Genomic DNA, 144179 nt, shown 5'->3' with positions numbered 1-144179 from the left:
CTGGTAATGTTCACTTTGATTACTTGATTAGGGTGGTGTGTTCCTGGTTTCTCCACCGTATAGTTACTTATAGGTATTTGGGGAGGTAATTTGAAACTATGTAAATATCCCATTCATCATCAAACTTTCAATGTTTTCATTTATTACTTAAGGCTGTGTGGACTCATGGTTTCTGTCCTCTTTAGTAGGCTATAATGCATTGCTATCATTATTTCTTTAAAAGCTCTAATTTCATTGTCGCTCAGTTTGATCAGTGGGCCTCCTTCAAGGTGGCTTCTGTGTCCTTTTGACACGTCTTCACCATTCTTTGAGTACCTTCGTTTCCTGGTACAAGATACTCTAGGCACATCTTGTATTTTCCCTGTTCCAGTGGGGAATGAGCCTTTTCTGCAAGGAACAACAACCACAACCACACACACACACACACACACACACACCCCTTTATTTCTATGACTTTATATATGCAAAACTGCAAGTTCACGTCTGTCGACTAAAAAATACATTCACAACCTAAAAGTTGAGACTTATGTTTTACTCGGTGGGAATTTTTTGGACTTCAAGCCCAGGAGGCAGCATCTCAAGTAACACTGAGAAAACTGCTCTGAGGAGGTGAGGGGGGAGCTAGGATATACAGGAGATTTGTCACAAAGGACAGGTAGTCAGAGCATCAAAAGATTACTGTTAATTAAAGAAAACCATAAATCCCAAGCTAAGGAATTTTGTGCCTGTCTGTGTATGGGAAGATGCAAGAGTCTGGGCTCACTGAAATCATTCCTTTGATACACACCTCAGTTACCTGGGGCCGGGATCCTGTGGTTCCACATCCTGAGTTTCCTCGGTGCCTGCAGACTGATGGCTGCTAGAGGGCAGGTATTTTTTGTTTCCTTCCTGAGTTCCCTCAGGGCTCACCAGCTCACCAGTTCACCTTGGTGGCTGCAGTCGCTGATGACCGTGACATCCTTTGTTTACTCATATGGCAGGCAGTATTCCATTTATCACTTCCATACCTCTGATTCTAGCCCAACACTGAACAAGGTTCATATCCGTAGTTTCCTTTTCTGCCAGTGACAGACTTGCTCCCATTATCTTTAATATATTTGCTTATTTGATGTATCTCCTTGAAGGTAACTGATCTCCCTTCTCCTATACCACCTCCTTCTCTAGGGCCCCCTTCCACACCCTCACACCCTGCTGGGACCCCCACACCCTCTGCCGGCTCACCCGTCCATGTGGCCTTTCCTCACCCTGCTTGGGTGCTGACATTTGCACTGAAACATCTCACACTGGACGCCCCCTCCCCTGCTCTATCTCTGGCCACCTGGGCTGCCGCTCACCTCACACGGGCTCTGCCACTCTGGCTGGACTGCCCCAGCGTGTAGACACCCTCCTTGTCCCACCTGGACTCTGACACTCTGCTCTGGGCTCTGCAGCTCCTGTCCCTCTCCCACTGCCATGTGGAAGCTCACCTTGATGTGTCCCACCTAATGGCATTAGGACTGAATTCTTCAGGAAAGGAAGGAAAGAGGAATGAAGGGGAACCATTCATTTCATAAGGGAAAAGGAGAGCTTTCTCCTAAATTTTGGCCCAGGAAAAAAAATGTGTTCAGAATAATTGTTTTAAAAGCATATTATATTCTATTTAGGTGGTTCACCCTTCTAAATTTTTGACTTAAACTGAGAAAGAGATCTTTTCAGACTGGTAAGGAGAAATATCTGATTCTTTTTTATTATAGTTTTCAGAAAAGTGTTTACCATGTAAATCTTTTTTTTTTTTAAATACATCTTTATTGGAGCATAACTGCTTTACAATGTTGTGTTAGTTTTTTCAGTACAACAAAGTGAATCAGCTATATATATATATACACACACATATATACCCATATCCCCTCCCTCTTGAGTCTTTCTCCTACCCTCCCTATCCCACCCCTCTAGGTCGTCACAAAGCACCAAGCTGATCTCCCTGTGCTCTGCAGCATCTTCCCGCTGTTTATTTTACATTTGGTAGTGTGTATATGTCAGTGCTACTCTCTCACTACGTCCCAGCCTCCTCTTCCCTCCCCCACCCCGTGTCCTCAGGTCCATTCTCTACATCTGTGTCTTTATTCCTGCCCTGCCACTAGGCTCATCAGGACCATTTTTCTAGATTCCATATATATGCGTCAGCATACGGTATTTGTTTTTCTCTTTGTGACTTAACTTCACTCTGTATGACAGACTATAGATCCATCCACCTCACTACAAACAACTCAATTTTGTTCCTTTTTATGGCTGAGTAATATTCCATTATATATATGTGCCACATCTTCTTTATCCATTTGTCTGTCAAAACCATGTGACTTATTATGATTTCAAGTACCTTGGTCAGTCTGTCCAGATTGAGAAAGGATGAAGATGTAACACTTTCAGTGAGAGCAGAAAGTGCCTCTGCCTTTAAGTTGTAGCTCCCAATCAGGAGAGTCACCAGAACCCAACTTGCCATCCTTCCTTTTACCAGAGGGATCCCGGTCATACCCTAGAACCTGTCGGCATTGTCTGGGCCGTAAGGGGGTGGGGTGAGAATGGGGGTGTTGTTCTGTTCCCATACACCCAGGGGCTGGCCTCGGGGGCATTCCAGTGACACTGTCTTCCCATAATATCCATATTATCACCCTTACTTTTCTCTGATCCTTGATCTTGTTCTATCTCAGAAAAACCCTCCCCACCTGAAGTCACTCCCCAGGAGTTTGGGGCCAGCTTTGGGGGCTCTTTTCCTATTTGAGATGCTTCATCTGGGGTCCTAAGACAAAATATCAGTTGCAATGCCATTATCATTTCTTTCAGAGATCTTTTATGTCAGAGTTCTTCTGGAGACTTGTTCTAATAAGCCAGAGGATTGCACTGTTTTCTATAACCCTCCCTACATTTACAATAATCGGTAATATCAGTATTGGTTTTAAAAGATGCAGAAATGATATAGTAAGAAATCTTATAATGAATGATAACAGTCATAGAAAAATGCAGGTAGAATGATAAGTAGTGACTTCAGTGCTTATGAGTTCCTTTTCCTTTAAGCCTAGACGTAAATAAAAATGGAATTCCTAACCATTTTTCTGGACTTCACTTAACCATTGCTATGCAACATCCCACCCCTGAACAAGGTTAACGTTGAGTCCATCACCTTGCACTTGTTATAAGAGCTTACCTAGTTATTGTCAATTAGTCATACAACTGCTTATTTAATGGCTGCATTTTCTACTAGACTTTAGGCTTCTTGAGGGCATGAATTTTATCAGACTTATTCACCACTTACAACCCCAGTGCCCAGCACAGCACTTTGTCCATAGCACTTAAAAAATATTTGTTGGATGAATAAATTAATTTATATTTTCTGAGCTATGATGTTACTGACTTCACGTTATTTAATCCTAACAACAACCAATTTTATAGATTGGGAGACAGGCTCTGAGAAATTAAGGAACTTGTGCAAGTATGCATAGATATTAAAGAATAGAGCCTGAATTCAAATCCACTTAGAAAAAGAATAACCTGTAGTGGTTAAGAGCATAGGTTCTGAAGCCACCTGCCTGTGTTCAGGAATTTTACAGGCTGTTATGAGGACTGAACAAATTAATGAAGGCAAAGGATGTAGAACAGAGCTCGGCACAGAATCAGCACTTGGGAAACATTAGGGGTTAATATTATTTGTGCTTCTCACCCTCCTCTCCTTAATGAACAGACTAGCTCATTAGCTAAACCTCCTCTCCCCCATTATCTAAAAGACTAATCAAAATTAATATGAATTAATATACCACTTATGGACAATGATAGAAAAAAATATCGAAGTCTAGAGGCAGAGCTAGAAGATGGAGGGAACCTGGGTCTGTGAGTCACTGTGTGGAGGAAAGCTGCCCACCCAGTAGATGGGCACCTACCAGCAATTAACTTATGTCAGACAAGTCTCCAAATTTGTGGGTTTATTTGTTACAGCAACTAGTAATACCCTGACTAATACATCTTTTTTGGACAAATAGCTGGGTGGGTAAACTAGACAATAGTTGCTTTGCAAAATTTATTATTTTTATCTCTGTTTCTCTCTCTCTCTCACTCTCTATTGCTCTATCTTTGTCTCAGTTACTTTCCTGTGGAAATCACGCTTGAACATTATTTAGATTTTGGAGGAAGTGGAGAAAGTAAACAAGAAGTCCTATATAAATTTTCACATCCAAACAACCCCTATACTGGAGTATCGGGACTTGCATAGATTTTGTTCCAGTTATTATTATTTACAATTATTCCCTATCAGTATGAAAATTCTGCCATGAAGAAGGTGATGATCAGGGAAGGATTTGAAATTCCTGGATCTCATTAGTAATATGATCCTAATAGCTCCAAAAACTCACCTCTAAGCTCCGTAGGAAGAGAACTGCCTATATATTCAAATGACAGAATTTCATATATAAGCTTGCTGCTTCCTGTTTCAATTAACCTCACCTATAAGAATCCTGGCTGTTTGAAAAACAAAAAAATGAGATGATTCCACTTGTAGGCTGAAAACCCAGATTAAGACCGTTGGAGTCTCAGACTTATTACCTCAAACCAGTGAAATGCAAGAGCTTCGTGCTTAGCATGCATTACACTTATAATTAGAGGAAGACGCTGCTTTCTTAAAAACAAAACAATGGCAATAACAATAAGCCCAGCAGTATCGGGCTTAGTTTTGGAATATCTTATGTCAGACACTGTGAGAACCACCTTGTTGCATTCTTTTCCACCTGTCTAACTTGTGTAGGAATTAACTTGAGGCATTTCCTGTAGAAGGAAACTTAACAACCTCTCCCCACCCAGACTCACACTTCTTAATTGTGTTCCCACTATGCTCTCTGTACACGTGTCCCTCCAAAGGTGAACAAATTATCTGCTTTCCCTTCTATAAATGATTCACTTTTTTAAAAAATTTTATTTATTTATTTTTTGGCTGTGTTGGGTCTTCGTTGCTGCAAGCAGGCTTTCTCTAGTTGCGGTGAGTGGGGGCTACTCTTCATTGTGGTTCATGGGCTCCTCATTGCGGTGGCTTCTCTTGTGGAGCATGGGCTCTAGGCACACAGACATCAGTAGTTGTGGCCTGTGGGCTCAGTAGTTATGGCCTGTGGGCTCATTAGTTGTGGCACACGGGCTTAGTTGCCCTGTGGCATATGGGGTCTACCTGGACCAGGGATCGGACCTGTGTCCTCTGCATTGGCAGGTGGATTCTTAACCACTGCACCACCAGGGAAGTCCCTAAGTGATTCACTTTTTAATGTAGGGACTTATTCATCCTTAAATGGTACATGGGAGGAATTCAATGAGTATCTGTCACATGATTAAATAAATGAGCAACAATTTAATTCTGTGGCCACCTTTGCTGGGTGAGACACTTTGGATTTGAAGATTCCATTGAACAAGGGGCACCCTCCAGCTCTTTGGAAAATAGTGAATGTGGAACCTTCCCTTGAGGAAGGGAAAGTGCGTTTCTGGGAGCTTTGCAGATGTTTCGTGGGAATCCCACTTTTGGTTCTCTTAAGGACTCTTTTTTGGTTCATCACTCCATATGCCTCATGGACCAAATTACTACATGTTTCCGGTGGTTCAACATGTTCTTGGCCACAGAGGGTGAAATCCTGCTACGAACTGAGCCTGGTAGGATCTTAAAAGGAGATCGTCTCCTCTGTCCTCCGGCATGCCTTCAGTGAGACTCAGGCATTTGAAGACATCCAACCCAGACACCAGAATGAAATCAACAAGAAGGGGCTCCCAGGAGGGGGATCGGGCACCTCAGATCCAAATGAGAAGTCGATGGAATCCAGTGAAGGTGCTAATGAGCTGTTCTATGCAGCTCTGGCAAACGTACCCCGCACCTATAATTTTCTCTCAAGATATCATTAAAATCAAATGATTCCCTTATTTGGAGTATCCATTTACACTGTAATTATTTTGGTCTTTTGTAGTGACTTTCGTGGTTAAATTAAGCAATTCTTCTCCTGCCTGTGTAGATAATGTAATGACTTTTTAATTATTTGTTTTCTACCCGCCAAATTGTTTCCATGATCCCATTAGAATTCTTCTGTAGTGATTCCAATGGGTTTATTGAACTACTGGTGACAGCCTCACTGCTGAACTGCAGGCTGCCTGCTGCTGAATTCAGCCAATGAATATCAAATTACTTCCATTTTCCTGGGAACCCAGAAAAAAGTCTTATAATTTTGATCAATGGACATATTTCCTGACATTCAGTATAGAAATTATAGAGAATACCATGTGGCTACGGTAGGTTTTAAAAATATATTTTTTTTATGATTATAAAAGTAATACATTATTATTATAAAAAAATCCAGAAATACCCCCAAATACAACAAATACTATAAAAACACCTGTAATTTCACCACTTACTTAAAACAACTTTGTGTCTGATGGTATCTCCCTATAGTTTTTTTTTTAAATCTATTTCTCTTTCTATTATCTATCAATCATCTACATACCTACCTATTCAAAATTGGGGCCATAATTTTTAACCATATTTTTTCATTTACTATGCATGATAAGAATTTCTCCATGTCCCTGAATATTCATTGCAGTTATAATCTTTAATGGTTGTATAATGTTTCATTATATACATTTGTTCTCCAAATATTTTCTGGGCCCCTACTCTGAATAAGCAAAGACTTACTATAATTTATTTCATCATTGCTCTATTGTTTGAACATTGTTTGAACTTTTAAAAATATAAGTCACATCATAGCTCTCTGCTCCAAACACTGCAAGGGCTCTCCATTTTGCTAAGTGTAAAAGCTTACGTCCTTAGGATGGCCTTTGGGGCCCTTCAAGGTTGCCCCCGACCCTTACCTCTTTGGCTTCATCTCCTGCTCCTTTCCCTGCCCAGGCCACACCAGCCCCACTGGACTCCTTACTGTTTTTCTAATTGCCAGATAGGCTGTGCCCCTGGGCCTTTGCACTAGCTGTTCCTTCTGCCTGGAATGCCCAAGGACCCACTACCCAGATTTCTCACCTTCTTAAAATCTTTGCTCAGGTGTCATCTTCTTAATGAGGCAAACTGTTTCTTTTGGTCTTGCCTCCAGCCATTCCTGATTGCACTTATCTTGCTCTGCTTTGTCTTTATTTTTTCCTCACAGCGTCTATTATTTTCTCATGTACTATTATACTTTCTTTACTAAGTTTACCGTTTATTATCTGCTCCTCCCACTGTAATGTAAATCACATGAGGGTAGAGATTTTTGTCAATTGTGTTCACTAGTGTGTTGTAGGTGCCCCAAATACTACTTGGCACATAGTAGGTGCTCAATAAATATTTGTTGCATGAATGCATACATGTTTTTGCATTTTTGGCTACTTCTGAACAATGCTATATAGAGTCTAAATCTTTGAATCTCTTGTAATTTTCTGAAGTTTCATGGAATTACTGAATCAAAGGAACACATTTTAAGACCTTCTGATGTATGTCACCAAAAGCTTTTTAGAAAAGTTGTTCTGATTTATGCTTTCAGCAGCAGAGTATAACTATGTCCATCTCATCACATTAACACAGGCATTAATTATTATTTTAAAAACGTCTTCGTTAACCTGAGTGCTGAGGAATTTGTTCTAAAACTTTATGTTAAAAATTTTACCACTATTTGACTACTAGTAAGTTTGAAGATTTAAAAATCAGCTTATTGGTTATTGATTTCTTTGGGGGATCACCTGATCCCATTCCTTACTGATTTTTTTTTTGGAGTGACTATTAAGATTTATTTTCATTTTTGTTAGGAATAATTTGTGCACACAAGAGAATATATTTAGAGAAAAGAATACTCTTGAACTCACCACCCAGTTTAAGAAATAGGACAACATCAATTCTTTTGAAATCCTGCTGTGTGCCTCCCATTCCTCAACATCTTCACAGAGAAACCATTGCTTTTTTTAAGTGTCCCCATTGGCATATTGTTCAGTTTTGTCTGTTTTGGAAAGGGAGTCATACTGCACTTCAACATTGTTTCTAAAATGTTTGATTTCTACAATTGCAGTTCATTTGTTTTTACTGCTGTATACTATGCTCTTGTGTGTATATACCACCATTTATTGATCCAGTGTCTTGTCAATGGGCAGTAGGGGTGTTTCTAACTCTTTGGTATGATAAATGACCCTGCTACAAACCTGCTGCCTCTTGACTCCTGAGGCATTACATACAAAATCTCTGTAGGGTATATACCTAGGAGTGGAATTTCTGGGTCATCAAGGATATGTATGTTCAAATTTTCAAGATAATGTGAAACTCCTTTCCAATCTGGTTGTATTAATTTATATTCCTACTAGCAGTGGATGGGCTTTCCTGTTGCTTCACAATTTTTCTAACACTTGGTACTGTGCTGGAGTTGCTGAAAAATGGTGTCCAGTTTTGTTTTAAATCTGCATTTACCTTTCAAATGATTATAGGCTGTTTACCTTGCCTCTTTTTATTTATACTTAAAGAGTGATAACCACCGTTACCACAACTATTGATTGGGTACTACTTTGTGTGCCAGTCCCTGCACATTGCATCATCCACTCATCAACCTTGTGAAGTAGTTACCATCATATTTTGGGGCCCTAGAGAGATTATTAGCAGCATATATATTACAAACTGTATTTCTCCCAAATGATGACCTTCACATCTTTATAACATGTGACTTGAGACCCAAGACTAACCTGTAATCTTGATAGACTGCAATTTGACAGTAGGTATCTAATTTCTAAAGTCTGTCCTAGGTCTTTCAGAGATTAAAAAAAAAGTCACCAATAGTTGTATGAAAGAAAAATTTATAGAGTTTTTCTCCAAGGCCATTTTCTTATTACCTTAGAAGAAAGGAAAAGGTCAATGGCATATTTGTCATTATGTCTAGAATGATTTAGGAAATCACTTACATGCGAAAGTACCAGCTGGAGCAAGGTACATGCCTCCTCTCAGAGGAATTGTCTCTTGAAGGAACCTATTATTATTTTTTCAACAAATACTATTTTTTTTTTCTGTTGGATTTCCAAAGGGGAGTTGGCTGGCGGTTAATTGACTCTGGAAGTTTAGAGAAAGGGAATGTTGTTATTGTTTCTTTTGAACAAATCAATCCAATAAGTATCTATTTTGAGTCTGCTTTCTATAAGACCCTAAGACACAGAGATATTTGAGAGAACAAGAGAATATCATTCCCATTTCCACTCTGTTTCCTATTAAGTTGGAAAGTTGCAAACTCTCAAAAAAGGATTCATTCATTTTTATTTATTTTCTATCATTTATGTATACCCCTGGCATGGGATGGTTAGGTTGGGGGCCTGGTTGATCCCTAAATACATGGAAAGCCATCATTTTAAGAAATGTTTTCAACAATATTAATAGTATATCAGAGATAAACAACCAGCCCAGAGTTTCCTGTCAATCTTCCTGTGAGAAAACCCATAGGAAATAATGTAGGACAGATGCAAGGGGACATGGAAAGGTGCTCTCATTGTGCTTTGACCACTGCAGGCTAAGCAGGAGTAAAGGCAGAAACAGCACATCTGGAGGTCATAAACATAGTCCCGGATGCAAGAGACAGAGAGTTTTCCATTTCCTTTGGGGGTAAGCTTTTATTATGAATGAAATGCATTCATTTACTCATTCAGTCATTCATTTTCAACCATCAGATTTCTAGTGGCTTTATTTAACTGGCTTTCCTTTATTGTGAACATGTTTTTCTTTCCATCTGGAATGAAACTGCATATCTGCCATTGCTTGATATACTTTATTTTATGTTGTGTCCAAACCAACGTTCCCACCTGTAACCACCGGGAGGGCAAGATTCTGGAACCAGGCCACCTGTGTTCGAACGCTGGTTCCGCCACTGACTAGCTGTGTGGCTCTAGGCATGTCATCTGTATAATTGGAATAATAATTGTATATAGCTGATAAGGTTTGTGTGACACTTTAGTGTGACAGTAACAGTTTAACAACCAGCTCTCTCAATTTGTAGTATTTGCCAGTTTCTGTGGTATAAATACTCCCTCCATGAACAATTTTAAACTATCAAAGTAGCATTGCTGAATGTAGAAGTTGGAAGAGATGTACAGTAGCACATCATGATGTAATATTTCCTCTAATACAGATACAATAGATACATAAACCCAAGGATGTAGATAATAGTAAAATGCAGTAAAATAATTAGGAAGACATTGGTTTTAAGTCATTTCTTAACCTTGTTTTTTACAATTTATTTATTTGTATTAATGTAACAATTTTTAATAATGGCTGAGTTTAACAACTGGCTCGTAAATTTCTTAAAAACTTAACAATTGACACTCTCTCGTGAACTGGTATAAACCGACTCCAGTTCATCTAAATTAATCTCTGTAAAGAACTGTAAAGGCTGAAGTTAGATATTTTTCTTTATTATCCTGGAAAAGCCCTGGCACTAGCCTAGGATCCTGTCTTGTTCCCAGGGATGATTAGTTGCTGTTAGGAGAGAGCCAAATTTGAGGACGTAAGCACCCAAGGACAGCACTGAATTGGTACCAACATGAAGGAAATGGTAGCGTCTCCATCTCTTTAATTATTAGAGTGCTTGATGCATTCAGACCACTTGGACTTGATCTGTTAGGAGCCCACTGTCAGGAATACAGAAGGGGCCCCAAGAGGGGAATGGGTGGGGCCACATCTAGCTTCAGATGTTCCATATTTAGGATCCTGGGTAAGAAGCCCCAGCTAGAGAGTGGCGGAGTTGGAGCTCTTCATTCCCAGTTTGTCTCTCTAGTAGTCTTCAGATGGTGAACTTTTGCTCTCTGCCCGCCACCTCCACCTCTGATGTAAAGTTGACTGCTTTTTAAGAAGCAATATGGAGGTGAAGAATTGACGAAGCACCATGAACGCAGAGGCAGCTGACTTAAAGAAGCGCTTTAGCTAGGTGACTCACATGGGCTCCCTGAATGCTGGCTGTTACTTAAATGCCTAGAAAAGTAATTCATGATAAGGATGCATTATCCTTTTGTTGATGAAACCAGTGCCATGAATTGTAAACTTAAATCTCAAGTTTAAAAGTACTTATATAATAATAATGAAAGTGTTTTCTAGTCCTTCTTTAAATGAGTAAAACCAGAATATAACAGATCAATTTTTTCTGAAATACACAGGGGGAAAATAAGAAAATCACCTAAAACCAACTGATTTACAGTGTAAATTGAAAGTTTTTTGTGTTGTGAGCTACAGGTTTCAGTTTTCCTTGAATTACCTTCAAACATATAGGATAACATTAAAAATTCTGAAAAAAAAAAAAAAAAAAAAAGAGTGTGGTAAAGACCTGCCTCCAGAAACTTCAGTCGATTGTAGGGTGTTGCTCCCAAAAGTGTGCTGTGTGGAATTTTATTCCTGGGAAATGCTTTAGGAAAAAAAGGCCTCTGATCAAATAAGCTTGAGGAATGCTGCGTATTAGTCCTCTCTCAGAGATGTACGAGATTCAGCAGCACAAGCTCTGAGCAGTCCTGTCATAGAGACAACTCCCTCATTTAGTGTAACTCCCATCTCTTAGACTTTTTTGATTCCAGAATCCTGTTCTCATGTAACTCCTAATAACATCTTGAGCAACCAGTGTCCTCCAGGACACGAATCCCCACAACTAGGAGATTATTATTATTGTTCCTAAATTGTTCTATGATCTTCAGCAAACCCTAGCCTTAGTTTCTCTTTTGAACTAATAACCCCCTCACAGACATGCTGTGAACCATAACTTCCACAGAAAGATCCCCTAAAAACTTTGGTATGGTACTTCTATGTTGGGCCAATGCTTACCGGAAAGCCACCCTGTTAGTTCTCAGATTACCCTGTTCTGCCAGGTCTCTCAGTAATGCCCTCTGTGAAATGTCCATCTCAGGTTGGCACGCACCTAAAAGCATGGACACTCAGCAAAGCCAAGGAAGGTACGACTTGCTTAAATTTCAACTTGATGGTCTGTTTCAAAGGTCATTGTTTTCTTCTAAAGACACAAGTGCTGCAGTAATTTCCTTCAGTACAGTTTTAACCACATACATCGAGACAAGCTGTCATGGAATAGCCTGTGTTCACATCCTCATTTCAAGGGTGGCTTAAATGTGGAGCCAGGATGGCTGCAGCCTTAAGGCTCACCTCGGCTGGTTACTCTGAAGCTGCCTTCTCAGTCTGGTTTTGGTTTAGAAAGAAGGTAGTACGTAATCCAAATAAACAAGCCAGGGCAGAAGATCCAAATGACTAGAAAAGCAAAGCAGCTTTAAAACTCCACTAGGATCCTGGGGGGTTAGCTCTTGTGACACCAGCCAAGGATTCACTATTCAATGTAGTGCCCAGTGGACGAGGTGCCTGCAGTTGGCTTGCTTCTACACAGGCAGCATTTGCTTCTTCCCAAAGCGTGTTATGCTTTAGGCTCAAATGCAAACTCTGAGTAAATATTAATCTTTACAAAGTAGGAAAAAAATCACAGATTTGCTTTTTAGTTATTGGGTGTTTCCTCGAAGTGAGTCAAGACTAATTTGAACTTTAGGGACATTTGTCTTTGGAATTTCTGGAGAGTGTCATAAGGTTCTTCATTGAATCAAGCTTCCATGGGTGGAGATGAACTTAATTTCTATCACAAGGCTTAAGATCCCAGCTCCAGCCAGTTTTCTGCCTTTCTGTCTCCTAATGAAGAACACAAGTTATGAGTTGGAAAAACCTAAGATTATCTTTTTGGTTAAAATGGATTATTTACTGAATTCTGAAATATATCTTTCCCTTGGGAGCTGTAAACTTAAAGCTGCAAATTCTTTCTCAAGCAGGAACTGAGGCTCAAATAACTTGACGGGATTCAAGCATAAAGCAATAAACACTTGTCCCTTAATTTGCCCTCTAATTTCTTTCCTGCTTTTGTGTTTGCAACATTAATACAGGAGAAATTCAGTAAATGATCACTCACTTTGATAGCTACTGAGTCATTCTCGAGGATTTTCTAGAGTCGAAAGAAGGCAAGGCAAGGGAAGAGCTTATTTGGCCAGTGTCTATGGAGAGGCTGATGTTCTGCATTTTACCTAAACCTTCTTGTCCATGGACCTAAGGCCTTGTTCCTGGACAGGGCCAGCTTCCTGGATGTGTGAATTGTGCAGTTGCATGGGGCCCCACACAAAGAAGGATCCCAGGCTTAGTTCGGTGCTCTGTTGTCACCACCTTGATAGTCTTAATACTTCTTGAACAAGGGGTCCCACATTTTCACTTTGCTTTTAGCCCCTCAAATTTCATAGCTGGTCTTTCCTCTGAATTACAGTTGATTAAAGCTCTCTGCTCTTCTCTTGCTCTTTTCTCCCACCCATGGCCCCAGATCCAGCCTCAAGACCATGCACAAGGCTGGACTGTTCAGTGTCAAGGCCACTGGAGCAGGAAGCTGAGTATTCACCCTGCAGTGAATCAACTTTCAATAATTCTCCTGTGGATTTTATAGATATTTGTCAGCTCAGAGTAGCTCTTTTTGGTTTGAATTTTTAGGACATGCCAGGTAATTTCAACAGTTGTGCAAGCCAGTCACGATTGCGAACAGAAACATGTTACCAAGGAACAATCGCATAATGCCAGTGCTTAATACAAATTATCTTTCACTTGTAATTTTTATCCTCATACCGATAGTAAACCAGTAAACATGTGCAAAGTCAATTTACATTTGGAGTTTACATTAGAATTTCAAAAAATCTTGCTGAACACCTGAATACTTTGTTTTATGATGTAGTTTCCTGTATATGGTTTCAATTTTTTTATGTGGAGCCACATGAAAGACTTTTATTCAATATGCGTATTAAACTTGTATATTTACACCACTTGCATAAACCGCCTAAAATTATGATGATGAAACTCTTGTCTTTGGATAGTCATTTATTTTCTTTCCTTTTCTGTCTCTCTTTTTCATTGCCTCAGGAAATTCTTCTAAAAGGGCCATGTTTCTCATTTTCCCAATTTAAAAATTGCTCACCTCACCATAGCCCCTTTCCCTCTCCTACTTTGGTAGAAACGCTCTCATTAAACTATTCTTTATTGTGGTGATTTGTGCCTTCTTGAAGAATATAGAAAGAAACAGTCCTATCTGTTGTTACTCTGACTACATTGCTGAGAGCATTGTGTATTACGTGACACTCTGACCTCTTTACGAGAACCCGTAGGAGATATTGCTCTCTGCTCTCAGTTGGAGCTGGTATAAGGACTGGCTCCTCTGGGGCTATGCCTAGCATATCAAGCTCAGATTGTGTCATTAGGCTCACTGGACAGGGACTGAGATGAAAAACAAATCTAGTCACTTCTCTGGAACTTCCCTGGCAATCCAATGGTTAAGACTCTGTGCTCCCACTGCAGGGGATGTGGGTTCCATCCCCGGTCAGGGAACTAACATCCTGAATGGCATGGCCAAATAAAATAAAAAGCATCAAAAACAAAAAAACAAACAACTCCTTTTAGGAGGAGTACTGTATTGAAGGAAATACTTTGAGAAGCCATTTGCAGGGGTGTTAAGAATTTCAAGGGGTGTGATCAAGTAACAGTATGCTCAATAAACTTCCCTCTGAGTGGCTTGGATTTAACTGGAGAGCTTTTGTTTGCTGGGTGGGGCAAAGAATTCTAGAGTCAGAGACAAATTGCCTAGGGTACTGGACGAGAGGCTGAACCTGTTGGCAACCCTTATATAAAAACCTTTTATTCATGCAGCTCCTCTGTAAATAAACGTGAAAGAGATATTTTAAAGACTATCAGCTTGAAGGGATGCCAAAAAGTAGCTTTCCCACAGACCTACCTGTCTTGATCAAAGAATTAACTAATTTCTTGTATAGTTTAACTTCCCCTGAGCAACGAGTTAGGTTTTTTTTTTACAGTTTGATTTTTTTTTCTTATTAGTAATGTATATATGGCAATCCCAATCTCCCACTTCATCCCCCCCAACCCTAATCCCCCCAGTGCCGCCCCCCCTCTCGCTTTCCTCACTTGATGTCCATATATTTGTTCTCTATATCTGTCTCTATTTCTGCCTTGCAAGCCAGTTGACTTGTACCATTTTTCTATATTCTGTGCATAGGTGTTAATATACTGTATTTATTTTTCTCTTTCTGACTCACTTCACGGTGTATGACAGTCTCTAGGTCCACCCATGTCTCTACAAATGTCCCAATTTTGTTCCTTTTTACAGCGCAACTAATTAGTTTTTGTGTTTATGGTCTTGGGGACTCATAAACAGCAGGTTTCCTCTTTGAGGAGCTGGAGCAGTGCTTCGAGCCAAGTATTCAGTCCACTTCTCCCAAGTGTGAGAAAGTCCCTGTGTGCCTTTGTCTTCAGCTCACTCCCGGAGCCATTTTATTCTCTACCTTTTATTTCCTCTTGCCTTATTCCTCTTACTTATTTTATCTTGCCAAACAGTGTACATCTTCTCATACTGCCTTCACTCCATCCTACTTCAACTTTTACATTATTTTTTAGGTATGTTAATATTCTCTCCTCTTGCTCCTCTTCCTTCTTTGTCTTTTTCCTCCCCCTTCTCCTCTTGTGTGGTAACTTCATAAGAGTAACAACAGACTGCCCCCACATCTAAGGTCAGAGCACGCAGGCTGGTGTGTACGTGTTGGGGGGGGGGTGGGGGAAGGAGTTGGTGATAGAGGGGCACGTGCAGGTGGTTCTGCCATGATGGTGGCAGCAGTCGCAGAGGCGACAAGACTGGAGGCAGAGAACGAGGGATGGCGGGCCCACCGTCACTGCGGGTGGGGTCACAGCCACCAGCAACTTCCTCCTGTGCCTCGTATGTCCCTCTGCTCCTCTCTGGCACAGCAGCTCAGCAAGCCCCAGGATACCTCACTCTGAAGACAGCGCTTCCTCCAGGTTTGTCCACCCTTTGCAGCCTCCCTTCCCCAACCTAGTCCGGCACTGGAACTCATGGAAGAAACAGGGGAGAGAGAGGAAAGATGGTGGTGAAGTAGAAGGACGTGGAACGTATCCCTCTCCACAGATGCATCAGGAATACACCAAAAGACACAATAATTCCCACAGAGAACCAGCTGAACACCAGCAAATGACCTCGGACACAAGAAAGGACTGCAAAGATCCCGACGTAACTGTGACAAGCAACCCTGAAGTCTGGACTACTCCATCAGAAGTCAAGTAGGAGGCTCAGGGGAGGGAGCGCTGAATCGAGGATGCTAGACTGCTAGGGAGTCCTCAGACACAGGGAAGATTAACTGCAGAGAACTCTCACAGAGCCCCGTATCAGAGTCTAAGACTCGGCTTTGTCTGACTGTCTGCAACTGCCAGTGCTGGACACCTCACACCAAACTACAAACAAGATAGGAACACAAACCCACCCATCAGCACACAAACTACCTAAAGTCTTATTAATCTCACAGATACCCTAAAACACACCACCGGACACAGCCCTGCTCATCAGAGGGAAAAGACACAGAGCTACACACCAGAAAGCAAACACCAGACCCCCCCCCCACCAGGAAGCCTACCCAAGACACTGGACAAACCCCACCAAAGGGGGCAGAGGGCAGAAACAAGATGAATTACTACTAGGCAGCATGGGGAAAGGAGACAGCAAATCCTATAAATTAGACAAAATGAGAAAACAAAGAAACACCATGCAGGCAAAGGAACAGGGAAAAAATCCACAAGACCAAATAAATGAAGAGGAAATAGGAAAATTGCCTGAAAAGGAATTCAGAGTAATGATAGTAAAGATGATCCAAAATCGCTATAACAAAATAGAGAAAATACAAGAAATAGTTAATAAGGACTCAGAAGAATTAAAGAGCAAACAAACAGTAATGGACAACAAAATAACTGAAATTAAAAATACTCTAGATGGTATAAACAGCAGAATAACTGAGGCAGAAAAACAAATAACTGGGTTGGGAGATAGAATGGGGCAAATAACTGCCATAGAGCAGGAAAGAGAAAAAAGAATAAAAAGAATGGAAGACAGGCTTAGAGACCTTGGTGACAACATTAAATGCACCAACATTCAAATCATAGGTATCCCAGAAGAAGAAGAAACAAAGAAAGGGTCTGAGGAAATATTTGAAGAGGTTATAGTGCAAAAGGTCCCCAATGTGGGAAAGGAAATAACTAATCAAGTCCAAGAAGCGCAGAGAGTCCCATACAGAATACACCCAAGGAGAAATACACCGAGGCACGTATTAATCAAACTAACAGCAATTAAACACAAAGAAAAAATATTAAAAGCAGCAAGAGAAAAGCAACAAGCAACATATAAGGGAAAACCCATAAGGATAACAGCTGATCTTTCTGCAGAAACTCTGCAGGCCAGAAGGGAATGGCAGGATGTACTGAAAGTCCTGAAAGAGAAAAACCTACAGCCAAGAATACTCTACCCAGCAAGAATCTCATTCAGATTCCATGGAGAAATCAAAAGCTTTCCAGACAAGCAAAATTTAAGAGAATTCAGCACCACCAAACCAGCCTTACGACAATTGCTAAAGGAAATTTTCTAACCAGGAAACACAAGAGAAGGAAAAGACCTACAAAAAGAAACCCAAAACAATTAGGAAAATGGTAATTGGAATGCACATGTCAATAATCACCTTCAATGTAAATGGCTTAAATGCTCCAACCAAAAGACATGACTGGCTGAATAGATACAAAAATAAGACCCGTCTATATGCTGCCTACAAGAAACCCACTTTAGACCAAGGGACACATATAGACTGAAAGTAAAGGGATGGAAAAAGATATTCCATGCAAATGGAAGTCAAAAGAAAGCTGGAGTAGCAATACTCATATCAGACACATTAGACTTTAAAGTAAAGGCTATTACAAGAGACAAGAAAGGACACGACATAATGATCAAGGGATCAATCCAAGAAGAAGATATTAGAATTGTGAATATCTATGCCCCCAACATAGGAGCACCTCAATACATAAGGCAAATGCTAACAGCCATAAAAGGGGACATCGACAGCAACACAATAATAGTAGGAGACTTTAACACCCCACTTACATCAATGGACAGATCATTCAAACAGAAAATAAATGAGGACACACAAGCTTTAAATGACCCATTGGACCATCTTGACTTAATGATATTTATAGGACATTCCATCCAAAAACTACAGAATACACTTTCTTCTCAAGTGCACATGGAATATTCTCCAGGATAGATCAATTACATCTTGGGTCACAAATCAAACCTTGGTAAATTCAAGAAAATTGAAATCATATCAAGTATCTTCTCTGACCACAGTGCTATGAGACTAGATATCAATTACAGGGAAAATAACTGTAAAAAATACAAACACATGGAGGCTAAACAATACACTATTAAATAACCAAGAAATCATTAAAGAAATCAAAGAGGAAATAAAAAAATATCTAGAAAAAAATGACAAGGAAAACACAGCAACCCAAAACCTATGGGATGCTGCAAAAGCATTTCTAAGAGGGAAGTTTATAGCAATACAGTCCTACCTCAAGAAACAAGAAAAATATCAAACAAACAACCTAATCTTGCACCTAAAACAATTAAAGAAAGAAGAAAAAAACACCCCAAAGTGAGCAGAAGGAAAGAAATCATAAAGATCAGAGCAGAAATAAATGAAAATGAAATGAAGGAAACAATAGCAAAGATTAATGAAACTACAAGCCTGTTCTTTGAGAAGGTAAACAAAAGTGATAAACCATTAGCCAGACTCATCAGGAAAAAAAGGGAGAAGATGCAAATCAACAGTATTAGAAATGAAAAAGGAGAAGTAACAATGGACACCACAGAAATACAAAAGATCATGAGAGACTACTACAAGCAACTATATGCCAATAAATTGGATACCCTGAAAGAAGTGGATAAATTCTTAGAAAAATACAATCTTCCAAGAATGAACCAGGAAGAAATAGAAAATATGAACAGACCAATCACAAGTATGGAAATTGAGGCTGTGATTAAATATCTCCCAACAAAGAAAAGCCCAGGGCCAGATGGCTTCACACACAAATTCTAGCAAACATTTCGAGAAGAGCTAACACCTATCCTTCTCAAACTCTTCCAAAATATAGCAGAAGGAAGAACACTCCCAAACTCATTTTACGAGGCCACCATCACCATGATACCAAAACCAGGCAAAGATGTCACAAAAAAAGAACATTACAGGCCAATATCACTGATGAATATGGATGCAAAAATCCTTTCCAAATACTAGCTAACAGAATCCAAAAGCACATTAAAAAGATCATACACCATAATCAAGTGGGGTTTATCCCTGGGATGCAAGGATTCTTCAATATATGCAAATCAATCAATGTGATACACCATACTAACAAATTGAAGGACAAAAACCATATGATCATCTCAATAGACGTAGAAAAAGCTTTTGACAAAATTCAACATCCATTCATGATAAAAGCTCTCCAGAAAATGGGCACAGAGGGAAATTACCTCACCATAAAAAAAGCCATATATGAGAAACCAAAAGCCAACATGTTCTACATGGGGAAAAACTGAAAGAATTCCCTCTAAGAACAGGAACAAGACAAAGGTGCCCACTCTCACCATTATTATTCAACATAGTTTTGGAAGTTTTAGCCACAGCAATCAGAGAAGAAAAAGAAATAAAAGGAATCCAAACTGGAAAAGAAGTCAAATTGTCACTCTTTGCAGATGACATGATATTATATATAGAAAACCCTAAAGACTCTACCAGAAGACTGCTAGCACTAATTGATGAATTTAGTAAAGTAGCAGGATACAAAATTAATGCACAGAAATCTCTTGCATTCCTATACACTAAAATGAAAGAGCCAAAAAAGAAATTAAGGAAACTCTCCTATTTGCCATCGCAACAAAAAGAATCAAATACCTAGGAATAAACCTGCCTAAGGAGGCAAAAAACCTACATGCAGAAAATTATAAGACACTGGTGAAAGAAATCAAAGACGATACAAAGAGATGGAGGGACATACCATGTTCTTCGATTGGAAGAACCAACATTGTGAAAATGACTATCCTTCACAAAGCAATTTACAGATTCAATGCAATCCCGATCAAATTACCAATGGCATTTTTCACAGAACTAGAACAAGAAATCTTATGATTTGTATGGAAACGTAAAAGACCCCGAATAGCTAAAGCAATCTTGAGAAGCAAAGACGGAGTTGGTGGAATCAGGCTTCCTGACTTCAAACTATACTACAAGGCCACAGTGATCAAGACAGTATGGTACTGACACAAAAATAGAAATGTAGATCAATGGATCAGAATAGAGGACTCAGCGATAAACCCAAGCACACATGGCTACCTTATCTTTGACAAAGGAGGCAAGGATATACAATGGAAAAAGACAGCCTCTTCAAGAAGTGGTGCTGGGAAAATTGGACAGCAACATGTAGAAGAATGAAATTAGAACACTTCCTAACACCATACACAAAAATAAACTCCAAATGGTTTAAAGACCTACGTATAAGGCCAGACACTATAAAACTCCTAGAGGAAAACATAGGCAGAACACTCTATGACATACATCAAAGCAACATCCTTTTTGACCCACCTCCTAGAATCATGGAAATAAAATCAAGAATAAACAAATGGGACCTCATGAAACTTAAAAGCTTTTGCACAGCAAAAGAAACCATAAACAAGACAACCCTCAGAATGGGAGAAAATACTTGCCAATGAAGCAACAGACAAAGGATTAATCTCCAAAATATTCAAGCAGCTCATGCAGCTTAATACCAAAAAAGCAAGTAACCCAATCCACAAATGGGCGGAAGACCTAAATAGACATTTCTCCAAAGAAGACATGCAGATGGCCAACAAACATGTGAAAAGATGCTCAACATCACTAATCATTAGAGAAATGCAAGTCAAAGCCACAATGAGGTATCACCTCACACTGGTCAGAATGGCCATCATCAAAACATCTAGAAACAATAAATGCTGCAGAGGGTGTGGAGAAAAGGGAACTCTCCTGCACTGTTGGTGGGAATATAAGTTGGTAAAGCCACTATGGAAAACAGGTTGGAGGTTCCTTAAAAGACTAAAAATAGAACTACCATATGATCCAGTAATCCCACTACTGGGCATATACTCAGAGAAAACCATAATCCAAAAAGAAACGTGTACCATAATGTTCACTGCAGCACTATTTACAATAGCCAGGACATGGAAGCAACCTAAATGCCCATCAACAGATGAATGGATAAGGAAGATGTGGCACATATATATAATGGAATATTAGCCATAAAAAGGAATGAAATTGAACTACATGTAATAAGGTGGCTAGACATAGAGACTGTCATACAGAATGAAGTAAGGCAGAAAGAGAAAAACAAAAACTGTATGCTACTCATATATATGGAATCTGAAGAAATGGTACTGATGAACCCAGTGACAGGGCAAGAGTAGAGATACAGATGTAGAGAATGGACTTGAGGACATGGGGCTGGGGTGAGGGGTGAAGGGGAAGCTGGGACGAAGTGAGAGAGTAGCACAGACATATATACACTACCAACTGTAAAATAGATAGCTAGTGGGAAGTTGCTGTATAGCAAAGGGAGATCAACTTGATGACGGTTGATTGCTTAGAAGTCCAGTACAGGGAGAGTGGGAGGGAGGAGCGAGAGGGAGTTGCGGGAGGGAAGGGATATGGGAATATATGTATAAATACAGCTGATTCACTTTGGTGTACCTCAAAAGCTGGTACAAGGGTGTAAAGCAATTATATTCCAATAAAGAGCTTAAAAAAAAAGAGTAACAACAATTATTTCATACCCCATATTATTGGCCTTTGTTTCAAGAGCTGGCCTCCATTGTTGTGATTCTACATAAATTGACAAAGTGACCAAAGGGTTTAGTTTGGGTGGAGATTCTTAATACATATGGTGGAGGGAAGAAGGGAGGAAGGGCTCAATTTGCCAAATAGTAAAGGCCATACTGTTATATAAATAAACATATACATAGGTAAGCAGCAAAGGATGTTAACTGTATGTAGAATCTAAAAACACAATAAGACACAAGTGAATCATACTGCACCTCACCAAATAAAGCTATTATGTATGTTTTTATTGAAAGTAATTTGATGTAAAACTAGTATTATTCATTTATAATATGACTAATGGTCAACAAATTTTTGGCTTAAGCTCCTAACTGTATTTCCAGATGCCTTAGCAGAGATTTCCAGCAAGATGTCCTAAAGGCACATTAAACTCAGCATCTTTACAATCAAACTCAGTGTGTCTGGAAACCCTCACCCCTGTTCACACTCGCTCCTCCTTACTTGTTAGTATTGTTGCCCAGATTCCTCTCTTTTCTTAACCCTTACATCCAATCAGTCATCTAGTTCCCTGCTTAGATTTGAAATTTCTCTGAAGTCCAAACTCTCCTCTCTGAAGCTAAAGCCACTTCAGGTCCTTTTATCTCTCTTCCTGGGCGGGGGAGGGGCTGTGTATGCCAGTTGTACATAAAGCTTTCTTTTGGGGTAAGTGAAGAAAATATAAGAGCTGCTGCATATATTTTTACCTCTTCCTTTTTAAATTTATTTTTAATTGAAGTATATTTGATTTACAATGTAGTGTTAATTACTGCTGAACAGCAAAGTAATTGACATACACACACACACACACACGCATGTGCACATACACACACACACAAACACACACACACACATTTCTTTTTTGGCCCTGCCATGTGGCATGTGGGATCTTAGTTCCCTGACCAGGAATCAAACCTACACCCGCTGCATTGGCAGTGCAGTCTTAACCACTGGACCGCCAGGGAAGTCCCTACACACCCTTTTTTTTATATTCTTTTCTGTTATGGTTTATCATAGGATATTGAATACAGTTCCGTGTGCTATACAGTAGGACCTTGCTGTTTATCCATTCTATATACGAAAGCTTATATCTGCTAACCCCAACCTCTCACTCCATCTCTTACCCAAATCCCTTTCCCTTGGCAACCACCAGTCTGTTCTCTATATCTATGTTCTATTTCTGTTTCATAGTTAGATTCATTTGTGTCATATTTTAGATTCCACATATAAGTGATATCATATGGTATTTGTCTTTCTCTTTCTGACTCACTTCACTTAGTATGATAATCTCTAGTTGCATCCACGTTGCTGCAAATGGCATTTCATTTTTTTTCATGGCTGAGTAGTATTCCGTTGTGTATATGTACCACATCTTCTTTATCCATTCATCTGCTGATGGACATTTAGGTTGTTTCCATGTCTTGGGTATTGTGGATAGTGCTGGTATGAACATAGGGGTGCATGTACCTTTTTGAATTGTAATTTTGTTGGATATATGCCTAGGAGTGGGATTGTTGGATTATATGGTAATTCTATTTTTAGTTTTCTGAGGAACCTCCATACTGTTTTCCACAGTGGCTGCACCAACTTACATTCTCACCAACAGTGTAGAATTTACCTCTTCCTTTTAACATTTCTGGCTTTTATGATGTACATATTGAAACTTATATATGTAAATATAGTCATCATATGTAGGACTATGTGTTCAAAAATTTCTAATGTAGTGTGCAATCAAAATGGTTTGGAGATGACCAACATAGATGATTGCAGTTTGTCACCATGCCTTCAGTCTAACTTCCCCACTATTCTGTTATTCATTATGAGTTAATACAAGAAAGGTGTTCAGAATAAGCTAAACACTATGTAAGTGTCAACTATTATTATTATTATCCTATCCCCAAACTTAACTTTCTGCCACCTCTTAGAGCCTCATAATCATGCATCTGGATTTTTATTTGAAAGTCTTTAATAAATAAGTCAGTTCTCATATTAGGATTCCCAGAGTTAGCCCCCTGGCTCCTGGTCTCCTTTGCCTCTGTGTGAGCACCAGCTGATACTCTGGGCTCTGGCTAGTTAGAGGAGGAAGATTGCTGTGGTCCAGCACTGCGACAAGATGCAGTCACTCTGCTTCCAGCCTCTCCCTTGATCTCTTCCCATGACACATGCCACTTCCTGAAGTCACACAACTGATAATGCCACTGCCTAGTGTAAGAAAACTTTGGGACTTTAGACTGTCTATAAAATAAGGTCCACATTCCCTTGGGAGAATGAGGAGATAAAATGTGTTGGAAAGTTGCTACCTAGGATTTGTAGAGTTTTGTGTTCTGCTGTATTTGCTGAGAAAAGGAAAGGAGGAAGACCAGCATAGTGTGAAGGCTTCAGAGGCAGATGACATGGATTCAAACATGCCCCTATCCTGTGTGATCGTAGGTAAACTGCTTCCTATCTCCATGACTCAGTTTTCTTATATGGAAAAGGGTATAACGATACATGCCACACATAGGATTGTAAGACAACACATATAATTTTCTTGGGAACCAATAGGTTCTTTTTTTTTAACAGGCAATAAACAGCATATATTTAGAGTGTACAATTTGGTATCCCAATCTCCCAATTCATTCCCCCCCAACTCTCCCCGCTTTCCTCACTTGGGGGAACCAATAAGTTCTTAATAAATGGTAGCACTTTTTTCTAAATTGAAGTATAGTTGATTGACAAAGTGTATTAGTGTCTGATGTATAGCAAAGTGATTCAGATATTATATATATATATTCTTTTTCAGACTACTTTTTGTGTATATTATTTTATTTTTATTTTTTTAATACATTTTTATTGGCGTATAACTGCTTTACAATGTTATGTTAGTTTTTTCTATACAACAAAGTGAATCAGCTGTATGTATACATATATCCCGATATCCCCTCCCTCTTGAGTCTCCCTCACACCCTCCCTATTCCACCTCTCTAGGTCATCACAAAGCCCCAAGCTCATCTCCCTGGGCTCTGCAGCAGCTTCCCACTGACTATTTTACATTTGGTAGTGTATATATGTCAATGTTATTTCTCACTACATCCCAGCTTCTCCTTCCCCTCCATGTCAAATCCGTTCTCTACATCTGTGTCTCTATTCCTGCCCTGCCACTAGGTTCATCAGTACCATTTTTCTAGATTCCATATATATGCATTAGCATACAGTATTTGTTTTTCTGACTTCACTCTGTATGACAGACTCTAGGTCCATCCACCTCACTACAAATAATTTCATTCCTTTTTATGGCTGAGTAATATTTCACTGTATATTTGTGCCACATCTTCTTTACCCATTCATCTGTCATTGGACATTTAGGGTGATTCCATGTCCTGGCTATTATAAATAGTGCTGCAGTGAACATTGTGGTACATGTATTTTTTTGAGTTATGGTTTTCTCAGGGTATGTGCCCAGTAGTGGGATTTCTGGGTCATATGGTAGCTCTATTTTTAGTTTTTTAAGGAACCTCCATACTGTTCTCCATAGTGGCTGTACCAATTTACATTCCTACCAACAGCGCAGGAGGGTTCCCTTTTCTCCACACCCTCTCCAACATTTATTGTTTCTAGATTTTTTGATGATGACCATTCTGACTGGTGTGAGGTGATACCTCATTGTGGCTTTGATTTGCATTTCTCTACAGATTAGTAATGTTGAGCATCTTTTCATGTGTTTGTTGGCCATCTGTATGTCTTCTTTGGAGAAATGTCTATTTAGGTCTCCTGCCCATTTTTGGATGGGGTTGTTTGTCTTTTTGATATTGAGCTGCATGGGCTGCTTGAATATTTTGGAGATTAATCCTTTGTCAGTTGCTTGATTTGCAAATATTTTCTCCCATTCTAAGGGTTGTCTTTTCATCTCGTTTATGGTTTCCTTTGCTGTGCTAAAGCTTTTAAGTTTCATGAGGTCCCATTTGTTTATTTTTGTTTTTACTTCCATTACTCCAGGAGGTGGGTCAAAAAGGATCTTGCTGTGATTTATGTCAGAGTGTTCTGCCTATGTTTTCCTCTAAGAGTTTTAGAGTGTCTGGCCTTACATTTAGGTCTTTAATCCATTTTGAGTTTATTTTTGTGGATGGTGTTAGGAAGTGTTCTAATTTCATCCTTTTACATGTAGCTGTCCAGTTTTCCCAGCACCACTTATTGAAGAGGCTGTCTTTTCTCCATCGTATATTCGTGCCTCCTTTGTCAAAGATAAGGTGCCCATATGTGTGTGGGTTTATCTCTGGGCTTTCTATCCCATTCTATTAATCTATATTTTTGTTTTTGTGCCAGTACCATAGTGTCTTGATTACTGTAGCTTTGTAGTATAGTCTGAAGTCCAGGAGCCTGATTCCTCCAGCTCCATTTTTCTTTCTCAAGATTGCTTTGGCTCTTGGGGTCTTTTGTGTTTCCATACAAATTATAAAATTTTATTGTTCTAGTTCTGTGAAAACTGCCATTGGTAATTTGATAGGGATTGCACTGAATCTGTACATTGCTTTGGGCAGTATAGTTATTTTCACAGTGTTGATTCTTCCAATCCAAGAACATGGTATATCTCTCCATCTGTTTGTATTGTCTTTGATTTCTTTCATCAGTGTCCAGACTATTTTCCATTATGGTTTATTACAGGATACTGAATATAGTTCCCTGTGCTATACAGTAGGACCTTGTTGTTTATCTGTTTTATATATAGTGGTATGTATCTGCTAATCCCAAACTCTTAATTTACCCCTCCCCCACTCCCTTCCCCCTTTGGTAACCATGTTTGCTTTTTATGTCTGTGAATCTGTTTCTGTTTTGTAAATATTTTCATTTGTATATTTTAGATTCCACATATAAATGATATTTTATTATATTTGTCTTCCTGTCTCACTTACTTCACTTAGTATGATAATCTCTAGGTCCATCCATGTTGCTGCAAATGGCATTATTTCATTCTCTTTTATGGCTGACTAATATTCCATTGCATATATATACCACATCTTTTAATTTTTATTTTATATTGAAGCATAGTTGGTTAACAATGTTGTGTTTGTTTCAGGTGTATAGCAAAGTGATTCAGTTATACATATACATGTATCTATTCTTTTTCAAATTCTTTTCGCATTTAGGTTATTACAGAATATTGAGCCGCATTCCTTGTGTTATATAGCAGGTCCTTGTTGGTTATCCATTTTTTATTTTTTAATTAATTTTTATTGGAGTATAGTTCATTTACAATGTTGTGCCAGTTTCTGCTGCACAGCAAAGCAAACCAGCTATGCACATATTTACATCCACTCTTTTTCAGATTCTTTTCCCATATAGGTCATTACAGAGTATTGAGTAGAATTCCTGTGCTATACAAGTCCTTATTAGTTATCTATTTTATATACAGTAGTGTGTATATATCAATCCCAATCTCCCAATTTATCCCTCCCCACATCTTTATCCATTCATCTGTTGATGGACATTTAGGTTGTTTCCATGTCTTGGGTATTGTAAATAGTACTGCTATGAAAGTTGGGGGTGCATGTATCTTTTTGAATTATAGTTTTCTCCAGATATATGCCCAGGAGTGGGACTGCTGGATCATATGGTAATTCTATTTTTAGTTTTTTAGGGAACCTCCATACTGTTTTCCATTGTGGCTGGACCAATTTACATTCCCAATTGGTAGCATTTGACTTGCAGCATTTTTACACCTTTAGAAAGTCTTCACTAAGAGGATATTTGACACATTCTAGTTAGAGAAGACTTCTGGAAAGAAATGACAACTAAGCTGGGAGCTGACATAAATAGGAGTGTTGCAGGCTCTGACAACAGAGTGCACCGTGGCATGGCTGGAGCAGAGACGGAACTGGGAGGGGGAGAGATAAGGCTGGAGAGCTAGGACAGAGTCAAGGAAAGAATATCTTCTCTTTTTCATGATACTGCAGTTTTAACTTCTACTCAATTGCAACCAACTTTATTTCCATAAAATAGCACATGCGAAGACCATTCCATACAACACTCAGAAAACTAAAGCAGCACCTTTATTTTATACATACAAACAGTATAAAATGTTTACGTAAGAGCTGTGTTTTGTTTACAATATATTATATTGCTTCAAGCCAATGCCAAAAGTTCATACATTATATTCCCTATTTTATTGTGTTTACAATATATTATATCATTAAATGCCACTACCACAGTGCTCTTTCTTTCTTTCTTTTTTAATACTGAATTCTCTGGAATCATGGTAAGGTCAAAATATATTGTATTGTGAGTTTAAAAATAAGGGGAATTTTTAAAATGTGACAAATGTCTAAATACATGACAATACAATTTGAAATGCTATAACTTCAGCATTTTTAACTGCTTCATCCAAACCCTTGTGATGTATGCGTTTTCATTCCATTTATCTTCTCTAATGTTGTCCAGCCCCTCAACACCATGAATGCATTGTACTTTTGGAAATTATCTGCCAACTACACACTGAAAAGACAAAAAATTTTACCTGAACAACTGACATAACATAAAATCGGTCCCAAAGCACCAAAACAAAAAAATCTATACCATCATGCTACAGATGTACTTAGAAAACTTAAAAGGAAGAGTAAATATCAGCTCAGTGATTTATAATGAAGCTAATAAAATTCAGGCCAGTATTCTTAACTGTAATGAACATTATTTGAACATTCAACACATGAAAGGTTAACAAAGGCTATGAACTTGGTGTAACTTAAAACGTTTCAGATGCTGGAGTTCACCAGATGTAATTGGACTCAGGTGGGTCCTGCCGCTCCTCGGCCTTTTTAAGTGAAGGCGTGTGCTGCCGGAGCCGGGTGCCTGCTGGCCTCAGGGCATGTATGAGGCTGGCTCCATACCCTGCAAAATTATTCACAGCTTAAAAGAAAAGAAACTACAAAAATAAACTCTTCAGATTCATTATTAACCATTCAAATAAAATCCATTTTCCCTCTTCAACCCAGAGTGAAAGACCACAGTGACCACAAAAAGCTACCTGAATGAAGAGATGTTACAGGTTCAAGATCTCTGTTAAAAGAAACCCATTTTACTAACTCTATCAATCTGGCCTCCACTGAATCTCTGATTCACTATATATTTTGGCCATGCAAATACTCTTGATGCAAACTTCGGATGAATATGATTGAATGGAAGGATGTTCTCCACTCAAGGGTTGGTAAGGATCTAATACTGAGGTCTCCATAGCAGGGATGCTTCTGTAGAGGATTTGGTCAATGGTCCTTTCACTGCCTTGCAAAACCCGCCTCCATTATATTGATCTAGTTCAATATGACAATCCCCATTCTTCAAGTATATCAGATGATTAGGCGTGGCTATTGCATTTACACAAAATAGGAACCTTACAAGACTAAGGACTCCAGTACACATGTCACAGAAAGGTTATGATCTGAACTGCCTCCTTATCAACGGGGATTTATGAGTTTTGGTCAAGGTGGGCATCTATCAGTAGCATTTCTAGCTCATTGTAAGTGGAGTATAACACTGAGTCACACAACTTGAGGCCTCTTAGGACTTATAAACTTCTGGAGGTGCTTGGGGCACTGACTCACTTCTACAGATATCCTAAAACTGATCCAAGACAGCAATCAGATTTTAAAAGGCTGCATCCATCTTCCTGTGCATTAGAGTTAAGTTTGGCATTTCATTTGTTCCTTGTGGTTTTTAAATGCAAGCACACCATTAAGGAACTACTGAGAAAAGAATACTTTGTCCCTGAATGTTTCTTTGAATGGTCAGTATGTAGGCTAGTAGCTCATGGAACAGCCAAAACGAGCCAACAATGCGCTGGAGTAAATCCCTACCCTGCTGCTTGCCCTGCCACCCATGAAGCCCAAACCTCCCTGGAGAGGGGGAGCCTAAGCCGGGAAGTCTGTCTCCAGTATCCTCCCCCCAGCTAGGATGTCTGGGTGCCTGGGATCTCCCAACGTGTCACCCTAACCGGGAGTCTGTTCTTCGCACAGCTCTGTGCCTGAAAGCTTCCTTGTCACCTCCCTTTAATCCAAATAAACCTCATTCTTTCAGCCTGATTCTCTCAGCCAATTTACAAAATGGCTGGGTGGCCTCTCCCAGAAAACACGCTTGCATTTTAATCAAGCACCAAGGCATCTTCTTGACATGCAATGCCTGGATCTGAAAGAGGAACAGATGACAAAAGCTTTCAGCAGCAAAGTCCACAAATGGGAGTGCTCTTTGGGGGCTGGCAGACCTGTCAGAATGGCTCATGTAAACGACATGCCTGAGGGCCCCTAACTTGCCCTCTTCTTAGAAGGGTGACCGCTGATCCGCAGGAACAGCACCTCTTGTACTTCCCTCCCATCATCGTTGGCAGCCACCCCACCCCAAATGTGAGTTCCAGAAGACCTTTGTAATTGAGTCCCGGGCTGGGTGGTCTCACCTCAGGTCATCCCTAGGCCTGAGGAGTTCTGGAAACTTACTCTGATTTGGGGACAAACCTCATGGTTTGTATCCTGAGTTAAAAGTGACAGAAAAGGTTCAGTTTAACTCTTTTCCAAAATGGCTCCAGAAATGGTTAGTTTTCTATAGGTCTTTTACTCCCAAGAAGGTTCCTCCCCAAGTACGTCCCAACAGAGATACCATTCAATCATTCCCACGTGGCTAAAGGAGGCCTTTTCCAGAAGGAGCTCCACTTCTTGTTAAGCTATGCCCACCTGAAGCCAATTCAGTCTACCATCCAGCCAATTCAATGGGTGAAAAAGACTCAAATCAATGGCTTAGTGTAGCCTAAACCAGACACCAATATACTTTCAAACAAATAATCATGTATGCCTACATACATGGTATATATACATATCAGAATAATATAATGTGAGTTATAAAATATGCACAAAAAATAGAAATTAGAGATCAAGATATGTAACTATATATACATTACTTATAACATTTATACATAAATGTGATAAAAGAACATAAAATATAAAAAGTCTTTTCAAACTAGTACTTTCCCTCAGCACCCCAGCTGATCATCCACACTCACCGGGCTACATGCGTCACCCTTTGGAGACCACTGACCTAGAAAAACATCTGCTATGAAAGTGATCTGTTCAATTTGTGTACATTATTTTAGAGACACAATTTGCTAAACACAATCTGGATTTCTATTAATCAAGGGAGTCATATGACTGAATGAAGCCTTTCTCCCCTCAAAGGAAAGTGGCCAATGGGCCCACACTCAGGAGACTGAGTTCAAGCTGCAGGATGAAACTGCAGAAACTGCATTATTTATTTCCTTCCCTTGCTGACTGTCCCTCCCTCTTGAACCTGGGCACTACCAGGAAGGGCCTTTTTTGTCTGTTTACTGGTATGTCTCCAGTGCCTGGATTCATGCTTAGGACAGAGATGATATCAATTAAAATGGAATGAATGAATTTAGCAACTTTCATTTCGTGTATAAAACAGGGCAGTGGTTTATTATCCTATTCATTTGTTGTACTCAGTAAATTTGAAAAAACACAACTCCATGATAATATCTCTCCTGTACTTCACAGACTTTTTCTCTCCTGCAAAAGAACCCATTTCAAGCATACCATAACCAGTACAGTTTAAAGATTTTACAGAGCGAAACTCATCATGTTCTATATGCTCACTGATCAATCCTGAATGATAAATCAGAACCGTGTCGATACCGATCTACATTTAATTTAAAACCTTACTTTTACTTATTTCTATCACAGTTAACATACCATATTACCCAATAACCCTGTAGTGCTAATTGAACCTGGAAAATATTTGTGGTGATATTTTACAGATGTGGTACTATTTTACAGTGATGCTTTTGTTCCTCTTTACACTCTAAAGCTTAGGTTCTGAAGTTTAGAGAGTACCGGGGTTGCGGGGTGGTGCAGGTAGAGAAGCATAGGGGAGAATAGGCAGCGGAGGCAAAGTTGCTCTTATTAAATGGAAAGTAGGGCTGAGTTCCGGCTTGTCTACCCGCCTTTGGAGCCAGGAAACAGACGTGCAAGAGGCTGGCTCCGCACACGGCTCACACTCACTTTTATTGCAGTGTCTTCCATGCCAGCCTTCCTCACACTGGCATTTGTTGGGTTCGTGGCAGGTTCCATGTGTCCCGCAGCCAGGCTCACAGACAGCTAGAGTCAAAGGAGAGAGAACGTCTCCTGAGCTTTCATTCAACAGGATGACACAGCTGCTTTTCCTACAGCTCTTTAGAATGTGTTAGGTTTGGCTTCCTCCCTGAATTTTCTTTTTTTTTCTAAGTCAATCTCCAGCTAGAAGCCAGTCCTGAGTGATCTTAAACTAGACTTGATGCTTCTCATTCACAGAAGACCCTCAGGAGGACTTTGAAACTTCTGGGAAAACTCTTACGAGTTAAAAAGTTTCGTTGTGTGTGCAAACGTGTCTGAGTTTTTTTTAACGTGTATGGATTTCCCACAACTTGGTCTTTGGCCTACTTCAAGGAAACACATGTCAGGGAAGAAAGGTTAATTGTGAGGCCCAGGCAACATGCAGTAGGGACAGAAGTTATGATGTAAGAGGGAAGAGACTCCTACTAGTTTAATATTCTATAACACAGATTGACTATGTGTACGGGGTACTTACGCTTTGAACAGAGGTCTCCCTGGTAACCTTTGGAGCACTTGCATTTACTTTTACCAATGCATTTACCTCCATTTCGACAGGGCTGTAGGCATTTGCCTGAAATAGAGAAGAATGCAAATAAGCAAGGAACTCTGTGCTTCATTCAGAGGCAATTACATTTTTGCAAAGGAATTGCAAGGCTTTGAGAGGATCAAGGCTTTTAAGCGGCAGTTATTTCCACTTATTTCAGATCTACCCTGGCTTTGTAACTGTATGAGTTTCATTTCTGGAACAAACAGGCTAGTATTTTTACTTATGATTCTGGATATGTGTCTTCTACAATCAATATGTTGCTCAAATGCTGTATTTACATTACTTTTTTATTTTTTAAATTTTTTAATATTTTTGGCTGTGTTGAGTCTTCATTGCTACACACGGGCTTTCTCTAGCTGTGGTGAGCGGGGGCTACTCTTCATTGCAGTGCACGGGCTTCTCATAGCGGTGGCTTCTCTTGTTGCGGAGCATGGGCTCTAGGCTTGGGGCCTTAGTAGTTGTGGCACGTGGGCTCAATAGTTGTGGCTCGAGGGCTCTAGAGCACAGGCTCAGTAGTTGTGACACACGGGCTTAGTTGCTCCATGGCATGTGGGGTCTTCCCAGACCAGGGGTTGAACCCGTGTCCCCTGCACTGGCAAGCAGATTCTTAACCACTGCGCCACCAGGGAAGTCCCTACATTACTTTTTTTTTTTAAATTTTTTTGGGGGTACACCAAGTTCAATCATCTGTTTTTTATACACATATCCCCATATTCCCTCCCTTCCTTGACTCCCCCCGCCTTGAGTCCCCCCCACCCTCCCCACCCCAGTCGTCTAAGGCATCTTCCATCCTCTAGTTGGACTCCCTTTGTTATACAACCACTTCCCACTGACCATCTATTTTACAGTTGGTAGTGTAAATATGTCTGTGCTACTCTCTCACTTCGTCTCAGCTTCCCCTTCACCCCTCGCCCCCTCCCATACCTCGAGTTCTCCAGTCCATTCTCTGTATCTGCGTCCTTGTTCTTGTCACTGAGTTCATCAGTACCATTTTTAGATTCCGTATATGTGAGTTAGCATACAAATATTTGTCCTTCTCTTTCTGACTTACTTCACTCTGTATGACAGACTCTAGGTCTATCCACCTCATGACATATAGCTCCATCTCATCCCTTTTTATAGCTGAGTAATATTCCATTGTATATATATGCCACATCTTCTGTATCCATTCATTTGTTGATGGGCATTTAAGTTGCTTCCATGTCCTGGCTATTGTAAATATTGCTGCAATAAACATGATGGTACAAGTTTCTTTTGGGATTATGGTTTTCTTTGGGTATATGCCCAGTAGTGGGATGACTGGATCATATGGTAGCTCTATTTGTAGTTTTTTAAGGAACCTCCAAATTGTTTTCCATAGTGGCTGTACCAACTTACATTCCCACCAACAGTGCAGGAGAGTTCCCTTTTCTCCACACCCTCTCCAACATTTGTGGTTTCCAGATTTTGTGATGATGGCCATTCTGATTGGTGTGAGGTGATACCTCATTGTGGCTTTGACTTGCATTTCTCTAATGATGAGTGATGTTGAGCATCTTTTCATGTGTTTGTTGGCCATCTGTATGTCTTCTTTGGAGAAATGTCTATTTAGGTCTTCTGTGCATTTGTGGATTGGGTTACTTGCTTTTTTGGTATTAAGCTTCATGAGCTGCTTGTATATTTTGGAGGTTAATCCTTTGTCCGTTGTTTCATAGGCAACAATTTTTTCCCATTCTGAGGGTTGCCTTTTAGTCTCCTACATTACTTTTTAAATAAACAGAATAATGTTTTAATTGATTCATAAACTCTTGTAATTTAAGATATACTAAAAGTGAAGATATGAATGACCCCCAAGTAATCTTTTCTCTGAGTTCTGACTTTTGTATGTTACTTTTTCTGAAAGCACACCTATACCTGACATGATGACTTCTGTCTTAGTCTCGGACTCTCCAGAAAGCAGGGCCTGCTTTCAGAGTTCATTTGGGGAAGGGATCCTAGGGACCAGGAATAGGAGGGCGGGGAGAGTAAAACGGCGAAGGAGGGAGAGCACACGCAAAAGTATATTTGTGGGTTGGTTGTCACTATGGCCAACTGGGCTCTATCGTACTGCATCTTTCTGAGGAGCCAGGTGGACAGATTGCACCTTCAAGCTGCCTGAAGGAAGGCAGAGGGGAGCATTTATTCATCTGTACTCGTCTCCTACTGATCAAAGGTCACCCCATTAGAATAACTTTCTTGCATTTCCATTCTGTGACTGTGTGAGGGCAGACTGTATTTTTTTAATTTAATTAAAAATTTTTTTTAATTTTTAAAAAATAAACTCAGGAGTTTCCGGGTGGAAAGCAAGAGAAGCGTGGCACAGCTAGGTGCAATGAGGCTATGTCTATGCAAAACAGGTCACAGCAGTGGCTGCAATAAAAGGCTGACTGAGAAGGAGATGAGGTGGGGAACAAAAGGTGCCTGATTCCACACCTGTGCACTTTTCTGGAATGTCTTAGATCCTAATGATACATCATTCTTTCTTTTTTATCTCCGTGCCAAATGAGGATTGCTAATGTTTTCACAGATCTTTGAATCACAGGATTTTAGAGCTGGAATAGGGCCTTAGATGTAAAAATTATATAATATTTTTCTTCTTTCTTACTTTTGAAGCTATTTGTTCTCCCTCTGCAATCTAGAATTTGCCATCCTAAGGCTGAAGTTTTTTTCCGGGCAAGCATTATGCTTGACAAACATGACGTGAATCCCCTATGAAAGTCATTTTGCTAAAAACACTTCTTCTCTCTTTATTTCTCCAAAATGACTTTCTTCATATATAAATCAACCAAAGCAGCATGTAGTCATTGTGGAGATAATAGAGACATAATATCGAGATATTAGAGTCTCTCAAAAACCTGGAATGCCATTAGAACTGTAGGATTTTCTAATGCAGAGCTGTTTTAGACACAGGTATTAAAACAGCCTTAATATAGAATGCCACCTTTTTATTGACCATTAAAAATACAAAAGAGTACTTTTGGCTAGCTTTGGATACAAAGAATATCATTTACTATTTGGTCAAGATCCCAACTGTAATGTAAGGAAAGGGATACCTAACTCTGAATTTCCATTTTTCATCAAAGAGACATCTGACCCCATCACATGCGCAAAATTGGATCATACTCTGCAACGCACTGGGGTTTTTCAAGTAAGCAAGATGTGGGACAATAACTATATGGCAGAAAAGATAGAGGAGTTATTGCAAAATACTTGGAGAGCCCAAATCTCCCCATATTCTATGAGATACGAAGTTGGCATCCAGGGATAACGCAGAAAATGACTAATGGAGAGAATCTTTGCATTGACTCCAAGGATCTTTTTGTTTTCTTGGCAAGAGGGAAGTGAGGACCCTTAGGATCACTGCAGCCAGGAAGGAGGACGTTCTCTCCTGGTTATCACACAATAGAAATATGATCGCAGGTGACTCTTAGAAGGCCATTCCTAGATCAAACCTCATGGAGCCAAGACATCATGAAGAGATGATTGTTTTAAAATTATGAATTCTATAAATGTCTTTAATATTGACTTCTTTTTCCTGAAAATATTTTGCAACCAAATTCTATCCATTGGAATGTGGAAAACTGAGTCAACTTGAGCAACTGGATATTTTTTCACCCAAATGAGACTAAGCATTGCCTGAAGACAAACAGATTTGATTAATTCTCAACAATTTGAATTTTAACTATAACCAGTGAGAACAATGAGATAAGGTATTGACAAAATAAAGATATTAAACTTCCTCCGCCCATCAGATTGTGAGGTAACTTAAACTTGTGACTATCCTTCACATAGAAAAAAGATACAAATGGTTTACAGTAAATGCCAATAACTGTCATCTCTGGGTCTTAGGATTATGAGTGATTTTTAATTGTTTCATCCAATATTCTTATTTTTTATGGAGAACGTTTTATACAGATAATTTTTATAAGAACCCATTAAGGTATTTAAAAATCCATTTATAGTACAGTATAAATAATTTGTTTGCTCTTTTTTAACTGAAGGGTCATTAAAGATTCTTGTAAAGTCTATGAACCTTGAAGAACAAGATAAACATATATACATACATCCAGATACTTCTAAGCATGGTCTTATTTGTTAAACTGCAAGTATATTTCACAGTCAAGTCAGAATGAAGTTTGAGAAGATATCAATTCTGATATAGGCCAGGAGAAAAGAAAATATAAATAGCATCAGAATACATATTTCATTAAAAAAACAGATAATAACAAGTGTTGGTAAGGATATGGAGAAATTGGAACCCTTGTGTATTGCTGGTGGGAATGTAAAACAGTACAGCCACTTTGGAAAACAGTTCGGCAGTTCCTCAAAAAATTAAACAAAGGGTTAACATATGGTCTAGCAATTTTACTCCTAGGTATATACCCAAGAGAACTGAAAACATGTTTACACAAAAACTTGTACACAAATGTTCATAGCAGCACTATTATTCATAATAGTCCTAAAATGGGAACGGCCCAAATGCCCATCAACTCATTAACAGATAAACAAAATGTGGTTGGTAAATCCACACAATGGAATATTATTTAGCAAGTAAAAGGAAGTAATGATATATGCTACAATGTGGGTGAACCTTGAAAACATGCTAAGTGAAAGAAGTCAGACATAAAAGGCGATGTATGATTCTATTTATATGAAATGTCTAGCATAGGCATCTAAAGAGACAGGAAGTAGATTACTGGATTCCAGGGGTTTGGGGAGAGGACAGTGAGTGACTGCTAATGGCTACAGGGTTTGTCTGGGGGATGATGACATGTTCTGGAATTAGATAGAAGAGATGCCACACAACTTCATGACTATATTCAATTGTATACTTTAAAATGGTAAATTTTACAGTATGTGAGTTGTGTCTCAACTTAAAAATAAGATACATAATTCAACTTTTTGTCTCTGTTACACTAGAGGTACTTTTCAACTCAAGACCCATTTTAATTTTTTCCTGGTAATGTGGTTGCTGTAATAGAACCAAAAATTTCCTAAAAGAATTTGAGTATAACGTAATGGGGATAATCAGGAACTTTCAAAGGCCCACATTTTTGGTGCAGTTAGGGAAAAACAACAAGATTAGAAAACACTGTCTTGGCCAATGGAAAGGTCATAAACCTAAAGGCATGAAAGAGTGTATCTACATGAAGAGAAATAAACCCATGGACAAAGATTCAAAAACACGAACCAACTAAGTATGCAATGTCTGAGAGTAAGTATGGAGAGAAAATTGAGGGGAGTGAGCTCAGAGATATCTTTATCAGGGCAAGGTAATTAATAAGAACAGAAACCACATCCTGACAATTAATTACATGTTCTATGGAAACTTCAGAGGTATTTCATTTGAACTCTATAAAAAGTCATTACTCCAGCTACTACTCATTAAAGTACAAAAACCCACAAATATATTAGAGGTTGAACGTTAAAATAGGAAGTCAGTATTACTTAATTCTGAACCCAGTACAACTTCAGAAACTATGGCTATACCAAACACAGTGGTGTTTTATGGATATAATACCGCTGGAGGTGAAAATGCCATGTTCCAGAACTTCCAGAAAGGCAGGGACACAGCACCCTTAGCAGACGTGTTCACTCACATTCCTTTTGCTCCTTCCTGAGCGGGGCTTTGGTGTTATCTGGGTCATAGAGCAACCGAGGGTGGGGTTGGCTCATTTCTGAGTTGAGCAGAGAGCTTCAGTGATGTGACTGGGAGGTGACAGGGCCAGGGCAAGCAGTTTGGTATCCTGATCCCAAAACAATGATTACCTACCATATTGCACCCTTAAATTTTTTTTTTGTATCAAAGCATGACAAACATCTTGTGAAAGCATAATGTGTGCTGATTTTAAGTTTACGGCCTCAACTATTTTTTGTTTTACGTAAACACTCATGAGACACTTCCTCAATCAAGAGATGGAGCATTTCTGGCACCCCATAAAGTTCCTTTGTGCTCCCAATCACTATTCTGGCTTCTACAATCATCCATTACTTTTGCCTGTTCTTAAACTTCATAACAATGAAATCCTGCAGCATGCACTTTCTTGCGTCTGGCTCCTTTTACTTGGCATTATATCTGTGTGATTCATTCATGCTGTTGCATGTGCTACTAGGTTTTTTTGTTTGTTTGTTTTTGTTGTTGTTTTTTATTGCTCTGCTCCTTTTTTTCCCCTCATTTTTCTTGAGTCTACCTTTCTCTCTGAGATGAGTTGCTGGGTTCTGTCTGGTTAGGAAATGTAGCAGTGAGCCAGAGAAAAAATCCTCTATGCTTGCAGGTACGTGAACAAATTCCAGCTGTCCTAAGGCTCTGGTCTGCATTTCTAGGCTGAAACTATGGGCTCTGCACAATGAGAAGAGGACAAAATCACTACCAAGAAACAACACAACATGGTGAATAGCCCAAACCCAGATAACTGAGTCAGAGAGCGTTTGCTCTGAGTCATCCGGGCTAAGCTATGTCACTCTTTGCCCTGCCTTTAGCCAAAACGGATGGCGGCTGAATCTAGTAAAAAGAAGCCACTGGCCTGAGACCTTAGGCAAGCTATTCATTGTCTCTGGGCTTCAGATTCCTTATCAGTACAATGAAGGGGTTAGATGGAGCTTCTAAGGTCCCCCCTCAAACAAAGACAATGCAGGTCAATACTTACTTATTTCACACTGTTCTCCCTCTAGTCCTGGAGGGCAAATACACTTTCCAGGGTAGAAACAGGTCCCTCCATTAGAGCAGGTGGCTGAGCAGTTTGCTATTAGAATGAATAATAGGGTATTGCATTAGATAGCAGCTTAAATCTAACGACAACAACATTTCATTAAGGCTAAGTGATACTTCTCAGGCGTGTACCACTTGTCCATTTACTGATTTCATAAAATAAGCCACTTTACATATACAGGAATTGTAACCAATTGCTTGACCATTTGCAGATTCCAGCAACGTAACAGGATACCACGCAATGCACAGGACCCACCTCTAGGGGTTTGCCTCTTAGTGAAAAAAGGCACAGTGTGTAAAAACACAGTATCTTTTTAATTTCTTTATAAATATCTGTGCTCTTAAAAGAAGAAGAACTCTATAAACCCAAGAAAACATTTTTTAAGATGAAGGCAGAATAAAAGGAGAAAACTTTCTTTGGAATAGAGAAAAGGGAGAGAAATCATAAATATTGGGGTCAAAGAGAGGAGAAAGCAACTTTTTTTCTGAATAAGAAGAACAGAGATGCATCTTATATAACAGGATTTTTTTTTTTAAAAATAGACTTTTTGGACATTTGCCGAAAGGAGTACTTGTATTCTGGGAAAGACAGCCTGTTGCCCCTCGTGAGGTGCCATAGGCAGGGGAGTGGCAGCAGCAGGAGCTGGAGGGATGAAGAACTTGGGTATATTACTGTGGGAGTCCAATTAACTAGATCTTTTAGGTGTAATCATACTGTTTGTGATTCATCCTAAACCCTCTTAGAGTCAGCTTCTGGAGTTTCACTGCTCGCTGGCACCTAAAATGAGAGAGGACAGAAATGGGGGTGGGCGAGAGCAAATATCGAAAAATTGACAAGCTGGCTCATTCTATAAAGGAAATGAACATGAGAACTTGGATTCTCCGCTATTCCAGTTTTATGGCCTATTTGTTCCTGCCCGATATTGAACAGGCCAAAGTTGGCTATAGATGAATGACAGCTGAAATAAGCTTCCAGTAAGAAACTGAGAAAGGAAATCCAAAAGTTCTAAGTGTATGCTTTCTTTGTGGAAAAGTCCAACTGGAATATTCTATGAATATCATGCTTCTTAGATGATAAAGCTTTCTATTAACAATCATAAGCATCTCCCAGCTTAAGGCCATGCTGTGCTCGCTTTGGCAAAATCAAGCCTCCTGACATGGAGGGGAGAAGCAGCATTAGGGTACAGAGTTTAGGATTTAGGAGAATCAGCTCTTTGGGCATCCTCTCTGCTACTTGCTGCTAGTATTGTTAGGGCTGGACCATTTTGTTTTGTTTTTTAATTATGTAATGTTTCACGAATTTGAGTGTTATCCTTATGCAGGGGCCATGCTAATCTTCTCTGCATCGTTCCAATTTTAGTATATGTGCTGCAGAAGTGAGCACAGGACAGTTGTTTTTGAGAGCGTGTCCTGTCTCCCCACTTGTCCCTGTTTCTCCCAGGGATAATAAGAAGAGATGAGAAAACATCAGGATCTGTGTCCTCTTGGCTGGAGCCCCCAGGGCACTATCCCTTACAAACATGCAGAATGCAATGAACCTGGGAGTTTAATCAAAAGTTACAGAATATGACAAAGCTGATTATTGAATTTGGCCATACTCCTCGTGTTTGCATAATACTTTACCATCTGGACCAAGCTTCTCTACATTTCTATCGTGCAATGATTCTTGAGGAAGAAAATGAGCCAGAGACATCAAGTAACTTTCACTGGGGCTGAGGGTTTGCTAGGCCAGTGTTTAACTACTCAGTTGTTAAAGTTTGTGACAGATGTCCCAAGAGCCAACAAAAGTTAATCTTTAGTGTTTCTTCGAATTTGTAATACTAAGGTCTAGCTCCGTGCCAGTAATTAAACCATTTTTCAGAAGCTCTATACTCCCTCCTGGGTAATAAATGCAACTTTTTGTTGAGGGAGTAAAAAACATTATTTTTTAATGTTCCCAGATCTCTGGTGAGACCAAGTGGAATTTCAATAGACTCTCCAAAAGAATAAAAAAAAGTTACTGAAGTCTAACAAGTAGGAAAATCTTTCATCTGAAAGGTAAGATATTACAAATGTAAAAAGAACTGGAATACACATAGATATTTTTCTTCGACAGGGACCATGCAGCGTATGTGACACCGTAGCATAAGAAAAACATTACCATTGACAGTCCACTGTGCAAACTACACCAATAACAGCCACATCTATGTAAGATGGCCTCACAAATGGTCTTTCTAAACCTGATAATACATTCATCGTTCATCCAAACATCTGAAGGAATCGCTCTATTTCCTAATCGTTTGAGATCATACAAGTTTAATTCTGCTTCAAGAATTAAATTCTCCCCAATTCTGAAGTAGCAGACATGATGAATGCTAAATTTAGACAAATGGAAAGAAGCTTCACAATAAGGAATTTTATTCACTGGCTGTTATTATCAGTGTCATTAGTGCTTAATCTTTATGAATATAAAATTTAAAAATTATTTTCACTCCAATGCTATAGTTTTAAATGATCACTTACAAATAAAAGGCAGAGATGCTCTCTCACATGATCTCAATTAGTGTAGAGGTGGGGGAACCAGGGGTCAATGGCTTAATTTCCAGTTTAGAGTTGGGAAAAGAATGGTCCATGGAGATCAGGTTCTCTGCCCAGAAGCAGGGGCACTCGTAGGAAAACCAGAATCTGAAACAGGTAGCCTGAGTGGCAACATGGTACAGTGGAGGGTCAGTGAATTTGGGTCAAGCTACTCAAGCTCTACAAACCTCAGTTTGCTTATCTGGGACTGAGATGGATAATACTTTACATATCTCAAAAGATTGTTGAGAGTAAACAGGTAATTGTACGAAGGTACTTTGTATATCATAAAATAACAGACATAAATGATTATTCTGACTTATACTACAAGCTCTTCCCTTTAGCTTTTCCATCTTTTTTAAAAAGCTGCTCATTTCAATCTTAATTGGTGCTATCTGCATTATCACTAAAGAGACATTTCTCAAAAATAACACCATTTTATTTTATGGCATGTATTGTTTTTTTAAAAAAATAGTGCCCTACTCATGCAATTAACATTTTTGACACAAGGATAATTTCATTAAATACATACACTTTAAGGATATAATTTTTCTTCCTTAAAATATGTGAACTGGGCAAAATAGATAGATGTCTTGTAGAGAGTATGAATCATTCGATACTATTTTAGAGCCACGTTTGAATCCACTTTCTGAGAGTGAAATCTGGCTATGATGCTGCATCACAGGAAGGAGGATCCTGATCTCTCAGGGATGTGATCTGTGAGCAGAGAATTAAATTCGGGATCAGTGAACTTCTAGGTCAGGCAATTTGGAAGAGATTGTTTCATTTCAGTCTTTGAAGCCCACCCATAAAATTAATTTGGGACATACCAAAACCCCAATGGGGAAGGAGCAGTTAATTGTTCACAAAAATCCATGCTCCCCTCCCATAAAGTTGTCAGTGGGAGGTGGCTGTCCAACCAGGAATGACATTTCTCCTGCCTGCATCCAGGTAGGATTATGGGGCTAATTCCTATCCATGGAATAGGTGTCGAAGCTTTGTGGGTCACTTCTGAGCTTTTCTTGTGTTTTTTTTGTTTGTCTGTTTTTTTCAGCAGTACCTACTCCAATCTTTCTTTCTTTGCTTATTGGCTGGATCTGAAGAGCTCCAAAGCTCTAGGCAGGATGATCAGTGGAAGGCATCTGGACCCCTGAGTCACTACAGGGAGAAGAACTGCCCTGCCCACTGACCAGGTATTCCTGCACTGGAGCATTCTGTGAGCGAATGTAAATTTGTACTAAGCTACACTAAAACTTGGGGTTAAAGTTACAGCAGCCAGTGAAGTGATACACCCTATTTACAGAGCTGTTTTGAAGAGTGATGATATAGTAAATATACCTCTTTTAATCAAACATTTTAAAAGTGAAAAGAACCTTGTTCTTAGAAAGTTACCTTTATCACAATTGACTCCATAGAATCCAGGTGGACAGATGCAGAAACCAGGAGTAACACAAAGCCCACCGTTCATGCATCGTGGTGTGCAAAGGGCTAATAGGGAGAGAGAATTCCGATTAAGGCCAAATAGGGTTTTGGGAGCAGAACCATTTTGGAAATGTCAATACAACAGGCCTACATTTTCAAGCTTTGCAGTTGACTCTAAAGTAGTCACTCTTGGGACTTCCTAGGTGGTGCAGTGGTTAAGAATCCACCTGCCAATGCAGGGGACATGGGTTTGATCCCTGCCCCAGGAAGATATCACATGCTGTGGAGCAACTAAGCCTGTGCAACACAACTATTGAGCCTGTGCTCTAGAGCCCATGAGCCACAACTACTGAGCCCATCTGCTGCAACTACTGAAGCCCACACACCTAGAGCCTGTGCTCCACAACAAGAGAAGCCACCGCAATGAGGAGCGCATGCACCACAATGAAAAGTAGCCCCCACTTGCAACAACTAGAGAAAGCACATGTGCAGAAACGAAGATCCAACACAGCCAATAAAAAAATAAATCCAATAATTTAATTAATTAATTAATTAAAGTAGTCACTCTTTAAAGATACAAGTTTGTTATATTAAAATTTATTTTTGTGCAGAAAATAAGGCTATTTTTTTAACCAATTTCACAGAAGAGAATTTTGGAATTGTTCCATTTGAATGGCTGATTAAAATTTGCCCAGAATCATCATTTTAACTAAGATGTGGTCTTAAGACTGTAAATATTTTTTCCTGCCTTATTTCCTCAATCTTCCAATTTCAAAATCAATGCAGATGTTGGTCAGGACAAGATGGCGGAGTAGGACCTTGACCTCACCTCTCACAAGCATACCACAATCACAACTAACTGCTAAACAATCATTGATAAAATGACTGGAACCTGCCAAAAAAGACATTCTACATCCAGTCATAAAGAAGAAATCATGAGACAGTAGGAGGGGCACACTCACGATTTAATCAAATCCCATAGCTTCTGGGTGGGCAACCCACAAACTGGAGAATAGTTATATTGCAGAAGCTGTCCCACAGGAGTGAGAGTTCTGAGTCCCAAATCAGGTTCCCCAGCCTGGGGGTCTGACATCAGGAGGAGGAACCCCCAGTGCAGTTGGCTTTGAAGGGCAGCAGATCTTGAGTGCAGGAGCTCCACAGGACTGGGGGAAACAGAGACTCCACTCTTGGAAGGTGCATACAAGGTCTTGTGTAACCAGGACCCGGGGCATAACTAGTGACTTCATAGGAGCCTGGGCCAGATCCACCTAGTTTTGGAGGATCTCCAGGTGAAGTGGGGGGCAGCCGTGGCTCACTCTGGGGATAAGGACACTGGTGGCAGAGGTATCGAGGAGTGTTCATTGGCATGAGCTCTCATTTTGGCACCAACACGTGGCCCCACCAACACCCTGTAGGCTCTGGGACACCTCAGGCCAAACAACCAACAGGGCAGGAACACAGCCCCGCCCATCAGCAGACAGGCTGCCTAAAGACTTCCTGAGCTCACAGCCTCCTCTAGACACACCCCTTGACATGGCCCTTCCCACCAGAGGGCCAAGACCCACCTCCACTTGCCAGTGAGCAGGCACCAGCCAATTCCCACCAGGAAGCCTGCACAAGCCTCTAGACCAGCCTTACCCACCAGAGGGCAGACACCAGAAGCAAGACTACTATGATCCAGCAGGCTGCAGAACTGAGTCCACAAACACAGGTCTGAATCTACCAGCTGGCCCCTGGCCCTTGGGCAATGAGAGAGAAGTGTACTTCTGGGACACACACGTCATCCCCAACAGAGGGCCATTTCTCCAAGGTCGAGAAACATAACCAATTACCACAGACATAAAAACTCAAATAGAAGTTTAGACAAAATGAGATGGCAGAGGAATATATTCCAGACAAAAGAACAAGGTAAACCCCAAGAAGAACAACTCAATGGAAATAGGCAATCTGCCCAAGAAAGAGTTTAGAATAATGATCACAAAGATGATCAAAGAACTTGCAAAAAGAATGGATGCACAGAGTGAGAAGTTAAAGAAGTTTTTAATGAAAAGTTAGAAAGTATAAAAAACAACCAAACAGTTGAAGAACACAATAACTGAAATGAAAAAATACACTAGAAGGAATCAACAGCAGAATGAATGAGGCAGAAGAATGGATAAGTGAGCTGGAAGACACAGTGGTGGAAATCACTGCTGTGAAACAGAATAAAGAAAAAAGAATGAAAAAGAAATGAGGACAGTGTAAGATACCTCTGGCACAACATCAAATGCACTAACATTTGCATTATAGGGGTCCCAGAAGGAGAAGAGAGAGAGAAAGGGCTGAGAAAATATTTGAAGAGATAATAGCTGAAAAATTCCCTAACATGGGAAAGGGAACAGTCACCCACGTCGAGGAAGTGCAGAGAGTTCCATAAAAGATTAAACCAAAGAGGAACACACCAAGACATCTAGTAATCAAACTGAAAAGGTTAAAGATAGAAAATATTAAAAAGCACAAGGGAAAAAGCAACAAATAACATACAAGGAAATCTCCATAAGGTTATCAGCTGATTTTTCAGCATAAACTCTGCAGGTCAGGAGGGAGTGGCACAATATATTTAAAGTGATGAAAGGGAAAAATCTACAACCAAGAATACTCTACCCAGCAATGCTCTCATTCAGATTTGATGGAGAAATCAAAAGCTTTACAGACAAGCAAAAGCTAAGAGAACTCAGCACCACCAAATCAGCTTTACAACAAATGCTAAAAGAACTCCTCTAGGTGGAAAAGAAAAGGCCACAACTAGAAATAAGAAAATTATGAAATGGGGAAGGTCACCAGTAAAGACAAACATACAGTAAAGGAAGGAAATAATCCACATACAAATACTATATCAAAACCAGCAACTGTGAGAAGAGGAGAGTACAAATGTAGGATATTGGAAATGTATTTGAAATTAAGAGATCAGGAACTGAAAACAATCATGTATATATATAGACTGATATATTGAAACCTCATGGTGACTGCAAACCAAAAATCTGTAATACATATACAGACGAAAAAGAAAAAGGAATCCAAACACATTAAAGATAGTCATCAAATCACAAGAGAACAAAAGAGGAAAGGGAAAAAAAAGACCTACAAAAACAAATCCAAGACAATTAATAAAATGGCAATAGGAACATATATATTGATAATTACCTTAAGTGTAAACAGATTAAATGCTCCAACCAAAAGACACGGACTGGCTAAATGGATACAAAAATAAGACCTGTATATATGCTGTCTATAAGAGATCCACATCAGATCTAGAAACACATACAGACTGAAAGTGAGGGGATGGAAAAAGGTATTGCATGCAAATGGAAATCAAAAGAAAGCTGGAGTAGCAATACTCATATTAGACAAAATAGACTTTAAAATAAAGACTGTTACAAGAGATAAGAAGGATACTACATAATGATCAAGGGATCAGTCCAAGAAGAAGGTATATAAAAATTGTAAATATATATGCACCCAACATAGGAGCACCTCAATAATAAGACAAATGTTGACAGACATAAAAGGAGAAGTTAACAGTGACACAGTAATAGTAGGGGACTTTAACACCCCACTTACATCAGTGGGCAGATCATCCAGACAGAAAATCAATAAGGAATCACAGGCCTCAAATGACACGTTAGACCAGATGGACTTATTTGATATTTGTAAAGCATTCCATCCGAAAGCAGCAGAATGCACATTCTTTTCAAGTACACATGGAACATACAGATCAATACAACAGGGTAGCAAGCCCAGAAATAAACTCATGCACCTCTGGTCAATTCATCTATGAGGGAGGAGGCAAGACTATACAGTGGAGAAAAGACTGTCTCTTCAATAAGTGGTGCTGAGAAAACTGGACAGCTACATGTAGAAGAATGAAATTAGAACATTCTCTAACACCAAACACACACACACAAAAAACCTCAAGATGGATTAAAGACCTAAATGTAAGACCAGATACTATAATACTCATAGAGGAAAACATAGGCAGAACACTCTTTGAGATAAACTGCAGCAATATCTTTTTGGATCCATCCCCTAGAGTAATGGAAATAATAAAAACAAAAATAAACAAATGGGACCTAATTAAACTTAAAAGCTTTTGCACAGCAAAGGAATCCATAAACAGAACAAAGAGACAACCTGCAGAATGGCAGAAAATATTTGCAAATGATGCAACCAACAAGGGATTAATCTCCAAAATGTACAAACAGCTCATACAGCTCAATAGCAAAAAAACAAACAACCCAATCAAAAAATGGGCAGAGGATCTAAGTTGACATTCTAAAGATGGCTAACAGGCACATGAAAAGATGCTCAATATCACTAATTATTAGAGAAATGCAAATCGAAACTAAAATGATGTACCACCTCACACTGGTCAGAATGGCCATCATTAAAATGTCTACAAATAACAAATGCTGGGGAGGGTGTGGAGAGAAGGGAAGTCTTCTACACTGTTAGTGGAAATGTAAGTTGACGCAGCCACTATGGAAAAGTGTGGAGGTTCCTCAGAAAACTAAAAATAGGTTACCATATGATCCTGCTATCCCACTCTTGGGCATATATCCAGAGAAAACCATAATTTGAAAAGATACATGCACCCCAATATTCATTGCAGCACTATTTATAACAGCCAAGACATGGAAGTAGCTTTAATGTCCATCCACAGATAAATGGATAAAGGTGTGGTATATACACACAATGGAATATTACTCAACCATAAAAAAGAATAAAATAATGCCATTTGCAGCAACATGGATGGACTTAGAGATTATCATACGAAGTGAAGTAAGTCAGAAAGAGAAAGTACCATATGATATCACTTGTATGTGGAATCTAAAATATGACACAAATGAACTTATATACAAAACAGGAACAGACCCATAGCCATAGGAAATAAAACTTACAGTCACCAACGGGGAAAGGAGGCTGGGAGAGGGATAAATTCAGAGTTTGGAATTAACAGTCACACTACTGTATATAAAGAAGATAACCAACAAGGACCTACTGTATAGTTCAGGAAACTATACTCAATATTTTGTAATAACTTATAAGGGAAAAGAATCTGAAAAAAATAGATACATATGCATGTATAATTGAATCATTTTGCTGTATACCTAAAGTTAACATAACATTGTAAATCAACTCTACTTCAATAAAAATGGTGAAAAAAAGAAGATGGAACATTATTCAGCGATAATAAACAATGAAGTAATGCCATTTGCAGCAACATTGGGTGGACCTAGAGATGATCAGACAAAGTGAAGTAAGCCAGACAAAGACAGATATCATATGATACTGCTTATATGTGGAATCTAAAAAAATGATACATAGGCACTTATATACAAAACAGAAACAAACCCATAGACATAGAAAGTAAACTTATGGTTACTAAAAGGGAACGGGGTGGGTGGGGGAGGGATAAATTAGGAGGGTGGGATCCACACATACACACTACTAGATAACCAAGGACCTACTGTACAGCACAGGGACCTATACTCAATAACCTATATGGGAAAAGAATCTGAAAAAAAAAAAAAGATATATATGTATGTATAACTGAATCACTTTGCTGTACACCTGAAACTAACAACACTGTAAATCAACTATATTTTAATTTAAAAAATAAAGAAAAAGAAATCAAAGCAAACAAGAAAAATTCTTATTTCTTGAAGATGAAACTATTTTGCTTTCTCTGGTCAAATAAGCCCAGTATATGTGAGCTTGTGGTTTATACACCTTTGTGGATAATAAACATTTTCTTGTTCATCTCTTTTTTTTCCACATAACTTTTTTTAGTAGTAATTTCGCTGAAATAGATATATTTACTACACAAATGATTTTCATTCTTTTTTTTTTTTTTTTGCCTAAACACCTTCATAACTCAGGTGTAGTCTTAATTGTGAATCAAGCTACTTTTAATTGGACTAGATACTTTCAAATCAGTCATAATACTAGCTTTTTAAAACCGATTTTAGTGGAGAGGAAAAAAAAACCTCAAAACTTTCATAAGATTATGCCAAAGCATAGTGTCTATAAGAGTGAATGGGGTGGGGTTGGGGGTAGCGAAAGTGGCCACAAAGAATGTAGACATTGTGCCAATTTTCTGCGCCTGTCACCACATATTGGATTTAACAGAAAACCACTCCTGGAAGAAATATTTCCCAACAGCTTTTCTGTGGCTTTTTAAGACTGCACCAATCCTTATAATAGGACCAGAAAAATAATTTCAGGGGATGTGTTAAAAAATACTTGTGGGGCTCCTGCATGACACCCGTTTCATTAGGAAGCAAACAGGGAAGCTGGCTGTCTCTGTTCTTACCTTTCTCGCAGTGAGGTCCGTAGAATCCATCAGGACACTGGCAGACCCGCCTTTCATTACAAAAGCCTCCATTTCGGCACCCTCCTGGGCACTCAGCTTCACCAAGAGAAACACGGTTTATATAGACACCTTTCAAATCATAAGTGAATTACAGGTAGCATGAAGAGGTTAACGGTCACTTTTTCCCCAGCGCAACACTTATAATTTATTGAATACCAATACTTCCCCTTCATTCTCTCTACAACACTTGTACTTCACTAAGTCTTCATGAAAGTAAGATATTGCCTTTCAATCCTACTTCCCACAGTAGGGGGCTTGTGGAAGAAGGCAAAGCAAGGTTTATGTTCTGCCTTCCTCCCACCTATCAATATGCTGTACCTCCTTAAATTCACACCCTCAATATTCATTTTCAGAGGGGGGAATAACCTTTTGGTACATCTTCAGGGCACTGAAAGCCTCTAGAGCTTAAATTCTGTGCTGGGAGAGCTTGTATCAAGATGGGAAAGGAGACAGGCCTCCATGCTTCACTGGGCACCCGGGCTGTGGTGGGGAGGTGCCTTTGCCTGGCAGAGATCCCTGGCGTGATGGTGGCACCCTGTCTTCCGTGGGGACTCCCAAAAGATTGTGTTGGAAGAAGGAAAGAAGAGAGGTGGAGGACAGGGCATTTTGAAGGGCACTGGAGTTCCTAAAATTGGGAGTGGGGTCAAAGCAAAGAAAGCCTGTCTTAGTACTATTACTGGACCCTGAGTTCACGCCTCCTCCCACTGGTGCGGTTATAATTATACAAAGTAATTATCTAGCTAGCCAGCTACAATCTTTGGCCCAAATCACACCTGGATGGCTTATGAACCTTCTCTGCGATCACCATCACTTATTACCTTGCTGACATGTTTTAAAGAAGATGGCATTCTGAGGTGTCTGCAGGATGGTGTTGCCTTCAGAATTCATTACAATCACGTTCACTTCAAATGCTGCCACTCCGTCTTGTTTGCCGAGACATGGGAAACCAACTTGAACAACTAAAGAAAAAGCAAGAGTGGAGAAACAGTCTATCTAGTTGATTCCAGTTTTACAGAAATGTTGGTAAGAGAGACAAAGAACAAAGCAAAAACGTTCACATTTTGTCCTCTGACATGCTTGTATCTGCACTAGAGCAGGGGCTGCATTTTGATTGGGCATTCTCCACAGAATGCGAACATCAAGCTGGGTGGAGAAAGAATGAATGACCCTCATTAATTTGTACCCTACTAATATGAAATTGGGGCTATTTTGCTTATAGTCTGAACTTCTGCCATCTTGAAAAAAGGATGGTAAAATGTTCTCTGAAAAGTAAAGGCGCAAATAGGTAGCATAGATTAATTAAGAGAAGAAATTTTCTGAACAACTCCACTGGCCTCCTTATTATTCAAAAAGAGCTAAAAATCAGCACTGCAGAATCTATTAAATAAAGCCCTATAAGCAACACCCCACTGGTTTGTTTCTATTGTATATGCTTGAAAGTGACAAAATATCTTCTTTGGAAATATTCTACAACTCAAACTAGACCCCAATCATTGGACTGAGTTAATGAAGTTAATATTTTCTCAAGGTATTTGTTAATATTGAGAAGTGTCCACATCATGGAGATCTAGAAGAGAGTTTGCTGTGATGCGATAATCTCACAATAGACATATCTAGTGGTTTCGGTTCCTAAAGAGGAGCCACTTCTCTTTAGTGAGACTAATGATCACGTGGGGTATGCAGGTGTGGACTGAGCACACCGTAAGGTGGGAACTAGTCCTGCTGCTGTGCAGAGAGGGAGAGGAGGCCACCCACTGTGAAAGACCCACAAGCCGTTGGGTGGAAATTGGCTCAAGGCTTTGGCTGAGAGGCCGACGTCATAAATTTCTGAAATCCGCTACGTTCTCCTACCGTATCCACTGGGGAAGACTGATCTAGCTGATCCACTAGACTCCAGTTCTTCCTTACAAGTAGAAGAAATACTGCTAAGAGGTATACATATGAAATTCTATTCCATTTTGTTTCTGTATGGCAGGTTAAGGTTACTGCCAAGCTTGGGAAAATCATACCACACCAAGAAAACTCCTTTCCCTTCAGAATTTTCATAAACCTTTCCCCTAGTTTTATAAGAAGAACTGAGCTGGAAACTGGTGTGCTCTTTTCCGTAAGGCACTGCACACCAGCTGGTCATACAATCTTCTTAATGTGCTTGGTAACCAAAAACCCTTCTCAAGGCTTTGACATTGTCAGTGTTCATTATTGTGCCCTTCTTCAAATAACATGGGTTTCTAGTTCTCCTGAATCTTGAGGTCTGAGCATTGCAAATAATCAATTAAGTGATGAAAAAACCCAGATATTTTAACAGAAATACAAAGAGAGAAAAAAAAAATCGTTTCTGAAGTTCCAAAGTAAAATTGTCCCCACTGAAAACCTTGGTTCAATGAAATCATATATATGAAAATGCAAGATTACAAAACACAAAAATCCATTGTAGGGATTTCGATTTCAAATAGAAGAGAAGGAGCTGACAAATTTCTTTCAATTGTTAACTCTTCCAATGCATTTCACTTTGTTCAAATATAAAATATTGTCTATCTTTCTCATGAATCTTTTGCACAAATGGGTAGACCAATAATTGCCCTGAGGCATAAAACAATGGAAGAACCCAAAAGACAGAAATTTTAGAATCTTCCTCACCACGTGTCATCATCTGAACTATTATCTTCCCGGTTTATCTTTTCCCTGGACCTACAGAGCCTTTCACTTTGCAGCCTACCTAATTCTTCTAAAGGCACTTCAGAGTAATTTTAGCTTTCAGAAACTTGGTATGGAAGAGAAAATCCTTGTAAGCAAACTCATCTTCATTTCCGTTTATCAACATTTTCAAATTTCAGAATACATTTTGGATGTCAAATGTCAAAAAATGTCTTATGTATGGGAAATTCAGTTACGAATAATTACTAGTTTGTCCATATTTCCAGATGTGCTAAAAGCAAACCATTTACATAGCTAGCTAAGTTATGACTACAAGTTCACATGCTCCAGTCTTCTAGCGTTTGGAATGTTCACATGGAAAATGTATGATTAGCTAACATGACCTCCAAGTCAATGTCGGTACAGAGATGCACAGCATTCCTTGGTCTGTGGTGGCCTAAACAATATGGCTCTGGGCAATCCCAGGGAAGAAAAATAAGAATGCAAAATCCAACAGAAAGAAAACACGCCGTAAGTAACTTATTTAGGGTTTCAAGTTGAATTTTTCCCTTTAAATGGATAAATACAATTTGAGTCAAAATACAAAGAGTTCATCCATTCAATAAATATTTATTGAATGTTTCTTATGTGGCACTGTCCTAAGCGCTGGGGATGCTTTAGTGAACAAGACAAAAATCCCTGCCTTTTGCATTTCAGTGATTTATTTTGAAGTGTGATTTCAGGGATTTATTGTGCAGTGAAATATGTTAACCACTAAAAAAAATCTAGAAAAATAAAGCAAATATTGACACATGTTTAAAGCTACAGATTTAAGTTAGAACTGAAAGTAGTTGCAGTGTTTGTTTTGAATCTGTAACTACTGGATTCTTTCGGTCTCGACTTTTATCATCTAAGGTCAATTTGCCTGTATTTTAACTTTAGAACAGGTGCATAAATGCCTTCTGAGAACATTGTCTAATGCTTAAGGCCAGGATCAGATAGAAAATTGCACTTGCTGTGATCGATTGATTTGAGGTGGTTTAGTTAAACTCCCTAGGCCTCAGTTTCCTCATTTGGCTATACGACTAATAATAATACTATTAAAATAATTTTGAGAAATTTTTTTGGTGTGGAAAGTCCTGTTATTTGAAAGGTTAAAGTTTGTGTTGTGTTACTGTTCACCATCAAACATGCCTGTCATTTAAAAAATCTTATAAAAAACTCATACAGCATAGTTGTACAAAATCATGCCAAATGCAAAAGAGAGAAAAAAGGTCTTTTACATTTTTGAGTAGGAAAACCTTAGGTAATCTGGGCAGGACTAAAGATGTAGCATCTTCATCTTCTTAGTAAACCAATAGAAAAGCTAAGAATTATTTTACCAATCTAAAATTATGTTCAATTAACATTAATATTACCGTGAGATATTTTCTATCTTCACCTTTTAAAGATCTAACACACTCTAGGTTTAAAATCATGTTTGTTTTACTTAAATATTTATAATTCCAACCTGACAAATTCAACTGCCAGTTAAAAATGAATACAGCAAAAATCCCCTTGCCCTAAGTGGAAAAATTTCACCCACATATATTCATCTCTCTTGATATAGGAGGCATGTAAACATAACTATTGTCTAAACCCTAATACAGAATGATTTGAAAGGAACTAGGAAATAAAGGTCAGAAGTTAGGAGGTACATAGTTTGCATTTCAATGAATTAACTTTTAAAGTAAAAGTAGAAACTAATGAAAGATGTATAAATTGCACTAATTACACTTGCCTAGTTTTCCGCTTTGAAACACGAAATAGAAATTTTATTCCTTTTCTGTAAACTCTACTTGTCCTCTTTTCTGTTTATAAATTTTATCTGTAAGACCATTCAAGCAATAAGAATTATAATTGAACACCTTTTAAAATTTTTCAAAGAATTTTGCTTAAAAAATAAAGCCTGACTTTAGTTAGCCTCGTTTTCAGTGACTGACTTTTATATAACCTGTGCTCTACCCAGACTAGATTTCTTTCAGTTCCCAAACACGTGGTGCATGTCCACAGTGCCGGACTGTGCACACCTGTCCTGCTTCCTGTAATGTTCTTTCTCCTCTTTTCTGTCCAGTGTCCTCCTGCTCACCTTTCAAGGCCAAAATTAAACAACACTTGTTCTCTGTAGCCTTCCCTGACACCACATGCCTAAATCACTTCACATACACCACTGTATATGATTGCATTATAATCTAATGACTTAGCTATGATTCTGTATCCTTTGCTAAGGATGAGGTTTTCAAAGGTAAGGACCATATTTAATGTTTTTGTAATCTCAGCCCTAGTACGTTGTCTGCCACAAACTAGGCACTGACAGCCAAAAAGATACACCTTATGGGAGATACATCCATATACCTTTATACACGCAGACACACCCTTGCACATATACATGTGCACACTTGCACACATACACAGCAAGAGACAGAAATTTCCCTCAGACAGTGGGAGATAGAGTAAAATATGAACAATGTACACTCAGAAAAACACACGCCTAAAGAAAAAGAGACATCGAAGGCAGAAAAAGCACAGACTCTCTACTTCCAAAGAGTAATAGAAATGTGAAAGTCACCCTGTGCTTTTGCAACAATAAGCATGAGTAGAAAGCCACTTTTACCAAAAGCTAGATGGAAATTAGGCCAGATGTTGTGAATTCCAGTGTATTGGAAGGTTGTATAATCGAGACTGGGGTAAATTAAAACAACTCAGGGAAACTAAAGCAGATTGAAAATAACTCACATGGCATTCAAGTACACACTGATGTGCCGTTGATTGCACGTAAACTCACTCTTGTATAGAAGTAAACAACAAGCTTATTCTGATTAAATACCTCATCCACACTGAGCATGGCGCTCACGCAGCCTCAGCCTTGGCCACTGAAGCCACTGCCTCACAAGGGAAGAGATGAGAAAGGCGGGTGAGAGCTCATCCTCAGCACCCCATGATTATACGCTGCTCCACAAATATACATCACCCAACACAAAGAGTCATCAGCGCCCCACGCTGTGCTGACAGCCATTAATTCTCTCAGCAAATACTTACTAAGCACTTACTCTGGGCTTCACTTTCTGCTAAGGACGGGGGTCACCAAGAAGAAGATGGTCCTCCCAGCATTAACACCTATTTGACAGTTTCTACACACTGGACCCCTGATGGTCTTGGTTGAGAAACACCCCTGCTCTGTTGGTTTCATGGGATGACAGAGACAGAGTGTTCCAATAGGCAAAACCTTGGCTTGATGGAAACTGTTTTTCGTTATCCAACTGAGGAATTTTACTGAACCACCCTGCAGTTTGTATTTCCTGTTTTTCCTCTCTTCAGATGCCAGAAACAGGCACTTCATAACTGTTAAAGATCAAGAGTTTTCTTTTTTTATGCGGTGCTTAGGCATATAGGGGTCTGTAGGATAAAAGAACACCTTAGCAGCTTGAGGATGTTAACTAGACCCGCAGAGTAATGAAGGCTACCTGGATGCTTAGGAGTAAGACACACTGATTTGGTTACTTTTTAATAATTCAAGTTACCCTCACTGCTCACGCTGGGGGACTGAGCTTCATGGGGCTAATGAATAACTGCCCTGCAACAGACTAAAATTCCCATAAACTTCTTGCACCTGCATTTCTGCAAACAAATCCGACATCTGCCTCCAAAAACCTATGTAGGGGGAGAGGGGTTGTCTGTGTAAAGGGGGGTGTGTGTGTATGTGTGTGCGCGTGTGTGTGTGTGTGATCTCATCCCAGAAGGCTTGTTCTTTTTTAGTCTCACCTTGCCCAAAGCATCATCCAGTTTTTCCTCCACATTTTATTATTTACAAAGATCCCAAATTATTAGCAAATGATGTTTTCTCTAAACATGACCTATTAAAATATTCTCACACCATATATTCAAAACCTTAACATTTCAATATCCTAAGAAGTTGAATTTCAGTGAGCTTTTTTTTTTAACTAGAAACACAAAATTGATAAAACTGGGAAGATTTTGGATACAAGCATTTGATTAGAAATCCAAAGATGTAAGGTTTATTTTAAGTTGAGTAGGTGTAACTGTGCAATTAATTTAACTAATACATTTTTCATGGACTAAATGAGTTTACACTTCTTATAGAAAATTATCTTTGACTAAAAAGGAACATCAACTGACACGGCGTGAGACTAAGTAGTGCCCTATTCCAAGAATTTGGTGGTCATATTCTAAGAGCTTTCCTGTCTCCATGAGGTAGCAGAATGCAATAGTACTAGCGTTATCATCTGAGCGGCACTGGGGTGTCCATGTATCTGGAATGGGATATTCATATCTTTGGGGCTACAAATCTTAGGTGAGTGTATCTCCAAAACCCAAGGCCTTTTTCCTTCACAGGAGCTTGCTAGAACCTAAACCCATCTAGATTGGAAGCAAACCCTCTGGGAGGGCTGCGTGTCATAGCGGCAGCACTGGGATGACCCAAGAGAAACTCAGATTCACACTGTCCCCGTCTATACCCACATGGGCACCTATGCCAGGAAATTAGGAAAACTCTGTGCTTATTTAGTCCCCAACTCTTACAGTGCTGGGATGTAGCAATACAGATACGTTGGAAGTAGCAGACAACCACAACCTGAAAACAGACTCTGTAAGGTGCCTGATTTCCTTAGTATTTCATCAATTTAAATTAGCGCCTCAGCAACGGAAACCGTAAACAAAATGAAAGGACAACCTACATACTGGGAGAAAATATTTGCAAATGATGTGACAGACAAGGGGTTAATTTTCAAAACATACTAACGGCTCATGCAGCCCAATATCAAAAAAAAAAAAAAGACAAAAACAAAAACCAAAAACAAATAACCCAATCAAAAAACAGGCAGAAGATCTAAGTAGACATTTCTCCAAAGAAGGCATACAGATGGCCAATGGGCACATGAAAAGAGGCTCAACATCACTAATTATTAGAGAAATGCAAATCAAAACTAAAATGATGTACCACCTCACACTGGTCAGAATGGCCATCATTAAAATGTCTACAAGTAACAAATACTAGGGAGGGTATGGAGAGAAGGGAAGCCTTCTACACTGTTGGTGGAAAAGTAAGTTGGTGCAGCCACTATGGAAAAGTGTGGAGGTTCCTCAGAAAACTAAAAATAGAGTTACCATATGATCCTGCAATCCTACTCTTGGGCATATATCCAGAGAAAATTCTAATTCAAAAAGATACAAGCACCCCCATGTTCATAGCAGCACTATTTACAATAGCCAAGCCATGGAAACAACCTAAATGTCTAGCAACAGAGGAATGCATAAAGAAGCTGTGATATATATATACAATGGAATACTACTCAGCCATAAAAAGAATGAAATAATGCCACTTGCAGCTACATGGATGGACTTAGAGATTATCATACGAAGTGAAGTCAGAAAGAGAAAGACAAGTACCATATGATATCACTTATATGTGGAATCTAAAATATGACACAAAAGAATTTATCTATGAAACAGACTCACAGACACAGAGAACAGATTTGTGGTTGCCAAGTGGGAGGGATGAGAGGGAGGGATGGATGGGGAGTTTGGGATTAGCAGATGCAAACTATTACATATAGAATAGATAAACAACAAGGTCCTATTGTATAGCACAGGGAACTACATTCAATATCCTACAATAAACCCTAATGGAAAAGAAAAAATTAGCTCCTAACGAGATCTTCATTTGACATCTGACAAATTATTCTAATGTTCCTCTAAAAGAATAAGACTAATTTTCTCTTTTAAAAGAGACAGGATTGTGCTATCAATCATTTTAATATAGTATAAAACTATAAATGTTATAATAGTAGAACAAACAGTAGTCTCTAAAACCAACTCTATGTATAAAAGATCTTATTGTAAAATAAAGAGCATATTTTGAATCAATCCAACCTTTTACACTGGAAAAGTTGATGATTCAGGAAAATAATTCAGTTTCAGCCCTACCTCATACTACTGCCAAAATAAATTTTTATAAAATATTAGAGGCATGTGTAAATGATCGCCTGTTCTCTGGAATAGGAATTAATTTCCAAGCATAAAAGTAATAGGAGAAACATCACAAAGGAAAAGACAGTTTTGACCACACAGGATTTTAAAGCCTCTGCCTATCCCTACTCAAAAAAAAAAAAAAAAAAATTGAAAAAGATTGCAATCAACAATCAATACTTTATAGTGAGCTTTGCAAATTAATAAGAACCATATTATTTCAATATAAAAATGAGCATTGCACACAGACATTTTACATTACCTAATAGATACAAGAAAATAATCTCCTACCTCGTAGGAATTTTAAAAAATCAAAAGAACACTGAGAAACCACTTTCCACTTTTTAAATCAGCAAAACAGCTAACATGATTAATAACCCATGTGATGAGGTCAGTAAGCCAGGCACTCTCCCACTCTGCTAGCCAGGGTACAAACAGGCACAAGCTCTGCAGAAAGTAATTTGGCATTTCGGCAATTTGTTTTAAGAGCTTTTTAAAAAGTTCATAGTTCATATCCTTTGACACGATAATTTTACTTATAAGAATCTGTTTTAGCAAAATGATGAGATGAACTTTAAGATTTTATTTTCTGAAAGCCTGTTCTGTGCTGGGCCCTGTGTTAGCAGTCGTGATGAATGAGACAAACAGGACTACTGACCATCTATGACTTTCAAAAGGATGTTTACTGTGATATTTCTAGTATGCCAACCCTAAAAACAGTCTAAGTAACATACAATAAGGGAATGAGTAAATAAATTATGGTATGTTCATAAAATAGAATATTATAAGGGCATTAAAAATAACTTTTGGAAAAATCTGTAACGACCTGGGAAAATGCTTATGTGAAATGTTAAAAGTCAAAAAATCATTATGCAAAACCAAATATATAATATTACTACAATTATGTAAACATACATATATGCTCAATGTAGAAGGAAATATTGCATCATGTTAATATAAGCGATCTCTATATTTTTCTAAAAGTCCTAAAACCTGGGCTCTAGTATCAGCTCCACTGTTTATTACTAACATATGAATTTGGGAAAGTCAGTTAAACCTCACAAGCCTGAATTTTCTAATTTGTAAAATGGAGCTGTAATTCAGGCCTTGACTGCCTCCCAGAACACAAATTAGATAATGTATGAATTGGTGCTTCATAAGTTGAAAAGTTCCAAACAAATAACTGCATAGTATATTTCCTTAGCAGAGAAGGATGATTAGATCTGAAAAGGTTGAACCCCTTTCTCCCACTTTTCCACGTCTCCTCTCTACTTCAAGTTCCTATTTAATACAATGTTCATTTAGGGGAAGTTTTTCTTGACTTGTCCCATTCGCTCTCACTTACTTTGCATCTTTGCCACAATTATATGCACTACATTAATTCACACATTTTGGCCAAATATAGCTCACATGGTGATTTTTCTTTTTTTAATCTGGAATCATTTATGAACTGAGTTTTTAGGAAATTCTAAAACTTCCATTTCTTCACGCCTATCCTAATCTTTTGCCCAAAGGAAATAGGGACATAACAACGGATTTGCCCTAAAATCAATAGATCTCTTCAGGAAAACATTCTGTAATCTCTCTGATGGGTGACATCTGGATCTAAAATATGATTCCCATCACTATTATATTTTAAGTGTAAACCTTTCTCGGAGGCAAAGACCACCCACCTGATGCCTTGTGAGGCACTGTTCCCAGCAGAGGGACATTGACGGCTGGGTCTGCCATGATGCCTTTATCCAGGGAGCGCAAGGACAGGAATTCATAGAAGTATTCTGCCTACAACAAAAGGCATTGACAATCAGCACCATGGAAACCACAGTGAGGGGGAAGGCACTTCTCCATTCATCACCCCTCTGATGGAAGATTGACATTTTTCACTACAGGAATTCTAGAGCACTTGGCACTTGCTGTGTAGGCATAACTCTCTCTTCTGAGTTTTTGAACTCTAGAATTAGACGCTGCTTGGAGAGAAGTGACTCTTTAAAATCATTAATAATATATATCCAAGATATTCACAAGGTAGCCTTTTAGCTTAAAAGGACTGAGAAAAATGCTCTTAAGGAAACAGGTGATGTCAAAACAATCTTCAACTAGCCCTTAGAAAAAAATCCATCTCAGCTTCTTGGGTCATTCTTTAATTCTTTTCAAATCTGAAGGAGTCTTTTGACCAGAATTTGGAAAGATGTAATAAATAAGTCATAATGAAAGCAGCAACCTATTGGCAAAAGAAGATCTGAAAGTCCAAAATTTAATGGTGTTAACATTTATTTTTCAGTATCATTCCCTTTGGAAGGTTTATATTTAATGTCTCAATTTAGTTATGGAGAGAAAAGTCTAAAAATGTAAAAAACCACCTCTGCAATATGACAACAAACTATAAAGCTTTATATTGTAAACATTTTCATTTCCCCACTGAGTCTGGTTGAGAAAATGAGCCTTGCTACTTGAACGGCCATGAAATACTGAAAGTAGTGATGTATAATCTTACTGTAGAACTTTGATGCTTAACTAATTCTCAGCTGGGTTATTAGAAGGGTTTGTGATGCAAACAATGTGTTCTTGCTTAGGAATAAAGAACAATCAATAAATAGCACGGATACCAAAATGAATGTTAGGCAGATTGAGTTCTGCAGTTGTCTGTAGAGATATCCAGAATTTGGATGGGTTAAGTTCATTACATAAATATGGACTAGGAAGAGGTTTAAAAAAGAATACAGCCTTCCTTATATGCAGTATAAAATTTTTATATGCTGTATAAAATTTATTTTCCAACATGGAAGATATAAGAGATACATGGCAGATATTGACACAACTTTCTGCCTGAAGTCACAATATCAATGTATTAGGCATTAAGGACTTTACTAGGAGGATGATAATGCAAAAGGGGAATCTCAGCAGCTATAGGGACGTTGTCTATGCCTGTAGTGAGTTGAAAAGCACTTCCAGGTTTCACTAGGTCAAAAGGACCGCCTTTACTGACCAAATTCCCACTGCAACTGCTTCTTTGAATTGTGGCAGTGGTTCCAGAAGGCCACTGTGAAGGATTCCCTGGGTGGGTAAAAGAGTTGTGTGAATTAATTTTACTAAATTCATTCACTAGGAGGGCCCTGAAGATAAAGGACCCTAAGACAGTTAATTCCTACCCTGACTAAGGGAAAGCAGAGGATTGCAAGAAGCCTGATGAAAGGAGTGTCATCAGGAGAGGTCATTCAATTGGAATGAATTCCTTTGAAAAAGAGAACATTATTTATGTCCCTTCAGGAAAACCAAAGACTATGAAAAGTGGGCTACTTCTTAGATGGCGTTTCATGAATCCAGGTGTTTTAAATGACTTCTACGAGCTGCACTTCCATCTGCACTTTACTAGATAATATTTGTCATTCCCCTTTTTGTTCTAAAACATATCTTGGTTGGCATTATGAAAGGATTTAGCACTGTATGCCCTTGTAATTAACAACTTTTGGTTATTTATATTCCCAAGTGCAGTAATAATAACTAGCAACAAAAACACCTCTTGTGAAATTCATACCACGTGCCAAGATATTTGAAATATCTGTATTCATAGTACATTTAACAATGGAAAAGAGCTGAGTGAGCAGAAGACAAATATGTTGAAATAAAACATTTCAGTGGCTGTATTGCTTCACATGATGTTATCATTTGCTGCTCCATAATCATACCTTTCACATTATAAATTACATCTATGTTTATATGGGTGATACATTTTAAAATTGCATTTATAAAAATTTATATAATTTCATTATGTTTTTAAAATCATTTTTTGCATTAATAAGAAAAAGAAAGACTAGACACCAAGATTAAAACAATGGCTGTGTAGGATTGATGGTAACTGATTTTTTTCCTTTTCTCCTTTTCCAAATTTTCTACGTGTGGTTCCATGCCTTTCATAGTGAAATAAATACACTTATTTAACACCAGACATTAATCATATACTCTGCTTTCATTCTGTGTGGCTGATGATAATCATTGGCTCTATTTGTACAAATCTCTGATCATAGTTGAAATATTCTTCTTGGGCTTCTGTTTAGTGTGGCCATGCTCATGTAACAATGTATTTAAATCTCTTGCACCCCTCCCTGAAAGTATGCTTCAAGAAAACAACACTCAGTATTTAAGCAGTTTCTGAATGTCTCTTTCAAAAGCTTTTGAAGATGTTCACAGAAAGTAATTTCACTCCATCCAGAAACATAACTTCACAGAACCTTTGGGTCTCCTGTTGTTGCTTTTGAGTGTGGTCTCCTAAGGTAGGCTGGGAAGCATGAATGTGCTATATTTGGTTCCAGAGAGTTTATAATTAGCATTAGCTTGACTTCACCACAGGATGCAGCTAGGTTTAGTGAACTTCTCTGGCCAGGCAATACTCTGATCTTATCAATCACAAACTTCACACTAGAGGTTTTAGAGTGTCCCTTTGATTTCTTTGAGAAGCAGTAAACATCATGGCTTTTTGACTACAATTCTAAGACTATCACAAGGAACCGGTGGAAACATTTCTTCTTTGGATCTTATCAGTAAAAGCCAGCTGCCAGAGAAAATCTTTTTTATTTGTTTGGCTTTCTTTTTAGAGATGATGATGCTAAATCTCTAAAATATATAATTTTCTTCATACCTGGTATATATTTTTTAAAAGGAGTTTGTCCATGTTCATGTCCACTGCCTTCTTAAAAACTTCAACTTGAAAACCACTTAGAAATTGACCAACCGTTTGTCTGATCTCCACACTGACTTCTTTCAAAGTTTTACTGTCATTATAAAGCAATCTACAAAAACCACCAATACCATATAAATATTTTTACAAATAAATTATCATCACCATGAGGTAGAGATGAAATATAGTCCTCATTTAGCTTAAGGGCTTAAATATCTCCCTCAAAGTCACAGAATATGGCTGATGAAAGAAGCGATAGATTTATTAATGTCATATTGTAACTCCTAAACAGGACTTTCTGTTTTTACTTTAGTTATAATATAATAAACATTCTTAGTCCCGAACCTCTCTCCTGGAAAAACTTATTTGGGGGCAAATAAAACCTAAAGTCTATGCCAAAGAGAACAGAGAGCTAGCTTTAAAGTTGGGGGACAAGTTTCACAAATTGCAGATTTATTACTGAGATAAAAGGAACTCAGAGCATGAACTGTAAAAGGAAAGTGGCATGTTGGAGAACATAAAACCTCTATTAGGAAAAAGTACATTTTGTTACATTAAATGACACCAGTGGAAACTCAGGTAGAGGTAACTAGGGTACTTATTTGGGAAACACATGAAAAGATTGCCTTGTATTCAAACAAAGAATGGGTCTATTCAGAAGAATAATTCGCTTCTAAATTAAATTGCTGAGAAATCTTGCTGGCCTGGTTTGCCATGCAGTAAATTTTCTTTTCATAGAGAGAAATAAAAGACAACCAAATATTATCAAGAAAGGAGTGCTGGAGGCCATTTAACTTGCTTCCAAGCAACTTGGATGAATATTAGAGTTGTTCCTTCCAGAAGAGAAGGAGACATCATTTAAACAGCAAAATGGGACGACTCATAAGGCCTTCACTCATTTTTGGGTAGACATGGAGAAAGGAAGCAGAGAGTTGCATTAACCATTGGAAGGAATGGAGAGAATCCAGTATTTCTTTTCCACCTTTGAAGTTCTGAGTTTATGGTGTACACTTAATCTAATAAGCACAATAACCGTAGGAAACTCAGTTAAAAATCAAAGGTTCTTCATAAAACCATGGCACTCAAACCTCTTTTAACTTCATGTATTATAATGCTGGCCTAAGTGTTCATGGGAAAACACTAAAACAATAAAGGTATCATATTTGTCGCTCCAAAAATTTCATGTGATTTAAAAATACAGAACATACTGCCATAAAGTTTGAAATTTTACAAATAATTTTTGCTGAGTGTTCACTATACTCCAGTCACTGTTCATTTAATTCTCACAACAACCTACTACTATTATAGCATCCAAGTATGTTCAGATTAGTCAGGCCCTGAGCATAAGAATTACTAAAGGGATATAAAATAGCTCCTACGTCGCATGTGAAAGGCAAGAAGAAATCTACTAAAATAAGCAAGAGGGGAAAATAGTTCAATGTTGAAGTCCCAAACAAAATGAATAAGCATGCCCAATGCTTAAAATAATCTGACGCCTGAATGTCTAGACCAAAAATGCCAGATCTCTCATTCTTCCTTGGCATTCTTCTCGTCACCTCTCTGCAAAATTTCATCCTTCAAACTCACAACTCGTTATGCCTGGATTCTGTGACAGTCCGCTGATTGTTCTCTCACGTCTTGATTTTCCTGCATGTCCTTATTAAGTCTCCTCTCAGCTCCTAGTCTCAGAAAATTATCAGGACTCAAGCCTCAGCTCTTCACTCTTTATATTCTGCCATAAAACTCCTGCACTTTCACAGACAGAGCTACTGAACATTTCCTTCTGAGCAACGATGCTCAGCATGAACCATTCACACCACCTCCTGGCCGTGCCGTGTGCCTGGAGCCTCATTCACAAACCAGCTTCCCCACCGGATTTCTTTGTATCTGTCGACAGGATCAACATTTTTCCATAACAAAGGTACAGAACCTCATACTTGTTTCTTACCTCTCCCAATAGCCAGACACCAAAATCGTATCCTTTCTCTTTTCATCATCTCTTTTGATTCTCTTTCTTTCATTCCCACTGTTTCCATTCTAAACCAGCCTTTATTTCTTCAAGGTGGCATTACTGTAACATTTCTGAAATATCCTTCCTCCCTGCCTCTTTAAAACATAAACCAATATATCTTATTAAAACATCACTTTTTTATTGAAGTATTGTTGACTCACAATATTGTGTTCATTTCAGGTGTACCACATAGTGATTCAGGATTTTTGCAGATTATATTCCATGATAGGTCATTACAAGATAATGGGTATAATTCTGCATGCTATACAGTATATCCTTGTTGCTTATCTATTTTATATATAGTAGTTTGTATTTCTTAATCCTATAATCCTAATTTGCCTCTCCCCCACTTCACTTGCCCCTTTGATAACCACAAGTTTGTTTTCTAAATCTGTGAGTATGTTTCTGTTTTGTATATATATTTATTTGTATTATTTTTTAGATTCCACATATAAACAATATCATACAGTATTTTTGTCTGACATTTCAGTAAGCATAATATTCTCTAGGTTTATCCACATTGCTACAGATGGCATTATTTCATTCTTTTTGATGACTGAGTAATATTCCATTGTATCTTTGTACCACATCTTCTTTATCCATTCATCTGTCGATGGACATTTAGATTGTTTCCATGTCTTGGCCATTGTGAACAGTGCTGCTATGAACATAGGGGCGTGTGTATCTTTTTGAATTAGTATCACTTCCACCACATTACAATCCTTTCCTGTCTCTCCTTATCTCCAGGATAAGGCCTTTAGCCTGAATGTCCTCTACAATTTGGTTCCACATTTCCTTTATTTACTACTCCCCAACAGGGATATGCTGATGGAGCTCAACTGGCCTGCTCTAAACATACCAGAGTCACACCTGTATTCCAGTGTTTTCACCTCTACTGACCTGTGATAGGACTTAAACCAGCCTGGCCCTTAAACATGTACTGCCATGTATTATTACGAAACTCTTCACATGTGCATATCATATATTCTCATATACACTGTGGATTCTTTGCATTGAGGATGGGTTTTTTTTTCCCAAAAATCTCTACTGGAGATTCACTCAGCCTTGTGCACAGCACAAGGTATTTAATAAATATTTGCTGAATCAATGAATGACCTACCAAGAAGCATCCAGATGTGTAAGCCCACTGCATTCCAGAACACACGGTTGTGGTGAAATGGCATCAGCCTCTGATTCTACTCATAGGCAGTAGCTTCTCTGTTTTGGCAATTGCTGCATTACTTTTATGGGTCAAAGGATTCTCTTTTACTTTGCTGGGTGGCCAGTCACCACAGCATACATAGAGAAGAGAGAACATTTTTTTTAAAAGCTCTTTATTGGAATATAATTGCTTTACACTCTTGTGCCAGTTTTTGAGGTACACCAAAGTGAATCAGCTGTATTTATGCGTATATCCCCATATCCCCTCCCTCACACAATTCCCTCCCACCCTCCCTATCCCAGCCCTCTAAGTCATCACCCATCATCGAGTTTTTCTCCCTATGTTATGCAGCAACTTCCCACTAGCTATCAAAATAGAGAACATTTGGGAAGAAAAGAGCAATCAAACATTGACATCTGATATCCAGCCAATCTGGGTATAGTTTGTAACTGTTTTATGCTTGTTTGGGGACAAAACCTTGGCAATCAGGCTCCCAGAAAGAATATAAGCAAATAGCGTAAACAAGGTCCAGTTCTGAAACATGACTTTGTCCATTGCTCTTTTGGTTCATGTTTCCCACTTGCATCTCTCCTAAGTTACATAAATAGATAATTATAATGACATGCAATTTATATAATTTTAAAGGTTTATAGATTTGGTAAAATTGTATAAATTTACATAACTTTTGCATTCTGTAAATTACAACATGCAATTGCCAATGTCACTGAAATATCAACAATGACTTTTTTCCTGCTTTCTTTTGAAACTGGCCCTAAGAGGAACTTGTTTCAAAAACAAAAAGAAAAAAGCACCTTCTTATGCAGAGTAGTTATTTAATTATGTCTCAGGCTTGGAGTAAATTGACATTGAAATTAACATTGCTTAAGAAGAGAATTTCAATCAGTCTAGCTCTGTTTTAGTAATCATTTTTATACTCACTAGAGTAGACTACTGTCAGTGGGCTGGTTGAGGGAGTGAAGTTATTGGAATATAATGGTAATAGTAAAATTTAAAGTCCAAGTAAACACACCCGGGACCATAAGAGTTTTGTAAACTAAAACTGGCAGGAGATCACACGGTTTGGCTTCACATGAATTTGAAATATCTAACACATTTTCCATTTTTTCCTCCTAGGGTTTGGAACCATTGTCGCTCATGCAAACCAGAAACAGACCCAGTTATCTGACAAATCCCTGGCTAGTCACTCTCTTCTAAGATTCCTAAAGATAGGAAAGCAATGAATTAGAGAGCTATATTGCTATTTCGTATTAGATAAAACCAAAAGTTGGGTTTTTTTTTTAAATTTTTTGAGGGAGGGGTAACAAGGAAGTAGAAAAGCAAAGCATTAGAGAATGGAAAAGGGTTTTTTTAAGTTCTTTTGAAGACTGAAAAAAGGGGTATCTGTATAAAGACCATGTAGGCTTTAAACAAAACACAGCCCCGTTCAGCACACCTTCACTAGACTGCCAAAATTTTCCTTGGAAAGAACAATGTTGGTGAGGTAGGAGATAGATGGGCCCCCTGGGCTGGACAGCTGGTGTTTGTCAAGTGGAGGAAAACTGAAGCTTTGTTCTCACTCAGACACTCCAAGGACAAAGCTAGTGGCAGAAGCTGAGCTCTGCTGAAGTAAAGAGATAAGATGACCACTCCGGAGGTCAAGGAAAACTTCTAAGAAGCACAGGAAAGCTTCTTAGGGGTGAAAAAGGGAGGGGGCACCACCCCACTATAAGTGTGGACATACCCCCACAGTCCTCTGCGGTGGGGTCCATGTTAGCCATTGTCTAGGACATACAATTAGCCTTTTTAACCTACTAGGCTCCTCGGGATATTTGCTGTTTTAAAGCTGTTAGTCATTCATGCACCAATCATCCCTCTTTAAGAAAACGAGAAACGGAGCTGAAGCAATTTCCTGGAGACTACTGTCGCTGGAAATTCAGGATCTGAGGACTGGCTAAATCTATGTGGCCAACTCCAGTCATCTCTGAGGATCCCTGAGCAATTCTTTTAGATTTCCCTAGTTTCTTGCTTCTCCTACACACAGCAATTCCACAGATTCCCCTAAGTCCTCTGCCCCATTCCTGCTGTCTTCACTTAACTGACGACAATATCTTATCCACAATGAAAGCAGAGACTGCTAGATAGGAATTCTCCATCCACCTACAAATAGGCCACATCCACATTCCATCCTGCTTCCTTCCCACATCCTCTGAGACTGGCTCCATCAACAATGTCATCTTCTCTCATCTATACTGATGTGATGAAAAGGTTAAAAACCCAACCCTGTGTCTACCAGGCTATCTTTCTTCCTTCCTGTCATTATGATGCTTCCAGAGGAGGCTATGCTTGTGGCCTTGGTTTTCTGGCCCATCAGTCTTCAGCTCACTATAGTATGGCTTTTGCCCTCGTTATTATTAAAATGTTTTCCTAAAAGGTCACTGATGACTTCCAAGTTGTTAAGTCCATTGAGCACTTTTCAACCTTAATCTCTCCTGTATTTTCTTAATTTTTTAAATACAATTTCTTTCTCTCTCTTTCTCTCTCTCTCTCTACCTATACACAGCGACAATCTCAGTCTTCCTTCTCCTTCTCTGATCAGTCTTTCTCTATGACCTTCACATGCTTTGCTCTTTACAAATGCACCTTACAAAGGGTTCAGCACATGGGCCCACACACCATTAGAGAATCCATAGCTTTTGTGTTTACATGTATATGAATATTTTTCTGGGGAGAGTAGACCTTAGCTTTTATCACATTCTTAAAGAAGTCCATGACTCAGAAAAAAAACAAAACAGTTAAGAACCACTGCCTTCAATGTTGATGTTTCCAGGATATAACTTCTGGTCTGCTCTTCTTGCTTCTGCTTTCTTCCTGCTGTATCTCATCTGTTTCTATGTCTTCAATTTACACCTACATTTCCGTGATCTCCAAATTTTTATCTCCAGTTTTCACCCTTCTCCTGAGCTCTAGATTCATATGGACAGCTATCTACCAGACATCTCCCCTTGGACTTAACATGTTTGAATCAAACTCATTATCTTCCCAATGAACCTGTTCACTTATATTTCTTTAGACAGCAAGCACTCTGTAACCCATCACCCAAACTATAAATGTGAGTCTTTCTAGACTATTCTTTCACCAACCACCTCCACAAACTTTCATTGATTTCTCAAATTTATTCTCTTCTTTTCCTTTCCACTATTACTATCAAAATTCAGACGTTTCTCACCCACGCTCCTGTAACGTCCCTCAACACATTTCCCTATGAATGCATGACCTCCAGATGTAACCCCTCCAATCCACATTATCATTCAGGTTTTCCTCCTGAATGCCAGCTGAACCACATTACTGCTCCCACTTAAAACCCTTAATGATTCTAATCACAAGGAGGAGTTTAGCTACAGCTTTATATCGGGCTCTGCCCACCAGCCTCTTCTCTCCCATGAACCCTGCTCCCCTCCTCCACACTAGGAATGTCTACCCCCTGCCCTTGCCCACCAAGCAAAGTCCACCTGACCTACCTCTCCAAACTCAGGCGAAATGTCACCTCTTTGGTAAAACTTTCCCACTCCAGATGCTTCTTTCCTGTACTCTCCCTTATCTTTACTATCATATTTATACTAACAATCTATCTACTTGTCTTCCCACTCTCCTCTGTGGAGAGGACTTTGTCTATTCTTATTTGAATTCCCAGTGACTATTTTTTGTGGCTCAAAAATGATTATAAAAAACAGATACAAGCTTTAAGTCCAATTAGTCAAATGTTTGAAAAAAAATATGTAAATCATGTCTTACCATGTCTGGTCCAAGCCATGAAGTTTCTGACTTTAAATGAAACAGAAGCCCCGGGATACTTGTGAAGCTTTGAAAGAGAGAGGTAGATTGGGATTCCAATCACAAGGCAGCAGGAAACGGGTGACAACGGGGCCACACACAAGGAAACTAAGCTGGTCCGGAGTGGGCTCTCCACTGAGACAACTACAGTCCAAATAACACCATCCAGAGGCTAGGGTGAAACCTGGGCTATACAGTCAGACCAACCTGGCTCGAATTCTAATTCCACTACTTACTAGCCAGCCTTGGGCAACATCTCAGCCTCTTATTCATTCAGCACATATGTGGTGAGCGTGCCAGGCACTGGGCATTGTGTACTCCTACGATGCCAAGGATGAGTACAAACAGGTCTGGTATTTATCCTCACGGAGTTTGCAGGCTGGAAGGGAGCTGATCATTAATCAAATAATTAGGACTGTGAGAAAGTACTTCAGAGGAGAAGTATGTAGTGCTTTGAGAATTTGTAATTTGACTTAGCTTGGGGGTCAAGAAAGGCTCACCTGAAGTCTGCTGAATGCAGGGAAGTTAAACAGGTGAAAAAGGGAGCAGCATTCTTGGCAGAGGAAAGATCAGGTGAGGAAGCTCTGACAGGACTCTGGCAAGCATGAGGAACTGCAGGGAGGCCACCTACTTTATAGCACTGCTGTAAGAATTCAAGTAAATAATGTGTGTGAAGTAGACAGCCAATGTTAGCACGTAGCAAGCATTCAACCATAGTTGGATTCATACGCAAGTCCCTTATTGATGGGGTGTGGCAGCAGTTTCTAGACAGTGGGAGAACCCACAGGCAGAAAGAAGCAGTCTGAGGACTTCTGGGTGTTTGGGGCTGGAGGAGTGTGATCAAGAGGGTTCTCACAGTTCTGAAGGACATCAGCCATGTGCGGTGGTTATAGGGAGAAGAGTTCAAAAGGAAGATAGTCTAAAACACTCCTTTTCTGCTTATTGCAGACATGAGTTTACAGTTCAGGTTATCCTATGTAGGCAAAATGGCAATTACTGTATTTCTTTAGCTTTAAAACCAGTTAGAAATGTCTTTTCAAACTATTAATTTAGAGGACAGAACAAGTAAGACTACACCACAAAGATGTAATCAGAAAAATCTAGGCTATGGGAAACTCTATGAGCCAAAAACCTAATCTCCTCAACAAAAATTTGAAGAAATTTCAAAATGAGAGCAATGGAGGGAAAACAAATTAAAAGAGACCTAAAAGACTTATCAACCAATCACTATATGTGGACCTTATTTTTGGATCCTCATTCACATAAACAAATCTTTCAAAATGTATGATGTTTATGAGAGAGAGTTGGAAATTTAAATACTAGCTGGGTATTTGTGTATATTAGAGAATTATTTTTAAGAATAGTGTGGGGTTTCTGGAAGTTATCTTTATAGATACATACTAAAATATTTGTGGATGAAATGATATGATAACTGAAATTGTTTCAAAATACTATGGGATGAAATCTAAAAAAAATGGTACTGATGAACCCAGTGACAGGGCAAGAATAAAGATGCAGATGTAGAGAATGGACTTGAGGACATGGTGGGGGGGCGAAGGGGAAGCTGGGATGAAGTGAGAGAGTAGTATTGACATATACACACTGCCAAATGTAAGACAGATAGCTAGTGGGAAGTTGCTGCATAACAGGGAGATAAACTCGATGATGGGTGATGACTTAGAGGGCTGGGATAGGGAGGGTGGGAGGGAGTTGCAGGAGGGAGTCACAGGAGGGAGAGGATATGGGGATATATGCATAAATACAGCTGATTCACTTTGGTGTACAGAAAAAAACTGGCACAAGAGTGTAAAGCAATTATATTCCAATAAAGAGCTTAAAAAAATACTATGGGAAGGGGAAGTAGGTGGGGAGTATAGATGAAACAAGACTGGCCATGAGTTAATACTTCTTGAATTTGGTGATAAATACATGGGTGTTCATTTTTCTGTTGTCTATATTTGTATTTTTTTTACATTTCCCATAATAAAAGACTTTTAAAGAATAAAATGAAGTCTCATATTGGCATCTGTGTTGGATGAATAAGCTTCAATTCACAGAGACTAACACATCCCAAGTGAAACGGCAATGCTTCCCCTCTGGTGGGATGCTTGAAGCTAAGGCTCCCCACTGGCCCCAGACACACTAGCTTGCTCGCTGTTGCCTTAACGTGCCAGATACATTCCCACCCGACGAGCTTGGCACTAACTATTCTTTCTGCTGGGGTGCTCTTGCCCCAGATATCCACACAGCTTGCTCCCTGAGTTTTATTCCAGTTTCAAGTGAAATGTCATCCAAGCAGCCTTGCTCGTTCACCCTCTCTGAAATAGCAACCCCCACCATGCATATTCTTATTTTCTCCTTTAATTTTCCACATAGCACTTATTATCACTTGATATATGTCCATTTAAACTTTTTACAATGATGTCTCCTATTCACCACATGGGGAGTAAGCTCCATGAGGGCCAGCACTTTGTTCACTGCTGCATCCCTAGCACCTAGCACAGTGCCTGCCACATGGAAAGTGCTCAGTCAACATTCATAGGATAAATGAAAGAAGGAGATCAGCTAAATACAAGGACCTATTCTTCCATTCACGTTTCAGTTTGGAAACGTTTTTGTTATTAATTATCAGAATGAATTTACGTTAAAACCTTTGCCATCGTGAGAGCTGTTGGCAGAAACTGACCCCAAGGATAAAAGGCAAGATCCAGGAAAATCAAACATACTTTTGGAAATATAACCACAGTATAATTTAACCACAATAACATTTTGCCTATCATGCAACTTCTTTCTGTTCAAACTGTAATATAGGAAGTTGGCTGTATGGGATAAAACATTGAATTTAAATTAAGCAGAAGCAAATACAGTTGGCCCTCGGTATCCATGAGTTTCACATCCATGGCTTCAACCAACCACAGATTGAAAATGGATGAAACTGCAGATGTGAAACCCCAGATACAGAGGGCCCACTATATTCATTGCTTTGCACTATTTTATGTACTAAGGGATGGAGCATCATCAGATCTGGGTATTCATGGGGGCTCCTGGAACCAACACCCTGTGGATACTGAGGGATGCCTGTACTCTTAAACTCTTAAATAAGTTCAGGCAAATAGTATCACTATCAGAGTTTCTCAGAGACAGGGACTAAAGCTTCTTCTGTAGCTCTTGCCTTGTTTAACACTGTACTATACACTAGACAACATAGGCAATAAATACTACTGACAAACCGGTACTTTAAAAAAAAACATTTATCTGTTGTTGCTTTTGTCAGTAAAGTTTCTATATCAATTCAAGTAAGTGAATATGAATGTGAGAAAACTTGTAAATAATTGCACAAATATCTAGGGGAAGAGAACACCAGCAGAAGGAATAGTTAAGGCCAAGTCCCTCAGGTGGGATGATACCTGGGAGGATCAGGAAACAGCACGGAGGCCAGTGTGGCAGGACCAGAGTGGACTGGGCACTGTGATTATGAGCACCCAGAGGGAGGGGAAGCAGTGCCCTGACACAGGTACAGGGGTCAGATCCTCCCAGCGGCAGAACCCAGAAAGCTGCCCACATTAACAAAATCAGGGGCCAGAGTTAAACAGTATGGGTGACATCAACACCCTGCCTCTTACCTCCTCTCACTTTTGCGTGCCCCAGACCCTCATCTAACCTTGGAGCAGTGGGAGGTGGTCTAGTGAGAAGAGTCAGGTATGGTGCCTTCCAGGTCGCAGCTAAGGGAGGGGAGTTATTTTAACTATGAATAAAGATCAGAATTTTTACTACTACACAGACATGAATATTTTAATTACTGAAATGAGAACAGTCTTAGCACTCAAGTAATCAGAGAACATTTTATTATCTGTGTCTGACTAGCGAAATTCCAGGATCAGCCTGAGGATTCATCCAAAGGCCCAGAAGAAAGAAGCCTGCATAGTAGGTTTGGAGCTGCTGTATTGAAAAAGGTTGTTGTGTGGTCTTTTGGTTGTTTGCTGTAATAATTTTAAGCCCTTAGATCCTTACAGAAGGATTTTTAAGAGCCAAAGATAGGGCGGCATATTTTCTATCTGAATGTCAGCCAACCTCATAGCTCTCTATTTTGCCCACTTAAAACATGTCAGAATATTTGGACCCAACTGAACCTTCCCTTATTACTTTTTAATTATGTCACATATTCACTTTCTCACTTCTAAAAATTATTTCCTGTAAATTATTAAGTACTTGCAGTTCCTCTTCCTAGAGGTAAACCTAGTTAATGATAATCAGTCTTCCAAAAGCAGAGTGAATGACAGTGCTTTACAGTTAAAATAAACAGTTATGAGGCAGATGTGAGCAGACACCACAGTTAGTCAAGCTGATTCGTTTAAAAAAAGAGGCACATTAAAGCTGAATCAGCTGTCATCTTTTAGTGATGACTGTTTATCTGATGTGATGAGAGAAAGTTCACACACGTGGACGGGTCGATTCAGCTCCCGGATGGTCTGGGACATCGTTAAGTCATACAGACTGATTCTGGCTCTGGTTCAAACTTCTAAGCCTTTGTTCTTGGGGCTCAGAAGACGGCTTTGAAGTTCAGGATAAAGCTCTTCTAACACACCATTACCAAAGAATAACCTTTTGATTATGATCTCATGAAAGTATAATCAATAACTTACATAAGTTAAAACCATGGCAAACAGTGACGGTCCTGTAATTGGACCTTTATGAATTCCATATGTTACAATCCCTGCATTAGCCAGCAGTCTTGCATATACATATATCTCTTGCCTAAACATAGCCATTGAACTTTCTTAAAAAGCTATGAAATTTTCACAGCTACTGAAAAGAGTTCAGCCTTGAACTCTTCAGGCCCTTAAGCTAGGGTGTGGGTACATAACGGGCAGGATTTTTGGAAAGCTTAAAAGGATACTTCCTCCAAATCCAATAGACACTCATTTGTGTAAAACAGTTTAATCAAAGCCAGTAACTTTTTATTTAATTGCATGGCTTGTGTGCCTTAAAAATATATATCAGGGGAATAAACGACTTCTCCAACAAGTCATGGTTAAAACATAAGTGGAAAATATATTCATTTAGCAAAAGGCGTGCTCTCATGTGACGTTCTCGAATGACTGGGACCTGGCTGGAAAGTCATTATGTCATTATCTACATTATCTAAGATAAATATTTACCTCTCTCTCTTTCTCTCTCTCACTAAGCTAAATTACATTATCACTAAATTTAAAATGTGGGTGTTTAGTGTAGCTTAATTAGCTTCACTTTGGGAGAAAGGGCAGTAAGCCTGCAAGAGAAGATTTGGGAAGAAAAGTACCTAATCCAGAGCCTTGGCAGTTATAAAAACAAAAGAAAGAAAACAAAACGAAAAAAGTTTTCTGGTCTATGTAAAGGGAGAAAGAAGAAGTCTAAATTGAAAGAACACTTAATGACAGAATAGAAGATATCCAAAGAAAGATTAGGCCCACCTTTTTGGACTAACCACCAGACCTTTAAAGAGAGATGAGTATATAAAGCCAAAAGAAATAAGTAAAGAGAGGACACATCAAAGGAGTTATTTTTGTATCTTGGCCCCCTCCCTCCCAACTATTACTACCCCTGCCCCAGTGTCACCTATTCAGTTTTGTTACCGGTTATCACAATTTTTTCCTTTTGGAACATTTTAAAAAGTTGCCAGGCCTAATTTCCAGCAAATGTATTTGCTTTTAGATTCCTTAGTTCAAAATAGCACAGCTAAATCCTTGTAACTCTACTGTTACTACATAGAACTTCTCCACTTGCAAATATGTTACTAGTTTTCAAATTAAAATTTGAATTACTGACTCACAACATATTCATTGTACCCATCTACAGAGAAATGTGATATTTGGCTTCTTATCTCCTCCATTTGATTACAATTCCTAGAGGCTGAGACCATAACTATTTACCAATCTCTTTTCAATGGTCCAATGTCATTTTATAAAAGTAAATTCAAATATCTTGTGTGTGCGCGCACACACGCACACACACACGAGAGGATGATCAAAGAAGATCAATAACATCAAAGGGAAGAAGGACCAGGCTTTTAACATCTTCAGTCTGACTGTTTTTTAAGAAAATATCAGTGAGCTGGCTTTGGTCCCCCATTTTGACAGAAGATAACAGGTTACATAAAGAGGAGAAAAAAAAGACCAATGGAAAAACTGTATGTATGCAAATCAGCAGAGCTGATATGATCTGTACCATGATTTGTATGAATGTGTGGAAATTAAAAGCACTGAGAAATGGGTCTTCTGTATTCAGGAGGGAAATAAAAGGATGGCTCTGAAATTGACTGGTCAGCATCAGTATCTGTTTTCATGGCTCTTTTAATACCCAGAAGAATAACCTAGACATCAACACAGAGTCACAAGACACAAACAGTACCTGACTAATCAGATGTCCTTCCTCAAAAGAGAGGACTGGAAACAAGGGAGAGAGTCTACCTCTATTTCAAAATCACTATTAATTCCTTCCTAAAATTGGGATGTCTAGCCTTTCTACCATTCTATGGGATGGCAAAACAATGAAATTAAGAGCCACACCTAAAGCATAAACCTATGTGAGCCTGATCTGCATACTGGATGGTATTTCATTCAGATTGGTCTTGGAAAACCAACCTATTCTTTTTTTTTTTTTTTTTTTTTTATTTTTTATTTTTTGGGGGGTACACCAGGTTCAATCATCTGTTTTTATACACATAACCCTGTATTCCCTCCCTTCCTTGACTCCCCCCCCTCGAGTCCCCCCCACCCTCCCTGCCCCAGTCCTCTAAGGCATCTTCCATCCTCGAGTTGGACTCCCTTTGTTATACAACAACTTCCCACTGACTATTTTACAGTTGGTAGTATATATATGTCTGTGCTACTTGAGATGGAGCTATATGTCATGAGGTGGATAGAACTACAATCTGTCATACATAGTGAAGTAAGTCAGAAAGAGAAGGACAAATATTGTATGCTAACTCACACATATGGAATCTAAAAATGGTACTGATGAACTCAGTGACAAGAATAAGGATGCAGATACAGAGAATGGACTGGAGAACTCGAGGTATGGGAGGGGGCGGGGGGTGAAGGGGAAGCTGAGACGAAGCGAGAGAGTAGCACAGACATATATATACTACCAACTGTAAAATAGTCAGTGGGAAGTGGTTGTATAACAAAGGGAGTCCAACTCGAGGATGGAAGATGCCTTAGAGGACTGGGGCAGGGAGGGTGGCGGGGACTCAAGGGGGGGAGTCAAGGAAGGGAGGGAATATGGGGATATGTGTATAAAAACAGATGATTGAACCTGATGTACCCCCCCAAAAAATAAATAAATTAATTAATTAATTAAAAATAAAATAAAATAAAAGTTAATAGAAAACAAACAAAAAAAAATACGACACTATTAAAACTAGAATAAAATATGCCAGCTACTGAAGAATAATGGGGCAACTGAAACTAGGCATATCAATCCAGAAAACCATAGTTTATCACAACCCAAATTTGAGTAAGCAATTTTATCCTATATGAAAAAAGTCAACTTGATTATGAAACTTATTGTGCATAAAATCTTTCCATCATGCCATGCATTAGATATAATACTATTGAAAATATCTATTTTAAATGATATAAATGCATCCAAAGAATTCAGAGAAGCATACAAAGCTTATTAAAACCACTTAAAATGGCTTCTGAAGGACTGTTTTTGCAAATTAAGTATTCAGATTGATTACTTTTCTAATTTCATTTTTGTCTTTAATTCTTGGTGGGTTTCTTTCTTTTTTCTCTTTTTTTCCTTTTTTTTTTTTTTTTTTAACATATCAGTCTGGAAAACCAGTGTCTGATGTCAGTGAATTTTTGCTACATGGCTGTTCTCAAGTCCTTAAAGGTAAAAAAAAAAAAAAAAAAAAAAAAGCAAAAAGAAATGAGATTTCATCGTAGCAAGATTCTGGATGGATAGAAAGTGTGGGCCATTAACATGATGAAAGTCTGGATAGCTAAAATGATAAAATGACAGGTGAGTTCTTACAGATCTGCCCTGCTCTGCTGGAAGGGATCTCAGCATCTCACAGGAAGTGTGCAGGGCAGATCTGTAAGAACTCACCTGTCTCTTCATCCACATGCAGCCTCCCTGTCAACATTTCCTCCCCACTCCTCTTCCTTGGGATTAGTGCTTTGTCTACTTCTTGTTTCGACTTTTTCTACTCCCAGACTTATCATTTGTTCATGCTATTCTGCATCACTCTTCCTGGTTCCTTCAAAATTGCTTTGTTCTAGAAAAATCAAATCCTTCCGTAACATTTACTTCTGAGTTATCTCCCTCCCACAGAACTCTTTCCATCAGCTCTTTTTTTTTTTTTAATATCACCTTGGCATTATCTCTTATGTATTTCTGTCTCTAGTGTTTTCCGTCAATTTTCTTTGGTTGTGCCATGTCACTTTGGTTCATACTATTAGAGGAAATTAAAGTAATGGAAGTTCTAATGCCATGGACAAAAATCATGTTTATTAAATGAAAAAGAGAGGGAAAGGAAGAGGGGCTGTAATTCTAAGACTGGTGGATTCTGGGGGAAAGAACTAAATCCAAAAAAGAGTCAACATTCTAAAATGAATTGAGAGAAGGACAACAGGACATAAGGGTCAGTACACGTTGTGCTAACACAGTCTCCATCTTCCGTGTTAGGCAGTGGACAAGAGACAAAGCCAATCTATGAACACAGGCCAACTTCTCAAAGTTATGTAAAAACAGTGCTATTTTTAAAGATATATACTGACTGTTAAACACTTTTCAACTCTTATTGAAAAATCTGTATCTGTAATTCCTTTTGATGCTGTTGGAATTTCCACAATTCGGGATCTCAGAGAGCTTTGTAAACAAGTCAGTCTTCACAAAGACCCTCTAAGGTAAAATGGTAGAATGTGACATTTTAGAGCTGGAAAATTCTAGGAGATCAAATGGGGAAACTGCAGGTCATGGAGGTTAAGTCATAGTTCTGGCCCAGCATGTTTTCCATGATACCACATGATACCACACTGCCTCCCTACCAACCGTTTCCATTATGCTGATGTTAAAATTAAAGGGGAAAAACCCACACTGACATTAGCCTGAGATTTGGGGGACTACCATTGTTAAATATCTACCATGTCCTAGGCACTGTGCTGGGTGAAATGTACCACGGCCAGAACTGAGCAGTGTCAGCATCCTATCCAGCTATTGCCCCCAAATTGAACATTAAAGTGTGTGTGTGTGTGTCTGTGTTTGTGTGTGTCTGTGTCTGTGTTTATTGGACTGGATAACACAAGAACAGATCAACAGACTTTCTCAACTCCATTCCAGGAGAAAAACTGTAGGTAATTCTTTCCTTCCACATTTTTTATGGGACCATTAAATTGTGATATGGTGATGCTACACCTTCTCACAGCTTAAAGATTCAGACTATAACAAAATGGAAAGCTCTGCTCTGGCTGTCAGAAGATATGTGCTCTTTTGCCAGTTCTGTTGGCTAGCTTTCTCTATGATCCTCAGAAAGTGAGTCATCATCTCTGGTCTTTGATTTTCTTATCTGAAAATAAGGTGTTTGAAGGAAGCTTTAAGATTCCTTCCCTTTCAAGAGTTTATAATCCTAAGTGGAGGAAGCACTTGACAAATTCTTCCAAGGTTTAACATAGAGTCCGAGCATTTGGGAAGAATAAAGTTCATTTGGCATAGATAACTAGGTGGAAAATCTGGCTCAATAAAGTGTTAGTTCTCAATGTTAGAGTCTCGTTCTGTGCTCTTAGTGATCTGAGACTCATTATTCATTAGAGTCATCTTCTCAGAAGCATATGCAAACCTGGACATTCACAGCACAGATATCCTCAGATGACACCTTTGTCTTTATCAAGATCTGAGGTTTTCAAAGGGCAGAGGTACATTTTGAGAAGCAATTGATGAGATTACTTAGAGCCAACGGGATGGTTGAGAATGATTTCCCTTCGTCAGACCTGCCCACTTCCCTTCTGTTCACCACGTGTTCACGGCAGGAGCTCTCACTCAAAGAAGCATGTGAGGGCTCCTGCCTTTGAAGTGGCTGCAGAGATGCTCGGCAGCAGAGAAGCCAGCAGTTTATAAACAATAATTTGAGTTTACCTATCAGGCTTTATTTCCCTCCTGAACATTTTATTCCACAGAGAGCAAATTCAGCAGAAGTTAACAGACACTTCAAAGACTAAAATGCAGAGTATTTACTCAGATATCAAGACTGCTGGATCAAGTGAAACCAGCTCTTTAGCTGCCTGAGTACTTTCTCTTAAATATTGCCCTTCTGCTCTCTCCCCTTCTACCCACCTGGATGTTCAGCTCTGATTAGCAAAGTAATAAGTACTCACTTTTACAGAACACCCATAAGAATTCCCTTATTTTGATAAAGGTAGCAAAATACAACATTCTTGCTCTTAGAAAGATAGCACTTAGAAGTGCTATCTTCTAGCCACTGATGACAATAACCTTCTAGGCTTTGAAGCTGATTTACTTGCTAATCCCTCTCTGCCTTGTCCCTGTCGAAATTGAGAAAATTATACAGGTGAGTGTTGGGAGAATAAACTGCTTAATAGCTTAAAAAAATTTTCTAAAGAGTATACATACAAAAATAAATGTTCTAATCACTGTTATTTCAAAATATTTCTGGATGAATATGTCTAAATATGTATATGAAACATGCAGAGAAACATATTTATTCATATTCACTTACAATTAGTAGAAAATATGTTTTGTTTCTATGTTAAAAAGGAATTACCTGTTTTATTCTTTAGAAATCACCCACTGGTTTTGTGTTTATAGACTAGCAGTATAATTTATAATTAATATATATATATATCTGAACAGTCCTATTTTCACAATTATTAATCATCCCTAGGCAGAGGTTTTTTACCTTGGTGGACTTAACATCCCTGTTTGGGAAGGGAGAGCCACTTACTGATCCCCCACTGCCCTCTACAGTATAAAAGTCCCACTGAGAAGAACTTGTCAGAACTTAGCAAAATGCAGGCACAAATCAACAACCATCAGTACCATTTGGAAAGCTTCATTTGGAGGTTTAGAAATAAGCTACAGAAGGATACTGAAAAGGACACCCTTGCATAATTCTGTTGGAAGCATGGAGTAGACATTGCACACCATTCAGCAGCAGTGTATGTGCCAAGAGCCTGTGCAATGATCCTAGGTGTTCTGACTCAGAAATTCCACTTGTGGAACTCAGTCCTAAGGAATTATTATTAATATTATTAACCCTAATATGGAAAAACTTTTATTCATCAAGTTGCTCTTCACAGTATTATTTATATAGTGAAAAATTATCTAAAGACATAATCAAAATGGGAGAATGTTTAAATAAACCAGAGAATAAACGTAATAATATGGGAAACTGCCCCACCGTCCTTAAGCAAACAACAAATAAAAAAAGGACACAAAGTGCTACTTCAAGGCAAACAACTAAATGAAAAAAACACCAAAATATTAACATTTCTTAACATGAGTTAACGATACATGACTTCCCCATTCTTCTTTCTCTTTTTTCTGTATTTTCCAAAAATTTTTAGAGGGTATACTAGTTTATGATGGAAAAAAGTAATAGTGAACTTAAAATAAAACTCTATAAGGATTCATAAAATGAAACAGTTATATCCAGGAAATTAAGTACTGCAAACTCTAATGAAGTCCAGTTTATGTTCCTGAGTAATGGGTTTCGCAAGTTATAATTACTACAGACAGTTCCCAATGAAAAAAAATCTCCATTTATAACAGAGAGACAAGATATGAGTTGATTCTTTGCAAAGAGCCAAGGCAGGAATAAATGTTATGAATACTCAGAAAGGAGCTACAATTTGGAGAGGGTCTTAAAGGATAAATATTAGTAACATAGCTGTCCTGTCTTACCTGCCTCATAGCTTAATTCCAAAAGTCGATCAAACTGAATGGACTGAAACCAGGCTAATAAGAAATCTAGGGAAAATTTGTCTAAAATAGATTTTTAGATTTGATCAGCATTATGAAGGCAAACATGGTTTTGAAAAGCTAATTCTGCTGAAAGTTTATTTTTTTTGTTACAATTCACTGTCCTATCCAAACTATTTTTCTTCCTGTGATTGGAACTCAGACAGAAAACCAAGAACAATGCGGAAATGGTGAGGACAAATAATAAATCACAGACATTTCAGAACTGAAAGGAACCCTCTTATTTTACAGATGAGAAAGAAAATGAAATACTTGTCTGAGGTCCCAGATAAATGGTGTGGGAGCCAGGCCAGAAGCCAGGTCTCCCGAGGCCAGCTCAGTGTGACACTCTGAGTTCAGAGAGGGGGACGCCATCACTTGGAGTGGAATCGGGCATCCTGCCAGCACGCTCCCTCGCCTGGGATCTGGCCGACTACCTTCCTTTGGCCTCATGGCTCCCATTTAGCACTAACAGCTCATTAATACAGAGGGAAAAAAGACCTTACTTTTTCAGTGCCTATTGCGTGTCAAGTACTTTGAACACATTATGCAACTGCATTTTGCTGCCACGCACAAAGTATATTCATTCTTTTCTTTTAGTACTTGAAGAAACCGAAGTCCCAAGAGTTTACGTGATCAACTTCGGCCCAGGGTGCCATTTGCCTCTCTTTGACGGTAATAACTTCTCCTGCTGTTAGGCAGCTAACACAGAAAACTGATGTTTTAGAGTTCTCCGGAGAAAAGGATAGATAGGTAGATGTACTATAAGGAATGGTTCATGTGATTATGCAGGCTGGCACTTAGCAAGCTGGAAACCAGACAGAGGAGAGACAGTGGTGTTGTTCCAATCAGAGTCCAAAGGCCTGAGAATGAGGATAGCCAATGGGTCCAGTTTGAAAGAAGGCAGGCCCAAGGCCCAAGACCCAAGAAGAGTCTATCTTTCCATCTGAAGGCAGCTGGTAGGAGGAGTTCCCCCTCTTACTTCTAAGAAGGTCAACCTTTTTGTTCTACTCAGGCCTTCAACTGATTGGATGAGGCCCACCCACAGTGGCCCAATGTATGTGAGCCACACACCCTCAGCCTACTGATTCAGATGTCAGTCTCACCCAAAATGCCCTCACAGATATATTAAGAATAATATATTTTTAAGAACTTTTATTGAGATACAGTTAACAGACAATAAACTGCATATATTTAGAGTGTACAATTTGGTATCCCAATCTCCCAATTCATTCCCCCCCAATCCTCCCCGCTTTCCCCACTTGGTGTCCATATGTTTGTTCTCTACATCTGGGTCTCTATTTCTGCCTTGCAAACCAGTTGATTTGAACCATTTTTCTATATTCCACATATATGTGTTAATATATGATATTTGTTTTTCTCTTTATGACTCACTTCACTCTGTATGACAGTTTCTAGGTCCATCCATGTCTCTAAAAATGTCCCAGGTTCATTGCTTTTTACAGTTGAGTAACATTCCACTGTATATATGTACCACATCTTCTTTATCCATTCATCTGTTGATGGACATTTAGGTTGCTTCCATGTCCTGGCTATTGTAAATAGTGTTGCAGTGAACACTGGAGTGCATGTGTCTTTTTGAATTATGATGTTCTCTGGGTATATGCCCAGTAGTGGGATTGCTGGGTCATACGGTAACTCTATTATTAGTTTTGCAAGGAACGTCCATACTGTTTTCCATAGTTACCGTATCAATTTACATTCCCACCAACAGGGTCTTTTGCATATCCATACAAGTCGTAAGATTTCTTGTTCTAGTTTTGTGAAAAGAGGGTTCCCTTTTCTCCACATCCTCTCCAGCATTTACAGTTTGTCGATTTTCTGATGATGGCCATTCTAACCGGTGTGAGGTGATACCTCATTGTCGTTTTGATTTGCATTTCTCTAACAATTTGTGATGTTGAGCAGCTTTTCATGTGCCTCTTGGCCATCCATACGTCTTCTTTGGAGAAATGCCTATTTAGGTCTACTGCCCTTTTTTTGATTGGGTTGTTTGTTTTTTTGATATTGAGCTGGATGAATTGTTTATATATTTTGGAGATTAATCCTTTATCTGTTGATTCGTTTGCAAATATTTTCTCCCATTCTGAGGGTTGTCTTTTCGTCTTGCTTATAGTTTCCTTTGCTGTGCAGAAGCTTTGAAGTTTCATTAGGTCCCACTTATTTATTTTTGTTTTTATTTCCATTACTCTAGGGGGTGGATCAAAAAAGATCTTGCTGTGATTTACATCGAAGAGTGTTCTTCCTATGTTTTCCTCCAGGAGTTTTATAGTGTCTGGCCTTACATTTAGGTCTTTAATCTATTTTGAACTTCTTTTTGTGTATGGTGTTAAGGAGTGTTCTAATTTCATTCTTTTACATGTAGCTGTCCAGTTTTCCACTTCTTGAAGAGGCTGCCTTTTCTCCATTGTATATCCTTGCCTCCTTTGTCATAGATTAGTTGACCATAGTTTATTTCTGGGCTTTCTGTCCTGTTCCATCAATCTATATTTCTGTTTTTGTGCCAGTACCATACTGTCTTGATCACTGTAGCCTTGTAGTATAGCCTGAAGTCAGGAAGCCTGATTCCACCAACTCCATTTTTCCTTTTCAAGATTGCTTTGTCTGTTCAGGGTCTTTTGCATTTCAATACAAGTCATAAGATTTCTTGTTCTAGCTTTGTGAAAAGTGCCATTGGTAATTTGATAGGAATTGCACTGAATTTGTAAATTGCTTTGGGTAGTATAGCCATTTTCACAATGTTGATTCTTCCCATCCAAGAACATGGTCTATTTCTCCATCTGTTTGTGTCATCTTTGATTTCTTTCATTAGTGTCTTATAGTTTTCTGAGTACAGGTCTTTTACCTCCTTGGTTAGGTTTATTCCTAGGTATTTTATTCTTTTTGTTGCAATGGGGAAGGGGATTGTTTCCTTAATTTCTCTTTCTGATCTTTCATTGTTGGTGTATAGAAATGCAAGAGATTTCTGTGTGTTAATTTTGTATCCTGCAACTTTACCAAATTCATTGATTAGCTTGAGTAGTTTTCTGGTGGCATCTTTAGGATTTTCTATGTATAGTATCATGTCATCTGTGAACACTGACAGTTTTACTTCTTTTCCAATTTGGATTCCTTTTATTTCTTTTTCTTCTCTGATTGCTGGGGCAAGGACTTTCAAAACTATGTTGAATAGTAGTGGCGAGAGTGGACATCCTTGTCTTGTTCCTGATCTCAGAGGGAATGCTTGCAGTTTTTCACCATTGAGAATGATGTTTGCTGTGGGTTTGTCATACATGGCCTTTATTATGTTGAGGTAGGTTCCCTCTATGTCCACCTTGTGGAGAGGTTTTATCATAAATGGGTGTTGAATTTTGTCAAAAGCTTTTTCTGCATCTATTGAGATGATCATGTGGTTTTCATCCTTCAATTTGTTAATATAGTGTATCACATTGATTGATTTGTGTATATTGAAGAATCCTTGCATTCCAAGGATAAACCCCACTTGATCATGGTATATGATACTTTTTTTTTTTTTTTGAGAACTTTTATTAAGATACAGTTAACAGACAATAAACAGCATATATGTAGAGTGTACAATGTGGTATCCCAATCTCCCAGTTCATTCCCCCCCAACCCTCCCTGCCTTCCCACTTGGTGTCCATGTGTTTGTTCTTTACACCTGTGTCTCTATTTCTGCCTTGCATTTCCTCTTTCATAGTTGTTAGCATTTGCCTTATGTATTGAGGCGCTCCTATATTGGGTTCATATATATTTACAATTGTCATCTCCTCTTCTTGGATTGATCCCTTGATCTTTATGTAATATCCTTTCTTGTCTCATAACATTTTTTATTTTAAAGTCTATTTTATCTGATATGAGTAATGCTACTCCAGCTTTCTTTTGATTTTCATTTGCTTAGAATATCTTTTTCCATCCGCTCACTTTCAGTCTGTATGTGTCCCTAGGTCTGAAGTGAGTCTCTTGTAGACAGCATATATATGGGTCTTGTTTTTGTATTCATTCAGCCAGTCTGTGTCTTCTGGTTGGTGCATTTAGTCCATTTACATTCAAGGTAATTATCGATATCTCTGTTTCTAGTACCATTTTCTTAATTGTTTTGTTTTTGTTTTTGTAGGTCCTTCTCTTATGTTTCCCGCTTAGAGAAGTTCCTTTAGCATTTGTTGTAGGGCTGGTTTGGTGGTGCTGAATTCTCTTAGCTGTTGCTTGCCTGTAAAGCTTTTGATTTCTCCGTCGAATCTGAATAAGATCCTTGCTGGGTAGAGGATTCTTGGTTGTAGGTTCTTCCCTTTCATCACTTGAAATATATCATGCCTCTCCCTTCTGGCTTGCAGAGTTTCTGCTGAGAAATCAGCTGTTACCCTTATGGGAGTTCCCTTAAATGTTATTTGTCGTTTTTCCCTTGTTGCTTTTAATAACATTTCTCTGTCTTTAATTTTTGTCAGTTTGACTACTATAAGTCTTGGCATGTTTCTCCTTGGATTTATCCTGCCTGGGACTCTCTGTGCTGCCTGGACTTGGGTAGCTATTTCCTTTCCCATGTTAGGGAAGTTTTCAACTGTAATCTCTTCCAGTATTTTCTCAGGTCCTTTCTCTCTCTCTTCTCCTTCTGGGACCCCTACAATGCGAATGTTGGCACATTTAACATTGTCCCAAAGGTATCTTAGGCTGTCTTCAGTTCTTTTCATTCTTTTTTCTTTATTCTTTACCACATCAGTGATGATCACCATTCTGTCTTCCAGCTCACTTTTTCGCCCTTCTGCCTCCGTTAATCTGCTATTGGTGACTTCTAGTGTATTTTTCATTTCTGTTATTGTGTTGCATATCTCTGTTTGTTTGCTCTTTAATTCTTCTAGGTCTTTGGTAAACTTTTCGATCTTTGCATCCAGTCTTTTTTCAAAGTCCTGGATCATCTTCACTATCATTATTCTGAATTCTTTTTCTGTAAGGGTGCTATCCCTTCTTCATTTAGTTGTTTTTCTGGGGCTTTACCCTGTCCCTTCATCTGGTACAAAGTCCTCTGCTTTTTCATTTTCTCTATCTTTCTGTGGCTGTGGTTTTCAGTTCTGTAAGATGAAATACTGCTGATACTGCTTGATACTGCTGTCTGCCCTCTTGCGGAGGAAGCTATCTGGGAGCCTCCTGTGTGCTTCCTGATGGGAGGGACTGAGGGTGGGTAGGGCTGGGTGGGCAGAACTCAGTAAAACTTTAATCTGCTTGTCTGCTAATGGGTAGGGCTGTGTTCACACATTGTTGGTTGTTTGGCCTGAGGCCACCTAATGCTGGAGCCCATAGGCTCTTTGGTGGGGCTAATGGTGGACTCTGGGAGGGCTCACACCAATAAGCACTTCCCAAAACCCCTGCTGCCAGTGCCCCTGCCTCCTCGGTGAGCCACAGCTGCCCCCCACCTCTGCAGGCAACCTTCCAACACCAGCAGGTGGGTCTGGTTCAGTCTCCTATAGGGTCACTGCTCCTTCCCCCTGGGTCCTGGTGAGCACATATTTTTGTGTGCCCTGCAAGAGTGGAGTCTGTTTCCCCCAGTCCTGTGGAGGTCCTGCAATCAAATCCCACTGGCTTTCAGGGTCTGATTCTCTGGGGATTCCTCTTCCCGTTGCTGGACTCCCAGGTTGCGAAGCCTGACGTGGGGCTCAGAACCCTCATTTTAGTGAGTGGACTTCTGCAGTATAACTGTTCTCCAGTTTGTGAGTCACCCACCCAGCATTTATGGGATTTGATTTTAATGCAATTGCGCCCCTACTACTGTCTCACTGTGGCTTCTCCTTTGCCTCTGGATGTGGGGTGTCTTTTTTTTGCTGAGTTCCAGTGTCTTTCTGTCGATGATTGTTCAGCAGTTAGTTGTAATTCCAGTGCTCTTGCAAGAGGGAGTGAGCGCACGACCTCCGACTCTGCCATCTTAATCCGAGCTGCCGCTCGCGGCCCGCGAGCCCGCGCGCATCTCTGGCATGGCTCCCGCCTCGGGCTCGGACACCGCCTTCTTCTCCGGCTCTGGCGGAGGTTCCGTGTTCATGCCACGGCCATGCCCCCGCCGGCTCGGGGCGCCCCGGGACGACAGCTACGCCGCAAATGCGGCGGCAGGGCCCGCGCTCTCATGGGCTCCTTGGCCCAAAGCGGCCTGGGGGTTAGGCGGCAGCGCCGCCTCTGGAGACGCCGAGGGCTACGAAAGCTGCCTAGGCTGCAGCCATGCAAAGACAAGGCTAGGAGCGCAGCTACAGGTGCCAGAAGCCACAGCAGCCGAACCGAACCCAACTCAGGTAGCTCCCAACCGCCGGTATATGATACTTTTGATGTGTTGTTGGATTCTGTTGGCTAGTATTTTGTTGAGGACTTTTGCATCTAAATTCATCAGTGATATTGGTCTGTAATGTCCTTTTTTTGTAGTATCTTTTTCTGGTTTTGGTATCAGGGTGATGGTGGCCTCATAAAATGAGTTTGGGAGTATTCCTTCCTCTGCAATTTTTTGGAAGAGCTTGAGAAGGATAGGTGTTAGCTCTTCTCTAAATGTTTGATAAAATTCACCCGTGAATCCATCTGGTCCTGGACTTTTGTTTGTTGGGAGATTTTTAATCACAGTTTCAATTTCATTATTTGTGACTGGTCTGTTCATATTTTCTATATCTTCCTGATTCAGTCTTGGAAGGTTATACCTTTCTAAGAATCTGTTCATTTCATCCAGGTTGTCCATTTTATTGGCATATAGTGGCTTGTAGTAGTCTCTTATGATGCTTTTTATTTCTGCAGTGTCTGCTGTAACTTCTCCTCTTTCATTTCTAATTTTATTGATTTGAGTCCTCTCCCTCTTTTTCTTGATGAGTCTTGCTAGAGGTTTATCAATTTTATTTATCTTCTCAAAGAACCAGGTTTTAGTTTTATTGATTTTTGCTATTGTTTTCTTTGTTTCTATTTCATTTATTTCTGCTCTGATCTTTATGATTTCTCTCCATCTACTAACTTGGGGTTTTGTTTGCTCTTCTTTCTCTAGTTTCTTTAGGTGTAAGGTTAGATTGTTTATTTGGGATTTTTTCTTGTTTCTTGAGGTAGGAGTGTATCGCTACAAACTTCCCTCTTAGAACTGCCTTTGCTGCATCCCATAGATTTTGGGTCATTGTATTTTCATTGTCATTTGTCTCTAGGTATTTTTTGATTTCCTCTTTGATTTCTTCAGTGCGTTTGTGTTTTCTTAGAATATTTTTCCTATAATTGATTTCTAACCTCATAGCGTTGTGGTTGGAAAAGATGCTTGATATGATTTCAATTTTCTTGAATTTACCAAGGCTTGATTTATGGCCCAAAATGTGATCTATCCTGGAGAATGTTCCATGTGCACTTGAGAAGAACATGTAATCTGCTGTTTTTGAGTGTAATGTCCTATAGACATCTATTAAATCAAGCTGATTTTTTGTGTCATTTGAAGCTTGTGCTTCCTTATTAATTTTCTGTCTGGATGACCTGTCCATTGGTGTAAGTGGAGTGTTAAAGTCCCCCACTGTGATTATGTTATGGTCAATTTCCTCTTTCATAGTTGTTAGCATTTGCCTTATGTATTGAGGTGCTCCTATATTGGGTGCATATATATTTATAACTGTCATCTCTTCTTCTTGGATTGCTTGTAGTAGTCTCTTATGGTGCTTTTTATTTCTGCAGTGTCCGTTGTAACTTCTCCTGTTTCATTTCTAATTTTATGTAGTGTCCTTTCTTGTCCCTTGTAACATTTTTTATTTTAAAGTCTATTTTATCTGATATGAGTATCGCTACTCCAGCTTTCCTCTGATTTCCATTGGCATGGAATATCTTTTTCCATCCCCTCACTTTCAGTCTGTATGTGTCCCTAGGTCTGAAGTGGGTCTCTTGTAGACAGTATGTATATGGGTCTTGCTTTTGTATCCATTCAACCAGTCTGTGTCTTCTGGTTGGTGCATTTAGTCCATTTACATTCAAGGTAATTATCGATATGTATGTTCCTATTACCATTTTCTTAATTGTTTTGTTTTTGTTTCTGTAGGTCCTTCTCTTATGTTTCCCACTTAGAGAAGTTCCTTTAGCACTTGTTGTAGGGCTGGTTTGGTGGTGCTGAATTCTCTTAGCTGTTGCTTGTCTGTAAAGCTTTTGATTTCTCTGAATGAGATCCTTGCTGGGTAGAGGATTCTTGGTTGTAGGTTCTTCCCTTTCATCACTTTACATATATCCTGCCACTCCCTTCTGGCTTGCAGAGTTGCTGCTGAGAAATCAGCTACTACCATTATGGGAGTTCCCTTGTATGTTATTTGTCATTTTTCCCTTGCTGCTTTTAATAACTTTTCTCTGTCTTTAATTTTTGTCAATTTGACTACTATATGTCTTGGCATGTTTCTCCTTGGGTTTATCCTGCCTGAGACTCTCTGCACTTCCTAGACTTGGGTAGCTATTTTCTTTCCCATGTTAGAGAAGCTTTCAACTATAATCTCTTCCAATATTTTCTCGGCTCCTTTCTCTCTCTCTTCTCCTTCTGGGACCCCTATGATGCGAACGTTGGTGTGTTTAATGTTGTCCCAGAGATTTCTTAGGCTGTCTTCAGTTTTTTTCATTCTTTTTTTCTTTATCCTTTTCCACATCAGTGATTATCACCATTCTGTCTTCCAAGTCACTTACTCACCCTTCTGCCTCAGTTAATCTGCTATTGGTGACTTCTAGTGTATTTTTCATGTCTGTTATTGTGTTGCATATCTCTGTTTGTTTGTTCTTTAATTCTTCTAGGTCTTTGGTAAACTTTTCTTGCAACTTTTCGATCTTTGCATCCAGTCTTTTTTCAAAGTCCTGGATCATCTTCACCATCATTATTCTGAATTCTTTTTCTGGAAGGGTGCCTATCTCCTCTTCATTTAGTTGTTTTTCTGGGGTTTTATCCTGTCACTTCATCTGGTACAAAGTCCTCTGCTTTTTCATTTTCTCTTTCTGTGGCTGTGGTTTTCAATTCCACAAGACAAAATACTGCTGATACTGCTGTCTGCCCTCTTGTGGAGGAAGCTGTCTAGGAGGCTGGTGCATGCTTCCTGATGGGAGGGACTGATGGTGGGTAGGACTGGGTGGGTGGAGCTCAGTGACACTTTAATCTGCTTGTCTGCCAATGGGTGGGGCTGTGTTCACACCTTGTTGGTTGTTTGGCCTGAGGCTACCCAGCACTGGAGCTTACAGGCTCTTTGTTGGGGCTAATGGCAGACTCTGGGAGGGCTCACGCCAATGAGCACTTCCCAGAACCCCTGCCACCAGTGCCCCATCTCCTCAGTGAGCCATAGCTGCCCCCCACCTCTGCAAACAACCCTCCAACACCAGCAGGTAGGTCTGGTTCAGTCCCCTATGGGGTCACGGCTCCTTCCCCCTGGGTCCTGGTGACCACAGTTTTTTGTGTGCCCTCCAAGAGTGGAGTCTCTGTTTCCCCCAGTCCCATGGAGGTCCTGCAATCAAATCCCACTGGCTTTCAAAGTCTGATTCTCTGGGGATTCCTCCTTCCGTTGCTGGACCCCCAGGTTGGGAAGCCTGATGTGGGGCTCAGAACCCTCGCTTTAGTGGGTGGGCTTCTGCAGTATAACTGTTCTCCAGCTTGTGAGTCACCCACCCCAAATTTATGGGATTTGATTTTAATACGATTGTGCCCCTCCTACTGTCTCACTGTGGCTTCTCCTTTGTCTCTGGATGTGGGGTGTCTTTTTTGGTGAGTTCCAGTGTTTTTCTGTCGATGATTGTTCAGCAGTTAGTTGTAATTCTGGTGCTCTTGCAAGAGGGAGTGAGCGCACGTCCTCCTACTCTGCCATCTTGATTCCTCCTCCACTCTATCAAGAATAATATTTGACCAAATGTCTGGGTACCATGTGTCCCAGTCAAGTTGACACATCAAATTAACCATCATACATCATTCTTCAGCATGTTGAGGACCTGGACTAGGGGGAGGTAAGCAAGGCACCGGGAGCACAAATTCATGGAGGTGCTCACTGCCAGATTCAACAAGCACCCTGGATGCCTTACTTCTCTTGCCCTAGTCCTGGCCCCATGTTCCACTCAAAAGGCAGATTCAATTACCTTTCTTAAATTGAAGTGTTCTATATTGGGAAACAACTTTCTATAACCATGTAAATACAATTCTAGAAAAGTATTGGGTATGCAGAGTTTCTCAAGGAATTGATAGCAAAAAATATCTGAAATACCAAATAAGAAAACAGATGAAGGGTAATTATTTCTATGCTTACAATGGAATGGAACAAAAATCCACTTGTATTTTCCACTGTAAATGCTTCCTTATAATCTGCATAGTATTTATTGCATGAGCCCTCATTTCTTTTTACTGAAAGGCAGAAGCTTTTCTACAAAATCGCAAACACAAATCTTTTGCGCATTATAGATAAATGCATCTATTAAAGACTAGGTTTGAATTATTTTACTTTTGGCTAAAGGCCACTCACTGCAATTATCACCATTATTCCTCATATTTGGTTATCTACAGTTTCACTAATGCATGATTTTTTCACAGTGATTGGGAGGACTGAATGAACCTAATGACATCATATAAGTGAAAACACACTTTAAAGTATTAAGTGCAATATAGAAAAGTGTCACTGCTATTAGCAGAATGATAGAACAACTTCTTACCTCAATTCAGGAGAGCTGTACCAATTTATACACTCTCCCTTGGTTAACAAGTAAATGTTTCCTCAAACCCTGGACAACATAGGACATGCAATGATAACTCTCCAAACTCAAGCCTGCAGATATCCAAGAAATCAGATAAGTTTAATGATCAAACTTTGGGAACCAAAGACATTTAGCTAGTCTAGCATCAAGTTCTATTTGCATATGAACTAGATCTTGACTTAGGTGATTTGATATTTGCCTTGTAAGGTAAGACTCTCTAAATGGCATGGGCTGCAGGAACTTAATATGGGTGTCTTCAGTTGGGATCAGAGTTTTAAGCCATGCTGCGTTAGGTACCAAGTGACAAAGTTCAATGCCAAACTGTGGATAGGGGTAGACTCCTCATTTCTGCACAGAATACCAAGCTGCTCTGAGGCTGTAGGGCTTGTGGAAAATACAGGCCAGCTTGGCCCCTTGAGTCTGTATAGCTTAGGGAGCATGGAGAGGCTGAACCTGGATCTGAGAAGCAGCCTTCTCTCAGGGTCCCACTGGAGCAGCAGAGGTCAAGACATTCCGCCTCCAGGATGGCATGGTAGAGTCTTTTTAAGAACTCATAGAAATAGCTGATCTTTGCTAGGGAATAAGTAGGAGTAAATGAACAGGGGCCCTACATCAGCAATGGAGGGGAAAATCAGTAAACTATAGGGTATAAATGCAAAGTAAGACTCACCAAATGTGAGTCCACAGACTGGCAAAGTCTTGGGATATTCAAGTTACACCAGGAAGGCAGGCTATGGCCCATGATGAAGGACAACTTTATCATTAACACGATCATAATCACTAAATAAAATCTGCCTTAGTGAGTTCCCTGCTACTGAGCAAGCTCAACTAGAGGTTGAAAGACCACGATTCATGGATGTTTCCAAAAAAGATTGGGATTAATGGGGTGGATGAACTCTGAGATCTCCTCCAGCTCTGCTCTGTGACCTCTAAAGATACAGCCAGAGAAAGCAAATAAAAAATTGGATGAACACAGAAAGATAACTCAAAGCTTGACTCCTGCCTGAAACTGAGCAATTGTTTAATGAGAAGAAATGGGTAATCAGTGTGTAATGAAATCATTCACATTTTTATTTAGGATGAGTTCTCAAACATATGACGAGTTTTAATGTTCTCAGCGGCACTGGATTTGAGCAAGTTGTTTTCTAACTTGCTGCATATCTTAATGGTCTACTGAAATGGGTCACGTAAAGATCACAGTACCCGCAAATGGGTCTCTGTTAGCCAGCCTACAGCCTTTAAAAATGTTGGGGTAGAAAATTCCACAAAGAAGTAACCTTTACATTGCCATCTGCTGGCTACTGCTATAAGTGACGGCAATAATACACTCAAATCCTAATCAGATTCCAACTGGAAATAAGAATATTGATTGAATTTAGAAACGATAGGAATCAGGACTTCCCTGGTGGCACAGTGGTTAAGAATCTGCCTGCCAATGCAGGGGAGATGAGTTCGATCACTGGTCCAGGAAGATCCCACATGCCAAGGAGCAACTAAGCCAATGTGCCACAACTACTGAGCCTGCACTCTAGAGCCTGTGCTCTGCAACAAGAGAAGCCACTGCAATGAGAAGCCTATGCACCCCTAACAAAGAGTCACCCCCACTTGCAACAACTAGAGAAAGCACGCATGAAGCAACGAAGACCCAACACAGTAAAAAAAAAATTTTTCAGTAAATAATAAAGTCTAAAAAAAATAAAATAAATGATAGAAATCAAATGGCTTCACCAAGTACTCAAAAGCCAAATAAATACCAGAGTACTTTTATAAGTCTATTGGGGATCCATTTGGTTATTGCCTTAATTAGGAGATGTCCTACTTGGACTTGTGAATCCTCCCAGTGCTGCATCCATGACTAGTACTAAAATAGCCCTTGGAAATGAGGCATCCTAACAAGTCCTACATTGGAGGTTTCTTCAGACCTATCTTCAGCTCCCATAGACAGTTACCTAAGAGTAATTTTAAACATTTAATTTGGGAGAGCTGACTTACTCTATCACCTAGAGGTATAGTGACATTTGTTGTATTCATTTAAAAAAAGAATATGGCAAGTGGAAGGCAGAACACATGAAGCCAAATTATCTTAAATACATAAAAGGCATGAAGTTAAGCAGAGAAGTTGTTCCAAATGCGCATATCTTAGATTCACAGGTCTCAGGCTATGCCCTGAAGAACATCAAGGACCCTATCCTGATCATTCCCTCCTCTCCCAACAGAGGTAATGCTCCCTCTTCAGTACTTTCACAGCAACTTGTTCTTCTTGCATTATTACATGGTTGATATTGTATTATCATTATTTTGGTTCATAACTGTTTCTGTACTAGACTGTAGTCTCCTTGAAGGCAAGCATCATATACAATTTACATTTTTTTAGCATTCAATACATGCTTTGGCATTAGGTAGCCCCCCCCCCCCCAATAAACATTTATTGAGTTGAGGTCAAAAGAAAGAAGAAAGGGAGGAAGAGAAGAAGGATCCAAAGTCTCCCAAATCAGTATTTCAATTCTATACCTCATGTCTTAGCTCTAGACTCCAGTTTTCAAGTGGGTATCAGATTTTGCCATATGAAATGTTCAGCAGAAATTTTGTGTTCAGCAATTTCCAAATGGACCCTACTGTCTTTGTACCTCAAACTGTTCTGCTTTTGCTCCTGTAATTAATTTCTCAGTTAAGACATAATTATCCACCCAACCATCTGAGTCATCCTCTATCCCCTCATTTCCATAATATGCACATTCAATAAGTCCTGTCAATTTCACTGAGAGAGACCTCTCAGTGGTATCTTCTTCTTTCCTCCCTCTCTCCATTTCCTCCCAATTACCTGCCTTAGTTCACATCCTCATTACCTCTTGCGGTGTCTTAAATAACTTCCTAATTGGCTCCTGTCCTCAGCCAGGTACTTCATCATCTGTCCTCCATCTGCCACCAAAGTTATCCTCCATACAGATACGATGTTATCATTCACTTTTAAGCTTTCAATGGCTCCCCATTTCTTACAAGTCAGCTATGGCACACAGAAGTCATCATAATCTTCCTAAACTTATTTTTTAAGATCTATATTCTTCAGTCTGTTCCATAAACCCTAACCATTAATTGTCGCTCTCCAACCATACCACTGATTCTCAATCCTGTGTGCTTCCCCATGGGTCATTCAGTAAACCTAAAATGCCTACCCAATCCCTACCTACTTTGGCCACTCTCTGACTACTGAACATTTTTTGTGACCCAGTTTAGATGTTACCTCCTCTGTGATGTCTATTCCAGAATATAAGCAACTACAAATTTACCTGATAAATGGCAAAATCCTCTGGCTTTATGCTCCAGTAGCACTTTTCTTAGGGCATTTAATGAGAGCCACAGCTAGCCCATATGAGGGGTCTGTGCAAATTAGGTATAAGTGTCCCCCCTGTGCAGAGGCAACTCTGTGTTGGGCTATAAAGCTTGACAAGCAAAATATAGGCTGGATTTCAGCTTGGTCAGGTTGAACCTGCCTCTTTGGTCAGGTTCCCTCATGCAATGAAAAACCTTGTCCAACTGTACATGGTGGCCCTGAGAATTTATCACAATGATTATGATAGCCTTTTTTTAATTTCTATTTTTTAACTTTTTATTATAGTATATATTTGTACACATAAAAATGCACAATTATTAAGTATACAGATTATAATGAATTTTCACAGCTGAACACATTTATGTTAACAAAACTCAGACTAAGAAACAAACCATCACCAGCACCCTAGAAACTCCCTTTGAACTCCTTTCTGGTAACTTCCCCCTCCAAAGTAGTTAAACCAACTTTAAATATTACAGATTAATTTTGCCTGTGTTTGACATTTATAGAAATGGAATAATTTGTTATCTCCTCTTTGAGTCTGGCTTATTTTGCCAATATTATATTTGTGAGATTCACCTGTGTGAGTTAGGCATGTTATGATAGTCTTTTTGATGCTATGGTCTTCACCGCCAGCTGGTGAATTCCTAGAAGGCAGTTAGATCAGTCAAAATTTGTACTCTCAGAACCTAGGATATTGTAAACATTGGTAAGTGTTCTTTGAATTGCTATTTTTTGGAATAAGCAGATATTCCAAAAATTATCAAAGACAGATCTCTGAAATACATAAATGTGTACATAAGTGTTCTTAGCTGTATAGTTTTGGGCAAGTAATTTGACTTCCTTATGTCCTAGTTTCCTCATCTATGAACTGGGGGTAATAATAGTACCTACCTCAGGATTATTGTGAGGACCTGATGAGATAATATCTGTAGAGTGCTCAGAAGAGTGCCCAGTTCAGAGCACTTTATGTAAGTATTGACTGTTATTATTAATATAGGATAAAGAAAGGAGTCTCAGATAAATCTTTTTAAATTTGACAACAAGACCATTTTGGAGGAAGAATCTTTCTGCCTTGACTTAAAATCTAGAGACAGACATTACAGTCTATATAAAGATATTACCATTAATATTAAATGATTGAAGATGTTTTACTTACGACATACAATCATGTTTCAGAATTTAGAAGGTGTTTAGAGGTAATCTAAACTGCTTTTCTCATAGATATAAGAATTGGGTCAAGTAACCTTTCTGTGGGTTCTTGTATTTCTTCATCTGGCCCTTATCAGATGTCCAGCCTGATTGTCTCCCGCCATCCCTGGCCCCCAGTATTCTCCCTTCCACTCATCAAGCCTCAGTCTTGGGCACCATCAGCCTTTCCCAGAATGCACTTTCACAACTCTTTTGCCTCTGCCTGTGATAGTCCTCCTTCCTGTGACTTATTCCCATCTCAGCTGATTAAACCACCTCGTGCACATTCTTCAAGTACCAGTTCGATTATTATATCTTCTCTGGTAAAGGCTTCCCCTACTTCCTCAGCCAAAATTAGCTGCTTCCTCCTCTGTGTTCAGAGCTTGCTCTGTGTTCATACCTCTATTTAGCATTTATCAGAGCAAGGGCTCTGGATCTCACCTGCCTAGGTTTAAATCCCAGCTCTGTCACTTGCTACCTGTGTTTCCTTTGCTCCTCTGTGTCTCAGTGGCTTTATCTACCAAATGAGAACAATAATGTATTCATTCATTCAACAAATAGTTATTGACTGCCTATTGTGTATCAGGAGCTGTTCCAGGACCTGGAATTATATGGTGAATAGGACAAAGTCCCTGCTTTCATGAGCTTACATTTATTGGGAAAGTCAAACAATTAAAATCCAATATAATCAAGTATTATCATTATTTTACGTGCCATGAAAAAATATGCAGCAGAGCAGGAGATTCAGAGTGATGGGGGGCGGGTAGCTCTTGTTTTAGGGGAGGGAGTCAGGAAAAGTTTCTTAGAGGTGACATTTGATCAGACATGGGGAAAACATGGCAGAAAACCCCACAGAAATCCAGCAGGAATACATCTAGGCAGAGGAAACTTCATGTGCAAAGGCCCTGAGGCATGAAGGGTGAGCTTGGGGGTAGGGGACAGAAAGGCTAACAGGGATACTGCCAAGTTAGTAAGGCAGAAAGTGGAGGAAATGAGGCACTCCTTATTCTTAGCAACAATACTTTCAGATTTTTTCTCTCTTAAATGTTTCCCCAATCCATTTTTCCCTTCTCTTCATCCTTGATCTTATATCTCATTATCCCTGATTTCTCTCCTTGTTGTCAACTCCTTCAAAGTTATCCTCCATTCTACTGACAGTATGATCTAAACTGTAACTCTGACTCTGTAACTTTATACTTTTCCATGGACTGACTCAACATTGCCTATAGAGTAAGTCTCAGATGCCTTAACGTGAAGAACAAAGTCGTCTAGACCTACCTCTTGCCTTTCTGTCCACTTCCTATCTTGCATATACACTCCAGCCACACCAAAGTACTAGTTCCCCAGATAATGTATCTCTGGTCTCTATGCCTTGTCTTACATTGTCTCCTTTACCTAAAATCATCCCCTCCTCCATGTTTGTGCTTGTCCAACTCAATAGTCAGACTCAGTGCCAGTTACATCTCCTATGTGCTCTCATTCCAACCTGGGAATGCCTCAGTACTTCTACAATACCACTTACAAAGAATTATTAAGATGATCTGTTTACATATAGCCGTCTCTCCAGGTAGCTTCTAATTTTCTCAAAGGCAGGGACTTGGTTCTTAATCATGTTTTGTACCCAATGCATGATCCAAGTTCTGGCCAAGTGCAGCCAAGCAAGGACTGGGTTCAGGTCCTTTCTCTCACTACCAGCTAAGAACTCACTCCCCAGATCTGTCCCTTTGTCCCAGGCCCACAACACACTGCTGCCCTGTGAGATTTTGTTCAGGTGAATGGGTTTCAAACGATGCCTGATATTTTCCAAGATTCTTGCATCAGATTCATCCATGAAATCTGAAAAGACGACAAAATGTACAGCTCAGAGGCATAGACATCCATATGCCTATCTGAGGAAAACAGGGAAGGACAGAATTTGCCCTGTGACTTTAGAGTTTTAACTAATAGGTTTTGAAAGAAAATCAAATACTTGAAGAAGCAGGCTTAGTTTGAATTAACCCATTTCCAGCATTCAACCTCTCATTATTTCAACTGAAAGATCACCTGCCAAGTGTAATTTCTATATCTTTATTATACTTTTCTTGATGCTTAGAAAGGTCTTCTTGTTACTTAGAAAGGTAGTATGGGAGCTGAGAATAGATGCAAGTCAATTCTTCTTTAAATTAACATTATTTTCTTTATTCAAGCATCCTTTTATAGTGAGTTCAAAGTTCTAGATTCCATGACAAAATTTTTTTCCTATGCACTCACATAAAATGATTTTTTATAGTTCTATGCCTTAATCACCTAAAAAAATTTAACCTGGAGCTGAGAGTATTTATTGCAAACTCTTCCAAAAGTTTAGTAAGAAAGAAGAGCTAAATTATGGTTGTAAAAAAGCCACTGTTGTGGAAACTAAAATATGTTACAAATGAACTTATCTACGAAACAGACTCACAGAGAGAACAGACTTGTAATTGCCAAGGGTGGGGGGGGGTGGATGGGAAAGGCATTTTTGGGGGGAGTTTGGGATTAGCAGATGCAAACTATTATATATAGAATGGATAAACAAGGTCCTACTGTATAGCACAAGGAATTATATTCAATATTCTGTGATAAACCATAATGGAAAAGAACATGAAAAAAAATGTGTGTATATATATAACTGAATCACTTTGCTATACAGCAGAAATTAACACAACATTGTAAATCAACCATACTTGAATACATTTTAAAAAAGAAAAGAAAAGCCACTGTCTACCCAAGAGAGGAACCAAAGATTTACTTAATATATTCCTGGGACAAAGCTGGAAAATGTTGAGTTCGTTCTCTTCACAGCAAAGAAGAGAGAAATCTCCCTGAATTGCTTCTACCTTCTCCTCTCCCCAAACCCTTCTCCATTGTCTGATCTTGACATCCCCTTCACCGAATTTCCCTTACCTCGCAGACGAGATACTAGGTCCATCATGATCACCTAGAACATGCTTTCCCCTTTAAGACCTCCATGCACTTGAACATCCTAAGCTCTTCACTTGGAAGGCATTTTCCTTTCTTGCTGGTCTGATAAAAGCTTACTCATCCTGCAGGAATGAATTTGGACATCACCTGCTCAGCTCCTGGCCCCCTTCCTCCTCCAGACAGGGAAACGGGTGGCCTTCTTTGTGCTCTCAGCCAATCCGAGAGTTTCTAACCTCATTTGCCGAGTGTGATGGATATTTGTTTCCTAGACTATGAGCTCCATGAAGGCAGGGACCATGTTTACTCCTCTTCGTATGCTCCAGTGACTGAGTGTATTTGTTGACTGACTGAGTGCTGGAGGCAGAGAGTAACATGCACGGGAGAACAACTCACCATCCACTAAGGGTTCAGGGGAATGTAACCAAGTTCATCCCAGGTTGGCGAATGGAGCAAGTTGGCTAAAAAACTGCAGCAAAGAAGCCCTGATTTAAAAAAAAAAAAAAAGCCCGTGATCTGACAATACCTCTTCCAGAGATCTGGCTGGAGGATGAAAAGCGTTTTCACTGTACTCTCAATCTCCAAAGTTTTTTCCTCACAGCACCTATCCTATTCATCAGGGACATTTAAGTTAAATGACTTTAATCCAAAACAAAATGCTTTATTGAACATCATCCCTTTCCACTTCACCACAACAACTTAAAAAACTTCTAATGGTGCAAGCAATTAAAAGTCAGGAATAAACATGGCAAAGGGTCTGTTTATGTGCCTTTACACCACCGTGTAAGGAAGACAGGGCAGGGTTTACATCTATGCCATGTAAATCGCTCTAGAACCAGATGTGCCTTACAAGGTACCTTGTAACTCATCTCCTCTAAGCTATAAAGACTTTTTTTTTTTCCTGGCAAAAGTTTGAGAAACTTACTGCTGTTTTCTATCAGCAGATACAACAGATGGCTGGCACATGCCTGCCTGCTAAATGAAATGGGCCCTCTGCAGAATTACTCTTTGATCCCTAGTGGCATGTCTACAGCACCACAATGCAAAATACCGCAGCACAGCAGAATCTCGACATTAAAGGTTTAAAGCTGTGCTTTTGATATGAGTACCTTCTGTAAAAAAAAATCATGCCCACAGTATGTAAACATATTCACATTCCCACTTTGAAACCAAGGAACAGGGGTCAAAAAACTAGGCATTTCCTCCATTTGGTGACATAAAACGACCGCAAAGGTATGACGACAAACCCCAGGAGGGGGAAGGTAAGCAACTACTTGCGTTGTAACTACCAACACAATCATAACTCCATTAGCAAAAAGTGTGGACAGCACACATTAAAGGATTTAAATAATAATAATAAGTATTACCATAACTTCAGAGTTGCGAGGAGGTGATTAAGGGCATTTGGCAGTTCCTCTGAAGAGGGAGAGGAAGTACTTGAATGAGAATTCACTCTCTATTGCTTTTCTTTGATTTTTGTCAAGGGGAGAAAGGAAGGAAAAAACCATTTTAATACAGGTCTCTTTAACTCAACTAGTCCAAGGGGGAAATTTAAGCCCTCGAACTGCAGCCAATTTAAGGGGGCCAGTGTTACGTCATCTCAAACACGATGTTGCAAAAACAAGCTATCAGGAGCTTTAGGAGCATTTGAATGACAGAACTGGATTATCCAGTTGATCTTACAGACACATGTCAGTAGAGTGATTTTTTTTTTAATTAGCAAAACTGTGAGTCAGTTGTCAGAAAAATGGGTTGTTTCTGACTTTTCTTTTTTCCAGTGGTACTTTCCTCATTTTAAAGCTGAATTTGGGTACAGATACACACTGCTATATCTAAAATAAACAACAAGGACCTACTGTATAACCCAGGGAACTATATTCAACATCTCATAATAACCTATAATGGAAAAGAGTCTGAAAAAGGACATATATATCTATATATATAGATATATATATCTGAATCACTTTGCTGTACCCCTAAAACTAACACAACATTGTAAGTAATCTATACTACCATTTTTTTAAAAAGCTGAATTTGGGTGCTACTGACTGGAATCATTCACAAAGACACAACTATCCAGGCAAAGTTCTTGGGTTCTCCTTATATTTGATTTTGTATTATTGTCATTATTTCTGGCAGTTTTCAATAATTCAAGAGGTTTTTTTTTTAATTGATAGAGAGCTAGTAAAGGTTATGAACACATTTATAATTAACCCTACATGTTGGAAAATATTTCACGTTATACACTGTATCTTCAGCACAGCTAATATTTTCTATTTTCAATGATAACACATTGAACAAAGGAGCACATTTCCACAGCTTAACCCAATAAAGTCAATTTTCCACAGTATACACATTACCACCCACTTCCCCAGGGCAGCAGACAAAATTTTCTTCTTCCTTTCTTATATCCACAGCAACACTTGGAAGTTTTGTTTTTAAACATCTTGAAATTGAGAAAAATGAAGCTATATCACTGACTTCTAGAGGTTATAAGAATTGTTACCACTGTACACTATAAAAAGCTTACTCTAAGATCTGGACCTGTTAGTACAGATGGTTAGAGCTTGCTTAGTAATCTAGGTGGTGGATTTAAAGTTAATATTGGCCCGTTATTTTTATCCAGAGAATTTCTATTCCATAGACACCAATTTCACTCGAACCCTTGCCAAACATCACAGAAGTCCAGGCATAAGGAGGTTGGAAAACTAGTATCAACAGCTCAGGATCAATTCACCACCACTGCTAAAAAAAAGCCAACATAAAAAGAGATGCCCTATTAACTATGTACTAGATTCACAGAACCTTAGCATCTTTATGCAGGTGCTAGAATACTTTACAGTGATTAAGATCAAGTCTATATGCTCTTTATACATAAAGATCTATTTTTATGATATTTATAAATAAAAAATTTTGGCCTTATACCAAATTGGTTCATATGGAAATCAGCAGTGGTGCCCTAGTATTAGAATTCAGATTTGTCTAACAAAATTTCTCACTGAAGTTTTATTTGAAAGCTTTTGGGTTTAGAAAGGGTTATTTTCCAAATGTTTAATTAGTGTGTAGTTTAGAAAACCAAAGTGGTTGCTCATGGCCCCTACTTGTCTCAAATTTAGAGAAAAATTAGAATAAGGAATGCCTCATTGAAAAATATCAACTATTAAAAGTTATATACAGTAATAAAGAGTACTTTCCCCTTAATTATCAAAAGTCCTTTAAGTCTAAGCCTCTTTAGTAGAAATTCTTCTCTCATCTAAAAGCTTTGACAAGGGACATGTCAGACAATGAATATTTTCAATGGGAGATAACATGGAGACAGGGTTTTCCATGGAAAATAAGGATTTCAGGGAGAGGAAGAGGTCAGGGAATCTGATTTCAGGCAGCAAAGCTTTGCAAAGCAGATTTATGAAGATTTTACAAGAAACTATAAGTGAGGATCAGATAAACAGTAGCAAATTCTTTGGGCTCTATAGGTTATGAGCAGCCATGAAAACAAATTCTTTACCATTTTGTTGAGTAATATGTAGTGTGAAAATGACATTGGATAATACCTATAAGTAAACTATAATACAAAATATCATACACTTTTAAACTCTAAAGAACAACTTTTTACACACATTTAATGTAGAATAAGTTTTAAAATTACAAATTAATACACATTCACTATAGAAAAACCAAAATGTACTACATGCAGATATAACTAATGTTAACACCTTGGAGGATTAGACATTTATCAGACATGTTTTCCTATGTCTGTGCACATATTTCATAAGAATATACTGTTAGAGACTATTGACTTAATTTGTCCCAGACATCCTTCGATAGCATTGAGTAGATGTCTAGAATATTCTTCCTAATGTTTCCTGCCACTGTCACGGACCTCTAGGTTCTGCCCAGTTTTTCACTTTTATAAATATCATGACCAAGAATAGACTTGCACCAAAAATTTTACTCATATCCATGATTATTTCCTTAGGATGACTCTCCAGAAGTAAAATTTCCTGGGCAAAGGATCTACGTCAAGGCTTTTGCCATCAAATTGCCTTGCAAAAAGGCTAACATACACATTAGCTACAAATAAGTATGAATAATTCCCCACATACTAAAAACACTTTTAAAAAACTTGACCAACGTGATGTGAGGGAATGAGTCTCACTGTACTTTTTACTTGCATTTGTTTGAAGTAGAACATGAAAATCACTTTAAATGGCACCAAGAACACCTTGGGTTGCTGGACAATACTTATTGGAAGCAGATAACACCTACTTCCTCAACTAGATCTTCAATCCTAAGTTCTTTTAACTTTTTCCACGTATTGCCAAAACACTTAAATGTTAAGTTTAAAATTTCATTAATAGCCATGTATTTTGCTTGTGTTGAAATCCCTAAATGTTTGATATTCTTTTGAATGAAATAACTAGATAATGGAATGAACTTATTTTTCATGTAGATGTTTTGATGCGGTTTGGCTTTAGTCAAAGATGTCTTTCAAAATACTTAAGGGATATTGAAGTCATTTTTCCCATATTCAAAATTTCCATGCATTTCAAAAATTATGGTGGAATCACAGAACTTTATTGGCATTAGTCAAATTTAAATAATATTTTAAAACATCTTGCTGTTTGACATTGTGTAGATCCTTTCCCCCTTCCCAGTAGCTCTCAATCTTTCAAAAAAAAGAAAAAAAAAAACCACATACCAGATTTCACAGTTACCTGTGGTAACCTATCTGGAACAGACTGAACATAGAGAGAAAGATAACTGAGGTGTTAATATTAGCCTGCATAGATACAGAGAATGGACTGGAGAACTCGAGGTTTGGGAGGGGGTGGGGGGTGAAGGGGAAGCTGAGACGAAGCGAGAGAGTAGCACAGACATATATATACTACCAACTGTAAAACAGATAGTCAGTGGGAAGTTGTTGTATAACAAAGGGAGTCCAACTCAAGGATGGAAGATGCCTTAGAGGACTGGGGCGGGGAGGGTGGGGGGCACTCGGGGGGGGAGTCAAGGAAGGGAGGGAATATGGGGATATGTGTATAAAAACAGCAGTTGATTGAACTTGGTGTACCCCCCCAAAATAAATAAATTAATTAATTAATTAAAAAAAATATTAGCCTGCATAATGCATGTGGGTGATCAATACCTAAACAAGACAGAAAGAGATTCTAGAAGCTTCATCTCCATGCCAGTTCTACCATCTTCTCTAATCCCCTGCAAGAAATAGTCCTGAGATTGTCTGATATGCAATCCATTTTGTACTCAACAATATGCCAATGTTTGCAAAGGCGAGACAGCCTGGAACTGAAGCCTTTGCTTCAAATTCCATTCTTTAGAAGACAAACTCATAGGAAAAATAAATTGATAAATCAATCAATCAGAGCTATTGACATTTTCTACTTGGCCTGCAGTTAGTGAAACCTTTCAGCTAGGGAGGGCTACAAGTCAAACCACCTTCTAATGGTTCCTACAAATCCAGAGACGTATAAGTAAAGAAAATGTTCCTTTTAAAACACAGAATCAATATTGATTCCAACTGACAAGTGGTCAAACACAGTAGATTCAGATGAAAAAGAAAAGGCGATAATAAAAGGCCATTCATTGATTACTGATTTCACAATATTTCAAAATTAGTTGTCCATAAAGTACCTATGAAGAGGGAACTGTAGGAACAGGAAAAAAAAAAAAAAAGAGCAATCTCAGTGAACTTATCTGCAGAATGGGGGTATTAGAATAGATGACCTTCCTGTTAGGAACTTTGGTGGATCCAAACGTCTATTCTTTTATGACAATGGAAGTGTTGAAGGGTCTAGATTTGATCTATTTTAGAAAGGAAAAATGAAAGAACAGACCTGAAGGAAAAAAGGCAGCTAAGATGGTCACGCCCATACAAAAGATAATTAGAGGGAACTGGTGTCTCATTTAAAAATAGATACTTTTTATAAAGTGTGTTCTAGATCACATTCTTTATGAAGATATCCATTTAAACAGTTTTAGAATAAAAAGATCTGAAAATGTGATTTCAATTATAAGTACAATGATTTTCATAAGTAGACACATTTTACCAACTAATAAGCAAAAGAGTTTATTACTTACCATTTGTCCTCTAGAGTAAATTCTCCAATTGCACAAAAGAAACTAAACTCACATAACATTTATTCTCCCTATCTTTCCCAAATTAAAGGTCATTTATGCAATACTGAACCTCTACAAAAGGTAACATGCAAAAGATGCTAATGTGCTAAGAAATAAAAGAACACTTCTTCATAAAAATATAGCGTAGCTTTCTTTTTCCATGTGAAAGTATTTAAAAAACAACAGCTTGCAATATTTTCCAAACATTCTTATATGGTACTTTTTGAGTCTGTGAACTTATACCAGAAATATATAGAGTTCACATCATTCCAGTGAATAACATTCAACATACCAATTTTTTCAAAGGCACAATGTTAAAAATACTTATAGACTAAAATTTGTTGTAGTGTAAACGATGCCACAGGTGATTGGTATATACTACAGAAAATAGAGTCTTTTAAACATTATGTTAAATTTTCATGTCAGTGAGCACAGAAAAAAGTAATGTTGGTATTTGAGGTCTTTACATTTCCAGCAGCCTGAAGACTGAGATTTATCAAAATAGTGATCTTAGGCACTTTGCCTACCCCCTTCCTTTGGTAATCTTTAATTTATGTGACATGTTTAAATAAAGGGGAGTTAACTCTTTATATGTTGTGGAGATCAGATGAGAAATCACTTTAAAATTGTAAAAAATGTAGCAGACTACACACTATGTAGTATTATTTCTACCTGCCAACAGGTGCTGGAAATATTAAAGGGTAATTTTCTTCAACCTTTCCGGTTAACATAACTCACCTGCCCTGCAGCTTGCCAGGTGAAATTCATGGAATGGATATTGACAGGAATGGCTGGCATTCTCTGTTGTGCTTTTCTGAAATCATGTGTAAAAGGGGCCATTTTCCCCTCTGAAACAATCAAGATATCTTCTTCAAATCCTGGTTTAAAAAAAAAAACAAAACTGTCAAACTAGCTGGACATAAAAGAATACAAATCAGAACTTGCACACAAAAAGAACACCAAAGAATTAGTAATGGGTTATTTCTTTTCACAAAGCACCTGCCTTCATACCAATTAATATTCCTGTGGGTGATAAGAATGATGCCAAAGACACATGCTTTCAGGGAAAAGAAGCGGACGTGGAGTCAACGGGTGCTAACAAATACTGGGTCCACCTAAAAACTTAGGATTGTGGAAACTAGCAACAGCATGATCAGAACACGAGATCATCTTAGGTTTCTTGAGAGAGATGTTTATATGCTTTTAGATGGAAAATAGCTAATGAAAAGGGGGAGACCAATCTTCTTTGGAAATTAAGCTTTGAAAACATACGAAATGCATGCATCTCTCCTTTCATGGAAGAGCTGGAGCGAAACCTCACCGATGAGTACTCTCGCCTGGTGAGCATCGATCCACAGGTACAGGCTTTCCTTTGGCGGCTGCCCGACCTCCGCCCGCAGCACCAGCAGGCACGGGAGGATGCTCCAGAGTCGGAGCGCGGCGGCAGGGAAGGCGCTTCTCCGGGCCATACTGCTACTCCGGACTTCCTGGCCGGTGGCTCTCGCAGCTGAAACTTCGGCCGCACCTACCCAACCTGCAGCCGTTAAGCTGTCCCTCAGCCCAAGCCGTTCCCGCGTGGATGGCTGGGCGTGTAGCCTCCCGGCTCTGATGCGAGTGAGGCTGGGCGAGCGGGAGGAGGAGGGGGAGGGAGTGGAAGAAACTGCGAGAGCGGGGCAAGAGGAGGGGGAGCAGGAGAGAGAGGGGACAGCCGAGACGCAAGACTGGCAAAGCAGGAGATGACAGCCCGCCGAGCGAGGCCAACAGTCAGGGGGTTAAATACAGCGGGAGAGGAAGAGCGCGAAGGGCAGGAGCAAGTGCGGGGCGAGCGAGGACGCGGCCCAGGCGGCCGCCACTGGGGGGCGCTGGCAGGACTCGCAGGGGTGGGGCAGCGCGGGACCCGGGGGGTGGGGGGGCCACTTCCACGCCAAAGTGCGCCGCAGCCGAGCCGGCGCGAAAGGTGCGCGAGGCGGCCGCAGACGCGGAGGAGGGCGCTGCAAGAGCCGCCTGGCCCGCCCCTCGCCACTGCCTCCGGCTGGGCGAGGCAGACGCGGAGGGAGATGGGGTAAACGGCCTCCGCTGGGCTTGATGGAGCGCAGGCGATATTGATGGTGATAACTCCCATTCGTACCGCGATGCTAAATGAAGGCGCATGTTCCTCCACGTCTTCCTTTCCGCCGCTGTCATTCCTCCCTCTGCAAACTCTGTCCTCTCCCGCCCGCGCTAGGCTGACGCTGGGCGCTTCGCCATCCGTGATTGCTGGCGCTCCGGTTGGCCGGGGCGCGGGGCTTTCGTTCCGCACTTGTTTGACACCGTGGAGGATGATTGTTAACAGCGGTGGAGGCTCTTCTCCCTGCTCACCAGCAGGCCCTGGAAGAGCTCCCTGAGCTCTGGATAACAGGCTTACCTGACCTGCTGGGGTAGGGCTCCCAAAAGTTGTGAATATCTTTATACTTGCTGGTATTTCAAGAAATGTGGAGGCGCGCCGCGCTGGTACTGAAATCGTAGGCGCTTTAGGGCAAGACCAAGCCTCTGGCCTCGCTTGCGGGAATAGCTGGCTGGCAGTGGGCTCCAGCCTAACCACACCCACTCGACCCCAGCGGAGAGGATTTAATTTGCCCCCTGCCTAATCCCTTGGATGCTCAGTGAAAACAGAAGCAAAAGTTGTTGTTTTTAACTTAGATTTCAGACTCAGAAAAAGGTTGTTTCCTTCTCAGTTTTTTTGGCGTCCAAATGCTGCGACAAATGTCTCAAGGATCGAGCATCTGGGGCTGGGCGTGTTGTTTCACTCAGTCCCTTGTGGAGTAGTGGACACCTCAACAGGGGAGAGCAAACCGGCCACAACAGAAGAGAGGTGGAACACGTGCATGCATTCATTTAAGTGCTGGATCATGAGAAGTTACCAAAGAGAGCAGAATATGCATTTCCAGTTATGAAATATTTTCAGCTGTACAACTGTTTATCTTTAAAAAGAACTAGACAAGAAATCTACAATGGATTTGAATTTTGTGTGAATTTTAAAAGTACTTTAAGTGCTTACTTAATCTTCACAACTCTTTTAAGTAGGTACCATTATTATTCCCATTTTACTAATGGGGAAACAAGGCTCAAAAAGGTCCAGTAAGTTAGCTGACTGTGGTTAACCCAGTGGTAACTGTGGTTACTTACCTGGTCAGTGGCAGAGTCTGGGTTCAAATCCCAGGCACTCTGCCTTCAAAGCCTCTTCTCTTAACTACTATACCTCACACTGACTAGTAAATCATAGTTAAGTCTGTTTGCATCCAAAGCTTCACAGCTGTTCTTCCTTTACAATAATATTTACGTCTTTTCAAAGATTTCATTCGTTTTTATTTAAATGAATATTCATTTATGTAATGTATTCACATACATGCGGCAATCCTTAAAGTACTTTGGCATTGTAATGCTAACTGTCCCCAAGTTAAAGATAATAATTTTGCAACACAATGGACATTTTGTTTTGCTCCAGAAAGTTGTCATTGTAACTGAAAATATTTTTTTCCCTCAGTAGTGCTCAAACCCCTATGGCTCTTGATGCAAGGACGCCCTCTACAGGTTGTTCTAATCAAATACTAATTGAGAAATAGCCTTCATAAAATTTGCCTTTCGGTAGAGAAAAAGGAGGACTAAATTCTCTCCTAATTCAGCTTCCTCTGAGTGAGGTTCTTTTCTAACAGCTGAATTTGGTGTTGGTGATACTGGTAATATATCGTGCCATAAGGAATTTTTTCCTTCCAGAATGGTTGGTCTCTGTTCACTTCTCCCCAGCAGTGGACACTTAGGAAAATTGTATTTTATGATAGAGAAAAATGTTATTTAAAAATATTGGGTTTGAGCTCTTTTGATTTTTAAAGGGAAGGAAGGAACCAGTCAGCTATTTTCAAGAGTAATAGGGTGTATCTTTTGGGGGGACAGTCCATCTAAGAATCAGGCTGGATTCTCCCTTCTGTTGTTAAAGAGCAAAGAGCCTTTTTCATTTAGGAAAACAAAGTCATATTTTAAATGTCTCTACTCAGAGAAAAATGTAACAATATTTATTTGCACATGATAAAATTTTGGAAATAATGTGCTAGGAGGTATTGCAAGTGTGCTTCATTTAGTTTGAAAATTCTAACAATTATTTTTCCAGTCCGTTATCCTTGCTTTCCTTGTGTAATTCATTCTCAACAATTACATTTGCAGCTTCACGTTTTTGTTCATTAACTCATTCACTCATTCAACAAATATTAAACACCCATTTTGTGCAAAACACTGTCCTATAAACAACAGGAAAGACAAAGGCAGTGAAAAATACCATGAAACTACATGAGAAACAAAACATGATCCCAGCCCTTGAAGATCATTGTAGCTATTAAAATGAGTATGGTAAGTACCCAAGTAACCGTAATTCAAGGCAGAATATACTGATTGTTGACAAGACAGAAGGACTGGAAATTCAAAGGAGAAATCTCATACCTAGGATTCTGAAAGTTTTTTAGTTCATTCATTCATTTAAAAAAATACTGGGACTTCCGTGGTGGCGCAGTGGTTAAGAATTCGCCCGCCAACGCAGGGGACACGGGTAAAAAGACAGCCCCTGCTCTTGAACTCTCAGTCTAACAGGGGAGATTGTTAAGAATGAACAATAGAGAAGAATGAATGCCAGGACTGGGATGTGCACAAGATATTTTGAGACTCGGAGAAAAGTCCCTGAATGCAGACTGGGTTCTGGGAAGACTTCCTAGAGATCAGGGTATTTGAGAAAGCAGTTCTGAAGATTAAAGGGGAATTGAACATGCAAGGGAGGGAGACAAGGGATGTCTAGCAATAGCAAGAACAAAGAGATGAGAGAAGGAATGGTACCATCCCAGACCTACAGGTACTGATCTGCAGTGTGATAAGCCTGGAGTGGGGGAGAGAGGGATGGATGAAGCCAAAAAGGTAAGTAGGAGTTGGTTATGGAAATTGTGCTGAGAAGAATTCTCAGTAATTTAAGGAGAGACACTGTCCTCAAGGAGGTGGAGCATAACTCCCCACTCCTTAAGTGCAGGCTCTGCATAGTGACTTCCTTCCATAGAGTTCCACGTGGAAAGAGGGAAGAAGAGTAACTTCACAGTGGAGAGACCTAACAGACATGACCTTGTCTGGGTGATCAAGGTCAACATCAATAGTGGTAAGTCATATTGATCATACATACCCTGGATATGATGTGATGAGAATGTTACTTTACCTCTGTGGTCTTCTCTTAAAAACCGATAATTTCTGTGTAATCATGAGAAGAATACCAGAAAAACTCAGTTGAGGGACATTCTACAAAATACCCAACCAGTAATCCTTAAAATTGTCAAGGACATCATAAACAAGGTAAGTCTGAGAAATTGTCGCAGCCAGGAGGAGCCTAAGGACACATGACAAGTAAATGTAATGGGTCGTCCTGGGGGGGATCCTGGAAGAGAAAAAGGGCGTCAGATAAAAACTAAGGAAATCTGAATAAACTATTAATAATAATTTATCAATATTGGCTCATTAATTGTGACAAATATACCATACTAATGTAAGATGTTCATAGTAGGAAAACCGGGTGTGGGATTTATGGAACTCTCTGTGCTACTGCTGCCATTTTTCTGTAAATCTAAAACTGTTCTAAAAAATAAAGTTTATTTTAAAAAAATAATAAGAAAGTAAAGTTTATTTTAAAAATAAATTGTAGACCTAGATACATTCAAAAATACTACAGTACTATGAAAAGTACTGTGAAACATCACTAATTATTAGAGAAATGCAAATCAAAACTACAACGAGGTATCACCTCACATAGGTTAGAATGGCCATCATCAAAAAATCTACAAACAGTAAGTGTTGGAGAGGGTGTGGAGAAAAGGGAACCCTCTGCACTGTTGGTGGGAATGTAAATTGGTGCAGCCACTATGAAGAACACTATGGAGATTATTTTAAAAATTAAATATAGAACCATCATATGATCCAGCGATCCCACGCCTGGGCATATATCCAGAGAAAACCATATTTCAAAAAGATACATGTAGCGCAATGTTCATTGCAGCATCATTTACAATTGCCAAGACATGGAACCTACTTAAATGTACATGGACAGAGGAGTGGATAAAGATGTGGTACGTATATACATATGGAATACTACTCAGCCATAAAAAAGAACGAAATAACGCCATTTGCAGCAACATAGATGGACCTATAGACTGTCATTCTGAGTGAAGTAAGTCACATAGAAAGACAAATATGGCATGATATTGCTTATATGTGGAATCTAAAAAAATGGTACACATGAACTTATTTACAAAACAGAAATGGAGTCACAGATGTAGAAAACAAACTTATGGTTACTGAGGGGAAGGCAGGGATAAACTGGGAGATTGGGGTTGACATATATACACTACTATACATAAAACAGATAACTAATAAGGACCTACTGCATAGCACAGGGAACTCAGTACTCTGTAATGACCTATATGGGGAAAGAATTTAAAAAAAGTGGATATATGTACATATATAACTGATTCACTTTGCTGTACACCTGAAACTAACACAACATCGTAAATCAACTATATTCCAAAAAAAAAAAAAAAAAAACTAAGTGCTGACATTTGAAAATCAAAGGATTTCTCATAAAAATGTGAATTTTCAGGTTCTCAAGGCTTTATTTTTTTTGGCAGCTTTTTCACGGAAAATTGAGAGATCCGGCAGTATTCCCTTCCAAGGGGATGTTGTGAGTAGTGGTGTCAGTACAGTTACAGTACTCTTCTTCCCAGACTACTCCACTCATTTACTTGACTTGCTGGGCTTCTCGAGGCCCAGAAGTTTGCTACTCGTGGCCTGGAGGAGAGGCCATGGGACAGGGAGTGGGAAGGTACCCAAGGGGGCTGAGCCATTCCTCATCTCGGAAGTGTGGTTGTGTGGGAACAAGGACAAAGCTTGCTGTCGAAGAGGATCTTGTCACCACCCAGCCACCTGTTCAATCCAGCAAACTGCCATCCTGCTGGCCACTCTGCCTGTGGTCTCAGCCAGAGCTATTTTGGTGACTATAGGTGTTGGGACCAAGACTAGGGCATATCAGCTGTACCCAGAGCTGCATTTGGAGACAGAAGGGAGCAGGCATTCCTGTAGCACACTGGTGTGGAAAAGGAGCCACAAGACGCAAGATAGCAAGTGAAGAGAGCAAATTGCCAAGCATTATTTTAGTGTAGTCCTGTTTTTAAAAACTAAACACGATGCCTGTCTGTCTATCTACCTATCTATCATCTCTATCTATCTATCTATCTATCTATCTATCTATCTATCTATCATCCATCTATCTATCTATCTATTTATCTATCTATTTATCTATCATCTATCTATCTATCCATCAATTTGGTTAACATGTGTATAAAACCATGCATAGAAAATGTCTAAAATGTTGCATACCAAAATACTTCCAAGGGTTACCTATGAGGAGTGAGACTGGGACTAGGGAATGATTTTTCACTTTATGCTCAAATATTTTCTGATCTTTTAAATAGGCAGATGCTCTTGTAATTAAAAACCATTTTGAAGAAGAAAGGTGGTTTCTCTCCTACTCAGTCAGTTTCTCTCAAAGTAGGCAGCTGTCACCACCCTAGGCCAGCACTTCTTGCTATGCTGCTTGCATACTTTATCACTTAAGAACTGTACATCACAACACATGACAGCTCATTACTGAAGCACAGCACAGCTTGAGGATTCCTCATCATCACATGTAACACTCTTGCTCTTCTTTCCTCACATGATGGCATTGCCAAGCAACCTAGCATATCTTGTCTTCCACAAACCATATCCATTATTTTCTGTTCATCCATGCTGTTTCATCCCTATGACATTTAACAGTGCTATTTTTTTATGATAGGGAATAAAAGGAAAACAATTGTATCGCCCAATATTAGAGAAATGGAAAGCAAATTGGAATACCTTCATAAGATGAATTATTATTGAACTATTGAAATTAATGTTCTGACCTCTGCATTCAACCATGAAACTGTCATCACACTCAAGATAATATCCATTATCCATCACTCCCAAAAGTTGAAAACAAATCACACACTTTAAATATGTGCTGTTTATTATATGGCAACTGCATTTAATTAAATCTGTTTAAAAATTTTAAGAAATAAAAAATATCGTTTCATTAGGACACAAAAAACGCTAACCATAAAATAAAAAATTGGTAAATTGGGTGATATTAAAAAATTTTTTTATCAAAAGATAGCATTGAGAATGAAAAGACAAGCTATAAAGTAGAAGATACTTGAGCATATGGGACTCATCCAGAATATATAAAGAATTTCTATAAATTCATAAGAAAAAGGTCAATCAGGTCGAAAAATGGGCAGAAGGCTTGAATAAGCACTTCACAAAAGGGCATTCCTAAATGACCAATTAACACATGAAAAGCTGCTAAACTTCATTAGCAATCAGAGAATTAAAACTACATTGAAACCAATTCACTGCCATCAGAGTAGTTAAAATGAAAAAAGAAAGACTATATGAAGTTGGTGAAGAAGTGAAACATATCCTTCCAGTGAAAGTGTAAATTAGTACAATCATTTTGGAAAATTGTTTGGAAATAACTAGCAAAGCTCAGTGATTGCACTTTCATGGATAAGCCCAACAACAACAAAAAATGTGCACCTATTCATCCAAGACATGCACTATTTATCTTGGCCCCCACATGGAAACAACTCAAATATCAATGGTGGAATGAATTAACAAATTATTATTATTGGTACGATGGAATGCTACACAGCAATGAGAATATGCAAACTACAGTTACACACAGACATCAGGTTGAGCTAAATAATCCCAAAGGATACATACTGCATGATTCCAGTTACTAAAAATCCCCAAACAGGAAAAACTAATATTAGAAGTCAAGATAGTAAAGGGATTACCTTTGGAGGGGAGTAATGGTTGGAAGGGGATATAAAGTACCTCAGGGTGCTGGTAAAGTTTTGTTTCTTGATCTGGATGTTAGCTACACGGGAATGTTTATTTTGTGAAGATTCGTTAAATTGAATACTTATGGTTTGTGCACTTTTCTATGTGTATATTTCAATAAAACATTTACTAAAAATTATATTATATAAAAAACAAAATTATAAAAGAGCTAGTAGAACACATAAGTGAATGTATTTATAAGCTTAGAGTGGGAACGACCTTTCTAAGCAAGACCCTTGAAAGCTATAAAAGATAAATTTTGCCTGAAAAAGTGTTTTAAATAGCTATGTAGCAATTAATATAAAAATAGCTACACCAAAAACAGATTACTGGGGGAAATATCTGCAAACACATGATAGACAGAGGGATAATTTTCAAATTTCCAAAATGCTATCCTTACCAATAATGCTTATGCTTACTGTATCAGCTAGTAGAAAAATGGACAACAATATAGACTTCTGTTTCACAGAAATAGAAATACAAAAAGCCTAAAAGGTGCTTAACTTCATTCATAATGGAAGAAGCGAAAACCAAAACGAGATATTGTTTTATTTTACTGATGTCCAAAATATAAAATATTGATAAATATATAATTAAATAAATTAAAAATTAGATAAATTTTTAAATAACTGAATATAAAGTATTGTCAAGGATGTAGGAAAACAGATACTGTCATGTATTATTGCTGAATATGTAAATTGACATACCCATTTGGGAGAATAATTTCTAATTTCCCAATATCCGTCAAAAATTCAAAGTGTATATACTCTTTGACTCAATAATTCCACTGTTAGGAATTTATTCCATGAATATACATGGAAGAAAAAAACACCAAAATATATTTACAAAGATATTCTCTTTGTAATGTTAAAAGACAAAAAAACAAAAAAAACTTGAGACTATCTAAAGATCCATTAATAGCAAAGTAGTCAAACAAATTATGGTACAGTAGTCAGTGGACTAACAGGCAGCCATTATCCAGAAAAAAGAAACTCTGTGCTGGTTATGAAAGTTCTCCAAGATTCATTAGGAAGTGAAGAAAGTAAGATGCAAAGCAGTGTTTATAGTATGTATTCCTTAGTGTACACAAAAAATTAATATACTGTACACACAAACATTTAAACAGATGTATATGTACATACAAAAACACAGACACTGTCACATGCACACATAGCCAGCTACACACACACACACACACACGCACGCACACGCGCGCACACGTGAAAACTTTTAGACGTATAGTTGATTTCTACTTTTTGAAATGTTAATAGATATTAGTAACATGCTATGGGCCATTTAAATTTTCTTCACTTTGCTTTTCTGCTTTCAAAAATAAAACTCTAAGAAATATTTTTTTAAATGACATTTCCAAATACTTTTTGATAGCTCACAATACAATTTTGAATGAGAAAAATAACCCCAAGAAAACAATGTTTCTATGTAACATAAACACACAAAAGTCATATATAAATGCTCTGAAATGTTAATGATAAATGAGAAACTTGCCCCTATATAATAACCGGAACAATCCTGTACTTATACAGTATGGAGAGGCAGACCAGATACAGACACTCAGAATATCTGCAGGAAAACCATGGAATACTGAATAAATGATATTGAGACAACCGGTTTCTGCTGGAAAATAAAAGCAGATGTCTATTTCATACCATATTCCAAGATAAGTATCAGATAGATTATACATATATGTATATATATATTATACACTTAAATATAAAACAGGAAACAAAATACTAGAAAAAATATGAGTATTTACCTGAGAAAGGAGGAATCACTTAGAGATTACAATTTAAGGCAGAAAGCATAAAGAAAGATGTTTAAATATAACTACAATGTTCACTGCTGTTTTACATATGGTAGGTAAAAAACTAGAAACCACCTAAATGTCCAATCATCAACTTTAGTTTAAATACAAATTGTTTAAAAACTATTTTTAGGAGTATTAGAAAGTTACATAATCACATTTAACAACATCTATGATATACTGTTGAATGAAAAAAAGTCACATTAAAAATGCTATGTACCGTAGGAACCTACTTAAAATGTGTGTGTGTGTGTGTGTGTGTAAATACATGACTTTAGGGAGAATACTTCAATATGTTAATAGTAACACCAATGTTTACAGCATTACTCACAATAGCCAAATGATGGAAATAACCCAAATGTCCATGGTTGGATAAACAAAATGGTATTAACATACCACGGAATATTAACATATTTCTTAAAAGGAATGAAATTCTGATACATGCTTACAACATATATGAAACACGAAGACATTATGTTAAGTGAAATAAGACAGACACAAAAGGACAATATGGTATGATTCTGTTACTGAGTCCAAGATAGTTCTGCTCGCCACACAACAGGCCAATGAATCAGAGACGAGGTATTGAGGCAAGGAATATGACTTTATTCAGAAAACTGGCAGACCAAGAAGATGGCAGGCTAGTGTCTCCGAAAAGCCATCTTATTGGGGTCTGGATGCCAGTTTCTTTTATGGAATCAGAGAGGGAGAGGCAGTGAGGAAGTAAAGTAAAAGGGAAGAATAGAGAGGGAGATGTGGTGGGGAAGTAAAGTAAACAGGGCTATCGGCCTTGCAAAACATCTCCTTAAATGATCAGCTTTGGTGAGAGCATGTGTTAATTTCTTCTTTTCTGCAGCCTTGTACAGGTGAGCAGGGTCAGATTGTCTCCCCGTGAGCTGAACAGAGGCACTTTAGTTTAACATTCAGGCAGAGGGGCAGGGTTCCCTGAGGCAGGCCATCATGTATGATTACAATAACAAAAGTAGCAAAAAGCAAAGGTTAAAGTCAAAGAAACAGATTGAGCACGGAGTCCGATTTAGCTCTTCCCAGTTATAATTCCACTAATATGATATACCTGAAAGAGGTAAATCCAGAGACAGAAAGTAGAACAGTGGTTACCAGGAGGGGAGGGAGAATTGAGGGATTATTGTTTAATGGGTACAGAGTTTCAGTTTGCGATGATGAACAGTTCTGGAGGTGGGCCGTGATGGTTGCACAGCAAGTGAATATTTCAATATTTAATGTAACCTTAAAATGTTAATAGTAGCTATCTTAAGTTTTTATTTTCTCCTCTTATTTTTACTTTCTTCTTTTTGCTTGTTTTAATTTTACTTGCTTATTGTTATTTTCTAACATTTCTATAACAAAAAATTTACTTAAATATTGAAAATCATTGCTAAAATAGCTATGGATTCTTGTGAAAGGAATGAAGAATACTAACAATCACATTAGTCATATCCATATAAGAAGAATTGCTTTTATTAATTTACTCCTCACAAAAGTTGTCAGGGGGTCACTATGCATATTTATATAAGAGGCTCAATGAGGTTAGGTACCATGTACAAGGTCACACAGCTAAAACTCCGAAAAGCTAAAGAAAAACCTCAGGCAAGTTTAACTCCAGGTCCCTGCCCATGTCACATACAGCTTATGACTGTGGCTTTTTAAATTATTAAAGAGTCAGGTCCCAATGAAACCCCTAATTAAAATTCCTCCCAGATAGTGCGGGAAAACATTCCCTGTATGAGAAATTGTGTCAGGAAGAAAGGCATTGAGATGTGAAGGAGGAGCTGGGAGTTGACTGAGAAGTGGTTGGAAAGGTTGGACCCATTCAGGAATGTAATTTTCTCAGGCAAGAGACAGAAGAGCTGAAAAGGAACTCAGGATACAAATGTGTTGTTTCAATAGTAACTGTAAAGTTTGTGTGAAAGCACTTTGTAATCTGCAAAGCCCCACTCATAGCTGGTATTTTATGAATTCCAGCAGCAGTAGTCTGAATAGCCAAGACTTGAGGCCGGGGTGAGGAGCTGCTCGCTCACCTGTACGTCTGAGGCCGTCTTCAGGACAGAGGAGTGCGAGGCTTTTCTTTTTGTAATCACTGATCTTGAAATCTCCAGAATACTATGAACCTTCCTCCCTTAATTCTTCTCTCCAGCTTATTTGCTAATCTGAGTTCTAGTCCTTCACCCATTCCTATATCCAGAAAGTCATCACAGACAGAGACATCCTAGAATACAGACTCCTGAAGCAATGGAAAATTCCATGGGTAACAGAAATACTATGTGAAGGAGCTTCATTTAGAACGAGCCTCAAAAAAGCAGCAGGACAGTTCTGACATAGAGCTTTGATGAGGCCAGTTTGTCCAGAGCAGGAGCAGACACACCATTCTCACTCATCCTTTTGAGGGTTGTTTTGGCACCAGTAAGAATGGAACTGCTACCACCACAAGGTAACCCTCACTCCTTCCTTCCTTCCCTGAGTCCTTCTCTGTCTGGTAAGGTTGAGGGATGGCAAAGAGCTGATGAATGGGGTGAAGACATCTAGTTTTTATACCACTTGGGAAAAGGAAATCTTGTGTATGATAGTTTATAAACATTCTAGAAGAAAATTTAGGTGTGCATTTGGCAATCTTTCTAAACAAACACACCAAAGATATACATGGATATATATCATATAGATATACCAAAGACACACATAAAAGATATACATATATATATCTCTCTTTATCATTGTACACTTTCTGTGTGCATATAGATACATCTCTCTCTCTATATATATATATGTATCTATATATATATAACCATGTCTAAATCTACATCTTAGGGATATAAGAAATATTTAAGATTAAAAGATAAATGATATCCTGAGGGGAAAATGTTGGGTTAAAATCCTTAATATAAGACAATTCATGCCAAAATTTTAAGAGATGAATATCCCAGTAGAAAAATGAGAAAAATGGCAAATATGGGCAAAGCTCCAGGTAATTGACATACACATACAAATAACTTAAAAACTATGGCCATTTAGAGACATGGAAAGAACCTAAATGTCCATCGACAGATGAAAGGATAAAGAAGATGTGGTACATATATACAATGGCATACTACTCAGCCATTAAAAAGAATGAAATAATGCCATTTGCAGCAACATGGATGGACCTAGAGGTTATCATACTAAGCGAAGTAAGTCAGAAAGAGAAAGACAAATACCATTTGATATCACTTACATGTGGAATCTAAAATATGACACAAATGATCATATCTACGAAACAGAAACAGATTCACGGACATAGAGAATAGACTTTTGGTGGCCAAGGGAAAGGGGGGTGGGGAAGGGAAGGATTGGGAGTTTGGGGTTAGTAGATGCAAACTATTATATATAGGATGGATAAACAACAAGGTCCTACTGTATAGCACAGGGAATTACATTCAATATCCTGTGATAAACCATAATGGAAAAGAATATGAAAAAGAATATATATGTGTACATAACTGAATCACTTTGCTGTACAGCAGAAATTAACACAACATTGTAAATCAACTATGCTTCAATAAAAATTTTTTTTTAAACTATGGTTAGCACTTTAAGATATCCAACTTCACTGGTAATCACAGAAATGCAAATGAAAACAATGAGCTATTTCCCTTTATCTTTCATTAGAGGAAAGACAAAAATGATTCATAGCATTCGCCGTTGCCGAGAGTAGGAATCGGTGCAGTCTTTCCAGAGAGCAGTATGGAATCTCATATCCATGTTTTAGATAGGCATACTCTTTAACAAAAATTTTTACTTCTGAGAATTTATGAAATAATTAGATATGCATAAAATGTATATGAACAAAAATGTTCTTGACAAACTTTACCATAGTAAAGAATTAGAAACAATTCCCATCAAAACTGAACAAACAAGCAAAGAGTAGAATGCCATGGTGCAAGTTAAAATGGGCTCTAATGGAAGTTATTGACGTAAAAAGAAATCCTCATTATTTTAAATGAAAAAAGCATGAATGATTGTGGTATAATCAATAGTATAATTAAAGAATGGCTTAAAATCTGTCAATGCATGTTGACATATTTGTTTATATCTGGACTACTTATATTAACTGATTAAATGATTACATTACTATAGATTTTCACTTTCTTCTTTATCTTGTTTATAGTTGTATTATCTAAATTTCTTACAATAAAGATGTATTAATAAGAAAAAGTAGTAAAGCTATTTCACTGTGTTTGAAAAATATTTACTGGCTTTTTTTTCAAGCAAAGAGATTGAATCAAAATGTCATGTACCATACAGCTGATTCACTTTGGTGTGCCTCAAAAGCTGGTACAAGAGTGTAAAGCAATTATATTCCAATAAAGAGCTTTAAAAAAATGTCATGTACCTCCATGAATGATGACTGTTTTGGAGTCTGCAATAGAATTATTTGAGGTTAGCTGTCAACAAGCTTGATTAAAATCAGGTTTTATAAAGACTGCTCTCATTTATGCAAGAATACCAAGGGATTGCATGCTGTTTGGAGCCTTGTTGACAATATATTTATAGTTCCCACAAAATTTCACCTTTTCTTTGGGCTTTTAGTACCACTTGGGAGGCAATGTAGAGTTACAAAAAAATACAGATTGTGGAAACAAGGGAGCCTCCCCACTTCTCCACATTCCACCAATCCAATATTTGAGGACACTTTGTTTGATTAACTACTTCAACTCAGATTTAGTTTAGAAGATGCTTCTGGCTTTAAAGTGTCTGTAATATAATAGGTACTTCATGAACGTTGTAAAATATACATTGAAAGACTTTATGCAGGGGTTTTCCTGGTGGCACAGTAGTTAAGAATCCACCTGCCAGTACAGGGGACATGGGTTCAATCCCTGGTCCAGGAAGATCCCACATGCCGTGGAGCAACTAAGCCCATGCACCACAACTACTGAGCTTGCGTTCTAGAGCCCACTCACCACAACTACTGAGCCTGCATGCTGCAACTACTGAAGCCCATGCGTCTAGAGCCCCTGCTCTACAACAAGAGAAGCCACTGCACTGAGAAGCCCGCGCACCGTAACGAAGAGTAGCCCCCGCTCGCCACAACTAGAGAGAAAGCCCACGCCGCAGCAACGAAGACCCGACACAGCCTAAAAATAAATAAATAAATAAATAAATAAATAAATAAATAAATTTTTTAAAAAAGAAAGACAATAAATTAAAAAAAAACTTATTTGGATCCAAATGGCTATGGTTGGTTCCCTCCTGTAAATTACTAGCTTCTTCCAAGTTACTACAGGCTGTCTGCAAAAATTTACTTTTAATAGAGGTTATTCTAATGGCATAAATGCCTTGAATATTTATCACTAATTTATATGAAGCCATATAACTTGTGCCCAAGAGGAAATTTTGCTCTGCCCTTTGGTTATTACGATAAAAACTTTACCATTAATAGACAATAGGGGTATAGGTGTAGCTTCATCATCTGTGCAAACTTAGCAGCATAAACTAGGATCTCAGAAAACACTGTGACTCTAAAAACTCTTCTCACATACAAAAAAATTATCTTTATAATTAAAAAACTTTCACCAAGGCTTTTATAAAACATATTGTGGAAGTTGCCTTATTAATCACCAATAACCACAATAAGCATTGAATTCTTCTCTCTTGCACTCATTCTTGAGAAGACTCAAGTTTCCTGAGGCATTTTTCTCTGGACCATCTAAACAGGATACATTTTCTTTCCATTCATGGGAATAATCATGATCAAACACTGCAACTTATGTGACTGGCTCCAGGTAGGTAGAATACTGAAAAGCATTTTGCCTGTAGTAACCTTTAAACATGCACTTGTGAATTTTCGAAAGGACACATTCAAAATTTCAAGGGGGATCAGCTAATTGTGAAAGTAACACCTATTGAGGGAAAAATATATTGGCAGAGTTAACACAAAATAGGAAATTAATTTGGTGCAGAAATCTAAATTTTGTCACCTTCAAGTTGATTTGGTCCTCAGAGAGTGTTTCAGGATAAACAAACTCAAAACAGAAGTGGGATAAACCAAAATGATAATTTGTTAATCTCTAATGGGGGAATCTATTTTTAGAAACTAGAATACAAAACTCAGCAGCACTCCAAGACTTCCCTTTCCTAGTATGAAGGTATCTTCAGAATTTGCTTGGTAATCAGATTAGTAAACATTGATCCCAGCTGAGAATATTGGATGGCATGAGAGTTACTTCATCTTGGCCAATGAGTCTCAACTGCCACCCACTAGGAGGCATTTTAGAAACGCTTTGTGGGGATATTTTTGATTGTTACAATGACTGGAGGGCACTTTGGGCTCTTTCAGGGTGTGAGCAGGGACAGTAGATGTCCTGCTATGCACAAGACAGGACCACACATGAATTATCCCACAGTCTACACTTCTTTCGATGACCCCATTGGAGATTTATGTATATGAAAACCTGTTTATAATTATCGGAACCTAGAAACCTAGCTACATTTTACATATAAACATACTGTTTTTAATATACACTGAATTTTCCAGAAATGCAACTATTGGGAGTAGTAAGATTCTGTGAAAAGTAAGATTGTACTTGGTTTTGCTTGGATCTTTACCAAGAATTATTCACATTTTGGGAAAACCACATCACACCTCTGCTTTTTTCATTTTCTTGTACTTTTATATGTAATAGCTTCTGAACTTCTTACTTCCCTTAAAACTAAACTTTTCATTAAAGTAGATGCAAGCATGCATTTGGAATCTATTTAAGGATCATGAAGGGGGAATAACAGAAATGTAGCTTTGGGTCAGTCTGTAAAGGCTATATGCAATGTGATTCCATTTATGTGACATTCTGGAAAATCAGGGAATACATCAGTGGCTGCCAGAAGCTAGGGGTTTCCAGGATGGTTTAATTACAACAATGCATCGTGAGGGATTTGTTGAGGGGCAATGTGAACTGTCCTGAATCTTGACGGTGCTAGTGATTACTGTATACCTGCATGCGTTTGTCAAACCTTATAGACACATATACCAAAAAAGATTGAATTTTACCGTATGTAATTTTTAAAACGTTTAAAAACTGGGGGGAAAAACACAAACAAAACACAGAAACTAAAACAACCCAAATGGTAGTGTTGGGTCTTAGTGTTGAGAAGCACTGAACTAGACCATAGATACTATGATGGTCTTTATGCCCCCACACTTCACATCTCTAGCGGCTGAACCGCTCGTTCTCATCACTCTCCTGGGAACAGTGTCAGATATGTGGAGAGATATAAATTCTTGTTTAATAGGATTCATGACAATGAATGAACTATATTTCAATCAAAGCCAGTCAGTTATTGATAGTTAGGAGTAAAACCTAGCCACTTAATTCTACAGATCATGTACTACACTATACTGCCTCACTAGTTTTGTGCTTAAATGGAAGAATGCTGTGAATTCTTAAGCTTTTCCATTCATTGCTATGTTACAACTCTAAAATAAAACAAAGTGAAATAAAATAAAATAAAATAAAATACCAGGACTCACATTATACTACCTCCTGAGTTTACTAAGAAAGCAAAAAAAAAAAAAAATCATTTTTTTTTCCTAGAAGAAAAGCGTACTATAATATCACGTCTACTGAGAGAAAATGCAAGTCTCTTGTATTTTTATAAGGTGTTTACAACTGGTCAGCATTTTGGCTGCGGTGTTAAAGACTTTTTGCCATTTACAGTATTTATTCTGCAGCTTTCTGGAACTGCTTTGGGAAACTTTAACATGTAGAAATGTTTAGTTCACTTATTGTAGGTGGTTAAAATTGTTACGGGGGAACATTACCTAATAAATGCCTTGATTTGGATAATATCCAAAGAATAGATGTCAAAATGATGAATTACTAGCTTTTAAAATTTTCTTGCCTAACAACTATGTAACCAATTAAGCTATATGAATAAGCAACAAGAATATAACATTTAGATAATCATTAATTGACACATGCTAAGAATCTGTAATTCATATCCAGTATGCTGGCTTTCTAAAAGAAGAACCAAATAAATACCACTTTAATAAATTTGCTTCATAATAATTGACATTGGAATTGAGTGTGAATTCAAATGACTTAAAAAAGCAAAATGTACCTTTATTGACTGCAAGCTGAACCATGGATTTGAAGTCAAGATGAAGGTTCCAATGCTCACACTGTACATTCTAGCATCTGTGGCACACCATTAACCTTCAGGTGGTACTCTTATTTTAGTTACTCACAACTGTGGTTGCAATTGTCCCATCCACCATCAACTGAAAATTGGAGTGGTGGGAGTGGAGGTGGAGGTACAGATAAAATAAGATTGGCCATGAGTAGATAATTGTTGGAACCGAAACTTCCTCTGTTGCTATGATGGAGTAACTGGTGCTGAACTTGTCCTCCTATTGCAAACAACTAGAAAAGTGAACAAAATATAAGAAATCTGCTTTAAGACACTGAATGATAGGAAGTATTAAGTTTGTAAATCCTAAAAGAAAGTAGACAAGTTATTCAAGCCCAATGATCACTCTGGCTGTTTTTCTGAAGGCACTTTCCTGACTATGGAGTAGGGAGAGGGAATCCAAATAGAGCAAGGTAGTCTCTGAGGAGACAGAGATGGGGGAGGCCAAGGCAGCTGGAATTTGCTAGGCAAAGAACTTAGAAGAAAGATTATGGGGGGGAAAAAAAGCTCAAGAATTCTTCGTAGAAGTCCCCTTGAGTTTGCTTCTGAATACTAAGCTGAAAATCCATAGGGGGAAATTTCACAAGGCTGGGTAAGGAACTACTCAGAAGCAATCAGTATTCTGAAAAGTTCCCAGAGCTCATGCAGAGCAGGGAGACATCTGAGTTCCAATCAACCAAACTGTAGAGCCTTTTTGAACACTGAGGCACTTGGTGGAGACCCCAGAAGGAAAATCCTTTAATGGTATGGTTAAACTAGCTCTAGAATAAAGATTACCCTAGATCCACTCTAATGAAGCTTAACAACAAGATTCAAAAGGATCAGACTAATCTGTAAGTTAACTCCCTTCAAAACAAGACTCAACACTCTTTAAAGAAAAATCTTAAAATCCAGACATTTAAAGCCTAAAATTCATAATGTCCAGCATCCAATAAAAAATTACTAGGTATGTAAAGAAGCAGGAAAAGGTAATACATAAACTAGAAAACAAATGAATCAATAGAAAAAGGTCAAGAAATGATGGAATTCACAGATAAGTACTTTCAAGCACCTACTTTAAATATGCTCAAGGGTTTAAAGAAAAACATGAATATAATGAGGAGAGACACGGAAGCTATAATAGGGATAAAATTGGAATTTACACACTAAAAAGTGCAATATCTAAAATGAAAAATTCACTACATGGGTTTAAGAGCAGATTAGACACTACAGTAGACAAGATCAATAAACTTGACATAGTATTAGAGATTACCTAACTGAAGCACAGAGAAGAAAAAAGATTGAAACAAAATAGAGCCTCAGTGATCTGTAGAACAATATTAAGCAGATTTACTCCTATGTAATTGGAGTTCCAGAAAGACATATGGAGGGGAGAAAGAAAAAAATATTTGAAAAAAGAATGTCTAAAATACTTCCAAATTAGATGAAAACTATAAACGCATAGATCCAAGAAGCTCAACAGACCCCAAGCAAGATGAACAGAAAAAAATTACACCAAAGCACATCTTAATCAAATTGCTGAAAAAAATTGATACAGAGGTCTTTTTTAAAATTAATTAATTAATTAATTTATTGGTTGTGTTAGGGTCTTCATTGCTGCGCACTGGCTTTCTCTAGTTGCAGCGGGCAGGGGCCACTCCTCGTTGCAGGGCACAGGCTTCTCATTGCGGTGGCTTCTCTTGCTGTGGAGCACGGGCTCTAGGCGCGAGGGCTTCAGTAGTTGTAGCACTTGGGCTCAGTAGTTGCGGCTCATAGGGGCTTAATTGCTCCGCAGCGTGTGGGGTCATCCCAAATCAGGGCTCGAACCCGTGTCCCCTGCATTGGCAGACGGACTCCCAACCACTGCACCACCAGGGAAGTCCCCAGAGAAGAGTCTTTAAAGGAGGCAGAGAGTAAAACACACTACTTAGAGAGGAATAAGCTTAAGACTTCTCTTTAGAAACAATTCAAGCTAGAAGAAAATGGATTTTACAGTGCTGAAAGAAAAAAAAGTCAACGTAGAATGCTATATTCATTTAAAAGTCCTTCAATAAATTAAAATGAAATTAAAACTTTTAAAACAATAGTCGAAAAACATTTGTCATTAGAAAATTTGCATTATAAGAAATAAGAAAGGAAGATTATACAAGATGGAAATCAGAAAGCTAAATATGTGGATAAATATAGAAGATTTTCTTTTTAAAATTTTCCTTAAAAGTAATTGACTGAAGAAAACATAGTATTGTGAAGTTTATAATACGTAAAAGTAAATATGACAGCAATCATATGAAGAATGAGAGGGAGGAAACAGAATTGTAGTCTTATAGGTTCTTCAGTATATGTGAAGTGGTACAATATTATTTGAAGGTAGACTGTGCTTAGTTATAGATGAATGTTGTAAATCCTAGAAAAAACACTGTTAAACAAAGAAGTAAGTTAATAAAATAATACTGAAGATAAAATAGAATATTGAAAACACTCAATCTAAAAGAGGGGAAAAAGAGCATACAACATATGTAACAAGTAGAAAACAAATAGCAAAATTGTAGACTTAAAGCTAACTACATCTTTAATTACTTTAATATTAATGTCTAAATACCCCCTTTAAATAGCAGAGATTGTCAGATTGGATTTTAATAAGGAAGACTCAACAATGCTGCTTACCAAGAGAAGTATTTTATGTATAAAGATTCATGTAGGTTAAAAGGAAAAGGAAAAAAAAATGTATACCAAGCAAAAACTATTCACAAGAAATAGAGGCATTATTAGTATCAGAGAAAATTGACTTCAAGACAATGAATATCAGCAGAGATAATCGTTGGAAGCTGGGTGATGGAGATATGCCAGGGTGTTATACTATTCTGTTTACTTTTTGAATGTGGTTGACATTTTTCATAATATAACATTAAAATTTGAAAGAGGAGAAATATGAGTTAAAACAGAGATTTTTTTTTTCCTGTGTAGGCAATATAACTATCCCCTTATTTCACTTACCCATTTTGAAACAAAAATAGCTTGTGCTGTGGGTTTGCATTACCAGCCTCAGTACTACAGAGACCTCCTTTTTCTATTACTTTAATTTCTCTTAAAATGATTATAATACATATTTTTGAAATAATGATACTTAGGGTATTAGAGAAGGTTAATAATTCCCCCGGTGGATGTGGATATTAGGTTCTGGAAAGCGGTGGGTGGATTTTGGTTTTATAGAGTTCCCGGAGTTACTGCATATTTGGAACACTGCATTGCAATTCACATTTTATAGCTGTTTTTTCACTCAGGAACAGAAAAGAATGTTTTCCATTATTAACAGAATATTTTTCTTTTTTTCCTTTTTTTTCCACAAAAAAGAAAAGCAATTTGAAAACTGCCAGATTGCAAATGGCATATAATTTACATGACAATAAAACATTTCACAGAGAATTGCTATAAATGGCATTTAGCCCAGTTTAGAAAAGATTTTGTTATCTAACTTCTGTCTTCTCCATTGTTATTTATCATCCTTACAGGAGTTTCAGACAGTTTATCACAGATAGGCATAATTTCCAGTCTCAGACACGATTTTGTACATAAGCATTAAGCTATCTTTCTCATATTCAGAAGTCTATGCATACTCTTCCCTAATTCACTAGGGAACATTCAATACACTTCCAACAGAAACTGAAGGATAACATTTAACAGAATTTTATCCAAACATACCGCCTTAAACATAAACCATTTTTTGTTATAATGTTGATATCTCATATTTTTATGAAACCATACTTATACATGGTAATATGCTAACATTTATTTGGCAGTTATTATGTGCCAAATACTTTCATGAACACAAACATGGTTTTATTCGTCTTAATTTATACCCGACTGTTTCAAGAGAGATTTTTAAGTGGTTTAAAAAATACATTGACTGTAACTGGATGGCGTACGTTTTCAAGCCAGGGATTCTCTTAACGTCTAAATCAGAACATGTAATTCACTCCGCTGCTCAAAACCTTGCAGAAGCCTCCCTTCCCTCGTAGGAAGAAGACTTTCAGTTGCTTACATTGTTCACATTAGTGGTTCCCGATCCTGGCTGCATATTAGAATCTCACGGGGCTCTTTTGAAACCTCCCCATGCTAAGGTCCTATCCCGATCCAGCAACATCAGGGCTGGCAGCTTATCAAGCTGGGGCTTTCCAGGTGATTCTAACGTGCAGTCAGCGTTCAGAACCTCTGCTTGTACCCAGCACGTACACTCTCTACCTCTCTGACTTCTACAAGTTTTCCCTAGCTCATTTCACTCTAGCCACACAGGCTCCTCACTGATCTTCCAACCCATCCATCACACTCCCTGCTCAAGGTCTGTGTATCTACTGTTCTCTCTGCCTGAAATGTTTTTCTCCTAGACAGCCACAGGCTTGCTCCCTCACCTCCTCAGGCCTTTGCTCAAATTCATCTTTGAGTTGAAGTCTCCTGTCCCCCCTATTAAAAGCCATACCCTCCTCCACTCTGTTCTGACACTCCCTATCTCCCCTCCCTGCTTTATTTTGATCAGTAGCCTTTATCATCATCTGACATAGCTTATACTCTTAGTACACTTTCTCTTCAGCCCATCTCCACATTCCCCAAAACTAAGTTCTGTGAGCAGGGATTTTGTTTGTTCTGTTCACTGCTATGTTCCCAGGACCTAGGAGAGTGCCTGGCACGTATCTGGTACTCTATGCGAAGAGAGAAAGAAAATAAAAAGCCCTATACGGGAACCCTTTGTGTGACATACTTTACAGTTAAGCGTTACCGCAACACTAGGAAATAGATATTTGTAAGTTTTTCACAGCTTCCCTCCTTCTAGGGTCACCTCCCTATTATATGGTATAGAAGAGATACTTCTCTGGACTACCACGTATTTTGCTCCTTGTTGCCACCTGAAACTCCAAATCTAGTGTCATTGTCACATGATGCTCTTAAGCACCACACAAATATCAGGAAGAAGAAACTGTGGGGTAGGCCACACTTTCCATGCTGGCTTTTTCTTCCCCACTCACTCACTTACATATAAGTACAGACAGGTCAGACTTCAGCGAAGTCTTGGGGAAGGAAATGGGGTTTACATCAAAGAAATACAAACATAGACTTAAACATTAGACATCCCTTTTCCATAAAGTTCTTTTTTTGTCCACCCTACAGCTAGCTTTCTCCCCAGGCTCCAGCCTTGTTTTCTCATCTTTTTTCTTCTCTTCCCTTCCCCATGTTCTCCCTCATCTCTAATTTGTTTATTTCTCCACTAAGCACAGTTCAGGTACAATTTCCCCTTTCAAGACATGCTCTGAGATCCCACTTGCACTTCCCACTTATTGTTAAGATATTTTCCTAAATGAAAACAGCTCTCCCCCACCTTGGGAAGAACTATGGTGAGGGCTGTAGAAATCATTTCTCTCCATCAAAAATTTTTATATATAATGAAGGGAAAGAAAGAGGTTACTTGCCTCGCCCAAGGTAAAACATCCAGTAATCGGGATTCAAACCTAGATTGTCTGTGATACCTGTATTTCTTAATGTATTAATGATAAAACAATCCTGTGTTAGGCAGAGATTAGTGCGACCATTTCACCGAGGAAGATACCAGCTCACAGCAGTAGTGCCTTGTTCATTCAGCCTTGTTTATAAATTAAATATGGGTCAATCCATTTTTCTGGTCTTTTCATTATACTGTAATAGCAGCTGTAATACCTTATGTTGAGAAACCATAAGTTTAGTTAATACAATTAATTAATAGAAGTGTATTAGTTAATACAACTAACTTTTCTGTAACATTTTATTTGGAGGAACTAAAAATTTAGGAAGATATATAATTATAGCCAACAGTTATATGGCATTTACCAGGTGTTGAGCACTCTTTCAAGCATTATGTGAGCATATATAACTCATATATAATCTTTGTGATGACTCTAATGATGGTGATGATGATGGTTGCCACTTGACAGTCAAGGTCACACAGCTAGTCAGTGATAGAGCTGGGATTTTAAACCAAATAGCATGGCTCCAGAGTGTTTGCTCTTACTCTCTCTGCAGCATAAGGAAACCTTCCCTAAATTCTGACTCCACCCACATATTTGAGGATTGACTATCTGTCACGTTATTCCACATGCTTTACATATGTTAAAGTTCTCACTTAATCCTTCCAAAGCCAATTGAGGTGGGTACTCTTACCCACATTTTACAAATATGGAAACTAAGGCTCATAAATTATTCATGTCATATCATGGAGCAAAAAAATAGCAGGGCTAAGATTTGAACCCATGTCTTATTTACTATACCATATTCTCTTTTCAGAATATATAGTATATATATGAATGTACTTATACAAATAGATACACACCACATGGAATCTACATTCTCAATGAGCTTACATGTTAAGAAAAAAAACATGAACTTCCGATTTTATTTTTAATTTAAAAAATGTGATTGGAACCATGTTTTCCCTGTGACCTTGAGGGCAAAGATGATGTCTTTTTTTTTTTTTTTTTAGCCACACAGCACGGCATGAGGGATCTTCCCCAACCAGGGATGGAATCCACACCCTCTGCAGTGGAAGTGCAGAGTCTTAACTATTGGACCACCAGGGAAGTCCTGATGTAGTATTTTTGTTTGTATCCCTAACACTAAGCACAATGTAAGTGAGCAAAAAAGAAATGTTCATTCCCATGAATAGGGATTTACTTCTTAAATTATGAATATTGGAATACAATGGACGCCTCTAAAAATGACTTTTTTTGCTTTCAGTGTAATGCAAATTGGAAGTGACCATAAGTAAAGAGATAATGTAATATTTAGCTTCACAAATGACTTAGCTTTAGTTATTCAATATAGTTCATGGGATTTAGCCAAATGGTAAGTGTGAAGTAAAACAGGCTATGAATATGGGGAATTTGGTTACAGAAACTGATCTTTGCGTTGTGGAGAAAATCGTCATAGTCAACAAGATATTTTAAGATGCTGAGGGTGATTTACGGAAGAAAGGAGATAATAAAATGGTCTTTGGACAAAAGGTAATTCCAACCTGGAAAGAGTGCCTGAAAATATTCTTTGAAGGAGAGTAAGGGCAATGTACCTAGGTGGGTTTCTACACTGGACCATGCTGGTCAGGAGCTAGAATGGGGTGGTGGGAACTGTGGTCAGCAGAATAATAGCCCCCAAAGATGTCCATGTTCTAATCCCCAGAACCTATGGATATGTTACCTTACATTTTTGCATATGGACTTTACAGGTGTGATTAAGTTAAAGATTTTGAGGTGGTGAGATTATCTTGGATTATCCAGGTATGCCCAATGTGATCAAAAGGTCCTTGTAAGTGAAAGAGGGAGGCAGAAGAGTCAGACTTAGAGAAAGAGACGTGACAACAGAAGCACGGATTGGAGTGATGTGCTTTGAAGACAGAGGAGAGGACCACAGCCCTGTCTATACCTTGGTTTCAATCCAGTTAGACCCATTTTGGATTTCTAATGCCCAGAACTATAAGAGAATAAATTTGTATTGTTTTAAGCCACTAATTATGAGGCAATTTGTTATAGCAGTGATAGGAAACTGATAGAGAAGTCAAGCCAAGCCAAGCCACCAAGTTATAAGATTAATAAATTTGACGATGTAAAATTTCCATATATCCAACATAAAAGATAAATGGCAAACTGAGAAAAACATCTGTGACAAATATGACAGAGAGAAGTCTTCTGAGTATAAAAAAAGAGCTCTACTGAATTAGAAAATTTCCTGATGCAAAAGTGGACCAAGGACATAAATAGATACCTTGTTATTACCAGGAAGAATGCAAATGGCAACAAGCATGTTTTTTAAAATTATCTCATTTTAAATGAAGAAATGCAAATTAAAACACAACCAGGATACCATTTTTAATTTACAAAACCAGAACAGACTTTTTTTAAGAACTCATATTCAAAGTCAGCAAGAATTCCACCAGACTGGCAGTCATAGCCACTGCTGGTAAAAGTGCTTATTTATGAGTACTTTATGAAAAAAATTTGCTAATGTGTATTAAAAGTTATAAAAATGTTTACATTTTTGCTCCAGTGGTTCTACATTTAGGAATTGGCTGGTTTTTCTCCTTCTGTCCCTCCATGTCACCACTCCACCCTCCTCAGTCTTACTCTATGTTGTCTAGAGAAAGATCCCTATGTTGTCTAGAGAAAGATCCTTGCTCTCTAGCTTCTACTTGGGTTTAGCCAGTGAGGGTACTGAAAGGAGAAGAGAGGGCAGAAAAAGGGAGATCTGGGGACATTTACTTCCCACAACCTGATTCCTCACTGCTGCTACGGTTTTGTGAGCAACTTTGTTCCTTAACCCAATAGTTCTCAAACTTCAGCACATCAGAATCATCTGGGGGCCCTGTTTTCCAGTTTGGTAGGATGGGGTAGGGTCTGAGAATTGGCATTTCTGATAGGTTTCCTGGTGTTGCTGATGCTACTGGTCTGGGGACACAGACACACTTTGAGAAGTACAGCTTTAAGGCCACTGTTCCCTGTGGGGCAGCTCTGATTGCTCAGGTGAGACTTCCTTTGTAAGCCAGTGACACTGTAGCCCTTTTCTCTCTTGGGTTAGGCATGGGAAGGGTATGTTTTCCAATCCCTGAGTGCTTCAGCATTCCTTGCTGATTCCTTTAACCCTGCCCACACCTCTTGTAATCAGTCCCTTCATGAAAGTCTCCTGAATTAAATATTTGGAATATGCCATCAGTTTCCTGTAAAACTCTGGCTGATGTAGGGATTTATCCCTAAGAAATAATCAAAGGTACAGACATAGATTTAGGGGCAAGAATGTTCTTTGCAGTATAATTTACAATAGCAAAAAACATTAGAAACAGGGCGCATGGACAACAACAGGGGAAAGATGGAAAATGAGGCAGTTATGAACAGCTAACTGCATAATTGTATTGACTAACCTAGGGAATCCTCATAAAGCAATATTTAAGTGAGAATGAGATATAAAACCATACTTAGCAAATGTCCACAGTTTTTATAATTTTGTGTGGATGTGCTGTATAAGGTTCAAATTGAGATGAAATTGGAAAGAGAATAGTTTATTGAAGGAGTATATTTGTATTTTTCTGATTGAATGCTTTGAACCACAGGTGTTATTCCAATTAACATTTTCCTCCATTTCCAGTTGGTTTCATAATTAATACCACATTTACCATGATATAAGTATATTTATATTATATTTAATCCATTTAAATTCTATTTAATTAATGAAATTAAAATATACTTAAGTATAAAGGAGTAGGAACTAATTCTTCAAGTCACAACCTTCTTTATAAGCCCTTTTAAACACATAGACTCAGACAAATTTAATCCACAAATATTTACTGAGTACCTGCCCTCAAGGAAGTCACAGTCTTAGAAGGCACATAAGACACAAATAAGCAAAAATAAACAAATGGGACTTAATCAAACTTATAAGCTTTTACACAGCAAAGGAAACCATAAACAAAATGAAAAAACAACCTACAGACTAGGAAAAAATATTTGCAAATGCTGCGACCGACACGGACTTAATTTCCAAAATATACAAACAGCCTATAAAACTCAACAATAAAAAAACAAACAACCCAATCCAAAAATAGGCAGAAGACCTAAATAGACATTTCTCCAAAGAAGACATGCAGATGGCCAACAGGCCCATGAAAAGATGTTCAACAACTCTATCAGAGAAATGCAAATCAAAACTACAGTGAGGTACCAACTCACACCAGTCAGAATTGACATCATCAAAAAGTCTACAAATAATAAATGCTGGAGAGGGTGTGGAGAAAAGGGAGACCTTCTACACTGTTGGTGGGAATGTAAATTGGTGCAGCCACTATGGAACAGAGTATGGAGGTTCCTCAAAAAACTAAAAATAGAGTTGCCATGTGATCCAGCAATCCCACTCCTGGGCATACCCAGTCAAAACTGTAATTCAGAAAGATACATATACCCCTATGCTCACAGCACTATTCACAACAGCCAACACATGGAAGCAACCTAAATGTCCATCGACAGATGAGTGATGAAGAAGCTGTGGTACATATATACAATGGAACACTACTCAGCCATAAAAAAGAATGAAATAATGCCATTTGCAGCAGCATGGATGCAACTAGAGACTATCATACTGAGTGAAGTAAGATAGAAAGAGAAAGACAAATACCATATGATATCACTTACATGTAGAATCTAAAATATGACACAAATGAACATATCTATGAAAAAGAAATAGATTTACAAAGAGAACAGACTTGTTGTTGCCAAAGGCGATGGGGGAGGGAAGGATTGGGAGTTTGGGATTAGCAGATGCAAACTATTGTATATAGAATGGATAAACAACAAGGTCTTACTGTATAGCACAGGATATATTCAATATCCTGTGATAAACCATAATGGGAAAGAATATGAAAAATATGAAAAAGAATATATATATGTATAACTGAATCACTTTGCTGTACCACAGAAATTAACACAATATTGTAAATCAACTGTACTTCAATAAAATTTTTTTAAAAAGGCACAAACATCAATGTGGAATAGTGGGAAGAACACAACTTCAGATTAAAACACTAGAGTTTGATTTTAGGCTTTGTCACAACCATAATCAAGCAGTCCATGAACTATTCTGCAGAGTATGTAGTAGAACATAAATTATAAACCTCAATTATGTAATCAGGGAATCAGGAAAAGCTTTTTCATCAGAGTGTGAATGCTCTGCGGCATGCATAGCAAGTATGTGTTCACTAAGCTGGGGTTAACATTAGTCTATCCTTTCAATTCTTCTCCACTTCAAAACAGACATATACATTGTTCTCCCTGCATATGCATAATCATGAACGTTTTGGCATATTAGTTACATTGAGAATGAAAATCCAAAAGCCAGAGCTGATGGTTAAAACAGAGGTGGCATTATTCTTAGGTAGGAAAATGGGTATCTTATCCCTGACTCTTAATCAACGTATGTTTCCATAAAGAAAACTTGAAAGGCTGTTTAGGAATCTAACTTATAGAAAATAAGCAATCCAACATTTGTATGAGCCAGAGATAAAATCACTTTTTAAATTATACAGTAGGAAGAAAGACAACCCACTAATGGACTAATGGCATCAAACTGATAATGACTGACGGATTCAAATACAATATGAATGTAGGATAAACCTGAAGTGCTGAATTAAAAGGGATATGAGCAACTAAGATGCAATGAGATTTCCAGCTCTGACATTTCCCTCTCTGATCACAGCATCCTAATCATCCCATTCTTTCACTCCTACTGAACCTCCTATTTGTCCAAATAATAAGTTCAAGTTTTACTTTTCCCTAGTCTTTCAGAATATCTACCAGCTGCAACTTCATTTATCTCCCTAACCAGGGCTATACCAGTGGTGCTCTTGTTTGATCACTAGACTGGACTCTCTCATCGCGACATAAACTTGTGCCATAGTCTGTTTGGCCAGACCTCAAGCTTAGGAATCTCTAACATGTGTTTTCTTTGCTCATACTTTGAAGCTGCTAAACCCAGCTGTAGAATTACAGAACTAATTTCACCTTCTGCCTAAAATGGTGATAAAGGAGACAATGAAAAATCTTTTCCAAATTCCCTCCTAATTAACCAGGAAAATATCTTAAATGAGAAAACTCGTCCATGAACATATGGTAAAATAAAAGCTATAGTCAGATTCTGTTAAAAAAACAAAATAATCCTGCCTAACTATCTGTGAAGTAGGATTGAAATATAAGAACCTTGTTCTTGCTCATCACTTGTTGCCACAGTGACCATGACTCAGGAACTGATGTTCCATTCATTCTGAGCTACCTCGGCCATTTATTATCAGGTAGAAAGCCATAGAATGACATTTTCAGTTATCCAGAAAGATTGTCTTCCCAAATAAATGCCCCAAAGGCCTGTTTCACAACCCCAACATATTAATAAAAAATTAGATTCAAGAAAACAAAAGTGGTGGCTAAAAGAATTGGGGTAATCAATAAGGTTAGTTAAATATCTAGAGGAGTTGAATTTTTACAAATAGTGTATAAATTTGAACAAAGCTGCTTGAAACAGATGAGCTATACTATTTAACACAAAGACAATGATGCAGTTTATGACTACGGTCTAAACGAAACCCTTCCCACCCAAAACAAACAAATGAGCAAACAAAAACCAAAAAAACCCACAGGAGAGAAAGGAGAAGCTTCACTGAAGGAAACCAAAGCCCTGGGTTTCACATCCTGCATAATGGGGAGTAAAGTTCTTATGCTGCTCTTGATTTTAATGATTAGATGGCAAAAGTCTAAGAATGGTTTAATTGAAACAGGAAGCTTTGCTTCTTAATTATTGCAGAGAATAAGAACAAACTAACAATCCATGTCTAAAAGAGGAAAGGGATTAAAACCCAGGAAGTATACAATAAGATCTTTTAATTTTTACAAGAATTAACATGGTCATTTACCTCTTTTTCTGCTTAGTACCCCTGCATTTTTCTGAGAAAAGAACCCCATGGCCCCCTCCCCACCCTAAACATAGACTCCAAATGGAGACAACGTTGTTTTACATGATCTTATGTACCTGGTCAGATTATGTAGAAGTGAGTATCTGACTTAAGCTGTGTCAGTCCTAGAACCTCGTCATCCCCACCCACTCACCACCCAGCCCTGTATACTAGTTGGGTTCACAGGCAGATAGAAATCTGGCATAAACTGAACACCATATTCCTTCTCCAGGGTTTGTTCAACAGGACTTGTGCAAAAGGGTTTTTTTTTACTTTGACGTTAAAGCTGGGAAGAAGGGTGGAGAAGTATGTGTGAAGAAGAGTCGTCAGAGAGGGACTTCCCTGGTGGTCCACTGCTTACGACTCTCTGCTTCCACTACAGCAGCGCAGGTTCCATCCCTGGTTGGCTCCACCAAAAAAAAAAAAAGAAAAAAAAGGAAAACAAAAAAAGTAGTCAGAGAGAAGCAAAGAAGGGAGGCAGAGCAAGAGGATCTCGGTAGCCTCAAGTCTCTGGCTCAGGGTGGCGGGGTGGTCTCTAGCTGCACTCTTGTCCTTTCTGGTTACAGGAGCCAATGAATTTCCATTTTGCCTAAGTTAATTCAGGCTGAATTTTTACATCTTGAAACCAAATACATACATGTAAGATTTTATGATTATAAATGTAAATGAGCTTAATTCTTTTAGTAAAAACTCAGATTCCAATGGAAAATAAATCCAGTTCTATGGCCCCCTCCTCACTACTTAACATCTTGAAATCATCTGGGATTCTACTTCTGGAAAATTAACCTTTTCACAGTGTATTAATAATGAACTGGTCATAATGATAACATTTGCTGATTCCTTTATCGCGATAATTAAAGGAGCTAAGGCATGAAAAGTATTTGGCATGATGCTTGGCATATACTAATGTTTTGACAGTGTTTGCAATGATGAGGAGAATTATCAATATTATTATCATTCCACACAGAGCCCTTCTCTCTCTGCAAGCTCTCTTTTTGTGATCTTATCCTCAGCTTTCACCATCACAACTACCTAGATGATTTCCAAACCTATGTCACCTACCAGGACACCACTCCTGGGCTCCCTTGTTTTATTTTCAATTTCTCATACAAATCACCACTTAAACATTCCACCAGAACATCAAGCTCAACACATTCAAAGTAACCTATCTCTTAATTTCCTAATTCCTGTTATTGGAACAAGCATTCTCCCCATTCCCTAATCTGGAAAGCTTTGCTGCTCCTCTTATCTTGCCCAAGTTCCCCAGCAAGATAGTTGAGCCCAATGCCTGGATCATGTAGCTGCACAGTCCATGCTTGTCTTCTTCCTTGTCCTCCTTTAAGTTTAATACATTGCTAAGCCCTGTAAAAACCTATAAAAAATGCCACTGTGTTTACCTTTCTCTTTATGACTCCCTCCTTCCAATGTATTACTTTTTAAACAGTATTGAGTTAGATTTCTAGTTTTCCTCCTTATTTTCCAATTTCTTCTCCCTTCTGCTATCCTTACAGATTAATCCTCCTCAAATATTGTGCCAATCATGCACTTGTTATATGTTACCTAACGGGTTCCTTGCTTTGAACGTAAGTCTAAACCTCTCAGCCCATCATGCCGGGCTTTCTACTGACGTGGGTCTAACCTACATCACCAACTGCCCCCCTTATGGAGACTATGGCCCCTCCCTGATAACCCCAAACATTTTCTGAACTCTCTGGCTTTATCCTTGGTATTTCTTCTGCCTAGAAAGTGTTCTTGAACCATCTCTGCCTGTCAAGTCCTATCTATCCTTCTAGGACTTTGTCTAAAAACCACCCTTGTCAAAAAACCTTGACTCATGCACCAGCTATGATCGTTCTTCAAGCCACTGTAGCATTCTATGTGCCTCTAATAGTGATGAAAATATTTCCTTCAAAGATTTTCAGGATTTATTATCTTGATCTTTTACCAGATTGTAAATTGTTTAAAGTGTTTTGTCTCACTTATCTTTTAATTTTCTGTAGGCCTTTATTAGTACAGCATATTTCACAAAGTTGGTACTCAATAAGTATTTGTTAAATTTAATAAAGATTATACTATTTAAGACAGAAAAAAATTATTCTGAAAGCATGACCAAGCTTTCTTAAGCGGCCTATGTAAAATAAAGACTTGTTCAAGTACAAAAGGCTACTTAGTATATGTAAATCTTTGCTTAGAGAATGAACTAGCTAAATACGTCTCTGAACAAGAGAAGGCACACACTATTTTTATGGTGCTGGACCTGAAAGAAACATGTACTGTGCAAAAAACCAGGCCACAGAAACACCTGTAGCGTATGAATAGCGGTCTTTCTGAATATTTGATGAAGTGCTAGAGGTTGCCTTTTGCACACAGCTTATTTAGAAATATTTGGATCTCCATGTTACTTTTGTTAATACAGAGGTAATAACAGCTTTCAAACACTACACTGTACAGCCTGAGTAGATGTAAGAAAATAATGGAATATAGGGCTAGGCATGCAGATTGCAGCTGAATTCTGGAGGACCTTGAATGCTGGTATTGGGATTTTATTTAGTAAACAACTTATTGAAATTTTTTGTTGTTGTTTCTTATTGTTTGTGCTTGACCCTGTGAGCACCTGAAATGTGCTTCAGGAAAATTAACTGCAGAGCAGAGGGTAGGTTGGATTGGAAGGAGAGCCTAGAGGTAAGGACTTAGCTGATCTACTTAGAGTAGATAAAGATCAAATGCACTGAAGTGGCAGAAGTAATGGACAGGAGGGGAAGGATGCTGACGCAGGAATTATTACAAAGGATTTAGCAAGTGACCTGAAAACGATTATGATGATCAGGGTAAGGAGAAACCAAAAATAGCTCTTTAAGTTTTGACTCAGAGAATATAGACAGACAGTAATAATGTGGGGAGAGAGAATGAGAGAGAGACAGAGACAGAGAGAGACACAGAGAGAGAACACCATAGAGAAGCTGGAAATGTTATTTCCTTTACTCCTGTGAAAACAGGTTTTCATCTTCTCTCATTGTTCTTACTTAGTCTTATATGTTGGTTTCCTTTGTCCTTTAAAAGTTAGCATTTCAGACAAGTCACTAATATCTGGGCAATGCAAGCCAGTTGGATACCTCTTTTTGCATAGCAAATGGAATAAAATCTTAAAGGATTTATCACCTGCAGTGTTGTTATCAGTGTAGAAAAAAAAAAAAAGATATGACCCAAGGAAAACCATAATCCAAAAAGAAACATGTACCATAATGTTTATTGCAGCACTATTTACAATAGCCAGGACATGGAAGCAACCGAAATGTCCATCAACAAATGAAGGGATAAAGAAGATGTGGCATATATATGCAATGGAATATTACTCAGCTATAAAAAGGAATGAGATGGAGCTATATGTAATGAGGTGGATAGACCTAGAGTCTGTCATACAGAGTGAAGTAAATCAGAAAGAGAAAGGCAAATATTGTATGCTAACTCATATATACAGAATCTAAAAACAGTACTGATGAACTCAGTGACAAGACAAGAACAAGGACGCAGATGCAGAGAGTGGACTGGAGAACTCGAGGTTTGGGTGGGTGGGGGGTGAAGGGGAAGCTGAGACAAAGTGAGAGAGTAGCATAGACATATATATGTACTACCAACTGTAAAATAGATAGCCAGTGGGAAGTTGCTGTATAACAAAGGGAGTTCAACTCGAGGATGGATGATGCCTTAGAGGACTGGGATGGGGAGGGAGGGGGGGAGTCGAGGGAGGGAGGGAATACGGGAATATGTGTATAAATAGAGATGATTGAACTTGGTGTACCTCAAAAAATAAATAAATAAAATAAATAGCATAAGCAAAAAAAAAAGATATGGTTATGTGCTCTTGGGGCGAGGGGAGTATAAATTGGGAATTAGATTTTCTATTTAGAGGTACATATACTATATAGTTTGGGGTTTTACCATTTAAATCAAGTTTATTGGTATTTACATATAATAAAATATATTCATTTAAACGTATTGTTAGATAAGTTTTGATCCAAGTGTAACCACGTAACTACTACTCTGATTAAAACAAGGAAAACTTTGTACAAACCTTCCACCAGCCCACGTGCCTCTCTGCCATTGCTTTGGGCCTCTGGTGTCACCTTGGCTTGAAATGGACCCCAGCTGCTTCTGTTCCACTGGTGGATCCTGCACCTGTGCTAACTACTGCAAAAGCGCCTCCTGCAAGAAGGCTGCTGCTCCTGCTTGCCCACAGGCTGTGCCACGTGTGCCCAGGGCTGCATCTGCAGGGAGGTCCCGATCCTGATGTAAGCAGAGCACTGTTTACAAACGTGCATTTGTTTTTCATACTACCCTAACCTGATTGCTATGTTCCTTTTTCTATAAAATATTTGAATGACAATAAGCTCATCTAGATTCTTCAAAAAAAATTTTATTCCCTCCCCGCCCAAATTCACTCATATCCCTTTGCTGTCATTTTCTCTCTACCCCCCACCAAAAATAAACATGTTTCTACTTTCTGTCACCATGGATTACTTTTCCTGTTTCAAAATTTCAAATAAATGGAATCATACGGTATGTAGTCTTTTGCATCACTTTTAACCAAAGAAAAGTTTTGCAATGTCTCCAGATTGATGTACATTAATAGTTCATTCCTTATTATTACTGAGTAGTTCCAGTATAGTTCTAATTTCAGTAGTTCCACTAAAATCTGTTTATATAGTCACCTGTTGATAGATTCTGTTTCCAGTTTTTGCTCATTATGAATAAAATTGTTATTAATTTCCATATTTAAATCTTTGTGTGGATATGTTTCATTTTTATTGGGCAAATATCTAGGAGTGGAATTGCTAGATTACATGGTGAGTATATGTTTAACCTTATGAGAAAATGCCAAATTGTTATCCAAAGTGGGTGTACCATTTTATAGTCCCACCAGCAATGTGTGAAAGCACTGGCTGCTTTACATCCTTGTCAACAATTGATGTTATCACTCCTTTGACTTTTAGTCATTCTAGCAGGTGTGTAGTTATATTTCACTTGGTTTTAATATGCGTTACTCTAATAACTAGTGATATTATGCTACTGCCATGTGTTTATTGGCCATTTGTATACATATCTTCTTCTGAAAAGTGTCTGTTCAAATACTTTGCCCATGTTTAAATTGGGCTGTTTGTCTTATTGAATTATAAGTATTTGAGATACAAGTTCTTTATCAGATATATGTATTGTGAATATTTTCTCCCAATCTGTGGTTTGCCTTTTAATTTTATTAAATATGGTTTTTGAAGAGCTGAAGTTTTTAGTTTTAATGACATCCAATCTATCACTTTGTAAAAAAAAGGACCAGAACTTTAGGAACTCCAGCTTAAGAAAATGTAAGCCTCCACTTCAATTTGCTACCTTCATATTATTCATCTGGAATGCTTACAAATTGCAGAATTAGGTTAGAATCTAGGTAAATCTTATAAAAGTCCATGAATATGACTGCCACCTTTGCTTATATTAATAGATATCATTTTGTGGGTGTAGAGTATGCAATAAGCAGTGTAGTAAATACTTTACATATAATATTTCAAAATATCACTAAGCCTTACAAAAAGGCTTAGTGAATAGGAAACTTGGATTTTGAGTAATAAAATAAGTAGGCTAAGGGGTTAAATATTATCAGTGGCAGAACTAGAGTCTACCTGACTCCAAATCCCTTTGAATCTTAAATACTATGCAGTACCCTGCCTAGGAAATCTTTGTATATATAAAAGTCATGAAGATATTTTCCTATGTTTTCTTCTAGAAGTATTACATTTTAGTTTTTATGTTTGTGTTTGTGATCCATTCAGGTTCATTTTTGTATGTGGTGTGAGGAAGGATTGAAATTCATTTCCCCTTATGGACATCTAATTGCTCTGTCATCATTTGTTGAAAAGACTATACTTTCTCTTACTGAATTACCTTGACACCTTTCTGGAGAATCAGCTGACAGTTTGTGTGGGTCTATTTCTGGAACTACTGCTCTGTTCCATTGATCTATATCCCTACTCTTGTGTGGATGCCACAATGTATTGATTACTGTAACTTTACAATATATCTTTGTGATATTGTGATTTATAATAAGGAATATATATTTCTGGCACAGAGCTCCTAAAATCCTTAGAATTACTTGTTGAGAGTGATAAAGGTGTCTTTTGTTATGTTGATGAGGTGATTTTCGGAATATCCCTAAATTACCTAAAGGTGGGGGCTTGTCACTAGAGGAACCAATGATGTGATCAGAGGATTGGAACTTTCAGTCTTACCTCAGGAGAGGGGAGAGGGACTGGAGGTTGAATCAGTTGTCAATGATTTAATCAATCATGCTTATTTAATGAAGCCTCCATAAAAACTCAAGAAGACAGGGTTTGGGAACTTCTGGGTTGGTGAACATATGGAGGTGCTGGGAGAATCATGCACCTGGAGAGAGCATGGAAGCTCCATGCCCTTTCCCCATACCTTACCCAATGCATTTCTTCCATTTGGCTGTTCCCGAGTTATATCTTACTATAATAAACCCAGCAATCTAGTAAGTAAAATGTTTCTTGGAGT

The 144179-nt window shown here is 38.5% G+C and overlaps 1 protein-coding gene and 1 non-coding gene across 2 annotated transcripts; both read right to left on the bottom strand.

Moving 5' to 3' along the window:
* Positions 1-27802: 27802 nt before the first annotated feature.
* On the bottom strand, positions 27803-108123 carry WIF1 (WNT inhibitory factor 1). Its single transcript, XM_057743734.1, has 10 exons — positions 107486-108123; positions 106903-107042; positions 59912-60020; positions 50399-50539; positions 49521-49616; positions 43139-43234; positions 39129-39224; positions 32392-32487; positions 31827-31922; positions 27803-28656 (listed from the first exon to the last, which is right to left on the bottom strand). Exons 1-10 carry the CDS (start codon positions 107631-107633, stop codon positions 28535-28537), a joined length of 1140 nt encoding a protein of 379 aa, XP_057599717.1. The 5' UTR covers positions 107634-108123; the 3' UTR covers positions 27803-28534.
* On the bottom strand, positions 40468-40574 carry LOC130857975 (U6 spliceosomal RNA). Its single transcript, XR_009054958.1, has one exon. It is a non-coding gene; the product is annotated as a U6 spliceosomal RNA (small nuclear RNA).
* Positions 108124-144179: the final 36056 nt, after the last annotated feature.

This window comes from Hippopotamus amphibius, chromosome 7 (assembly GCF_030028045.1).
Source record: "Hippopotamus amphibius kiboko isolate mHipAmp2 chromosome 7, mHipAmp2.hap2, whole genome shotgun sequence".
Taxonomy (NCBI): Eukaryota; Metazoa; Chordata; class Mammalia; order Artiodactyla; family Hippopotamidae; genus Hippopotamus; species Hippopotamus amphibius.
The sequence above is the reverse complement of the archived record's forward strand: the minus strand, read 5'-3'. Positions and strand labels throughout refer to the sequence as shown.

Bases quoted from the DNA above. Each gene is read 5' to 3' on its own strand.
- WIF1 (XM_057743734.1), bottom strand. From the start codon at position 107,633: ATGGCCCGGAGAAGCGCCTTCCCTGCCGCCGCGCTCCGACTCTGGAGC. The intron at 107,043-107,485 runs GTGAGGTTTCGC...TTTTTAAACCAG, and splicing joins CCAGGCGAGAGTACTCATCG to GATTTGAAGAAGATATCTTG. The intron at 49,617-50,398 runs GTAATAAGTGAT...CTCTTGGTGAAG, and splicing joins CTTTAAAACATGTCAGCAAG to CTGAGTGCCCAGGAGGGTGC.